The following is a 134,720-nucleotide window of genomic DNA, read 5'->3' as shown; positions in this document are numbered from 1 at the left end:
ACGGAAGTTGTACGAAAAGAAATAATGTATATGTGAAGTTAGCGGCCGGTTCGTTAATCGTTTTTCGATATTCCACACAATCAAGGTTTGCAAAATATCTTCGGCGTGAGCACACAAAGTGAGGATGAACTACTTTTTTGTTTTTTGAAAAACAAGACGAAAGATCGTATCATAGCACTAAGTATTTGTGAGGCATTACCTCTAGGGCATGATAACTTTATTTGAAGAATATTTTCTGAATAGCAACAAAAACTTAATTCGTTATCATGTGCCCCATGCGCCTGAGTAAAAAGAAGACACATATAAGTACTGTGTGTTGTGCTTTCCCGTCATTGAATTAAAAAATCAAAGTTGTTCTTGTAGGATACCCTTCTAATGGGTATAAAAATGTAGTACACAGTTTGGATTCTTAGAGATTAATGGCAATTGAGAAATGAAATATTTTGGAAAAATCTAGGCTAGACATTTTTTGTTCCCGATTTAGATAGTGACGTCGGTCATATATCAAATCTCTCAATATGAATTATGTCTGACATCGTTAATAATCATCTCACTAATTTTCAAACGTAAACGCCTTTTATCTGTAAAGTGGTTTTCATCCCCATAGTAAGGAATTGATTATTTTCATTAACCATGAATTCAAATTTCTAAATGTATAAAACGAAAAAATGTTGCATCTCTCATTATTATCAAATATTAATATAAGATTTAAAATATAATCACCTGATGTTACAGTTTCGTGTATTATATTTGAAATCAAATGTCAGACCGTGTTGTAAAACGATCAATTATTGTCAAAGATTAATTGGTGCCGATATTTGATTTTTCTGTAAACTTTCTTATATTTGTAACACAACAAAATTGAGACTGACAAACAAATTGATGTGTACGTTTGACAAATTTATTTATTGTGTGAGGGTAAGCATAAGAAAATAATGATTTCTAAAATACATCTAGCACATACATAGCTTCTGAATGACGCAAAATCCAAGATCGAAACTGACGCATTTCTAAAATAGTTTTTTCATATCATATGGATATTAAGGATGTAGGGCAAATGTATCCATTTAACACTTACATGCAATAGGTGCTGACATAACCATTTTGAATCATCGCATTGTCTACCTTTTCCTTTTTTCATCAGCAGGAAGTTTTTTTCCAATTAATTTCATTACATTTGTCTTATCAGGTCTTGTTATAGCTAATTGAATTTGGACAGATCATGAACATATGGTAGGGTCAAAAGATTTTTTTTTTATAGATCTCAACCATTCCCCTCTTTTAATGATTTCGGCATATGAAAGACTTGGGATGAAAATCAGTGCCAGAAAAGTACATAAGTATATATAATACTAATATATGAGGTAACAACAATACAAGTATAAGTAAATACAATAATAATCTAAGAATGCACGTTTTTTTTTACTTCTAGTCGTTTGGTTTTCTGTGTCGTAATGATGCTGTCCCATTGACATACACTCTACATCATCTTTTATTCGACGCTACTGAAAGAAAGAAGAAAGCACCTATTTAATCCGCTGATATAAAAATCATACGGTTCTACACTTTAATTTCGATGGTTTTACTTCAGTTTGGTTTTCTTACAGCAACGATCTAAACAGTACAAGAGTTATGCAATGCCAGAACAATTTGAACATAATGTCAATTTAGAAAAGAAACTATTGCCTTATGGATAATGCCAATGCAAGAAGGTCATGGCTTAAAGGTGTGTTTAAACTTTTTATTAAATTCGTGCTGTTGAATAATGATACTGATAGATTTTTTTAAGAATTGACATATTTATTGTGCCATATCTTTATCCGCTTTGTTGTATTTTTCCTTTCATATTGAAGAGTAAACAAATGTATGATTATAATTTTTTTAAGGAATAAGCTAGAACTAGGAAATCAATTCTTTGTAACAAATAATTTGATTCTAGCAAAGAAATGTATAAATTAAGCTTTTATTTAATGTTCTTTAGCACAAAATCATGGTTTTTGATCACTTGTTTCTACAAGACAATAATTACATTGCACATTTTATCATTGCCAACATCTGTGAATGAATGGCCGGGAAATACAGTTATTGATGCACAAGGGTTATAAACCTGACATTTTAAAAATAAAATGCCATTTTAGGTTCAGTTTATAAGGTACGAGCTCACTAGATATCTAAATGAAAATTGTCTTACAGATTTTATCACAAGAGACTAGCAGATTTTGCGTTGTAACTTTTGATTTCTTAGTGGATTTAAAATACAACGTGTTTCATTCCATCGCGATTCACAGATGATTCATTTAGTGTTATTTCAAATTCATTGCTTTTCAATGTTTGATATTTTTGTATGTTTTGAGCACTACTGAAATATTTACCCGATGCAAAAGACAATTTCATAGAAAAAAACGCAATACAAAACACCCTATAAAGCAATTAATAAATGAAATTCGAAAAGTCAGTTCGTATTTTTTGATAAATTCTTACAATTTACCTGAATGAGGGGTAGTTTGCTCTGATTAATACTCTTCTTGTCAATAAAACAACATCAGTGTTTCCGAACTACGCCGTAAAACAATATTTTGACTCGTACATACTATCTTATTACCAGTCCGGTGACTGCCTTAAGGTAGGATTTCTGTTTACTTTTTTGTTTTATCTATGAAATTGCAGAATACAAATACACTGTTTAGAAAAAAGTGAAAATGCACGGCATAACGATCATAAGGGGTGACCCAACTTTGGCCCAATTTCTCTTTGATTTGCCCCAGTGTAAGGAAAGAAATGCACAGAAGGAAAAAAACATAAATAGAGATTGCATTAGTTGTGCCTATTTTTACCTAGATATTTGTATAGAACGGAAGAAATGTGGCATGTCAAAATTGAAGGACCCGGTTTTGGTCATCTTGTTTACATTATGTCCCCGTTTGGTAATCATACAGTGCAGGGTTTTGTTTCGGTTTAAAGTCACTAATGGATCTGAAAGGAATACAACGATAGAAAATAAAGTAACGGTCAGATGAACCCTGTCTGACGAACCTGAGCACCTTCAATCATTTTATACACCAAATATAAATGACCTATTGTTTTGGCATTTGGGAAATGGACCTGACCACATATAAACTTCACGTTGATCAACGTTTTATCATTTTGGACAATTTCTCGGTGAAACCTCGTGAAAACCGAGAAAATAATTCAATGGAATCATGCTCTGGAAATGTTGCACAAATCAGCTTGTCAAATCTGCGCCTGGTTGCACGAAATAAGTGTCGTATACCCGCTCCAACATTACGGAAATGACAAATTTATCCATGGAAATTATCAACAAAAATATTTATATTGTATATATAGCTATACAATAATACATTACAACATATATAGACAGGAAAATGTGGTTAACATGAAACAAAGAACGAAGGGGTACAGAAAAATTAACACTTGATCCATGATTCAATGAAACCTGAAATTCATTGTTGGTTTATAGAACACCAAATAATGTTGGAACCATAAAAATAGTCTTGATGCATAAAAGTCAGCATGTACACGATATCACATTTGTCGTTTTTATGTAAATACACGATTCACAGATATAACGATACAGATGTAGCTGTCTATGTATATTATCCCTGTAATACTTAACATTGATTTGCACGGCCATTTCAATCCTTAGACAAAAATGTCGATACCATGGTATATAATACTTGTACAATATTCAAAACAAAAAGTCTGTTGTTGGTTGGATTAGTTGATTGTTGGATGTTTAACGTCACTTTCAGCACTGTTGGCTATATCTTGTCGGTCATGCAATTTTTATTGGTGGAGGAAGCCAGAGTGTCCGGAAAGAATTACCGACCGTCAGGAGAAAAACCGGCAATACTAGTCAATTAAGGTAGGAGTCGAACGCACCTGCAACGTGTGGGGTTCGAAATCACAATCTCAGTGTTGAAAGGCTAATGCTGCAGTAAATGAACTATTTAGACCAATCAGCCACCGAGGCCCCTGTCTGTTGGTGGGAAAGCACACCATACACCTCAAGGTAGGAGACCACTGGCAGTTGTTTTTTTCTTAAGAGAGAGAGAATGCTGTGAAAGAACGTCGAGTATTTCGCCAGTAGCAGAGAAAAACATAAAATATTGAGCATTTAGACTAATTAAGTCATTGCTGATGTTCATCCCAAAAACTAATAATTTATGTCCCTTTTGTATCTTTCGCCTCTCTCTTGAATGGTTTACTTATCAATAAGCTATGAAATCTAAGACAAAGATTTAAAAGACAATTTCTACATGTATTACCTTATATATTAATTCAATGTAAAAATGTTAGTGAAATTTTTATCTAAATTCGTGTAGGTAAATATACTGGTAAAATTTATTAAAAGTATCTACATATCATGGTACGGTATATTTATCAGATTTGTCGTGGTTTCGTAGAAAGCAGTAAACAAACGATGCAATTCTAGCAAAGAAATGCAATCAAGCTTGAGGTCACATCAAATGTTAACTGAAGGCTAACACGGCATTCATTATTTAATGGTCATTTATACTCTATCATCGTTTATCTTCACTTGTTTCTACAGGATGATAATTGCATTGACCATTTTTAGGGTTTTCATTGCCATTATCTCTAATTGAACGGCAGGACAATGTGGCTGTTGATGCGCACCGGTTATAAATCTGACTGTAAAAATGTCATTTAACGATTTGTTTGTTTGTTACGATATAACACTAGATTTCTAAAAGAAAGTGTCTTAAAGATTAATCATAAGAGACTAGCAGACTGGCTGCTATAAGTTTTTATTTCTTATTTCAAAGAATACGAATACGAAATGTTTAAATGCTTGGCGATTCATTGAAGTTCGATTAAGACTAGTGTTATGTTCTTGTTATTTATTTCAATTGCTTTTCAATGATTGATATTTTCAGAGTTCCAATGTTCTGAGCACAACTGACGGTCAATACATTTACCCGATGCAAAAAACAAATTCCCTGCAACAAAAACCTCTTGGAAAACACTCCATATGGCTTTGTTCATTTTCTAAGCACTTTTACTCAATACGCATGTTGCATTATTTTTATGGAACACATATTCAATAAAGAAATGAAATTCAAAAAAATATTTTTTTTTAATAAAAACTTTTAATTCAACTTTGTGTGGGACATTTTGCACTGATTCATAATTACAAATACGAAAGAAAACAACCACCGAAAACTATATACATTCCTGTTATTAATAAGAAAATTAAAAAAAGTATGTTAAAACATTTCATTAAATTTGAGCAGGCGAATAATGATACCGATAAAAATTCTTTGTATGGAACCTTATCTTTATCCGATGTTTTTTGGTATTCCTACAGAGTAAATAAATGTACAAGTATAATTTTTTTTTAAAGCGAGAATATATAGTGAGCCGCAACTTTACAATTCTTTGAGAAAAAAATGCGAGTCTACATAAGAAATGTAATCAAGCTTGGTGTCACTAACAGGCATCAATTTTAACTGAAGGCTAGTACAGCATTTATTATTTAATGGTCCTTACACTGAATTATCGTTTATCTTCACTTGTTTCTACAGGACAATAATTGCTTTGACCATTTTTGTTATCGTTGCCGACATCTCTAAATGAATGACAGTAAAATGCGGTTGTTGTTGATGCACACTGGTTATAAATCTGACTGTAAATAATTCAGTGTAGTTTGTGGATTATATTATAAGGTACGATAACAATAGATTCCAAAATGAAATTGTCTGAAAGATGTAAACATAGGAGACTAACAGTCTGGTCGTTATAACTTTTGATTTTTTACATGTAGTTCTAAACAATTTATTGATTTAAAATACGACATGTGTCATTACTGCGCGATTCACAGATGTTCGGATTAATGTTATTATGAGTTATTTATTTCAATTACACCTTATGTAAGAATCCTGGGTTTTGATTGGTTGATAGCCAGTGTATTTTTCACCAATTTACTTTTATCAAATGAATATCGTTCATTTTTAAACAGCGCCGGGGTATATGCAAAAAGGATATGCCTTTTTTATCCTCTCTGCCGTGGTATTTGCCAAAAAATACTCTATCCGACTGGACGCTTGTAATGTCACGATCATCAATGCGTTTTATGTCACGATCATCAATGCGTTTTGTACGTTAACATTCGGTGTAATTAAACAGATATAGCATGTTAAGGAGGGGTATTTGCGAAAAATACCAGTCTTGAGAATGAATTTCCCTCGCCTTACGGCTCGCGAAATTTAACATTCTCTCGACTGGTATTTTTCGCAAATACCCCTCCTTAACATGATATATCTGTTCATAATTGCTTTTCAACGTTTGATATTTTCGGAGGTTTTGAGCACTACCGAGGAGAGAGTTTGGGCTTCCTCAACTCTTTGTTGACATGCATTATCATTGATATGGTCATAATCATAAACATAATATATTAACAATTTACAAAACATTGAATTTTTCGAAATACTAAGGATTTTCTTCCCCAGGAATAGATTACCTTAGCTATATTTTGCAGAACCTATCGGAATTTTGGGTCCTCAATGCCCTTAAACTTCGTACTTTATATGACCTTTTAACTTTTTGATTCAAGTGTCACTGAGTTGTCTTTTGTAGACAACACACGCGTCTAGCGTTCAAAATGTTAAGGCAGGTATCTATGATGAGTTTATATGTAGCATCACCGTGGATTCCAAATGAAGATCTGCAGTGAAAGCGCTGGTTAGAGTGTTGTTCCTTTGTTGTTAGTTTTGTCGGGTGTGTGAAAGAATGTCGTGTCAACAGTCGATACCATAACCTTTCCTTTAAATTCCAATTTATACAAAAGCATACAAGTAATAATCATTTCAGATTGTAAAATATTCTTTAAAAGTCTTTGGTAGGTAATGTTGGTTTAAGATTTAGGTTGTCTCCATTGACAGTTATAACACGACAAGACACAACAGATAAGAATATGAAAAAAAATCTTGGAGGTATCCTGACACGTGCTTGGGAGAAAAGATTACCATTCAGACAGACAGACCGTGACCACGTATTTATATATCCCTTAATGCCAAACGGTGTCGCGCATTAAGCTTGGTAAGGCTCTTATCATAAATCCTCCATTGATAAAAGAGGGACGAAAGATACCAGAGGGACAGTCAAACTCACTGACAACGCCGGCCATGGCCAAAAATAAAAAGACAAACAGACAAATAATAGTACAGATGACACAACATAGAAAACTAAAGACTAAGCAACACGAATCCCACCAAAAACTGGGGGTGATCTCAGGTGCTCCGGAAGGTTAAGCAGATCCTGTTCCACATGTGGCACCCGTCGTATTGCTTATGTTATTACAAATCCGGTAAATAGTCTAATTCGGTAGGTCACATTCGTGAAAAGGGAAGGGTATTGTAGTTACGACATAAGGAACATATCCGATATCAACTGTAAAACGGTTATTATATAACGGTCAACCAACTCGTGATGGCGTCCGTAAAATTTACGAAGGGATGATTTCAACTTCACCATTTGGAACTCTTGGTTTAATAGCTTCCTTGTGAGCAGCAATCCTCTATCAAGGAAATCATGATAGCAAATACAAGCCCGGGAATATCGTATCAATTGGGAGATATATACTCCGTATGCAGGCGCTGCTGGAATGTTGCTACATAGAAATGGAAAGTTCACAATTGGGAAGCTGAAATCATCTCTTTTGTCGTAAAGTTTTGTTTTCAACCGACCCTCATTGTCAATTTCTAGATGTAAGTCAAGATATGAGGCAGACTTAACTGTATCTGTAGTATCCTTTATCTTTAGTTCGATGGGATAGATTCGTTCAACATAGTCACCAAATTTTGTATTATCTAGTGAGAGAACATCATCTATATAGCGGAACGTAAAGTTAAAGGATATTGCTAACTTCTTATCTTTCTTCCTAAGAAGTTCCTGTATGAAGTCAGCCTCATAATAATAAAGAAACAAGTCGGCAAGAAGAGGGGCACAATTGGTTCCCATTGGAATTCCGACAGTCTGTTGAAAAACACGTCCTCCAAACGTAACAAATATGTTGTCAATCAAGAAATCAAGCATCTTGATAATGTCAGTTTCAGAGAATTTTTTGTTTGAATCAGAGTGATTCTTTACAAAGTTACAAAGTAGGATTTATCCCTCCCCAAGACAAGATACTTGTATCTACGTTCGCCATTCTTTTTAATGAAACAAAGTAATACCAACTCTTTCAATTTGTCTTTTAGTTTGGAATGGGGAATACTTGTGTAAAGTGTAGAAAAGTCAAATGTTTTAATACTATTGCAAGATGAGAGAGTCTTAGATTGTATGTACTCTAAAAGATCTTTGGAATTTTTTAGTATCCACATCTGATTCACGCCACCTCTAGAATAGGCAGTTTCACAATAACTTTGGAGCCCGGCTTTGATTGCTGATAAAATAGATGTTAATAATTATGAAAGAGGTTTCGTGGAGCACTTGGAAGACCCAGCAATATACCGTTGTTTGTAAGGACACTTATGTAGTTTAGGTATCCAATACAGTGATGAAAGATCCAGTTCTTCATCTTTGGTTGAAATTCCAAAGGAACATAGAACAGACCTATGATTATCCAGGATTTTCTCTTTGGTAAGTGTCGTGAGGGTATATGTTGAGTTTCCAAGTGAATTGTCAATACCTAATTCATTTATCAAGCAGTTTATGTAATGATATTTACACACAAAAACGATGTTGTTTGGGGTTTTATCTGCGGGGACAACAACATATTTGTCATGGAGGTAGGACAAGTATTTTGCAACATTTGGGTCTTTAAAAATTGACGTAGCGTGGGTATTGATAGACCCATTTAGTTTCTTAATTCGGATTTGTATCAACGACCTCACAGCCTTAATCCGTTCGGAAAGAGTATCTACGTCTTCTTTCTCGCGTTTAGCCCATTGCCTGGCATAATCCTCGACTGAATCTATCAGTATTTTGAAGTTGTATTTCTAATTGATGGATTTAGGCTCACGATATTTCGGACCTTTGGATAACAAATTTCGCATATACCTAGTAAATCTGATATTAGTGATTGATACCAGAGGTTAAGCAAGCCAACCATCATCATTATCTGCAATCGAGGGGAGGTGAATCCCCATATATAACCTATTTGATCTTCTAAAAATTTAATAGAACTGAGGTTATCCAATAAAACATCTTTATCATTGGCCTTTGCTTTTATTTATTGTATCGAATTACACATAAGTTAAATGAAAGAACATTTTTTATGAAACAAGTTGTTTTCTGTTTACGGTTAATTACATTTATTTTCAGTTTTTTTTGTAATTGTATCTGACAATGTAATGCTTTTTCCACATTACCAACTGTAATGAGCGATAAATCGAAAAAGGAATTGCTATAATTCCCAATTCTTTATTACAGCACTCATCTTTCCATACAACCAGAGCACTTCCGTTGATATTTTACTTAATTAAAGTATTATATCATAAAATTTTGCAAATGTGTTTTGACACATTGGAATATGTACCGCTTATTAAACAGGATTGTTTGTGTCTTTATTATTCGATGTTTTTTACTTCAATGTATTCTACACCCTATAAATAGGCAATAGGTCTGTGTTGAAACAGCTTTTTGGGAATATGAATATACTTAACTTGTGCTATAATATGTACTTGCCCAGCGGAATCATCTCGTCTGCATGAATGTTAGCAGTTATATCCAATGAAAATAATATATGTCTTTATTTATCACTGTGATTAAACTTGATATGATCATTGAAAGCTTCGATAATGATGGAAACGCGATAAGTACGACTAGTAATATGAATTGAGGGAAAACAAATTCAACTTAGTTGTTATTTTGTCAAGACCATCTTGTTTTGCTGACTTTTTTGACGAATCTGGACCTATCTATACCATGCTCCTTATCAGTGGATTTAGATAAAGATAATTTTTAGATTTTATTAAATTGTGGTCACTTCATTACAAATGTACAGTCTTCATAGTAAGATATTGGTTGTAATGCTAGATTAAGTAGCATACACATATATCAATTGATCGTTGCTTGCTTGATGTCCAGTGGCAAATATTTCATGCATATTCAGGACGAGAATAATGTAATAATCAATACAATAGGTAGTGTGGATTCGTGGTCTATCGGTTAAGACCGATTGCTACAGTGCTGAAAGTGCCCGGTTCGGATCATGACTCGAGGCGCTAGAAATTTCAGTACATTAGAAGGGTGATTTTCACCCTCCCGCATACATCTCTGGTACCAAGACCTGTGCTCAAACTAGAAAGGATACTTTAGGGGCATCGATTGGTCAAAGTAGGCCCCGATATTAATCTACAGATATTTCTTCTGTTTTTCTGTTCCCGCCGAGTAGTTCGGTAGCTTTCTCTGAGTACTTCTCCCTTCTCGACCATAATAACAGACTTTCCGCCGTTCTTAAACTTTCTGGGTGTTGGGATTTGTGCTTGATAGTGGATTGTACATATTTTAACAAAACGTCTCCATTAACCCTGATACGAGTGTTTACGGATTCCATGGTTCCATTGCAGCTTTTGAGGGGTGCTTCAAATAACGGAGAATTCTAATACATACAGGTAGGACGTCCGGGATGAAGATCGGGGCATAAGCAGATATTTGGCTTCGGCAACAGACATATATTATAATATTTTTTTTCTATGTAAATTCAGAACAGGTAACATGCTTTGTCTATAGAAAAATTGAGACGGCAAAAACATTGACCGGATGCATTTCATTCTTTTGTTGCTGTTCTCAGTTGGAAAAAGGAACGTAAATTATACCTGCCTTGTAAATATTTACACAAACCAATTGTTATGTCAATTAACTCACTGTTTGGTGATAAAAAACAATCAGTTTAGACGCATTGGAAAAGTCACAATTAAAACCTACAATTTTCTGTTTCACTGTTTAAATAGACAGAGTTGCCTTTCATATAACTTTGACACATTTTCCCACAATGCCACCTGAAAATTTAAACAAAAATGATAATATACTTCACTACAAAAGAAATAACGTATCTAACAATTCTAAGCCATAGATTTTGCATGACAAGACCCAATTATAGTTTACATACTGGAACTATATTCATAGATAATCGATTACGAGCGACCAAACAGGTCATTTTTGAAAATTACTAATAGATCATTTCTTCGTTTTTTTATTGATTTCTTTTAACTTCTCTTTTCTTTTTTCACTTTATTATACGAAATAACACTTTAACTGCATGTTTAAAAATAAATATGTGTGCATCAAAAAGAAAAGTGTGGGTAAACTTCAATGAGACAGCAACCTAGCGACAAAAATAACCAAAAGACATGTGACGGTAAAAAGATATATGAGAGTTTCCCTAAACGAGACAACATAAAAGGGACCAAATATTATGTATGAATGAACTATGCCTTTGACTATGCTACCATTTGTTTCCCATTCCTTTTAAAACCCCTTGGTATCTTCAATCTACATAATTGAAAATAAAACTTTATATCGAATAAAAACTATATACAATGAAAAAAAGTTTCTTTCGTTTGTAAAATTATTGCTTCATTTTTTATTTCAGAGTTTGAACCCCGCACGTGATAGAGTTTAAACCCAGGTCAACTCCAATTTTAGTTGACTATGATTACCAGTCTATCGTCCTAAGGTCTGTAGGTTCTCTCCGGACTAAAATAAATTTATTTCGTCTTCAAGTCATTGTTCCACTACTGAATTGTCTATTCTACTTACTAGTACACTTGGTACAATCAAAAACCTGATAATAAATTGTTCAAATAAGGCCTTTGAAAATAGTGGAATTAACTACTTTTGGAGTGTCAAAAACTCGTTGGAAGTACTTGATAAATTGCATGCATATATTGGTGATTTTCAATTCAAAGTTTTGATTTTTCTACCCTATATACCAATTTGCCTCATATTCTTATTTAGAAAAAATTCACACACCTAATTAAATGGGCATTTAAAAAGTCGGAATGCGAATATATATGTTCAAACTCTTTTAGGTCATTTTTTAGTAGGAACAAACAAAAGAGCTATGTCAACTGGACATGCTTTGATACTATATCTGCCCTTGAATTTTTACTTGATAACATTTTTGTTCGCTTTGGAGATTCCGTATATCGTCAAGTTATCGGAATTCCAATGGGGACTAACTGTGCACCACTTATTGCGGACCTGTTTTTGTATTGTTATGAGTTACAATTTATGACTAAAATCAGCAAAGACCCATCGAAACAACATCTGATACAAAAATTTAACAATACTTTTAGATATTTGGATGATATATTGGCTCTCAATAATGACATCTTCAGTATGTATACTAAAGAAATTTATCCTGTTGAACTTACTTTAAATAAAGCTAATACTAACAATGACCACTGTCTTTTCCTCGATCTTGATATCTATATCATTAACGGGAAGCTTAATACAAAAATTTATGATAAAAGAGATGATTTTTCATTTCCTATAGTTAATTATCCATCTTATGGTGTTTATATATCTCAACTTGTACGATTCGCTCGTGTATGTAACAACGTATTAGATTTTAGCGAGAGAAATTTATGTATTACTGAAAAATTATTACACCAGGGTTTTCGATATCATAAACTAGTCAAAACATTTACTAAATTTTTATCATCGGTATAAGGACATCATACGTAAATATAACTCAACATGCAGACATCTTGTACGTTCGGGTATTTCACATCCAATCTTTTATGGTAATATTCTTTACAAAGCACAAAAATGTCAGTATTCACCTCAAAAGCTAACAAAACCTTTAAACAGACTTATTAAGAAGGGATATAGTTACGATACTGTTGTCAGGTCATTAAAGATTGCATATTTTGGCTTTAATATTGATTCACTTATAGGGTCTTTGCATCGGAATTAAACATATTTATTCCAAAACCAGTTGTTGGCATGACACGGGTTATGTTCTTCTCATATATTTTATGATGGTATAATACTAAACCCCTAACAGGAGGGATTGTGCCTGATATTCATTTGATGAAGACATAATCTTTCAATCAGTTTAATTGAGGTCTGGAGCTGGCATGTCAGTAACTGCTAGTAGTCTTTTGTTATTTACGTATTATTGTCATTTTGTTTATTTTCTTTTGTTTCCTATTCTGACATCTGACTCGGACTTCTCTTAAACTGAGTTTTACTGTGCGTACTGTTGTACATTTGTTTTTTCTACATTGGCTAGAGGTATAGCGGGAGGGTTGAGATCTCAAAAAACATGTTTAACCCCGCCGCATGTTTGCCCCTGTCCCAAGTCAGCGACTCTTTTCACAAAAAATCTTACGATTAAAATTGATCGTAAGTTATACTGAAATGTGTATGACTTACGAGTATTTTTACTCTTAAGTTTTTTTGTGAAAAGAGCCACTGGAGCCTCTGGCCTTTGTTAGTCTTGTATCATTTTTAATTTTAGTTTCTTGTGTATAATTTGGATTTTATTATGACGTCCATTATCACTGAACTAGTATACATATTTGTTTAGGGGCCAGCTGAAGGACGCCTCCGGGTGCGGGAGTGTCTCGCTGCATTGAAGACCCATTGGTGACCTTCGGCTGTTGTCTGCTCTATGGTTGGGTTGTTGTCTCTTTGACACATTACCCATTTCCATTCTCAATTTTATTTGTGAAGATTTATGTGCAAAAATGACACAAATATCTACAGAGTAACGTTCCGGCTAACATCAAGTCTGCAGGTTTCAGCTCTGGAGCTCCCAGTGAAGAATTTGTTTTACGTACACATATTTGAGGTACACATTTCACAAAATGAAACAAAAGTTGACTAGATGTGTCGGAACGACACGAATGGCCCCGTCTCAAAAAGTTGAAAAATCCTCAATTTCAACAACACATGTGGACACAAACATGCATGGATAGTATCCAGCTCTCAAGACCAATACTAGTTTGATGAAAAATTTCCTTGATCAATGAGTAGTTAAATTTCAAACTATCAGCAAACAGGAAGTGGATGTACTGAAGATGTGTTGAAACGACATGAAAATCAGCATATCGGAACGAAACATAAACTTGATCTGTAACTCATCATTGTAGACTCACATATCAAAAATCAGCGCAAAGTGTGAAGGCGTATAGAAAAAAAGTCTGTATAACTGTGATTTTCAACCATTTATCAAAGTTCAAAGCCCGTTGTTTCTGCAAAAATTAGCAGAGCGGAACGAAACTTTAACTTGATCTGTAACTCGTCATGGTTAACTCACATACCAAAAATCAGCCCAATATCTGAAGGCGTTTAGAAAAAAAGTCCGTATAATGGTTTGATGCAGAATGACGGAATGACGGGATGACATAATGACGGAATGACGGACAGGGGTAAAACTATATGGCCCCGATAACTTTGTTGCGGGGCCATAAAAATCTGATGCACAACTGCCTTATGCTCGTGTGTTTACTTATTCTTAACTGCCATGAAATAGACATAAATTAAAGTCATTAAACACATGGTAAAAGTCACACTTTTAAACCTACGATTTTCTAGTTTGCTGTTTAAATAGAGTTGTCCTTCACACAACGTTGACACATAGTCCTACAATGCAATCTGAAAATAAAAAAAAAAAGATGCTATTCTTTACCAAAAAAAGAAATAACATAACTAATAATTTTAACCCATAGATTTTGTATGTAAAAACACAGTTATTATAGTTTACATACATGAAAATGACAGGAGCTAAATTAACAGACAACCGATTACGAGACACCAAACAGGTCATTTTTGAAAATTATATCATTTTTTCTTTTTCTTATTTATTTAAAATTGAAATTTATTTACTCTAAGTATATGATAAATTAATATTATCAATGAAATTTCATCTTTGCTACCTCTCCGCTAGGCACGCGGAATTTGGGAGTAATAACAAAGACTGGTCGACTCGGAGTCGGAATAATGTGTCCACGTAGGCTGACATGTCTACCTGTTGATTGTTTCCTTGTGAAAAAACACGTTAAGATTAAGGCTCAGCTTGTCGGTTCAATAAAAAGCAGGGTTTATATTTTGAGCATATCACATTATCATGTTATCGTCATGAATATGTATTTAATTTGTCAATTGACGCTAAACAGCCAAAATAGGCGTCTGTGATTTACCTCTTCCGTTTGAACAATTCATCCAGACAAACACTCCAGTCTTGTATTGGGGAAGTGTGTCTGTTTTGTACACAATCGAGTCTGATCGAAATGCGAACATTCATTAAATGCATTAACACCATTTTACGTTCGAGCGTGTTTGAGTTGACTGTCGTATCTGTCGTAACACAGCTGAATAAAATGTTAATATCCTGTACCGAACAATATTCATTTTGAAATGAAATTGATAAAATACTTCTGATTACCATTAAATAAATACAAGTGTAATTATATTGTCAATGATGATAGTCATCTTTTTACAATAACCTTCATCATAAAAATATCAAACAATTGTAAATAGAGTATAGGTTAGGGAAACCTTCTTCCACTCTTAATCTAAATATGTGTTTATTGAACTACTTGCTAGGATGGAAAAGAATATGCAAGACAAACCGATTTTGAAAAGATTTAGTCTTATAATATTTAAAAAAAAAATATAAGAGCTGATTGTAAATTGTTGGAAAGTTGACATTTCAAAAAAAAAATATGCTTGTCTATGATTAATTTCAAATTAAATGCGAACTGATCAGAAAATCTTTAGAAAGGGTTCCGAGTAATCAAGTCTTAGGACAGAAGTTTCAGTTATGGTTATTTTCCTTTTCACACGTAGAATCTCTTTCATATATTTTCTCCTGACAGCTTTTGGGGTGTCTTTGGTTGCACTTTTAGTGTAAGTATGTGTCATGATATTTTTTTTCTTTTGCTTCATGATAATTTTTTTTCTACAGATTAAATTCTTTTTTAGGGTTTTCTATACCTTCTTAGTATCTTAGACACAGATGTCCAAATGTTTTAACACCGCGATATACACACTACTAAAGCCCAGTTTCTATAAATGGAAAATCGGAAATTATGCATGCGATAGTTGACTTTATATATCCTTAAAACTGAGTGATTACCATGAAAGTATAAGTGGAGAGCATCTTTACGTGTTTCTAACTTTTTTTCTGAATCAATTCTTTGAAAATTTATCACAGAAGATGCATCAAATGACACCTCCTTTTAATTGTAGTTTGTCCCACAATAATACTTCAGCAGGATTTTCCAATTTGATCTTATAATAATGATGCATAATATTGTTATCTTAATGTAGACATTTGCATAGGTTTATACACTGTATATATATATATATATATATTATAAGTAAAGGAATGTGAGGTATACTTCTACAAGAATGCAACCTAACCACAGGAAAAAAAGAGACGTCAGCATATTATCTTCGAAAATAGACCAAATATTCATAAAATATTTCAAGCTCTAACTAAATCCTCTTGAGTTTGGACAAGTTGTGAATAAATTTCACAAAGAATACCAAAAAATATCTAGCTTACCAAATGACAACACCTTATTAGAAATCCGATTTATATAATACGTCGCAGTATCACTCTTGTGAAAACAGAACCGAATAACGGTCATTATCTTTTTCACGCCATATTCAGTTGCACTCGTCATATAATGTTGCATTCATCTCTAATAACCCTATAGAATTACAAACCATGATTGACATTGCCGTAAACTTCAGCAAAAAGGAAAGATATTTATTGCAACCTACAAAAAGTGTTATTATCCCGGAAAATCCTGCCGAAAATGTTTAGAGATTGAAGATGAAAATTAAATGGAAATGACATGCCAATTGTCCCAAACGCCTCTATTATAGGAATTCAAAAATTTGATAAAGACTCTGCAGAGACTGTATTTTGGCATTGCACAAGGTCATGTTTTTCTCTGACTGTTAATGACGTCTTTACACTAAATCCTTTGGATGTTGGATGTGTGCTGATTGATACTTTAGTCTTAGATACATGATTTTTTTTATTAGTTGTTATTGGCTTTGAACTAGCTGTCAGTAACTGCGAGTACACTCAGATCTGTACTTAATGTCGGTTTTTTTGTTGTAGGGATGTATAAATACCCTGCCACGTCCTGTCTGTGTTTTTGTGATCTGGTGAGTTAAGCCCTTTTCAATTGATTTTTATAGTTTGTTCATATGTTGAACTGTTACATAGGGGAGGGTTAGACACCCGCTAACATGTTAAACCCCCTCACATTTAGTATGTGCCTGTCCCAAGTCAGGAGCCTGTAATTCAGTGGTTGTCGTTTGTTGCTGTATATCATATTTGTATTTCGTTCGGTTCTTTTTTACATAAATCAGGCCGTTATTTTTCTCGTTTGAATTATTTTACATTTGTCATTTCGGGGACTTTTATAGCTGACTATGCGATATGAGTTTTGCTAATTGTTGCAGGCCGTACGGTGACCTATAGTTGTTAACTTCTATGTCATTTGGTCTCTGGTGGAGAGCTGCATTGGCCATTAAACCACATCTTCTTATTTTCATAACTACTGTTAATGAAATATAAAAAAAGCACGAAGAGCAATGTACAATGTATAGCCTAAAGGGTGCAGGCCTCCATGCAGAAAATGGTTTAGACAGTAAAACTTCAATCTCTCTTATAAGAATATATATTCTGCCAATATTAACCTATGGTTTGGAAATTTTATTACCAAAAGGTAAAACACTGAACAATGTTTCTATGCAATACAAAAAAAAAATGGAGTACACAAAGTTTGTCTTTAAATATTAATGTAGCTGACTCTGCAGTTTATACTTTGTCTGGTTAATATTACTTCCTATTGAAGCTAAAATCCATATTAAACATATTAATCTATTTGGAAATATAACAGCTAAGTGTGAATCAATTGAATGGCGACTAGATGAAAGACAACTACAGATAAAATCTCACAAAAGCCATAGTTGGTTTATTGAAATTAAGGAAATATGTTTAAAATATGGAATAACAGACTTGTGTCAAAATTTCAATGGAAAAATTTAGTTAAATCCAAAATGTATACCTATTGGAAATCAAAAGGATATTAAACCCTAAAATTCATGGAAAATAAATATAACATTGGATTTGTACATCCTTTAGCAATTTCGGTCAGTGCAAATCTAAACGATATCAGAAAAATTCAAGTACGTCTCAAAATTGAAACTGGGAACTATATCCTACAAGCTCATAACGCTTCAGTATTCAATTTGTAAAGTAATAAAGCAGCTAAAACACTTGAACACTTTATCTTAATTGTTATGTGAAAAATTAGAAGACGCAAGAAAACCACTTCTCTCAAAATTTTTAAAAAGAGGAAGTCTAATTTTAACTTAAGACATTATATCCCCTCCAGTTGATCTTCTACAGTTAACTATCAACCCGTTCTGTTATGTGAACATAGATGTAAACAAAAATGCTTTTGAGGAAACCAGTAATATCTTAAAACCCCTATGTAGACTAGAAACTTGCCTGGTCGTAGTTTATTGACTTGTATATCCCGTTAAGCCTGGTCGTAGTTTATTGACTTGCATGTACATCACGTTAGGCCTGGTCGGTAGTTTATTGACTTGTATATCACGTTAGGCCTGGTCGTAGTTTATATATATCCCGTTAATCCTGGTCGTAGTATATTGACTTGTATATCACGTTAGGGCTGGTCGTAGTTTATTGACTTGTATATCACGTTAGGCCTGGTCGTAGTTTATTGACTTGTATATCACGTTAGGCCTGGTCGTAGTTTATTGACTTGTATATCACGTTAGGCCTGGTCGTAGTTTATTGACTTGTATATCCCTTTATGAACGGGGAAAAGCGGACAATACAAGATTTATATTATATCCAGTTCCGTACATTAAACAAAATCATATTTAAATACCCTTGTATTGTTTTGAAGGACAAAAATATGCAATCAATTGTCGCGTATCAATGCTCATGATTTATATATAAAGTTAAACCACAAGGGTATTCCCTGACTTCAACTGAAAAATGGAGTTATTAGCTGTCCTAAGTTTGACATGTTTTATAAAATTTACAGGTAAGAATCGTATATCTAGTAATTACCTTAGGTAATTACATACTAGAATAAAACATTGTTTTAGCTTTTAATTACTGTATTGTTTAATCATTGCTATTGAATTACCTGAACTTCCATATACCAGATTGTCCCATCACATTTCTACCAGATATCATATACATGTATAAATGTAGGAAAATCTAATATATATATATATATATATATGATTTAATTTGGGATTTCTAAATATATCTGTAATACAGGGTAGTACTTTTGAGGTTGTTAATGTGCATTATTTTGAAACTAGGAAAACAGAATTATCGTATTCATTATCTGTTTATACATTCCCGTTAATATTTAATTCTCTTCATTGATTATATTCATTATAGCATATCAGTTCATAATTTGAACTTGACAGTGGCTATGATGAATAAAATCGATGACAATTATTTTTTCTTTACTTTGCTCTTTTCCCAAGACTATCGTTTTTCAGTAAACTATATTATATATTTATTCATTCGTCGTCCGATCGAGAACATGTTAAAATAATGATAACTAGAATCTAGAATTTAGTTACGGATGTTAATTAAATTTTTAAAACCCTTATATAAAACTAACTTTTACCCTGAGACCTAAGTCTCAAAGAATATTCATTATACATTTGAGAACTGTGCACTTGTATTAAAGTCAAACAAAATTAATTTGCCGTTTTCTGGAAGACCTTTTATACTTATTGGTTAGTCTTTATAAACGCATACTACTGAAGGGTAAGCAAGCAAAATATATATGAATGCATGGGACTTTGTTATGAAGAGACAGTCAGACTGATTTGAAAAAAAATCTTTCATATATATTACAGTAAAACACGCCCGTTGTAATGTTTAAATTTAAAGTAATCATTTGAGCACACACAAAGACACATCGATGACTTTGTGTTAGTATGCATCGAACACATATATATATCATCAAACATTTACAGTAGAAGTAGTTTGTCTTACCACAGATGTAATAGTCTTTATATAGATATAAGAAGATGTGGTATGAGTGCCAATGAGACAACTCTCCATCCAAGTCAAAATTTATAAAAGTAAACCATTATAGGTCACAGTACGGTCTTCAACACGGAGCCTTGGCTATTTTACGAATTTTTCCTTTGATCTTGCTGACTGATAATTTCCGTTCTCAGCGGTGTCGAGGGGTCCGGCGACTTACAGAAAAGAGCGACGATTTACAGAAAAGAACCGAAAAGGACCAAAAAGAACCGAAAAGGACCGAAAAGAACCGAAAAGGAAATCGATTTTTTTGTAATCGAAAGAAATTTGCAAATTGCAAATCATTTAAAACCTTATACTGTGACAGGACTAATTTAACTTGCATGTGAAAAATTACAGGTAGGATCGGATGCCTATCTTATAGAATAGAAAAATAGAAAAGAAATTTTTTATTCACCAAATAAGGGCCCCTAGTAGGGCATATAGCATACAAACAATGATATCATAAACAATAACATATGCAATACACAGACAATAGATATGTAACATGTGTAATAATAATAAAAAATACTACAGGAAACGCACACAACAAAATAATAGCAATATACTATAATTCAATTAATATTAACACGTTTTTAAATTTCCAGATGTAAGATAAAAGTAAAGCCATTTTCAGTTCAATATTGCCTGCTTCAGTAGGACACTTTTCGACATGATTCCTATTCAGAAAATCTGTCAACCAAGAAGCTATCAATTGACCTTACTTTGACATATTCACATCTTTTTTTCCAGAATCTATTCATAAAGACAACTGTATATTCCATAAATCATGGTGGATTAACCAATGGGTTACAAATGATGGAAAAACAGAAAATTCACTTTACATAACAAATTCAACGATAGCAAATTTCCGGATTCCTAGTATTACATCTGAAACGTTTCACTGTTACAGTAAAACACAAAACATTTACTTATTAAGGTATGTATTCTCTGGCACCATCTGACGGTGTTTATATATCCCAACTCGTTCGTTATGCCGTGTCGGTAGTGAAGTTTTGGATTTCAATGATCGTAATCTATGTATTACAGGTGAACTATTAAGTCAGGGATTTCATTACCACAAATTACTTAATACCTTTACTTCATTCTTCCATAGATACAAAGATTTGGTTTGCTAGTTTGGCTATATCTGTTAAAAAAACTTATTTCAGACGGAATATCACATCCTAAATGTTGTTTACCGAGCCCCGGAAATTTATATACGTGTAGCCGGAGAGCATATTCTACTTGCAAAATCGCATGTCTCCACCGGGACTCGAACCCGGGACCTCTGTGTTACAAGGCAGCGCGTATACCGACTGAGCTAAAGAAGTACTTCCTTAGCTCAACCGTTTACGGCTGACTAAGTATCTACTAATGAAGGGAAGCAATCCCGTCACACTTCCCCAACCTCAAGAATCATCATACCATTATGACTCTCACACACATACCCTAGCTAGAAATCCTTTCTAACTACCATGGGTTTTTATTGTTGGGCGCCAATGTAACCGGAGAGCATGATTCTACTTGCAAAATCGTATGTCTCCACCGGGACTCGAACCCGGGACCTCTGTGTTACAAGGCAGCGCGTATACCGACTGAGCTAAAGAAGTACTTCCTTAGCTCAACCGCTTACGGCTGACTAAGTATCTACTAGTGAAGGGAAGCAATCCTGTCACATACGATCCGGATAAACTTATCAATCCTTTAAATAAACTTATTCTACAAGGTTACCAATTCATCACTGTAATTAGATCTTTGAATATTGTTTTTATTGGTATAAATATTGATTTATCAGTAAATAAAAATTATACGAAATAGTTTTTTTTATAGACATATGCACGTTAATGGTACTACAGTCTGTCAATACCTTTATTTTGACATTGCACAAAGTCATGTTTTTCTCTGACTGTTAATGACATCTTTACACTAAATACATTGGATGTTGGATGCGTACTGATTGATATTTTAGTGTTACCTACATGATTTTATTATTAGTTGTTATTGGCTTTGAACTAGCTGTCAGTAACTGCGAGTACTCTCAGATCTGTACTTAGTGTCCTTTTTGTTGTTAGGGATGAGGGATGGATAAATACCCTTCCACGTCCAGTCTGTGTTTATGTTGATGTTTTTCTGCTTTGTATCGATCTGATGAGTTAAGCCTTTTTCAACTGATTTTTATAGTTTGTTCTTATGTTGTGCTGTTACACCACTGTCCCAGGTTAGGGGGGAGGTTGAGCGCTCAAAAACATATTTAACCCCGCCGCATTCTTTATGTGCCTGTCCCTAGTCAGGAACCTTTAGTTCAGTGGTTGTCGTTGGTTCATGTCTGTCATATTTGTTTTTCGTTAATTGTTTTGTTATTAATTAGGCCGTTAGTTTTCTCAGTTGAATTGTTTCATATTTTTTATGTCGGGGCCTTTTATGGCTGACTATACGGTATTGGTTTTTCTCATTGTTGAACGCCGTACGGTTGCCTATAATTGCTTACATCCACTTTATTTGAACTTTGGTGGATAGTTGTCTCATTGGCATCATACCTCATCTCCTTATTTTTATATAAATAGTAAATTAATATCTCGATCAACATTATTTTGAATAAAAAAATATGGTAATTCAGTTATTCTTCCTCATAACTTTGTTGGAGCAGTTATTGTACCAGTAGCCTACCCCTGTTAATGAAGTCCGTCTTGTGTGAACATGCACGAGCGTAAACGCTATACGATAGAGCAGAAGATATATGTTTGCGGTGAGAAATGTGAAGTTGACAATTCGAAAGTTGAAATCATCCCTTTTGTCATAAATTCTAGTTTGACGTTGTCCATCTGTGTCACTATTGAGGAAAAGATCAGACCTTCAACTTCCGGTAGTATTCTTAATCACAAGTTCACTGGCATAAATAAGTTGTAAGCACTCGTTGCATTGGGGTGTATTAAGTGACAGGACATCATAAATATATCTAAAATATTTATACCAGGGAAACTTTGGACGATGAACAATCCTGTCCATGAGTCCAGGGTGATCTCCATTTTAAGTAAACTAGCAAAAAAGACTTTGTTAAAGATAAATCCCTATGCCTATAAAGTAATGTTTATCTAAAGAACTGAAAGGAGTCAGATGGATAAATATAGATACGAAAAGTGGTGTTCCATAGGTTCCCTGTAATAAATGAAAAATAAATATTCCGTAGAAAAATGTGATTCACGTTATCTGCAAAATGTTAATGTACTAATATTCCTTAAACCTGTTTCCACGTTTCTAATTCAGGAATACAGTTTGTTTAAAAAAAGTCCTGAAGTATAGTTTTCATATAATGCGCTCGTTGTCACATGAATAATTGAATGCACCTGGTAATAAACCAAAATAATATGAATTCTCAGTAAGTTATTATTCTGGTTACAGAAGTACGAGGTCTGATGGTTTGCCGGAGTATGTATGTATGATGGCAAATGAAGTCAGAAGGGATTTATACTGTCTTTATCTAATTAAAGGTAACAATAGTTTATGGAATATAACATGTCAAAATGCATGCAAACGATACTAAATTGTTTCCCGGACAGTAAATGTATTCTAACGGATGAAACAGTGATTTGTAGTTCCAGTGATAATGGTTTACTTTTACAAATTGTGACTTGGATGGAGAGTTGTCTCATTGGCACTCATACCACATCTTCTTATATCTATTTTTGTATTATTAACATAATTACATCTGACTGGGCAGTGTATCCTTCAACCTTTTTTTTCATATATAAGTATGTGTGATATACGACATTGATTTACAAAGGTACACACAAAATCAGTATAGAAAGGACAACCCCAACTATTGATACTATAGATAACATTTACTAAATTTACTAAACAATACCCTTTAAAAAAAAAACAAACAAGAAACCCAGTGAAATAGAATAAAACTCAGCAATCATGACTTAAAACGGTGAACAAGTCTATGAATCGTTTGCATATTGTATACATAAGTGCTTCTAGTTGTCGTAAGGATTTTTACTTCGTCGAATGTCTAGCTTATAATCCAGGTAAGAAGTTGACCCTTTATTCGTTTCTAAAAATTTTCATACTAGTACTAATTTGCCATTTTACCAGTAATTGCTGTAAATGGCGTGCCGGTTGAATTGGTTTATTACTTGCTTGTATAATTTGATTTGGTTTTGGTAATATCTCATTGCTGAAGACCTTTAACGATATCTCATTGTTGTTGACCTTTGGCGATATCTCTTTGTTGATGACCTTTGGCGATCTCTCATTGCTGATGACCTTTGGCGATATCTCTTTGTTGATGACCTTTGGCGATATCTCATTGCTGATGACCTTTGGCGATCTCTCATTGCTGATGACCTTTGGCGATCTCTCATTGCTGATGACCTTTGGCGATATCTCATTGCTGATGACTGGGATATGACTTTAAATTGTCTATAATCAGAAAAAAGTTGTTGTTTGTGTGCTTATTTCAATATAACTTAACTGGTATGATGCAGTTATGAAGTTTAGGAAAAAAAAAATTTCAGTGCTAATACATCAGTATTTGTTCCCACATATAGTATGAACATTCACTTATTTCTGAACCTATGATCTTTACTGTTTGTGTAACTATGGTCTCATTATTTGTATGGTCTTAAGTTCGACCAGTTTGTCCTTTGAAAACAGTTAGATAAGGATGAATTGATAAATACGTTTATAATTTATTCTTTATAATTTTAAAAACATTTGTCATGGTAGTTTTTTTTTTCTGATTTATACAAAAGAATAGAAAAACAAAGGATATGGGGTATCCATCCATGACACAAAATCAGTACATGCACAACAAAAAACACACAATAAGCAAAGGAACAGCGCTTTAATTGCTGTTCTTCATCTCAAAGTCACAGTGAGGCCTTCAACACGGAGCAAAAAAACCAACTCTCACCTCAATGCAAGTTCAAGACGGCCCCTAGCACACAAAAAGGCATGTTTTACGATTTGTAAACATGCTATGAGTCATTAAATCAAAAGGACACCAGTCATCGTGATATTCAAATTAAAATATAGCAATTAAATTGGATTTTCGAGTGTTTACAAAATGAATCAAACTAAACAGGTGTTGAATTTCAAATCCTACAGATAAGGTACAATTTGTGTATCTCACATATACGCTGAAATTGTATTTACGAATTACCAATCTTTTTTTTTCTATAGAAAATTCAACAACAGCAAGTGGAAACATACCTGCTTGTAGTATTTGTACAAGTTCCTCGTCACCTAGAATGTATACGCTTAAGCACTTTGGTAAGTCATAACTTCAATCAAACTTGGCTAACAGGTTCTGTATTTGTTATTAAGAACGTGCAACTAAAATACGCCAAAAATAATGTAGAATAATGGACTCTTATGCAAAGCAGAAACAGGAAATAAAGAAATTAATTAATTTTTATATAAATGCAAAAATTAGTTCCGATTTTTTTTCATTAGCGTATCATATGGATCTCCGTTAGTACAACACGCGTCTCAGGCACATCAACACGCGTCTTTAAAGGGGGTTCTTTCGAGCCCGATGTTTTTATATTCAGTTTATGAGTAATATGCTAAAACAATTTGTTCACTTTGAGTGTTAGTTAAGAAACTAGAGACTCCAATCGACCTGTATTATTCTATTGGTTAACAAACTATGGCTTTATATGTCCCGTTGAAGCCTTATGCTGCATTTGAAATGTAGAAAATAAAGAAAGTTTGAATGCACGTGATACAGAAATTTCATTAAAAATAGGGAATAAGAATTCAGCAAAGAAAACATGCTTTTATTGTTGTTCTTCAATTGTAGTGTTTTCAGGGATGCTTTTTCATGCGCCTGATTTACTTCATCATGCACACTTATAAATATATACAGTCTACCGTTGAGACTTTAAAAACAAGATTGCTACAGAGTAGCAAACCCATATACTAATATATTGCATATTTCATATATTTACAAGGGACACAAAAGAGAGGCGAAATATTCCAAAGGTTATTTAAACTCATAATTATATAATGCAATGGCAAAAAACGAAAAACGACCAATAACTTTATACGTTATACAAAACACAATATAGAAAAATAATGACTGCGCAATACGAACCACGCCAAAAAACCGGGGTGATCTCAGGTGCTCCGGAATGGTGAGCAGACACAACTCCTGTGAATATATTTGATCAACTCAGATTTTCGAACATGTATTGCTTCTTCCAATGATATTTCCATATTATTTTCATTTCAAATGGACACAAATCCCAAAATATATACATCAGACTCATCAGTGGCGCTCGAATCAAAACAGTTAGAAGGTCAAATCAATTACGAAGATGGAGAGCATTGCAATGTTACTGTCCCAAAATGATCGATTGTATCCGAGATATTGCTGATGTAAACCTTTTGCAATAATCGATCCCGACATATACAAAAGCAGACGGTATCAAAAGGACGATCAAACATCAAAAATCGAAGAAAAAATTACAATAACATGGCAACAAGTAAAAGACATATAACAGTCTTCAAAACTAAAGACCAAGTACACGAATTGTACTAAAACTTAGTGCTTCGTTAGGGTAAACAGAATATGGAGTCGATCGTGTTGTTCATGTCCAGAACAAATCCGGTAATAAATCTCATTACGTGACGTCAAAATAGAGAAAATCAGGACGATATTGTGATTAAGACAATTGGAATACGTGTATCACATTGCTATCAGACCAACAAGAATTAATGAATCGCGTCAAGGGGTTTTTAATCCGAATTCTGATAAGATTGTAACAAAAATTACATGACCACTTTTTTACGCGATACTAGAATTTTGAAATTGAAAAATTCGCTGTAGGAAATTTAGAATATAAAATCCTTTTTCATTCTATTAGTCCAAAATACAGTGGCCAATTGAGCAATTTCGGCTTCTAACGTCGGGTTTTAATTCTTATTCCTTAGATTAGATTAATTCCTGTAACAATCAACAACGCTTCACGCCATAACGTTTAGGACTAGAATGATCGAACACATATATTAGAACTTGACGTTTTTATTTCATATTGGTCATATACCAGTAATATCATTTGAAGGTAATCAAACAATAGAAGATCCAATAACATGCAGTAATTATAAACAGCATTGCCACAAACCTTCAGAGGAATCTTCACCAGTGGAGACAGAATCTACATATGGTGGTAAAGGGTCCAAATCTGCAGGTAAAATGATTACATCTGATGGTTAAAACGAACATATCCTTCCTTTTCAAAACTATCGACAGGAAGAAACCATGTTACGATACAACAGAAGCTGGTAATGGCACAGCAACCCACGAGAAAAAAAAGAATCACCAATAGAAATGTAGAGGAAAATCCAAATGTTTCAACAATAGACCGATGTCTGTATAATAGGTCAAGCTCTCAATCGACCCATGTCTTAAACGTCAAGAATGAAAACTCAAGGCACATACGTATGTGGCGAAATTAAATCGTTTTATTTTTTTATCTCAACTCTCCTTTTTCCAAATTGGAAATAGGGGATTTCTCTATTACAACGGTGTAAAAGAGTAAAAGATAACAAAAACACAAGGACAATCAAAACAATAATGAAGGAATTCTCAAATGAAAGCAGACTATAAGAACTTAACCTGCTGATAAGATGACGTCATACACTTTCATGTAGGTCATGACAATACATGTAGCAATGGTAGATGTACATTCATGGTAGGGCAAAATTATCAACAAATTAATTTGGATAAGGTTTTTTAACAGTTGCTTGTTAGTGTCCAAGAACTTATCAAATATACCGGGCTTATAATTTTGACGGTACACCATACGCGCGTTACGTCTACAGAAGACTCATCAGTTATTCATCAAAGTGAACTGTAATGTTAATAATATGTTAACTTTGATTCATGACTTTAAATTCAGTCTTTATGTATTTTTAGGGAAAAATTCGCAGACGTACATTGTAGGCATAGTAATTGGAATATTTGTTATTGGAGGATTTTTGATTGGTTTATGTGTTTATATAGCACAGCAAAGACAGGCCAAAGAAGTTCCAGAAGAAGTAGAATTAAATAAAATAGACAGTGATGAAGGAACAGGACCCGTAGAGGATTTTAAGGATATTACAGTTGGTGAAATACAATTGGACAGAGTTGATCTGTAGAAAAAGGAGGACTATGCATAGATATATATAAAACAAATATGTGCCATTCATTATGTATACTTAGTATTTTTTATAACTGTTACAGTGAAAGAAACTTTTGATAATTTAGTTCTTCAAAATTAACATGAATAACGTGACACTGTTGTGAAATTGATGTTTTTTTTAATCTCTGTGCTGCAGTCAATTGGTTCTTTAAAGTCGACTTTTCTGTTCTTCCTAGGCTTGTTTTGCCTGAAGTTTATGATTTGGAAGATATATGTGTATTCGGTCTTTTCCTTTTTATATGACGTCATGAAAACATTTTAAACGGAGCTACATGTAAGAGATCATTTAAACCTATTAATTAAAAAATCTGAATTAATTACATATCAATGTCAAGCTACCCGTGATAATTGTCGACGTTTGCTTATCGTTTAATTTAGCAATTATTTAACGCGCAGTGGATTATAATCTTAACAGTAAGCTCTGCAAAGTTGGCCAAATGGGATAAAGGATATAGAAAAATGAATGTCACTGAAAAATAGTCTTTGTAAGGTAGAAGATGAAAATTTGCCTCGCAATATGTATTTTGCGGAGATAATTCCGACTGGACGTATAGCTGATTATTCTTACATATTGCAAAACAACTGCCAAGGTTGTAAAATACAATTAAAATATTTGCTCCTTTAATATGTTATTTCATAAAGTATTCCTTGTCTTTCAAATTGAGAAAAAAAACTTTTTAGCAGTTTTATCAAATGTTTATAATATTTCTTGCATATTTCTATCTAAACGAGTTCAGTTTATTGATACTTTATTTGATATAAATGATAAAAATGAATCCAGTACCAATTATAACCCAGAATATAGTTATAAACACAACATATGTGATAAACAACTATTATGTGAGACTATCAATATCGCTAACGACTACTATCATATAGTGATACGCTTAACTAGCTATTAACAAAGAACCCTCTCTTTTGTCAGAGCTTTTGCGTCTGAGCATTCATTTTCTCTTTAAAGTAAGTACGCGTTAAACTCGAAGAAAGTTGTGACATATCGATATACTATAGTACTTTTATAAATTAAACAATATGTTAAAGGTGGCAATCATCCGTCAGGAAGTCAAGAATATTCTGTTGCAGATAATAGTTTTGTGGTGAAAAATGAGATTTTAATAAACTCAATTAGACCAGAGTTACTTTTAATGATTCTGTCCATATAAAAACTGAATGGAATGTGGGTCATTACTTATATAAAAAAAAAAATTATTTTAAAGCGAGATCAAATGAACATAGTTTTAACAATAACTTGTAAAGTTAATCGTTGAAGAACATGCTATACCGCTCTATTATGCAAACACATTGATTCAATATTCGAACCAATATTAGACACCTAAGTACTCTAATTAAAGAGATAGCTATGTTGCTTTTAAAAAAATATGAACAGTTTTAACACAACAAATAAAAACCATTATAAGAATAAAAACGATCAAAACCAAAATATCACCAATTCACGACAAATCATGCAGCGCTAACCAAATCTGAAAAGATTCAATTCGGGAACATGATTTCTCTGTTCAAATATACGTGTGTTTCCTGTTTTCACAAGTAAAAAAAAATGAAAAAGTAATTATAATCAATAAATAAAAGGAAATACAATCGCTACGAGATATTCAGTTTTTTTCACGGAATAACATAATAAATATCAATTTATGTCTTAATACAAAATTTAGAAGATGTGGTATGATTGCCAACGAGACAACTATCCACCAAAGACCGAATGACGTAGATATAAGCAACGTTTGGTGACCGTGCGGCCTTCAACAATGAACAAAACCCATAAATAACAATATTTCAGATAATTCAAATGAGAAAACCCGATTGTACACAACAATAAACGTAAAACAAATATAATAGACAGATACCAACGACAATGACTGAATTGCTGGCTACTTCGGACAGGCACATAAAAAATGCAACAGATAAACAGTGTTAACTAGAAATATCACGAGAAACCTGAAACTGAGATGTTCGAACATTTCATTAACTAGTATCATAATTCATCATAAAGAGCATTCTAACGAAGATCTTGAAATCTACAAATTGTAAAAACTCAATTGTCAGTGGGGCATGATTGATTGAGAATTAGGGCTATCATATGAATGAATGGTAATGTTTGGTAAAAATAACTAGTTCTTATATATGTTTTATAGATCTACAAATTCTTGTATGTGATTTATTTGCTTGGTTTACCAATGCACTGACAAACTTTACATAAAAGTCTTTCGGACCACTTGTATTCTGTTTGTTGGTGCAATGCCCAGTTTACACACCACTTACATCTAGATAAAATGAGTTTAAGAGCTTAGACTATTATATCAATAAAAGGAAGAAAAGATACGTTAATTTGTGTGTTTTGTCAAGTAGTTAATATTACATGCGTATTCTAAACCAATTGAACAAGGTTGAGTAGGATGAAAGGTGTGAGATTTCGAGCTCTATAAAAAAAAAACGCAGAAGAAATGGTTTAGCACGATTACGAGTATACAGGTTCTTCCTTGTAAATACAATACAGTGTCAATGTTTTTTCATTGTGTATTGTTTTTGTTTTTTTGTTGTTTTTTTTCTCTCAATTTTATTTATTTTGGAGTGGTGGAAGTTGTGAATTTCTTTTAATCAATCTGTTTTGTTTTCATTTCTGTGTTGATTTTCTGTACAAAGGTTACTCTTGGCATTACATAGATTATTCTGTTGACTTCTTATGACGTCTCTTTGTGATATCTAACAGAACTGTCAGGAACTAGAGTGTAGAAAGACATGCCCTCAATAGCAGTAGATTAAGTTGTTTTAAAGTGCTCGAAATAATAACGGTCATTATTTGATACGGTCGTATATAGTATTGTTTATATGATTAATACATGTGTTCTTGCCATCCATAATATTATTATGTAATGAGCGGTTTTTTTCTATGTTCCATTTGCTATTCCCTTGGAAAGAATGCAAGATAAATATTAAATAAAAGTACTTTATCCTCGCCGCGCGTTAATGTTGTCCTTCCCAATTACGTCGAGTAATGAGACGTGTATATGAGGCTGACTTCATACAGGAACTTCTTAGGAAGAAAGAAAAGAAGTTAGCAGTATCCTTTAATTTCACTTTCCGCTATATAGATGATGTTCTCTCACTAAATAATTCAATATTTGGTGACTATATTGAACGCATCTATCCCATCCAACTTGAGACAAAGGATACATCAGATACAGTTAAGTCTGCCTCATATCTTGACTTACATATAGAAATTGACGATGAGGGTCGGTTGAAAACAAAACTTTATGACAAATGCGATGATTTCAACTTCCCAATTGTGAACTTTCCATTTCTATGTAGCAACATTCCAGCAGCGCTTGCGTACGGAGTATATATCTCCCAGTTGATACGATATTCCAGGGCTTGTGTTTCCTATCATCATTTCCTTGATAGAGGGTTGCTGCTCACAAGGAAGCTATTAAACAAAGAGTTCCAAGTGGTGAAGTTAAAATCATCCCTTCGTAAATTTTACGGACGCCATCACGAGTTGGTTGACCGTTATGGAATATCCGTTTCACAAATGACAACGGATATGTTCCAATTTTCTTAACTACAATCTCGTCCCCTTCCCCCCAATGTGACCTACCGAATTAGACATATCACCGGGTTTGTACTTAAATGAGCAAAACGACGGGTGCCACATGTGGAGCAAAATCTGCTTACCCTTCCGGAGCACCTGAGATCACCCCCAGTTTTTGATGGGGTTCGTGTTGCTCAGTCTTTGGTTTTCATTGTTGTTTTGACTACTGTTGTTTGTTTGTCTTTATCTTTTTTAGCCATGGCGTTGTCAGTTTATTTTCTACTTATGAGTTTGAAAGTCCCTTTGGTATCCTTCGCCTCTCTTTTATCGATGAAGTTTTGAAGCTTTTTGAAAATTTCGTCATATCCGCTCAAAATGGTAATTTTTCACGTTTAAGATTGTATTACACCTCCAAACAGTAAACTTTCAGAGAATTGTTTTTCATTTTGTCAGAGCGGTGCTTTCTATAGATGAGTATACGGTATGGACTTTGTTCATTATTGAAGGCCACGCACTGACCTGTCTTACTCAAAATAAGATGATCTTTCGAATTGAACAAAAAAGTTGAATATGTTTTACTATAAAACACGTGTAATTACTTATCTAAAAAAAATCCTTTATTTAATCCAAGTCTTCAGAAATGTACTGCTATTGAATTATTGTCTTCCTGTACTTTTTATTCGCCGCCGATAGCTTTTCTGTATGCAGTGACCTTAATCACGACTACTCACGTTAGAAATTCGGCAACCGCACAGCGCAAGTGCGAGGAAAAAACCGTGCTGTAAGAAAAGGTAAACTAATGTGGAAGGAAGAAAGTTTTAATTGCTTCTGAAAGAATTGTTTATTTTACACCAAATCATTAAACAACTGTTATGAGAAAGTTTAATTCTCAAATGGAAACGAATGTAAAATTTGAAAAAAAACCTTATAATCATCATTCAATCATCTAACTGATTTTGCACGTGTTCCATGATTCTGTGCTGACTATATATCTATGCCAGGATTGGTAAACTTCGACATCAAAACCCGAAAGTTAATTAGCAGCCAAATTTTCTATCAACAACACCGAATGAACTATGTTTATCTATTATACGTTATGGATTCGTCATAAGTGTAAAAACGTGCACAGAGATCGACTTATATATGGTATGTAAGCTTGCATTGGCTCAATAATTTCATTACATTATAATTACTAAAAAGTAGTTTTATATGTCTTGTCTCATTCGCAATCATATCACATCTCCTTATTATACATTTTCCATTGTAAAACCGAATATCTTTATATCTTTAAGTAAATGCTTCATATTTTGAAGATGAGTCTTCTTTTTTTTGCTAAAAAATCACAATAAGCCCGTGGTAGCGTGCTCGCCGGTAAAAACAAACACTTTAGAATTAGTATCTTCGCTAAGCACGTGGTATTTAGGAGTTAGAGAAACTGGTCGGCTAGGACCCCAAACAATGTGTCTTCTATGTGTATTTTGTTTAAAATCTGTTTCAGCGTGTCGGTCTAGGACAAAGTAGAGTTCATATTCCTATCAAATTATCATGCTCTTGTCCTGAAATGCATGTAATATTTGCCACTGAACGGTAAACATCAATCCATTATCATCATCCTCTTGGCCTTTTATTCCGTCTCTGAAACATCTACATGACATACGCCTTGGGCATCGAAATGCTTGTGTACTAGATAAACAACGAAGTGGTTCACCGCTTTGCACTTTTAGTCTAGAATAGGTCCAATGTCAAAAACTTATAAATTTTCCGTAGTTAGATTTAAGTACTACGTGATGATCTAATCGGTAAATATACTCTAAACACACCAATCCTGGTGTCCTTGCTGACACAAGCACCAACATTTGATAAGGTTTTACTATTTCTCCTTCAAATTCCAACATTGTTGTGACCAAATTCGGTTTTATCGGACAATGATCATAATAGTCACCTTGAAAGCAGATAACTGAAAATTAGTTTACAGGTAAGACGTTTTTATATGAGCTCCTACTAGAAGATACATTTTTTTCTGTATATTCACCAATAAGATGTGCGTTCAATTTCTGTAAGCGTTCCAAAAAATAATACTTGGTGCGCTTTTCTGCGTAAAACTTCGTCTGAAATTCTTTAAAAACTTTGGAATCAAATACGTCTGCAGCTACATAATGTTGGTTGCTTTTATAAATAAAAAAAGAAGCATACTTAAATATAAAATTCTTAGATCAAATATTTTTCCGTTTGTTCAATTTTTTACTCATTGATAGTATGGCAAACGCATCTTGTTTTGACAAAAATATCGATGAGATTACAAATTATCTTTGATTCTTTCAAACTAAATATACATCAAAGTATTTTTTAATCAATTAATCAAATCATTGGTTTAGTATGTAACAGTCCAAAAATATGATATATATACTGTAACATTATACGTTACCAATTATAATGTACCAGATATGCATTTCGACAAATAATGTCACTGCAGTGATGCTTCTGGCCAAATAATTTGGATGGATTGATTGATTGATTGTTATTTACTTAATATCATATAGCAAATATTTCATGCATGTTATGGACGAGGTCAAATTAACAAATAATACAATAGGCACGTTTGCAAAGTTGTGTTTGCTAGAGATAGAAAATTGCCATGCAACAAGTAACCTATGAACGCCTCGAGGAGTTGTTGCAAAGATTCTATAATGTGCAGAGAATTAGGCACTTTCCCAACATGCAAAAGGTCTCCAACCATAAGTGGCGTATTTATATATCGAGCACAGTCGAATGGAAACTCCCTGCTGATGACAAATCCTCAGACGGAGAAACCGGGATCTCTTTTTATACCACTGGATACCATCGGGATCCAAATTATTTTAAAGCCGAAACCTGAAATAAACGTCGAAGAGTTGACATAACTGATAAGGACAAAAAGATTAGCCAAACCAGAACAAGGCTATGCAAGCGAGAAATACATTCCTAAATTTCAAATGTATTCGTAGTTTTATCACAGACTGCAATTTCGTGCATTGGGAAGCAATTATATAAGTATTATTTTCATGCCAGTACCGAAGTACATGCTACAAGACTGGAGAGTATTCTTGGCAACTAACAGTCCGCCAGTAGAGATATCGACCAAGTAGCAGTACTAACTTGGTTACAGGCAGTCATTGCCTTCGACGGTGATACATTGATAAGGGAAAAACCAGGGTTTCAGTGCATACCACATGATTTGAACATTAAAAATGACGTAATCAATTCAACTTTCGAACTGCAAACTTTTTTTAAACAGTGAAGTAATAAATGAAATTTAAGTTTATACATTAATTTTACAAAAATTGCATATTTGAAAAGGGGAATTAAAAAGAATAATCAAGTCCGTCAGTTTATAAACACGTATCCCAAAACAATTAAAAACAATGTATGTACATTGAAAAACACACTACATAATACGTTATAGTTATTGACCAAGCAAGTCGGTATATGTCATTTAATCTGCACGGTTCGGGTGACCCTACTTGACACGAACGACGTAGGAGTTCGGGTTAATGGGTCATCCCGACCGTGCAGATTATATGATATATACCGATTTGATTGGCCAATAACTGTTTTAACACATGACGCCATCAATTTACATGAACGTTTTTGGAAATATTCGGACGATTTCAAACCACGGCTCCTGGGAAATTTTTCTTGCAGGGTAAAGAAAGGGGAAAATACGCATTTTAAGTAGTAAATGGTTGGTAACTTTTAAATTATAACTTTATTCAGGCTTTCTCCTAAATTGTTATAGTATTTGGAGAATTGTGTTTTAATGGCAGATCTTTGATTGTTTCTGTTAAATTCATTCACAGTTTTTATATAAATTCGTGACGATCAAATCAAATCAAATAAGTTTTCTTTTAAGGCGGCAAGATAAATAGAAATACAGCATAAGCTCTGAGTGAGCTTTTGAACCGACATAAACGATTAAGAACTTGACATATACCTGTCTATTGTTGAACACTATATGTTGCCATCTAGATGTGCTTAGGCGGTTTCTGTCGTTTGATTGCTGTCTTTTTGGTATATAACCCACATCTCCTACAGTTTTAGTTCAGTTTGGTGTACTTTTAAATCGTTGAATGACAAATCATAAATGAAAGGGTTATTGGGTATAGATTAATTGCTTTTCTTTCCCTCAAGAATATTCTCAGAGGAAGATTAATCGAAGTTAGGTGTATTTAAATTTATAGTACAAAGTAAACAAAACAAAAAACGTTTCACTTTTCAATCTTTAACCCCCCCCCCCCCTCCCCCAACTCCCTCCATAAGTTTCATCTTTATTCATTCTGAAGACATGTCCCAATCAAACGAAGTCTGACTGATCTCCAACTTACTGGGTTTTTTTTCTGTTTTTGCACATATTTGAATATAAACCTCATTAAATTCGATCCAAAATTGTCACTTAAAAGGAATTAATATTTAAGAAGTCGTAATAAATTCCATTGAGAACAAATTTAATCCAAATCAGGTTTCAGCTATTTGGATATTTTAAGAAATTACAATTTATTTTTTTTAAATTGTTTTACTTTTAAACACTGATTTAAGATTTAAATTATACACATAACATTAAATATTCTAATGAATGAGAAGCACTATCTATTTGATAATTTGAAAGGACAAAGTGTATCGTGACAAAGTTGTTAATTGATAAACTATGCCGTAATTGCCAGGTCAGTGGCGGATTCAAAAAGGGGGGCGAAGAGGGCATACGCCCCTATGCCTTTGAAAAATCCTTGATCCGCCCCTAAAGATAATTGTACGTTTGAACTGTGCAGTATATCTGAGGTAGTTAATGCACACCTGAGCTGTGCATTATCCAGATTATAGCACAGTAAGAACAAAGAGATTTAGCCTATGTCATGTGTTAATACATGCTTAAGGGCATTCAGACTGCTATATCAGTGTTTTATTCCATGACCATCCAAATTTACAACTAAAATAAGCGGGCGAAGTTTTATATAGCTAGAAACCTAAATATAGTGAAACTAAAAAATACAAGGTACAAGAGCACTGAAAGCATATTAAACAACATTTGAGTCCAATAACACAAGGCAATGTTTTGTCATCAGCATACAAAATGGCTTCACGGTTTTACAGAAGTTACAATTTGACTTGTCATTTACAAAGAAAAATATGTCAATGAAGGCGTTAAATAGTAGGGACCTGTAATTGAACCCTGATATACATCTTTATGGATGTCAGCCCAACTGCTCAGAATGCTATTGACTTTTATCTGCTGCTTTCATTTTTGAAAAATAAGATTTTAGAAGGACCGAATGATAAGAAACTCCATTTGCTGACAATTTGTCAATCAGTATATCGCGGGGAAGATAGATCCATAAATGCAATAGCTATCTAGTTATTTTTGTGGACGGACTTACGCCAGTCTTTGAGGAGTCTGAGGAGAGTGGAATGAAAACATGGCCACTTCTGAAGGCACACAGAAAAGGATTAAACATCCTTTAAAAAAATCACTCAACTGTCATTAACTTGCTCATAAATTTTTGAAAATAGGTAGGATGCTCACTGGTCTGTAATATTTTGAGCCTAAGAGGGTCGTTTTTCTTGTGCAATGGAGTAACCTTAGCCTCTTTAAGTCTGTATGGAAATAGAGAAGTTTATCATTGAAGGTTATTGTGGAGCTACTATAAGCTTGCTTTGTTGTACTATCTTTGCTGGTATTCCATCTTCACCTGTAGCTTTCTTTATATTTATTCAGTTTATATTTTTCTCAAACTTGTCTGGGTTATTTTTGTGTTTTTGTGCATCGTGTCGATTTGATGAGGAAAACTTTCCAACTGATTTAATTGTTGACAGTGTTATTTTTCTGATTTCAGATATGCGACTGTACGTATTATTTTCTGTTCCATATTTGCGACTGTGAATGTTTTTCGTGTCAGATATGCGACTATAATGTTATTTTCTGTATTATGTATGCGAGTGTAATAACATTATGCGACTGTTAGTCTTATTTCTTTTTTAGATATGAGGCTGTTTGTGTTATTGGCCGTACTTACGGCCGCGATTGCGGAAGAGTAAGTAATAAATAACATATCTTCAGTAATAAAACTCAACACAAAAATATGCTCTAGATATCAGTTTCGTAGTATTTCTTAAACAATATCAAATCTCATGAAACATCTGTAAAATTCAATGGTTATGATTTATAATATCCTATCCAAATTTTAACGGATTGTCATTAGTCTTCAATGATAGATAACTGTTTTTTTTTCTGTAACACTTAGCTGATTTATACTTTCCCTGACCTGCTTTCCTTAAAAAAATGATATTGTGACGTCACGAAAAAAGGCAACCAATGCTTATGATGTCACATTAAACGATATTTATCACATTTTTTTTTTTTAGATTATTGGAAAAGAGAGATAAAACTTGCAACACAAATATTGTCTAAAAATCATTAGAGAAACGGAATACACCATTAAATCTCGTTCAATACGATATTTCTCCACTACCGACAGTAAAATTTAAATATTTTAAACGCTCTGCATTTTAAGTTTTTTCTGCATTTTGTATCAGACACATCATTATTGATCTTAACTTGTTGTATTCTTTCAAACAATTGATTGTATTTCTGGAATAATAAATGCTACATTTATATTTTTTTGATATTCAAATGAAATTCAGCGAGTTCAAAATGCATACAAAATACTAACAAAATTCAAAATATCGACCAATTACGACGTTAACTTTGTCTTACAAAGTATCTTATAACATCATTTGTCAAGGAAAACATATTTCTTCATAAATGTTTATAAAGAAAGAAAAATATAGAAAGTGTATTGTCTTTCAGTACTTATGTGATCATAACCCCAACAGATATTCGACCAGGTGTCGCTCTCAGTATTAACGTCAACATCCTTAAAGCATCAAGCGATGTTTCAGTCCAAGCTCAACTAACCAGGTCAACTGATAAAGTTCCAATTGGTACAGCACATGGAACATTTCAACAGGGTAAGCTCAGCTGATATAGTTACAATTAGTACAACACATGGAACATTTCAACAGGGTAAGCTCAGCTGATATAGTTACAATTAGTACAACACATGGATCATTTCAACAGGGTAAGCTCAACTGATAAAGTTAGAATTAGTACAACACATGGAACATTTCAACAGGGTAAGCTCAACTGATAAAGTTAAAATTAGTACAACGCATGGAACATTTCAACAGGGTAAGCTCAACTGATAAAGTTACAATTAGTACAACACATGGAAAATTTCAACAGGGTAAGCTCAACTGATAAAGTTACAATTATTTACAACACATGGAACATTTCAAGAGGGTAAGCTCAACTGATAAAGTTACAATTAGTACAACACATTGAACATTTCAACAGGATAAGCTCAACTGATAAAGTTACAATTAGTACAACACATGGAACATTTCAACGGGGTATACTCAACTTATATATCTTCAATAAGTACAGCACATTGAACATTTCAACAGGGTAAGCTCAACTGAAAAAAGCTATAATTAGTACAGCATATGGAACATTTCAACAGGGTAAGCTCCACTGAAAAAAGTTATAATTAGTACAGCACATGGAACATTTTAACAGGGTGCTCAACTAATAAGCTTCAATAAGTACAGCACATGGAACATTTCAACAGGTTAAGCTCAACTTATATAGCTTCAACAAGTACAGCATATGGAACATTTCAACAAGATAAGCTCAACTTGTATTTGCTATAAATAGTACAGCTAGCACGTGGAACATTTCAACAGGGTAAGCTCAACTGATAAAGTTACAATTAGTACAGCACATGGAACATTTCAATAGGGTAAGCTCAACTGAAAAAAAGCTATAATTAGTACAGCACATGGAACATTTCAACAGGGTGCTCAACTTATAAGCTTCAATAAGTACAGCACATGGAACATTTCAACAGGTTAAGCTCAACTTATATAGCTTCAACAAGTACAGCACAGGGAACATTTCAACAAAATAAGCTCAACTTGTATTTGCTATAATTAGTACAGCTAGCACATGGAACATTTTAACAGGGTAAGCTCAACTGATAAAGTTAAAATTAGTACAACACATGGAACATTTCAACAGGGTAAGCTCAACTGAAAAAAGCTATAATTAGTGCAGCACATGGGACATTTCAACAGGGTAAGCTCAACTATATAGCTACAATTAGTACAGCACATGGAACATTTCAACAGGGTAAGCTAAACTTATAAAGCTAAAATGAGTACAGCACATGGAACATTTCAACATGATAATGGATGTTGAAAAACTATATATATATTAAATTATAAGATCATGTTGACTGCACACTTTACTTATTTTTGAAAAGAGGGAAGTGAACTGTTACCATAACCACAGAGAACCAATGAAAATGATAAACAATGAAGATGTCTATAAATAAAGATGTAAAGAAACTCTGATACTAAAGTTGAATGAAATAGCATTCTAGCACACGTTGGAACCTTTCATATAAACGTACGATTTAAAGATTTTCATGCGCATGGCGCGTGTTAAGGAAATGATCATCATCTGGTACGTTCGAGAAGAAAGTCGGGGTTATCCTGGTATGAGCTGTTCTAAGGTGCAAAGCGCTCTTGTTTATTATTTTGTACATGATTTATTGGCATAATAGAATTCATCAACAAATAAGCTGTTGCTGTGTTGGAAAGTATTAATCATTTGTATTTGTCGTGGGGGACTACACAACAGCTACTTTCGAAGTCAATTTTAGGCAAATGCATTCATTGATTATTGATTAAGGTATTATTACGTGTTGGCATGATGAAAATACAAGAAAAGCAATCATTCGTAATGTTGTCTCAATTCATAATTTGAAAATATATATATATTAAAATAACATGAACTAGAATGATGGAAAAACGAGGTGTTTTCTCGATTTACCTTCATCATAAGCTCTCATACTCAAAACATTGAAAGCCAATGACGTATAACTAACTTATCAAATGAAAAGCTGTAAGAAGTGTTACATCTTGTTTGTAGACAATATATATTTTATACTCTTGTCGTTTTTCAGGTACTCCAAAACTTCTGGAAGTACAGGTAGGTTTGACATTTAAAAAACTTTCATGAGATACAGCTGATCTAGCATGAGATATTTTTTATATATTAAACTTATTTATTGATTCATATCTTGATTACGAAAGGATGATTCTACATGTATATCATGTAACTTCATTTATATTAGGCAAAAGCTATATAAGTTTGTAAAATAATGCAAATAATGATCATAATAATAATAATTAAAATAATAATAATAATAATGTTGACGATGATATAAATCATGATATACATGTACTTACAGTTTATATGATAACTTCTTTCATTTAAAAATCATGTTTGTAAACCGAAAATCAGTACAATTAATGGCGTGGGGTTTTTAAGGGATGTATAATTTTTCTTAAGTCTCTCTTCCGTTTATTACATGTACCATGCCTAATGGTTTGCTTGAACATGTACATAGTAAGGTTGGTTTTTTATAAATTATCTTACTGAAAACGTTAAAACCGTGATGTGATAATATTTTAATATTAACGTTGTATTGAAGGTGCCAGATAATCTGCATTCTGGAGGTTATGAGATAGAAGTGACTGGTTCCGGAGGACTAGTATTTACAAACAAAACTGACTTGACTTACCAGTCCAAGGGTATATCTATCTTCATTCAGACAGATAAAGCCATGTATAAACCAGGACAGACAGGTATTTAACCTTTACAAAACACTAACAGAAACATTGTTTTATTAGTATGGAATAAGAACAGTATTATATTGAATTTGTATTATCAGATTGAATCCATGCACAACGCATCTTAACTTCGGAAGTACCTACAAGATCCTCAAAAAAATGACAAAACCTACCAAGATTTTCTTCATAATTTTTTTTAAAAACAATGAGGAACGGATGCTTAATACCAATTTGTGAAAAGATCAGAATCAAAACTTAGACTGCCAACACTATTCATGACAAAACTAAATGGCGGATTACAACCATAACATATATTGGAATTCATTAGATGGATTAATTGTTGGTTGCTTAACGCCCAGTGGTAAATATGTCATGCATTTTCAGGACGAGGAATTCATTAGAAACCAGTATTTTAACCAATCAATTAATGGTTCATGACTAATGATATACATATTGTGTCTCATTGGATGTGTCTCATTATTTGCTTTTTATTCCAGTTCATTTTCGGGCATTCGCTATGTACCCAAACCTGACGATAATCGATAGTCCGATGGACATAGAAATTTATGTAAGTAATTAGATAAATATTTTCAAAGATAAATAAAAAGAAAAAACCATAATAAAGCAAAATAATGAACTTATAAAAATGTCAATATGATTCTACTTCTATTAGCATGTTTTGCTTTAGATAACACTACTACTAGATTAAGATATTTCGTAACAAATTATTAATAGAATCTAAAATTTGATGGTTACTTCTCAAAACAAAGATACAATTATCTACAAAAATGTACCAATTTAAAACGATGAGGATATTTTTCTGGTACAGTGTAATATGATACTTTTTAGGATCCTAACACAAACAAGATAAAACAGTGGTTACAAGTCAGAGATGCCAGTGGTGTTCTTACTAACTTTATGATAATGGATACTCAGCCTGTACTTGGAGATTGGAAGATCAAAATTATTACACATGTAAGGTTTGCATATGTGTCATGTTGTTTATTTTTCGTCAACCCTTGTCAGACAGTGGAACATTATAATACCCCTTTTGTTTAAACATTCATGTATATTGAAACTCAGAGTCCTACTCAATTAAAAAATGCAAAACTCATAAAATGCATATGAAATGATTGGCTTGAAAGTTCTGACAAACACGAATGTAACATTTACATTACTAAACTGAACTAGTACACATTTTTGTTTAGGGGCCAGCTGAAGACCCCTCCGGGTGCGGGATTTTCTCGCTGTGTTGAATACCCATTGGTGGCCTTCGGCTGTTTTCTGCTCTTTGGTCGAGTTGTTGTCTCTTTGACACATTCCCCATTTCCATTCTCAATTTTACATTAACATAGGGATATTCATATAAAAAAATGGTAAAAACTTTGACTAAATTTCATTCCAAATATATCAGACAAAATATAAATGATTCTTTGTCTACGATTTTATTTATTAGATAATTTAGTAGATCTACAAATCCACCTTCAGCCAAATCATACATAATAGACCCATGTATTAACCTGCAATTTTCCTCGATGTTTGCTGGAACCTGATTTGATATTAAGTTTTACTTGATTTACAGGGTCGATCTGAAGAAAAGGTTTTCACTGTTGCCCACTATGGTAAGCTATTTGAAATGAACAAGATGCATCAATCTTTTGATGCTTTAGGGGACAAGAACACAACTTTTGATAGGCTGTAATTTAAACTGAGAAATTTTAACAGTAAGAATACGGTTTTCTACAGTTTTATAACTGAGATTGACTCAAATATTTAAGAGATAGCATAAACAAAATCATATCATCACATTTTAGAATGGCTGCCATTTCACAAGTTTCAAATGTCCCGCCACTAGTATATTAGTTTTTAAAAAAGACGTTCAGATTGGCCATGGAAAATTTTAAATCCAAAGGTTTTAACATTTCTGATTTTGGAGTTAAGCACAATCGATTTAAAACATTTTTTTATTTGTCCTGGAACAAACGTCACTTTTTATAATGATAATCAGAATCGGTTGCGTCAGTAATAACAACATTTACTGATACCACCATTAATTTTACTAAACATATGTGCATTTCTATAAAAAATGTCTCTTGATTGTAAAAGATTCGTTTAAATCTTCTTAATGGACATGTTCTAAAAAAACACATCAAAGATGGACGCTATCGCGAGTATGACATTTAAGGAATATATGTGTCACAGATAAGTACGGTTTTGTCCAAAAAAATAAAAACAACACACACTTTATAAATTTCATGCGGCCAAAACGCAAAGTCCGATGATAAGTTTCCAATTATCATAACAACAATCCCTTCCCTCGATTGTGAAATCATCGAATTAGCTTATCACCAGATTTGTTGTACTTGGTTGAGCAACACGACGAGTGTCACACGTATATACATTTAAATTCTCCCTCATGAATTCGTCCGAATTTAAAACATTTCTATACTAAATACATGGCTAAATAAGAGACAAGTCATAATTTAGGTTTGTTTGCTCGCAGTAACTTTCTTATTTTCTCAGCGAAACAACATTTAATATCTTGTAAACATTTTACAAATTACAAAAATATACCACAATTCCATCTATATACATTCACAATGTCCTCTAAATACATATCAATACAAACATAACTGTAATATATTATGCAGAGCTTAACGTTAACTTCGTCTATCAAAGTTACTGGAGCACATCGATAATAATCAAACGTAATCAGGACTTATATATGCCTATAAAACCCCACCCGTACTACCGCCTTCGAAATATTCGTGCAGAAAACAACAGTAACATCAGACCACTTCTGATTTACATACTAGCCAAACTTGTACCACAAGTCTAAAGATAGAAATAGAATAGGGAAATTCCAAATATAACGGAATAGAAATAAATAGAACATATCCACAAAACACTGCATAGAAAATTAAAGATCGAGCAACACGATCTGCTAAAAAAAATCCGGAGTGAACTCAGGTGTTCCGGAAGGGCTAGCTGTTCCTTCTGAACATGTGGCATGCTTATTAAATCTAATCTGGATTAAATTGGAATTAGACCGTCAAAATCCCTGCAATGATCATCAAGGAAAACCATGACTGAATTAATTAACTTATGTATTTTATAACTGCAGTGTTACCCAAGTTTGAGGTATCAGTAGAAGTGCCTTCATTTGGTTTAGCGAGTGATACCACTTTACAAGGCACCGTTAAGGCAACGTAAGTAGCTATATACAACAAGTTTAATCGTCCAAAATATCACTATTTAAAAAAAAAATCATAATAATTTTCATTACTTTTATACACAATCATCCTTGAAATCGCTCCCCAAAATATATACGCTTACCCTTAAGTGCTTCGTAAACTTTGTGACCTTTGTTTGCCCGTCCTTAAGTAGTCATTATGTGTTGGTTCTGATCCAGTGTGTTTTGTCTAAAGGTCATCGTTTATCCCCGTATAAAGCAATTTTTCTTGTAACAGACTACCTACGGACTCTTAAAATAGTTGCTGGAAGGGTTCTTTAATCTAATTAGATCACCACACTCCTCCGAACGAACATTCGATTGATCGTCTCTATTCCAACCAGACTGTTGTATATTAATATATTCCGCCCAACTACGCGAACACCGCTTTAGGATGTGTTTTACTACCAGATGATGAATGTCCAGGTGACCTTTACCCCAGTGAACCTTTTGGTTCTGCTTTTAATAGAATAAAAATTTTAAATAAAGATACTTTTACTTTCCTACGTTAAATACTTGTCATGAAAAGAGGTGCATCATCCTCCCTTGGCAAATAACATTGAAATGCAGTCTCTTTATGAATAAAACAAATAATACTGCAAATTCTTTTAACAATATAAACATCTGATTACTCGCAAATGTTCTATACTTTACAGATATACCTACGGAAAGCCTGTAAAGGGAACAGTCAAACTTCGAGCTAGACTGGATTACTGGTATCGTCCATGGCAATACAATGGATCAGAACCAATGGTAGAACTCTCATTGAATGTAGGTACTGGATGAAAAATTTAAAAAATAAATTGTTTTATTCTAAGTCAGTAAAAACTTAAAATTGTATGACTAGACTTAAAATAAATGTCCTAATATATATATATATGTGTCACAGATGATAACAGAATTGTCTCCATTATTGAAGCCTTTAACCGTCTTTAATACAAAAATTTGACCATTGGTCACTAAAAGAGTGCTCATTTTATAACGAATTACCGTATTCATATGTTCACCTACAGTTTGAAGAATTTCTCTTATTGTGAATTAGTGTTTTTCCCCAATAAATCTTTTGTCATGAACTTACGCGAATGTGTATGGTACCATGACACGTATTAACCCAAAAAATGCAATTTTAAAGGTGATTGCAATTATGATGGAAGTTTAAGTATAAATATAACTTAAAGATATTTTTGATAGATTGTATTAACGTTGGAAGTAAGAGCAAGTTTTATTCACTAGTCGATTATTTGCATATTTTCAAAAAGTTGAATGTAGTAAGTCAATGCACCTTTGCTCTTCAAAGTTTGCATAAGGTTTGGATTTTCAAATGTTTTGGCGTCGAGCATCACTGAAGAGTGCGAATTACCGAAATGCGCATCTGGTGCAGTAACATTGGTACCGTTAATACTTTTGATGCAATTAATTCAGACTGATGCGTTTTTCGAAAATTTGATTTTCTTTGGAAAGAAGAAAGATCAATATATCAAAGTCACTCTCACCAATTTACAAGTGACATGCGGACGTTTGTATTCTATATATGAAACATATGATTGTATGTTTTATTCATTTTTTTTCCAGTTGGACGGAGAATCCAAATTCACACTTCCTTTATCAAACTTTATGATAAACAATCGCAATTACATCACATCTGGAAGAACTCTCAAAGTAGAGGCAAATGTTACTGAAAGCTTGACACATATTACTTTGAGCGGGAAAGACTCTGTGAAATTTTATGCGCATGCCGAAAAGATTGAATTTCTTCAGTCAAACCCAAATACTTTTAAACCAGGACTACCATATACAGCATATGTAAGTCAGTATATTAAGCCCGATAAATGAAATGAAAAATTATAGTATGATACAGTAATTATTGTTTTTACGATGATTTTACACTTCATGATGATATGTTATAACTTTTCAATTTAAGTGGAATAGATCTATATAGTATATACATTTATATATAAAGCATATTTATGATGTATCGTTTAATTGTCACAAACTTTGTATTTAAAGTTAAATACAATTATTGATTGTGTTGAATGTTGATTTATATTGTTGTAATCTGATTTTCAGTTAAAATATTACTTGGAAATTATTTACCTTCCCGCCACAAAAAATACGTACATTATTTTTTATTTTTTGTTCTACAGATGCGTGTTGCTAGACAAGATGATACACCTGTGACTGGAGCAAAATCATCTGTTGTCGTTCATACCACCGTAACATATCAACTACCAGAACCAACACCCACACCTAAATACTATTATTATCCACAAACTAAAACCTACGCAATAACTGACAGGTCTTTTACTGTTCCAGACTCTGGTGTAGTACCTATTCAGGTAGAAATACCAGATAATGCAACTAGTATTTCACTACGGGTAGGTTCACATCACTTTCCTTATATTTTGTTGTATTTCATAATGTTTTTTTTTTTGTTTTTTTTTTGGATAAAACATGAAGTAGTAGTATTAACGTTAAAATGATTGTAAATGAATGTTTCCTAACATACATTTATACCAAAAATTATGTAAACGATATTTGGTGCAAAATACACATTGGGTTGTCAAAGTTGTGGACTGTGAAATTTAAATTATTTACAACTTGTGTCTCTTTTTTTCAGGCGACATATGGAAAATTGTCATCTTACAAAACGCTTTCTAAAAGCTACTCACCAAGCGAAAGCTATATTCAATTATTTTTACGTTCATCTCACTTAAAGGTAAATATTTTATGCGTTTATCTACTATACTTTTATCTAGAAGATATATCTGAAATATCTCAATGATAGGTCTTACTTGTTATTTTTAAGACATTGGTTGTATTGTAGTTATATTAATGGATGCATGTGGTCAACGTTTACTTCTAATTAAGTTATTGAATTACAATAAAAAGGCGCCATTTACATGAATATTTTACTTCCAAAATGTATATACACGAAGTGCTTAGATTGTAACAGACCATATACATCTGAAATGGTAGTTAATTTATTATGAAGTTTGCTGTGTTTGATTTGGTACCATATTCCTATCATCATTTCCTTATTTCTGATTGTCACAAAATACCAACATATCAATGTGTTTTACTTGTGACGAGTAAGACGACGGGGATGTAACGAGAAAGGCCGTTTGAAACTGTATTTCGAGACAATTTCATTATTGAAATTATAAATTTGTCTCACCTTAGCAGCTATATACCAAATTCACCCGCGTGTTGAGTATACATTTTTCAACTCATACGATATTTAAGAGCTTGCAGCTGCTACCCAGACTTAGCTTTGTAAAACGTCATTTGCGTCTGAGCAAAATATTAATTCACCAGGTTTTTGTCAAAAAACGTCTCGGTCTTTTTCTTAAAAAGTTCATTGGATTTTACTGAATAGATAAATATTCGGTGTATAATTCACAAATATTGCAAGATGGTTGAGTAATAGATTCTAGTTGCTGAAGTTGTGTATCTTTTCATTTTCTCTCAGTTTCTCCTTTATTTGTCTTCGAGCTATTACGTTTCTTTAAGTCGTATTACTTTTGACGTGACTATGTATTTATGACTAAACCGGATCATAAAGAATGCATCCCGCTATCGTTTTTTTTTACTTTGGGAGCTACTTATGCAGGTGGGGCTGAGATTCGATTTGGACGCAAGAGGTTTTTAAAGTGTTGTTTCAATTTTGTTTACCCTTGAATTTATATTTTTCTTCATTGGCATTTTACTGAGAAAGTGTATTCTATATACGGAATGTACTATGCAACTGCAAATTTTTATCGGCGTCCTTGTCAATTTACTATCAACTACACAAACTTTTTTGTTTGCGTCTTTGTAAAATTTACTATCAACTACAACACGTTTATGTCGGCGTCTTTGTTAGCTTTATTTGTTTGAACTTTTTAGTCAGTTGTGTTGTATGTCTGTTATGTATGTTTACACAGTTTTGGCTGCTGGATGCCAATTATTGTCACATTAACCTATTATGTCTGTTATCGTTACTTCCCTCAATTTGTCAATAAAACGGAACTATAAACAACTGTCATACAAGTGGAAGGTTAAGCTAGGTATTAAACAAGATTTAACTCACAATTTTCTCCGGAAAAAGCCTGTAGCAAGTCAGAAATATAACAGTTGTTTTTCACTCTTTCCGTTGGTGGATAAACTTTTGTCAGTTTGTGTAGACTTCCCCATTTTGAATATACATTGGAGTTCGGGGAGGGTTGACCTCATTACATTCTTTATGATCCGGTTTAGTCATAAAAAGTATTTCTGAACTAGCTATAATCAGTTGAATGTTTCATACTTTTGCTTTTGAATTTTGAAATTAACTTTCACCATTACACATTACCAGCTTTTTTGTCTTTGTTTTGTTAAATTACGTCCTCTTCAATATAAAAATAAGGATAAGTGGTATGGCAACTATCCACCAGTTCGACTAGTATGGATCTTATTTCTGTCCATTTCGAAATTCATTTGAGACTAGTGTCCTAAATTGTTTTTACTCCTCTTAGAAGTTATACCCAATTCGCCGAGACAAGGAAACTGGTGTGGTACCCAAAATTTAGTTTGAATAAATGCTAAAGAATTAGATAACCTCTTGTCATAGGTCGCTTTTTATAACAAAGTCGTTCCGTGGATCATCAGAATAAACCAACAAACATATATTCCTAACAGAGGGGTTAATGTGTCAGCTATAACAACTTCAATATGTATTCCTTTGATAACAAAGCACTCTATATCCACACAATGTTTAGTGTGCAAAGTCAGCAAAAGATAAAATAGGGCAGGGACCTATATTAACAACCTTGTCTTGATCTGAATGTTTTATTTTTATTTTTCAGGCAGGCAGTGGGGCAAATTTTGAAATACAATCAACACAAGCAGTTACATCTTTAGTATATCAGGTAACAGCTATTTAAATTATAGCAATGCAAGTTAGTTATTTGGAGTTAAATGCTATTGTCTTTGGTAAATAAGAAAACATATAAAGATTTCTACTGTTGTTTCAAATGTTTAATGTAGATTTCTTTGTGAAACAAAAGCGCAATATTTGCCGACATTTTTTCTGCTTTTCTTTTTAAGTATACATAAAAAGCAGAACCTTTCCGGTGAGTAAGATATATTGCTTATTGACCGATATTGCATTAAAGTTGGTATGCACTAGAGGGGTTTAGAGTAAACAATGCTTAATCGCAAGAAAACGAGATATAAACAAGATGACGGAAATGAAAATTGCGTCCTTACCGCAGACATCAGAGTAGACTGAACTTGACTATATATAAAGCTACCTAGTGCAATTACCATATTATAGTGTTTTTCAAGATTTGCATTTAAAGGAAATTTGCACTAATAAATACGAAAAAGGCATTCTATATTGTTTGATGTTTTACTGTAGGTATTGTCTAGAGGTGCAATAGTTGGAGCAGGCACTGTTAATGGTGGAAATAAAAAGACTGTACCTTTCTCCATAGCTGTGAATTCTAAGATGGCACCAAACGCTCGTATTGTTGTGTACTATGTTAGAACAGACGGTGAAATAGTAACAGACAGTATCAGCTTTGATGTCGAAGGTGTTTTTAATAATCAGGTTGGTTGAAATGTAGAAAATAACAAACATGTTAGAACAATTTTATAAAAAAAAATATTCCAAGAAAACGTGAGCTCCTGTAGGTATTGTCTCCTTTGCCCCTTTTGAAGTTCATGCGATTCCCTCAGTTTCTGTTTGTTACCTTGTCTTTTCCTAATTGACTTACGAGTTGTGAACATCGGTAAACTACTACCGTCTTAGTGATTAAATAATTGTAAATCTTAAAGTATTATCTTATAAAATACAGATTTTCAATGCTTTTATAATTTTATCGTCGATAACATCTTTTCCTTTCTTTGATTTTGTACTTGTTGTGTTGTAGAAAGTATTTAAAACAGCAGCTTTTTGTTTTATGTTTGTGTAATGGTATTTTACTTTGACTTTATTTTATCATTTATTTTAAACAACATAGTCTTTTAAATAACAATTTAACTCCATGTTTCCTACAAACGGAATGGTATAAAAATCGCGTATATTTATAGTGCACGAAAAGGAAATTATAATATACTTTCAGTTGTATTTATCTTCACTTAATCATTATTTCAGTAATGTGTTTTAAAGTTATGCTTCAGTTCTAATTATATTAGGTTATTCACAATGACTCTGCACACACTTATTGACATCGAAAAATATATTTCTATTACTAGTATCCAATTCGTGGACTTTTGATCAACAACATATTTGTTAACATTGGTTAATTTAGATTCTAACATATAGACGACATTTGAATTGGCACATAGTTGAGCACATAAAAAACTCAACATAGATACGAGGACGAAAATTGTGTACGCCAGACGCGCGTTTCGTCTATAAAAGACTCACTAGTGACGCTCGAATAAAAAAGTTAAAAAGGGCAATTAAAGGTCGAAGTTAAAGAGCATTGAGAAACCAAATTCCGATATGGACACATCCACCAGCAGTTGGATCGACCCAAAGGATGCTTATCTAGTCGATCTGGTCTTACAGCTTTTTTAGCTCACCTGGCCCCAAAGGGCCGAATGAACTTTTCTCATCACTTGGCGTCCGTCGTCCGTCGTCGTCGTCCGTTATCTTTTACAAAAATCTTCTCCTCTGAAACTACTAAGCCAAATTAAACCAAAATTGGCTTAAATCATCCTTAGGGTGTCTAGTTTAACAAAATGTATCCGATGACCCCGCCCATCAACCAAGATGGCCGCCATGGCTAAAATAAGAACATGGGGGTTAAATGCAGTTTTTGGCTTATATCTCTGAAACTAAAGCATTTAGAGCAAATCTGACACGATGTAAAAATGTTCATCAGGTCAAGATCTATCTGCCTTGAAATTTTCAGACGCACCAGACAACCTGTTGTTGGGTTGCTGCCCTTGAATTGGTAATTTTAAGGATATTTAGTCAACATGACTAAAATTGGCAATTGACCCCATAAGGAGTTATTGCCCTTTAAAGTCAATTTTTTCACAATTTTTCGTTAATTTTTGCAGTGTGTTACATTTTAATGTTGTGTTTCTGTTGTGTCGTTGTTCTCCTCTTATATTTGATGTGTTTCCCTCAGTTTTAGTTTGTAACCCGGATTTGTTTTTTTTTTCAATTGATTTATTAATTTCGAACAGCGGTATACTACTGTTGCCTTTATTTTGCAACCTTTTACAAAAATCTTCTCTTCTGAAACTACTGGGCCAAATTAAACCAAATTTGGCCTAATTCATCCTTAGGGTATCTAATTAAAAAAATATATCCGATGACCCCGCCCATCAACCAAGATGTTTGCCATGGCTAATAATAGAACATGGGGATAAAATGCAGTTTTTAGCTTATATCTCTGAAACTAAAGCATTTAGAGCAAATCTGAGGGAGTAAAGATGTTCAACAGGTCAATATATATTTGCCCTGAAATTCAGACGCATCAGACAACCCGTTGTTGGGTTGCTGTCCCTGAATTGGTAATTTTAAGGAAATCTTTCAGTTTTTGGTTATTATCTTGAATATTATAATAGATAGAGATAAACTATAAACAGCAAAATTGTTCAGCAAAGTACAAATAAGTCAACATGACCAAAATTGTCAATTGACCCCATAAGGAGTTATTGCCCTTTAAAGTCAATTTTCGTAAATTTTTGTAATCTTTTACAAAAATTTTCTCCGAAACTACTGGCCCAAATTAAACCAAACTTGGTCTTAATCATTAATGGGGTATCTGATACTATTTATTATGATTTTAACCTTATTTTATATGATTTCCAAAACCACAGTAGATACAGGAGAGCGACACAGGCTCTTGAGAGACTCTAGTTAGGTTTATGTCATTGTTTTCACTCCAGGTTCTACATCCAAACCAAAGGACTATTGATAATTTCATTGTTCGTACCCCTTAATGAATTATCGCCACGTTATTGTTTGAATTTTTGGTGTGGGACATTATCGGCCAATCGCAACATTTTGGTGTAAGCTTTTGAAAATATTGCCCAGAAAACATTTCATTTTGAAATTATGAATCGAATTTGGGGCAGTTATGTAACAGCACAACGTAAGAACAAATAAAACAAAACAAGTGAAGACGTATTTTTTAGTCTTTAATTCTTACCAATTCTTAAAGTCATATGAAACTTCAAAATAAAAAAAAATCATGCATATGTTTTTTTGTTAATAAATGGCTAGTTTTTATTATAAAACTTATGTACATAATTTATACTTTTTTCTGAAGAAAATTCTTTAATTTGTCTAAATTTAGAAGAATTTTCTTTTTTTATTATTGGCTTCCCAGACAATAATTCGCCGACATGTTTTCCGTATGCATTTACCTCAGCGTGACTGTTCTCGTAAAAATCCAGTGATTGCAATACGCAAGTGCGACGGGGAAAACCAAATTGACAGAGAGAGTCAACAAACGTAAACATTGCTCCGTCATCGAAATAAACTATATATCTTATTGCACATGTTTTACACGTGCTTACCTCAAAACCCATGCTTATTCGTTGATTGTTTACAAAGGTGACAATCGGTAAACTTCGGCTTCAAAACACGACCATTAATTAGCTGCCATATTTTCACATCAAAACTGACCGAGTGAAACATTGTTTTGACGATTATACGGTATGGATGCGTAAAAAATGATAAAATCGTGCACAGAAGACTAAGTTTATGATATATGCATGCATTGGTTCAAGAATTGGATTAACATTATTTTTCACAAGTCACTCGTTTCATATGACTTTAAAAGAAATTATTGTATCGAAATATGTATCACAATGGATGCTGTTAAATGTAGTGAAATTAAATGAATTATGTCTCAAATGTATTTTCACATTTAACAAAAATAAGTCTTTAAGACTTCTTTTTGTTAAATGTGAAAATATAATCGGCCCGATGAAATATCATGTGTCAAAATATGTAAATCTTTTAATAACAATAGTTGTAAACAGAAATCTTAGCGATGTAATGGCTAAATCTTTTTTGTGCATAGCAAACTGAGCTGAGAACAAATATACGAAGACATGTCAATTAAATCGATAAATGTTCGCATTTAAACCTGAGTTTAAATTAAACACAAGAGTATGAAGAGCAAAATAACATTCTGCGTTGCATTTTTCTGTTTACAGGTTTCTATTTCATTTGACAAAACTAAAGCTCAGCCTGGAGATCCAGTAAATGTACAAGTTACAGCTGATCCAATGTCAGTTGTTAATTTGCTAGCCGTCGATCAAAGTGTCCTTTTGTTAAAATCTGGAAATGATATTACACAATCACAGGTAAGTTTCACGTATGTTCCAGTGAGGTAGTATAGATGTGGAAATCGATATTAGTCGGTCATTGAATTGTTACATTACCGATTGACATATATCAACGAATGAGTACTTACCATGAACAACGTCAAGGGTGTTATTAGTGGAACAGGATCTGCTTATTTTTCCGATGCAATTTATATTACCCCCACAGATTTTAGCAATGTACATGTTGCTCAGTTATTAGTTTTATGTAATATTTTGTGAACCAATTTGTCTTTTCGTCGGGTTTCTTTTTTTGCAAAAGCGTTGCCAGTTTCCCCTTGACGTATAAGTTTATAGATCTACATGTATAAAGATTTATATATCTTATTTATGAATTTCATTTACCCTTGCAAAGTATTTATTATCGGGGTAATATATTAATCACTCTGCCCGTCAGGGTGTCTATCTGTCCAGGTCCCAGCACAACTCTTCCTAAACGGTGTAACGGATACATTACTTAATAAAACTTTACACCGTTGTAAAATACTAGCTTGGGGTTTTTATAAATAAATATGACCAGGGTCCCACATTGTGAAGGGAATATAACTATATTTACTCACTTAAATATTACAATATGTGGTACTGGTGTCTCATAAGCGCAACTTCTCCAAAACGGTTTAATGGATATTAATTAAATTTTACACAGTTGGAGAACACTACCTGGAAGGGCTGGTTGATCCTTTTGTGGATTCATTCACAGTTCTTGTTTATATTATGATTTAGGGTTGTCATCATTTCTATTTTTTGAATTGTTTGGTTTTGAGTTCTTTAATTGTAATTCAAAGCTATGGCATCTTTTCAGTATACTTTTTTTATGTTTAAGGTTGTAGAAGAATTGAAATCATATGATACCAAACACAAGAGTATAAGCCCATTCTTCTTCGGAGGTGGCGGTATTGGTATTGCAGCCCGTAAACGCCGAATGATATGGTGGCCATATCCTACATATTATGGTGGATCAGATGCATCTCAGATATTTTCGGTAAAGACATTTAATGAAAAATAATACTTTGCTGGAGAACAAACATAATAGGTTGTTCATAACAATGCCTATTTTGAAACATTGATTATCGGAATACGCATCTGTTCAAGTATTGTGTGTGCCCTCAGTGTTATTGGTTTCTAATAACAGGCGAAAAGAACTTCTAAAAGAAGTGCGGAATTGTTCAAGCTCTTTTTAACCTATATTGATTTAGCATTAAAAATACAACTTTGCACTATTTCACAACAAATTCGAACTATTCAACAAATTCAAAATTTTTGATATGATCAGTATAAATCTATCACTTTTAGACATTAAATACGGATACATCAATGAATATATAGACCATAAAATTGTTGGTAGTTTGAAACCATTATACTATGTGTTTTCGTCTTGAGATTTATGTGTAAAAAGGTACATGGATCGTTTGAAAATATCTAAGGAGCACTGTTATATTTAAGGAATGCAAGAACCGAAAAATGAATATTACAGTTATGTACATAAGAATATCTGTGTTATAATAGAGTTTAGTTTCCTGTTTATCATATCATATTTAGTGTTGTTATTCTTTAATTCTATGAAAGTTAATATTTTTGCAAATATCCAGTTAACTAAAAAGGCGACAAAACGTTCGTTGTATTGCAACAGTTCTAATTTCTATTTTATGAATGGTCGTTAAGGATTTTCAATAGTAAAAGTACGCATACATTTTGTATCTTTTGTTTTTGATTCTTAAATCCGTTGACAATGTATATCACCAACTCGTTTACTCGAACTTATAACACTCTAAAACAATTTAGCCCGCTTCTACAACAAGCTTTACAATGATGTCGGATTTCTTTGACATACTTGTTGTAGTAGGAGCATTAAACAGTATAACTGAACGTATTGGAAGATTTCAATGGCTCGTTGGTTGCAATTTAAAAACCAGCTGTAAATACCCTAAACATACAGCTTCTAGATGGATGGATAGATATACACAAAATAAAGTAATGTCTTTCGAAATCTCTTTAATTCTTGCGTTAATGCTTTACAGAATGCAGGTGTGAAAGTATTAACAGATGCTACAGTATACCACCACAAGCAACGTAAGTCTGTTTTCTATATTATATCGGTCAATATTTAATATAGTTATTTGGAATTATATTTTCTCTCAAATGCACAGACGGCTTTTGTTTTTGTATTGATATACCTGTGATAACTTACAGCTGACGATTCAAAAGCATATACGAAACTGTCCAGGGCGCTTTCATGGTAAACTTATATAATGTCAGTAAATCAAGTGATGTGTAAATTTGTTCATAATTGTTTGTATGATTTAAAATAATTCAAGATCGCTATATAGCTTAAATTTTCTGTAAAATGTTTCACAACATTTCCATACGGTCAAATAATCATTATTTAAAAAATAAATAAAGTTGCTTTAAAATTTATTTATTTGTAAAGATACTGTTAAGAAATGTGTGTGACAATTGTAGACTTTAATTCTGTATTTGCCTGTCCCAAGTCAGGTGCTTATAAAATATGAAAACTTGAAAAGCTCTCAGTCCTCCAAGTCTTCAAAAGTTGTCATTGGTTGTCGTTTGTTGTATATCATATTTGTATTTCGTTCATTGGGTTTTTTTTTACATAAAACAGGCCGTCAGTTTTCTCGTTTGAAATGGTTTACATTTGTCATTTCGGGGCATTTTAAAGCTGACTATGCGGTGTAGGTTTTGCTCATTGTTGAAGGCCGTACGGTGACCTATAGTTGTTAACTTCTAGGTCATTTGGTCTGTGGTGGAGAGTTGTCTCATTTGCAATTATACCACATCTTCTTATTTTTATATTCAATGAATAGGTACACGATACTAATGGAAAAATAACATTTTCAAGACATTTCAATTGGATATCATTGGTGGTTATCATAGTCATTTCAGTGAGAGGTTTAGCTAGTTATAAAACCAGGTTTAATCCACCATTTCTACATAAGGAAATGCCTGTACCAAGTCAGGAATATGGCAGTTGTTATCCAGTCGTTTGATGTGTTTTAGCTTTTGATTTTGCCATTTAAATACAGACTTTCCGTTTTGAATTTTCCTCGGAATTCGGTATTTTTGTTATTTTAATTTTCAATGTGTTGCGGAGAAAAAGAAAAAAAAGGAAGAACGGGTTTCACTGATTTCCAGAAAATGTTTGATCAAAATATTTCATGCTGTAGAAATTTGTATATATTTATATAGGAATATGACAGTTGTTTTCCTTTTTTTTATATGTATGAGTTTCTGATTTTGCCTTTGATAGCAGACTTGTTTTTGTACTGTTATGAATCACTGTTTATGACCAAACTCAGTAAAGACCCGTCTAAATTGCATTTAATTGATAAATTCAACAACACTTACCGTTATCTTGACGATATTTTTTCGTAAAATAATCAAGAATTTTCTAAATAAACTGCCGAAATTTACCCAAAGGAACTTACTTTAAATAAATCAAATGTAAACGGTAATAACTGTCCTTTCCTAGATTTTGATATTTAAGTTTTACACGGGGAAACTCTACACTAAAATTTACGACAAAGGAACGATTTTTCGTTCCCTATTGTTAATTTTCTTTTTTTGGATGGTGATGTTCCTTTGACACCATCTTACGGTGTTTAAATATCACAAATCGTTCGCCCGTGTCTGTTGTGACGTTTTCGATTTTAATGAACGTAATCTATGTATTACTGGTAAATTATTAAGTCAGGGATTTCGTTACCACAAATTACTTAAAACCTTTTCTAAATTCTTCCATAGATATAAAGATTTGGTTTTGAAGTTTGGTTGTACCTGTAGGAAACTTATTTCGAACGGGATAGCACGTCCTCATTTTTACGGAGATGTTGTTTACCGTGCTCGGAAATTTAGAAACGATCCTGGTAAACTCATCGATACTTTAAATAAACTTATTCTAAAAGGTTACCAATTTAACACTGTAATTAGATCTTTGAATATTGTTTTTATTGGTATTAATATTGATTTTGTTATCAGTAAATTAAAAGCAAACTAAATATCATTGTTATATACATATGCACATTCATGGATCTAAAATCTGTCGGTAACTGTATTTTGGCATTGCACGAGGTCATATGTTTCTCTGACTGTTTATGACGTCTTAACACTAAATACATTGGATGTTGGATGAGTAATGATTGATAATTTAGTCTTAGATGCATGATTTATTTTTTTATAAGTTGTTATTGGCTTTGAACTAGCTGTCAGTAACTGCGAGTACTCTCAGATCTGTACTTGGTGTCTTTTTGTTGTTGGGATGTACAAGTACCCGACCATGTCCAACTCTGTGTTTTTGTTAGAATTATTTCTACTGTATCCATCTGATGAGTTCAGCCTTTTTCAACTGATTTTTATAGTTCGTTCTTATGTTGTACTGTAACACCACTGTCCCAGGTTATGGGGAGGGTTGGGATCCGGCTAACATGTTTAACCCCGCCACATTCTGTATGTATATGCCTATCCCAGGTCAAGAGCCTGTAATTCAGTGGTGGTTGTCGTTTGTTGATGTGTTACATATTTGTTTTTCTTTAATTTTTTTTCGTACATAAACTAGGCCGTTAGTTTTCTCGTTTGAATTGTTTTACATTTGTCATTTCGGAGCCTTTTATAGCTGACTATGCGGTATGGGCTTTGGTCATTGTTGAAGGCCGTACGGTGACATATAGTTGTTAATTTCTGTGTAATTTGGTCTCTTGTGAAGAGTTGTCTCATTTGCAATCATACCACATCTGTTTTATATTCGATAAGAACAATGAATATGGAGGCGGGTATATTTCTAAGAGACAGCACACTAAGAACACAAATGACGAAAATGACGGACAGGTGTTTGTAAAATATGGAAAGCTCTCAATCTTCCAAGTCTTCCAAAGGTGGCAGTTAATTAGTTGAAACTGTCAATGATTTGCTATCAACACTGAATTCTTCAAATAATTAAAACACTAAGCTTTTACATAAGACAACTACTGACGGGGCTTCTGACTTGGGATAGGCACGTTAATTTGCTCTATGTAACTGTGCACATTCTATTACACGAGATTATATATTACTCCACTTGTACCCGTGTTTGTGTTGTCTGTTTAATTGTTTATATAATCAAAAGAGCTTTTTTCGAACTAAGTTTTATTCTTGAAGTGAATATTACATTGATTTGTAGATTGTTGTCTGTCTTTCCGTATTCTTTTTGTTTTGTTTTGGTCAGGATATTATCTGTTAGTCTTCTTCCGTTCGAGATTATTTTATGCACGTTTGGTATCTCTTACTTCTTTTTATCTATGACATGCCACGTAAATGTATTTGATCACGTTGACATTTAATTTACTAATCTCAGCCGTTTTATGCATACATTTGCGTTACCAATGCAGAATCGACGCTTGATCGTGTACATATCTTATATAGAAGTAGAAACGTTGAGTTATAACAATCAAATAGATTTCGAAACATCACGAAAACATTTTTCTTAATTTAACAAGGGGGTATTGAATAAGTAAATGTGTCCATAAACAAAATTTTCTCAGAATCACTTGAACTCGAGTAACGAAAAGACACTAACTGTCCAAAACGTTTTTATAATTCATATTTTATGCAATTATTCAATTTAAAATACATTCATTACTTATTTTACAAATACATTTCCCCAATTACCATGATTACTTGCTAGATAACTGTATTAATTATCAATGTCACAGCTTTTCGTGATTTTCATGTATAATTAGAAGCCATAAATTACGTAAATAGTTAAAAATGTAATTGAATTTTAAATTTTGTTTTGTATAGCGTACCAATATATGCCGTTTCTTCATTTTGAGAAAGGTGGGATAGCATCAGGAGGAATGATCAATTCTTTACCAAATGTGGTAAATGGCGGGACATCTTCTAAGTTAAAAGAAGTTACCCGTACTAGAAAAAGTTTTCCAGAAACATGGCTTTGGACAAATAAAACAACTGGGTATCTTATAGATTCATTGGCATTTCACCCTATTTTTATTTATAAACTCCTAGCTAGATTAAAACTAATTGTAGAGTTGTTCTCTTTAGCTTATATATAATTCAGCCTTTATCTTATGAATTTAGCAGGTCGATACCACTAGATTTTTACGTGAAAATACATTTGCATAGTACAATGTTATTCCTAAAATACAAAATTTAAACATGCCCTTTAAGAGTTGACCTATTTAAAAAATGAGCAACAATGTAGCCTACAAGAAGTTTCCTCTTAAGAAGAAGTTGTATTCGGTTAAAATATGTAATTTTTTATTGTGTCTCGGAATCTCATGCTTGATTCCCCCCTCCCCCAGCTAATGTAATACATATAATGTATCAAAAGTAATACCATAATCGTCAATTTGCATGCGAATATTGATAAAAAAACTATTGTCCACCAACTTTTAACCTGTTTTCGTCTTGTCAAAAGAATGAACATATTTAATCTATTATTTTGCTCTGTAAATGGGCTTTCAATTTACGTGAAATCAATGCTCTTCAACTTCGTCCCTTATTTGGCCCGAGAACACAGTTATTTCGTAGTGCATTTCTTTTAGACAATAAATTCAAATTAAAACAATCGCACCTGCTCTATCTCAAAAAGATTTTTACAGTGTAGTGTACTACTATTGATACAAATAATATCAAAATTATAGAAACTTCTACCAGCTCTAACTCAAAATATTGACAATTTTGTGTTAAGGGGGGCTAAAATTCAGTTTGACAGCTTCAGACATTCTAATTTTTGACCTTTTTTAACTGGACCAAATCACTACTTAACAGAAAGATTCAGCACCCAAATTTTTTTAACATGTAATTTCATCCCCTTACTTAATATTTCATGCATAAAATATCAAGAAATAAATTGGGAAAGTGTATCAAAAAAAAAATGCAAGTTATACACTGTTCACACTAGGGACTATATTCGTAGACAACGAAAACCAAAGGACGATAACTGTGTCCTTGGACCATTTGGCCTTTCTGACTTTTTTATTCAAAGGGAGACTGATGAGTCTCTTGTAGACAAAAAATCTCGTATGACGTACACAATTTAAAGCCTGGTATATACGATGTGTTGATTTGCAATCATAACACATCTTCTATTTTTTTTATTTATACCAAAAATATCTTTAATGATAATCAATGTTAAGGTTAAGGACCGACCAGCTCTGCTTACACTAATTCTTATCACAATTATTATCAGTCATCACTTTCATTCGCGATGCATTAAGCCTATAGTAAATTAAATATTAATTGTTTGAATATTCAAACACACGGCTCTTAAGTACATTTAGTCAGATCTGTGTTCTCTGTTTCATCATAAAAAGTTTTTGTATACATGTTTTAAGCTAACCATAGACCTAGTGTTTATGTAAAAAAAAGTTCTGCTATTTAAAGCGTTTTCGATGTTTTAAGGTTTTTATTTTCTGAGTGAGAAATTTTTACTTTTCAGTAGTTATATAGAATTAAACGCCCTTTTAAAGGAATTTGTTGGTGTATTAACTCGACCAATTCACACACAAACAAATAAAAGTCCGCAGGACTTTTATGATATGTTTATGAGTGACTTGGTCCAGTTTAAACATCAATAAATTCCTTTAAAAAGGCGTTTAATCCTTATAATTCTTTAAAATTGGAAATAAGGAATCTAATTTCTACACTCTCAACCTGTATCACACGTAATTGTATATATGTGTCATTGAATTGACCCGACGCATGAATATATTTTTTTGTTAACGCCAAAAAAAATGTGCTCCATGAAATTTGCTATCTGATAGAAAAAATGAACTGCAAAAATATCTTATTATCATTCAAATGAATTTTTGTGTCTATATTTGATTTTTATGATGAACGCAAAGTGAAAATACAAATTTTTAACGTCGCCGCCATCTTGTTTACATCGGTTACAAAAAGTAGTTCGGTCAACGTCGTCTATCGAAAAATAAATAACGTCAAGAGCCTCTACCGGAAGCTCTCTCAACCAATCATATAAACGTATTCCCTAATATGCAAATCATATAAGAATTATTATAAAATGAAGTACCAGCATGAACACTTCTGATTATGTTTCATTTGATTTTTTTGGAATTTAATACAAACTGTTTTGCATTAACTAACCTGTCTTAACGTGAACGGATATTTTTTCTATTGATTATGTTTTAAATAAATGTATCTTATTTTATCACATAAGTGATAACCTTCATTCGAGGTTTTGTCTTCGACTTTTTCATTCTTCTTTTTGATTTATCTTTATACTAGTTTATCTTTTTCTCTTTAAATCACATTAATGAGGTCAATAGAATTTGAATTTCTACTGTTCATATAAAATCAAGACTACATATTAGAAAATAAATAATAACTTAATAATCAAACCTTCCAGTTTACCCATTGAAATCCTGGTGTCAATGTAGGTTTTGTGTGATGACATATAATTTTATGGAAATATCAACACTGATTGCGCTGTTAAAAAACGATAAATTCAAGGAACCCAAAAGCGGCATTCTGAACACCCATGTTAAGTGATCTCTTTTTTTTTAACCATAAATAACAATCAAAATTTGTAAAGCAATCTTTTGACGAAACACGTCAATGAATATTGGGGTTAATTGATACTACAACAGTTGTTATATTTCCAAACTCGATTGGTTAGCCCGTGGTTGTAGTTATATTTAAGATTTCAATGAACATAATATATATGTAAAAAAAAACTGCGTATTCATAGATCGGTACGTCGTATGTTTTTTGTTAGTTTGTCGTCTTGTCGATTTATTGAGTCAAGAGCTTTTTAATTGATTTTCACAGTTTTTTACGCCACTTTACCAGGATATAGTGAGCCTTGTTTGTTCGCAAACATTTTAATTATCCACAGAATTGTTGATATGTCTCCTAATCAGGAGCCGGCAAATCATTGTTTTTCAGTATATACTGTCATCGATGTCAGCACGTAACATGATGTTAGATTTCTTATTTTTTTATTCTTTTACATATTGTCTTGTTGGTGCCTATTATAGCTTTAATATGGTTTTAGTTTTGACCTTAATGAAATTTGAAGACTTTACGGTGAGACATAGTTGTTTACATCAACGTCTTCTGTCTGTGGTGGATAGTTGGCAATCATACCGCATCTCCTTATGTTCCATTTTAAAGCATTTCATTTTCAGCAAATATGACAGGCAAAACAATGAAATAAAAAACTAAATAAATAAAATTATATTACAGTAAAATCTCTTTCAAATGAAGTAAGGTGGATAGTAGAACTTACATGCTTGAAAAACAAAGCATGTTCCCTTTCAAAAAAAAAAAAACCAACAGAATAATGATTTTTACTTAGAGTCAATTGTCTTTGAGGTATGGAATTATTGAGTTCTGGTTAAATTTATGATGAAGAAAAAAGCAAATAGAAGTAAGGTAATACACAAATATGGTACTCTATGGAAGGCACTTGGGATCTGAAGAATGATTTACTTTTTTCTTAATTAAATATTAACTATGCTGTTATATGCAACAACCAAAGAGGTATATATCATAAATTTTGACATTTGAAATACAAATCCAAATGAAATGAAAAATATTTTCTACCGTTGATATAATTCACAGCTATTATGCTTCTAGCGACCTCAATGCAACCTCAAATTATGTGGCAACCTACACCGGGACCTGCAATGCATTTAAACGGACCTGACAAAGCAACAAATTCAAAGCTTAAAGAAGTAACAAAAAAAAGAAAAAACTTTCCTGAAACATGGCTTTGGACAAATAGAACAACTGGGTATGTTGATCTGCTAGTGATCGAAAATATACATGTATAGCAGTTCGCTTAAAACCATGCAAAAATATGATAAAGTAGTTGCATATTGACTGATTATTAAGCTAGCAAGTGAACAATGGCTTAACTAACTGCTATGTCTGCATCCTTATTAAGAATAAAATCACTTATTCATAGCCCTATTGCTTTCTATGTTAAATTCTGGATTTTCGAGTCTTCATAGATATTTTGTCTTAAGGATGTACACCTCTGAGGAGCCAAAAATTTCTAGAATTAAACTTTTATTAACCTGATTTTTGGGTTTATATGACTGTAAAAAAATAATTGGTGAAGAAAAAGTCATATGGTGGTGCACTTCTTTTTTAGCTACAGCCATTTGAAAGTACCCAATTTTGATGATTTTTTCCATTTTTCATCAATTTTTACCCATTTCTGGGCTATTATCATGAAAAAAATCACAGTTACACAATTAAACTTTTTTTCATACTTTCACTAAAGATGAAGTGGACCAATCTGAATAAATTTAACTTACGAAAACTATAGGAAGGTGTTAATATAAGAAAGTTTTATAAAATGTTGTTGCTTTTTTGTGTCAAATTTACCATGTTGTCAATGTTGTAAATTTTGGATTTTTCTCTTTTTTTAGAACAAAAAGCATATTATTTCAACTTATTTGTTATAATGATTGAAAAAATACATATCTAAGAAATTTGAAAGAAAAAATTGATATTGGATGTACATGTATCTGGTAAAATCATGTCTTGTATCCCTCACCCATTTTCTCAACATTTTGGCTTATGATACTGACTTGATTGGTTATAAAATATGAAAATTTTATTACTCAAAAACTACTTATTGTAAATACCCAATTTTTTCACAGAGTTAAGTTTGATTATAATAATTTTTAAATACATTGATATTTTCCACTTGTATCACATGTTTTGGAAATAATTCCAAAACGAGATTTCAACGAGACCGAAACGTCAGGAGAATACATCCTTAAGTTCAAATAAAATCACAGTCTTTTCATGTCAAAACTTAACCTTTTCCTGACTTGTGTAACAAAAATTTCAACATACCTTTAAATGCATATCAGAACACATTGGAGGATCCCGTAAATTTGGTAGTACAAAAAAAGGTACTTCTGATATCAACAGCAGGGCAAATATACCCTCCTATTGAAATATCTTATATCATTTTATTATTCAAAAGAAACTTTCAACAAGGTTCTACGGTGATCCCAAGCCTTTAAGCTTTCATTTCATACCAAATATACTCAAATAGTTTACCTATTGACAAAGTTACAATTATGCATAGGAACTATTTTGTTTATTTAAAATATATACTACTTTTAGTATTTTAGTATTTTCTTACCGACCGGGCCCAAATTAGTGGTTCTATGCAGAACCAAACATGCTATAGTAACTTCTGCTTTACTTCATTTCATTCTATGATTTATTTCTAGCACAAAAAAAACACAAAACGCATTCGCCCAAACATTATTTCACGTAATTCAAGGTCAAATTGGACTGGTAATAACACAAAGAAAAAGTTATACATAGAAAACTGCACATGGATAATAAGAGTGAACAATATGAGACTATTTCCATTTCAATATATATACTCAAGTATAAATGTTCCAACCGATATATCTGATTTTTATCAGATTTTTTTTATTGCATATGAATACATGGTAGTCCTGACATACAATATAATTGAGAGTTTTGTCCACCTACCCTTCCCCGTTTTTTTGTTTTTGTTTTTTTTTTGCATGTTGGAAAAGGAAGTTTTTTGGTAAAAACTATACTTATATGTAATAACATGGATCAAAAAGTGTAATTCATGTATAACCAAGCAAGAAAATTTGCTAAATTGCTTAAAATTGCATTTTAAATGAGAATTCGGAATTCTCATATAAGTATATACCAATTGCCTACGTAATAAAATGATACAACAATTAAACATCAAAACTCACAAGATAATTTGACCAAAAGCTATCTTTTTACCATAAACCAGTCACTTGATAAAGGACTTTCTGTTTTGAGTTTTCCTTGGAGTTCAGTATTTCAGTATATTTTAAGATAGAAAAAAAAAATATTGAAACATATTTTTCCTCGCTAAGTTCTGTATGTGCCTGCCCCAAGTGAGCAGCCTGTAATTCAGTGGTCGTCGCTTGTTGCTGTATATCCATTTATTTGTTTTTTTGTTTATTTTTTACCTTTTGTCATGTCCGGACTTTTTATAGCATGCTGTGCGGTATGGGTTTTTGGGTCATTGTTGAATGCCGTACGGTGACCCTCAGTTGCTAACAATTACCTCATTTAGTCCTTGGTAGATAGATGTCTCATTAGGAATCATATGATTCTTAAGTTTAAATACAACACCGTACGGCCTTCAGCAATTACCAACATCTATATTGTATACTAAGCTATAAAAGGCCCAGACATTACAACATATAAAACAATTCATGCGAGAAAACCAACGGCTTGATTTCCATCATAAAAACGAATATGATACACAGCCACTGTATTACAGGCTCTTGAATTGGTAGAGACACAAACAAAATATAGTTAGGTTACATGTTTGCAAGCACTCAACTCTTTCTTTAACCTGGAACAGTGGTGTAACATTACAACGTTAAACACTGTAAAATTCCGTTTAAAGGGTTTAATTCATTAAATTGGCACACAGCCAAAATAAAAACATCTAAAATAAGATAAATGCACAAAGTACCTGTATAAGAGTACTTGCTGTTACCGATTGCTAGTTTAGAGCCAATTACAACTTATAATTGAATAATGTTCCCCAGACAAAACTGTCAATCAGTACACATACAACGGATTAAGTGTAAAGACGTCATATACAGTCTAAGGAAAACATAACCTTGTACAATGCAAAAATATAAATATTGACGGATGTAGGACCGTAAGTGTTCACAACTGTATAGCGATACGGATGTCGTCATGCAATAACTTATTAATAACAAAAAATCAATGTAAGAACCGATAAAATCAATATTCAATGATCTTGTTACAGATGTAATTTGATAAACATATTTCAGTTGAATTATCATAATTTGATTCAGCTCTTGCAGTAAACTGTTCAGATTTGTTTTCATGAATTTATTTGAGGCAACAGCACTTTATCGAGATGTCTTAATTTCATCAATCAATTAAGAAGATACAAGTCTAGGCAAAAACCGAATGAGCTATAAAAAGAGCGAGACCAGGTGCCTCGGCAGGAGATAAAACAATCATGTTCTTCTGTCTTTTAATACCTTTGTTTAATACTCATCTGTTTTATCAAAACAGCTTAATCTGCTTAAATCAAGTATGGTTATAGGTTTTTTTTTATCCCTGATTTTTAAGGAAATCAAATAACTTTGACAATCGTATTTGAATGCCATAGTATAATAAGCTACTAGACAGGGTTTCTTATATTTTTTTTTGTATATCCTTATATTAATATTATGAAAAACAATGACATTATATTTACTAACAATTGATCAAAAAGTCGAAGGATTGATGACAACTAATCTTATTTGAAGTTTTATCGACATTTCGTCTCAAATTTAGCCCAACAATGTTCTAGATCTTTTCAATTTGCGTTAGGAAATTTTTGTACTTCCATCAGCGTGATTCTAACCCTTGCATCTGTGACATCGTGGCAATACCGCCTGCACCATGTCCAGCGCCTTATACCACTCGACCACCTAGGCTACATAAAACATAGCTTTCGGTGGTCGATATAATGCCTTTTCTCATCGGCTTTATCTAGGGTTGTAACACAGTACATGTTATTATACTTCATGCAAAATGCCAGATTTTGATTGGTTAATACGAGGGAGACAATTTACTCTATTCTATGGTAAATACTCTATTACCCTTCACGAATACGCTTGATCAAGTGTGCGCTTTATTAAATACGACTTTATCCTATGGCAAATACTCTATTACCCTTCACGGAGACGCTTGATCAAGTGTGCGCTTTATTAAATACGGATGGTTGTTATGTACAAGACGTCATAGTTTATTACTTTGAATTTGAAATTTAATCGACAGTAATAACAGAACATTCAGTATAATAAATTAAATAACACATATTTGAGAGGGTGATAGAGCAGATTGTTACCCCTCGAAAAGACATTGTCAACCTTGGCTTCGCCTCATTTTTCTCGGGGTAACAATCTGCTCTATCACCCTTCAGCTATGTGTTTTTTATATAATGTATAGTGGCACGTAGATGGTTACCTTTCAGATCAGCTATGTTGTCTGTCGTAAAGAATGATAATGTTAATTACCATGTCGCAACATCAAATTTTAACTATATTATACACGTCTAAACATGGAACAACTTTATGACAGACATTCTCCATCGGCTAACACCATAATATATATATATATATTATATATACAACTCGTCTAAACATCAGCCCAACAATGGTAGATCTGTAAATTTGCTTTCGCAAATTTTTTGTTCTTCCCTCTAAAAAAAAATTTGCGAAAGCAAATTTACAGATCTAACATTGTCGGGCTGATGTTTAGACGAGTTGTATATACAGAATGTACACAGCCATGTAACACCATCACTGCTGGTGATCCGATGGATTAATCTGTTGTAGAGTTGTCACTGGTTCAGACATACTTATATATATATATAATTCGTCTCAAATGTAACCCAACAATGTTATAGATCTTTTAAATTTACGTTAGCAAATTTTTGTTCTTCCCTTAGCGGGATTCGAACCTTTGCATCTGTGACATCGTGGCAACACCGCCTGCACCGTGTCCAGTGACCAGGTTTTATGGTGTTATCCCTGTATAACCACGTGTTATCCGATGGAGAATGTCTGTCACTAAATTGTTACATGTTTACATATATATATATATATGCTTGTATTTCGGGGACTTTATTTCCTACCGGGAACAAACCCTTTCATCATGTGGAAAATCTCATTTGGGTTATGTTTTAGACATGAAATACAACATGAAGGAGGAATGCAAAGTCTTTATACCTTTAAAGGACGACACGGGGGTTCTTTTCTAAATAGCTAACATTTTTTACTTAAGAGAGATTTGTCCTTTCGTTGACTTTTATTCATCAAGAATAATATCAGTTTGTGCAATATATGATCTAACTAACTAGAGTTATTACATCAAACTTTCGTTACGGCTGCTAGAATGCTAATATCTGTATATAGGGTAATAATCTATTGTTGAACACTGTACATTTATTTCAATTTCTATTAGTCTTTTTCGTTTCCGTATTTTTTTCTCGTTTTGTTGTGTGTTGTCGAGTTGCTGTTCAACTGTTAGATATCCGAAAACTCTTTTGTCACACACAGTCTATGCCAATGTTGTTACATGCTAAGATAAAGTTTGAATGAAACATCTATATGCATTTATATTGCTAGAATATTTTGGCTGTCCCAATTGTGGTTTTCCATTACCGAACATGGCATTAGGTGGAGGGGCAGGAGGAGGTTTCGGTGGAGGGACAGATGTACTTGGTGAAGGAGGAGCTATGATGACAAACAGTCAGTCACAGCTTCAATCTGTCAAACGAACAAGAAATGTTTTTCCGGAAACATGGCTTTGGTCCAATAAAACCATTGGGTATAAAGTTATTTTGTTATGTGCATTTTCCTGATTTCTTTACTGCTTTAAGCATGATTTTTGGTAAAATGACTGTATAACGCTAAACATATATCTGTAAAGCAGCCTTTTTCCTCCCTTTTAAAAATATTCTTCGGAATTTCAAACTGGAACATTTGTTTAATATGTTGTTTACTTGTTTTCGCTTTGGCAAATTCATTGAAAAACTCTGTGGTTGTTTGTTTTTACGACACATAACCCACCTGAAGACCTCGAGCATGAAGGTATCTGCAACCAATTTATTTCTCACAGGGATCCCAGAAATATTCATAGGTGCCTCGGCAGGAGATAAAACAATCATGAAGCTTCAACAATATGTTCTTCTGTCTTTTAAAACTTTTGTTTAATACTCATCTGTTTTATCAAAACAGCTTAATCTACTTAAATCAAGTATGCTTATAGTTTTTTTTTATCTTTTATTTAATCTTCATTGAAGTTATATCTACATTTCGTCTCAAATTTAGCCCAACAATGTTTTAGATGTTTTAAATTTGCGTTAGGAAATTTTTGTTCTTCCCTCAGCGGGATTCCAACCCTTGCATCTGTGACATCGTGGCAATACCGCCTGCACCATGTCCAGCGCCTTATACCACTCGACCACCTAGGCTACATAAAACAAAGCTTTCGGTGGTCGATATAAGGCCTTTTCTCAACGGCTCTATCTAGGGTTGTAACACAGTACATGATGTATAGTGGCACGTAGATGGTTAAAACATCAGATGATATTATTGGTTTTATTTGCTGAATGACGATTCCTGCGCATTCCTGATCAATGAGTTATGAAAGAGGCTTTTCATAATTGAAGCCATCCATATGTTTAATATTTTTGAGAACCAGAAGTCAGTATTAAGTAAAGATGTCACACATATGTTTATATGTTTATTGAAACATTAGTCAATTATTAACATACTCTATAACAATATATTAAAAATTCAGTCAGTGGCGCGCGGAAGTAGTCAAGAAGACAGTATTAATTTTTTATGGGTTGACAGGATACACGTAATCATTCGTAGTTTCAACTTCAAGGTTCTTATTCAAGCAAATTTAATAAACGATTATTCAATTCAGGTGTTTTTTGAATTTTTATTTGGTTTTCGCTTTACATAGGGCTTTATCTCTAATCTTATTTCTTTGTGCACAATTCTGAATTTACCTATTTCACCTTTATCAATGTTACTTAAACTATTTTCGGACGATTCCACATAACCATTATATTTTAGGGGTTTTTAAATTCAGAATCGTGTTAATGTGTAAAAGTTGCGTTGTTTGCGAGAAATAAATCATTTTTTCTGATAAAGTGACTACATTCAAAACCATTATATATATACATGTAGTTGACATTATATTTCATTTTACTGCGCAAAAATAACTTAAATATGAACGGCAGTATAGCCCTAAAAATGGTATATCACGTTTAACGAATGCCATTTACGCGGGAATAAAGTCCATTGACCTTCCATTCGCCATTGCAATTAATGTGTTTCTGGATTGTAATTTACTGACCGTCATCTAATTTGATATCTTACAATCATTGAAGTAGAACAGTATCAACATTTGACGTCGGGTTTGTACACATTTTGGAATATTCATGGACTTAAATCGTCTTTTTTATTGATAATAAGATCCCTCTTTTAGAAAAAATGATAATATACCCCATGCAACGAGTTGCGGAGGGTATAATGTTTTTGACCCGTCCGTCCGTCTGTCCGTCCGTCCGTCAGTCCGTCAGTCCTGTTTCTTGACATCGCAATTCCTCTCAAACCACACAACAGAATTTCACGAAACCTTTTTAGATAATAAGGACATACTATGTAGTTGTGCATATCGACAGGAAATTACGATTCAATTCTTTTTCTAGGAGTTACGCCCCTTTGAACTTATTTACTTTAATGTACTACTGCAACAGTTTGTCATCGCAACTTCTCGCAAACCACACAACAGAATTTTATGAAACCTTTTCAGATAATAAGGACATACTACGTAGATGTGCATATCGACAGGAAATTACGATTCAATTTTTTTCCAGGAGTTATGCCCCTTTGAACTTATTTGCCCAATATACTACTGCAACCTTTTGTCATCGAAACTCCTCTCAAACCACACAACAGAATTTCATGAAACCTTTTCAGATAATAAGGACATACTACGTAGATGTGCATATCGACAGGAAATTACGATTCAATTTTTTTTCCAGGAGTTACGCCCCTTTGAACTTATTTGTCTAATATACTACTGCAACCTTTTGTCATCGCAACTCCTCTCAAACCACACAACAGAATTTCATGAAACCTTTTCAGATAATAAGGACATACTACGTAGATGTGCATATCGACAGGATATTACGATTCAATTTTTTTCCAGGAGTTTCGCCCCTTTGAACTTATTTGCCCAATATACTACTGCAACCTTTTGTCATCGCAACTCCTCTCAAACCACACAACAGAATTTCATGAAACCTTTTCAGATAATAAGGACATACTACGTAGATGTGCATATCGACAGGAAATTACGATTCAATTTTTTTTCCAGGAGTTACGACCCTTTGAACTTATTTGCCCAATATCCTACTGCAACCTTTTGTCATCGCAACTCCTCTCAAACCACACAACAGAATTTCATGAAACTGTGTAGATAATAAGGACATACTATGTAGATGTGCATATTGACAGGAAATTATGATTCAATTTTCTTTTCTGATACAATTTTTTTTTTTTACACTTATTTTATTTCTCCAATGACAATGTGGGGACGTGGGGTATGTGAGCGCGCTCACTAAGGTTGTTTCATTCCAAATATAATGATTTCCCTTCCTTTTAAGTTAAAAAGGCTACATTTTTCTTTTTCCTTTTTCTACAACAGCAAAATAACACCTTGTATGAGGGACAGTCCCTCATTTAAAGGATATCCCTCAAACCTGTTGTTTTCTTGTAATTTATGCTATTACTTTTTTCAATCGAATTGCTGCATACTTTTAGTGTTGGGGCCTTTTACCGCCGGACTAGGTTTTTTCTCTCATTTTAAAGGCTGTATGGTTGCCTATAATTGCTTACATCCACTTAATTTCAACTTTGGTGGATAGTGGTCTCATTGGCAATCATACCACATTTCCTTATTTTTATATCAGTTGCAGACCTGAAATAGATGTACGAAGTTAAATATGCAGCATACATCGAGGTTCAAACAACCAACTACAACTAATCAACCGTAAAACTGTTGAACCGAACTATACATATTTGATCTCATTCAAGTCCGTAAAACCACTATCAATCAACAGAACAAATGCAAAAAATTATGATGTCTAAAAAGGTTTTTGAATAGTATTGCAATATAAACATGTTGGGCCCTTTTACAGCCGATTATACAGTATGGGTTTATATACGGCGAATATCTTATTTAGATACATATACAGACATGTGGGCATGCGTTTCACTCCCCTACACTGTAATCTCGCCTGCATGACTGGTATGAGGACTGATTAAAGATTCTAAAATTGGCAACTTCATGTAAGAATTTTATTTGTATGAAAGTAGTTCTCAGGCTATTTGACCAAATAGAACAAAAATGCTCACAGTCATATCAACACGCAGTACCTACAGCAGTGGCGGGTTCAGAATTTTGGATTAAGGGGGCCCACTGACTGCATAAGTGGGGCCCGCTTCAGTGATTCCCTACATAATCTACCAAATTTTCCCACAAAAAGCCGGCGGGTGGTCACACCGGCCCCCTTAAATCCGCCTCTTCCTCAGGGTCAGGAGCTAGTTTACTGGACATTATTAGTCAGGTACTGACTCCCTTACGTGAAATGACGTAACTTAAAGGTTAGCAAAAATGAAAATGTTACGTAATTTCGGGGAGAGAATAAATGCCGCTTGTTTTCCGGTATGGTCAAGTTCGCATATTGTAAGTGAGCAGAGCTACCTAAAACCTACAACTTTTGGACAAAGGCCAAGTGAACCATAAATCAGAATATTGATAGTTTTTGTCTGGCTTTGTCGCAGAAGAAAAGCTGAATATTTCAGAATGTAGAAGTCTTGGATGCTTCATACTTTGTATATATATGCCCTGTGTTACGAACTTTTCGTCTGTCATATGACCAATTTCTCTCTTATTATAAGTAATAGGATAACTGTATTTGGTATGTGCGTACCTTGCAAGGTCCCAATGCCCGTTAAACAGTTGTCATTTTACCTCGGACTCATTTCATGGATCAGTGAACAAAGTTAAGTTTTCGTGGTCAAGTCCATATCTGAAACTATAAGCAATAGGTCATCTATATTTGGTGTATGAACTGATTGTTAGGTGTACATGTCCAACTGGCAAGTGTCATCTGACATTGACCTCATTTTCATGGTTCAGTGGTCAAAGCTAAGATTTTGTGTTTGGGTCTATTTCTCATATACTATAAGCATTCAGTCAAGTATATTTAGTGTATTGAATGTTTGTAAGGTGTACTTGTTTGTCTGGCAGTAATCATCTGACCTTGATCTCATTTTGATGGTTCATGGGTCAATGTATTTTTTTTCTTTTTTGGGTTGTTTTTTCAGATACTATAAGGAATAGATGAACTATATTTGGTTTATTTCTGATTTTGACATTATTTTCATGGTTCATTGGTCAATGTTAAATATCTCTGAATTGGTCTGTCTTTCAGATACTATAGGGATAGTACCTAATAACCAATTATATATCCTTGTGTGAACGGTTTTCGATCTTTTCACTGCTAACAATTTTCTCTGCCTATTTTTCATTCATGTAAGTACTGGAATTAAACATGAATGTCATGTCCAATGGTTTTATATGCTCATAGCTTTACATAAGTGTGAAGCTAGCCGGCGTTAATGTTTATTATTCTGCAAGGTCCGCTTCTTTTTACGATATTTAAATCAGTAAATAAACAGGCCAATGCTTCCATATAAACATAGAACCAAGAACCGATTCATTTAATATGTTTGGTCAGTGAAATAACACGACGGGTATGGTGGACCTGCGAGAGAATGTTCTGTCCTGGTGATTCTGTCCTGGGTGGTGCTGGTGGGCCTTGATCAAGGATTGGTCCCTTTGTTTACATTGTACCAGAATGGCAATATTTTTCACCAAGTTGTTTTAAGAACCCCGCCAAATTTCTTATTTAAATAGGGGAGAAGAGAATTTGGAAAATATATAACATTTCTTATCTGCATACATTATCATAATTATTAGATTTAAAAAAATGAAAATCGTTTAATCGTTTAGAAATATGCTTTTGTCTATCCGAATAGGCATTTATCTTGAAACTAACTTTGCTGTTGACTATTGTGATCACAAACAAATTATTTTGCATAAACTGCACAATGGTCTGACACAATGAAAACAATGTATCCGGGAATGTTGTCAATGGAATTGCAAAATGGGATATTCTTGTATTTTGATGGCTTTAATATTTGTTAATAATATACATGATTCAGGTCAATTTTTTTAGTATCAATTCAATAATGATCAGCTCCGACGACCAGATGATGTGATTAATGAATAGATTAAGAGTATATATACTATCAGGATTTCTATATTTATAATGGAAATTTTTTCACAGTTCTATAGATCTAACCAAAAAAGCTAAAAAGTTCTCTTTGCTATGAAGTCATATATAAATTCATTTAATAATATAGCAGTTAAAGTCGCAAATAATCCCTTTGGTTCATTAGTTAAACCTAATGCTTTATATAATTCAGAAGTAACATTTTTGGATTCCTATATAAAATATTTTAGAGCCAAAAAAGAGCAAATAACTCAGGAAAACAATTGGACTCTTTTTATTTCATTGATAAAACACCTTTAGAAAAGTTACACCTACAGCTTTGTAAATATACACTTGGTATTAGAAAAACTTCATTAAATTTAGGTGCAAGAGCTGATCTGGGGGAACTTCAAACTTTAAATTTCAACCTATATTGTATCTTATTAGATTATATTCTGATGACATTAATCCTCTTGTAAAAGAATCCATTGATTTGTCTCAAAACTTAGACTCTTTGAGAATTTATTCTTGGTTCTCAGATTTAAAACATGTAATAGAAGAAACCGGTATGGATTTGGACACTTTGAAGAAATATTCCTCACATCAGATAACTAAAACTATAAGAGAACAAATAAAATTAAAATTTAAACCTTCCTATGAAAAGCTAGTAAAAAGTAAAATAAAAAAAAATTCCGAATTCCGAGGAAAATTCTAAACGGAAAGTCCCTAAGCAAATGGCAAAATCAAAAGCTCAAACACATCAAACGAATGTCTAACAACTGTCATATTCCTGACTTGGTACAGGCATTTCCTTAAGTAGAAAATGATGGATTAAACCTGGTTTTATAGCTATTAAATGATAAAATATCAGATATAAAGAATAACAGCAAACTCACTATTTATAAACATGTAAAACTAAATAATACAGAAGAAAAATATTTAACTTGCTCAAAATTAGAATTTAGAAAACTTATAACAAATATTTAGAATAAGTGACACAATTTATTTATAGAAAAGGGAAGATATCTTAAAATACCAAGAGAAGAAAGATTATGCAAAAACTGCAAACAAAATGAAGATGAAATTCATTTGTTTTCATATTGTGATACTTACAGTATTAATAGAAAAGTTTAATTTATTTTTTTGATAAATGAGAATATGCACTTTACAGATTTAAATGATATAGATAAAGTTACATATATACTCAACCCAAGATCACACATTCAGGTAAATAAACTATGATCCTTTCTAAAACAGTCTATAGAACTGAGGACAGGGGACTCTTGAAATATTTACTTTTCTTATGTATATTAATGATCTTGTAGATATTTTGTTATGTTGTGTCACATGCTATAAATATATAGTGTAATGGCAATAAAGATTTGAATTGAATTGAATTGAATTAAGTTAAAGTGTTCACTAATTACTGAACTTTTTGATGAGTCATGAAATGTGGTTGTTTTAACACATCCATTTGAAGTTGTACTTCAACAGCACTGTTTACTTAATCTGATGTTTGACTTACGCTGTGCTTCTAGTATTGGAGTCAACATATTATGCATAGCTGACAATCGAGCACGGCAATCTTCTTGGAGCCTCTAGTGCATTACATAAAAATTGTGTTACTGTTTTAGTAATGAGTAGTTGTCCGTTTTGTGATGGTATGTTTGGCACTGCGACTGGCACTGGAACTGGCAATGGTACAGTGATACGCCCCCCAAAAAACGGTCCATCAGAATTACAGACTGTCAAACAAACTCGATCATTTTTTCCTGAAACATGGCTATGGTGTAATAAAACTGTGAGGTAAATGAAACAACCAGCCAATCTGTTTTGAGTTTTAAAACTGCATTACTGGAATTTCAAATACTGTGTTGTCTCATAACTTTACAGATTTTATGAAAAAACCGTATAAGATTATCTTGAACAGTCTTTATCCTTGTCATACACTTATTGCGGAATAATTCTTAACCCGAAATTTTACTCTAACGAAAACTATAAACCCGAGAATTGACTCTAACGCACAGGTATTAACATGAGAATTTCTTTTAACCAAAAAACTATTAACCTAGAATTTCTTCCAAGGAATTACTTTTTTTTGAGTAACTACTAATAAAATACCCAGAACTCACTGTATTGAATAACTCTCAACTCGACAATTTATTCTAACGACATATTCCCCTTCATAACGGAAATACCCGTAATTTTCTTGCGCAATGATGTTGACTAGATCTTTTCCCAAAGTTAAAAAGTCATAAGTTAACACTTAGAAAATCAAAACCGAACTTTTTTTATATTTTCATTTTTTAGTGATAAATTATGTACAAAAATGATTCAAGGTTTTAATGAAATAAAAGATAACAAAAAAGAAGTTAGGATTCGATCAAATTAAATTAGTGAACAGTTTGAATACGTGTAATTTCTACCTGTGAGATAGATCAAGGTGACAGCAGTTTACCGATTTTCAAATAAAATCTTTCACACTAATCAGTTTTAAATTCGTTTATCATCACTATACAGCTATACAAAAGATCAGTATTCCAACCATTGACATTATTTTAAAGAGAAATTCAGCTCAGTCTAAATTGACTTCTATGAAAGAAAACCATAATGAAAGTTCATATAATTCTTAGTAAACATTTATTAAATTGGAAGGATAATTATACCTTTAAAGGTCATAGCACAACCAGGGATACCACATTTTAATTTTTATGGTAATGTTTTTTTTTTTATCTTGTCTAAAGTAATCAATTAAACACAGTTAAAAGATTTTTGAATGTCAATGTGAAAAATGTTACCAGGGCCAAATCAATCTATATGCATTTATATTTTTGATTAAATGAATCACTGAAGGAATGACGTTATTGTTGGTTAAAATATTATTCCCGTTTGATAATAGTTAATGAATCACTTATATATAACTAGATATTGTTCAGAAATGAATTAGATGCAATTCGTTTACTTTGGTTATTGTTATTTCTCTAAATACAATGCTTGAAATTCGTAGCTATGTTTCAATAATTAATTCATCTATAAAACTTGTATAACCCTTCTTAAATATTAATATAATTTTTTTTTCGAGATGAGAGTAAAATGCGTTTCTGATTAGGAGTTATTTCTTGCAGTTTACTCACTTTTCATAATTTACATTTTTTAACAAATTCTGATTCACAAATAATATTTATTCAATGTTTGTATATTTGTTCCAATTATGAAATATACTACATATCCAGAAATACCTAATACATAATATTGATTTATGTCAAAAAGAATGCTATTAAATATTTAGCTCTATTGGGAAAAATAAAAACGAAATTTGTATATCCCGGTCAACGATTATGGGAATAAAGGTACATTTCCGTGATCATGTAAATCTGAGATAAGCGTATGACATTACAAACCTACATGACGTGTGGACTTTGGGTTTTGAAAACGCTTTGGTGGCAAAGAAGGCATTTGCATGTTTAAGTTATATTCTTAGATATTTATATAATTTTAATTAAGTAACTGTATCAGTTTATTTTCACAAGCTGATCCACGCCTAAATGTTGATTGTTGCTATTTTTAGCTATTTTTAGATATTGTATTATATATATCTACCAAGAAATTTGTTTTGCATGCACACGTATAAAAATTGCGGTTTTTATCCAACGCAATCATAAGTTTGAACGTTGTCTTCAATTTAGACTTGTTTATATTTTTTCGTTTGGGCGTGTTATATATTTGCCTTCGGGTTTATATGATCCGTTCATCCTATTTCGGCTCTTCAAAATTCAAGAGTCTATCCTAAATTGAGGTAAATTATATGGTCTTCCAAATACCGTTTCGATTCCTAACATCACTGATGAGACATTAATTGTCGAAATTCGGATATGGTGTACTAATTTTTGCACCTTTTGTTTGCGGTATACCAACTTTTCCGCAAGTTAATTGTTTTCTGTTTGGTATTAAATTAATAGTTAAGATCCATTTTGTTACATCTGGTGATCCGTTTATTTGGCAATCGCCAATGGCAGTCAGCAGGGTTTAAGAACATCCGTTGTTCTACCTGCTAGTCAAATGCGTTTTGTTAAAATACACTTTTCACTTTTTTTGGTCTTTTGGAAAATGTTGTTTGTGCTGTATTTAGACCCCTCTACCAAGAAATTTGTTTTGCATGCACACGTATAAAAATTGCGGTTTTTATCCATGGCAATCATAGGTTTGAACGTTGTTTTCAATTTAGACTTGTATATACAAGTCTAAATTAAAAACAACGTTCAAACTATGGTTCTTGGTAGAGGGGTCTAAATACATACTAGCGTGTATTCTAATGGCACTTTTATGATCTTATATAACGACAACCGTTAAGCAAGATGTCGCTGTTCTCAAAAATATAAATGCAGAAGAATTATATTAAAAACTTCAGGTTGAATTAATAGTTTTTTTTACCAATTTTAGTAAGCTGTGTAGCTTACATGAGTTCATTTCACATTTTTTATAATGATCATGCACGTAATCCAACATTAACATTGACTTTGAAATAGTCTTCAGTAACGCAAATACACTCAGATTTTTTGTCTTTGTGGCTTCATTGTTTTTTTGCTTTGAATCGTTCTGATGGGTTAAGCCCTTTTCAACTGATTTTTATACTTTGTTCTTATGTTGCGCTGTTACACCACCATCCAAGGTTAGATGGAGCGATGGGTTCCCGCAAACATGTTTAATCCCGTTAAGTTCTGTATGTGGCATTCAAAGTCAGGAGATTGTTATTCAGTGGTTGTCGTTTGTTGCTGTATATCATATTTTTCTTTCATTTATTGTTATTTTGCATAAATCAGGGCGTTGGTTTTATCGCTTGAATTTTTGTCATTTCGGGGAATTTTAAAGTTGCCCTGTTGTATTGGTTTTGCTCATTGTTGAGGGCCTCACAGTGGCCTATAGTTGCTTTTTCGTACGTCATTTGGGCTCTGGTTGAGAGTTGTCTCATTGGCAATCCTACCACATCTTCATATTTGTTAAATAGGCTAGTCTTTCTCTTTTGGACTTGATAGAAAAATACATTACATAAAAGATCTACGCTGCTGAAAGTTGAAGATGTCTGATAATAAAACTCTGGTCAACATCGACCAACTAACATGATAATGATACTTAAAGAACCGCTAAGCAAAAACAAACAATCTATTTAATTTCATTTTCAGCATTTTTGCTTCTTGATATTCCAGAGGAATAAATGTTGCCATAATGGTTTTTTAGTGAAATTTCTTTTGTTAATAATTGTTCGTAGTTGACTGATAGACGTTATGACACGTGAGCAGTGCTTTGGTTTATCGACTGTATAATTAGATGGCTTTATGACCACTGGCATTGTAAAAGAAATGATCTAAGAGAGAGTTTATGAGGTTAAATTGTGTTGCATACGAACATTTCAAACAGTTTCGATCCTATGAAAATTAGAGATGCTCGTTTCATTCACATACTTAAATTGTAACCATTTGAAGGCTTGATTTTTCATCTTTCAATTGCTTTAATTTTATCATTTATAAATGTTGAAACTGTGTGAAAGTAAGTACACCAATTTTAGATTTGTGTGTATTTTTTTTCTCTTTTTTTTTTGTAAAACTATTTGCATTGTACTACCTTTAGTCGATAAAGGTAACACGATATTAAATAACATTATGTCATGTGGTATCATTCCAGACATTACTTATTTTTTACAAACTGTGACTTGGATGGAGAGTTGTCTCTTTGGCACTCATATTACATCTTATATCTATTAAACCACCAACACTCAGAATACAATACACATACAGCAAATAAAAGCGCCGTAAATATTATCAAAATTACAAAAAAAAGACAAGAATAGGTCACATTTCGATGTAACTAGAACCAAAGTATAGGTGTGCCAAAACTTTTAGAAATCGGGAGATATGTCATTTGGTATCGTGTTACATTAAATGGAAGACACTGCCCTGATACACTTTCTCTCTAAATACATACTCTACTTTGTTCAATGGTTAATGAATTGTTTCTACGATGGTCCTTTTTTAACGTTTAATGAGTGAAATTCATAAAAGGAGATCGCATACATAAATAAGAAACAACAGTTAATTACCGTTGTTAGTTTCTCATAAATCGATTAAGAAGATACAGATTAAAGTGAACAAAACTCAAATTTAAGGAATGGCATAAACTCAAAAAAGCATGATTGGGTAAGCGTCTACTGCTATGTGTTCCTAGCCATGCGCATTCTCAGTCAGTCAACATGTCACACTAAGTAATGGGATTTAATTGGTTAATTTACAGATATGAAGACTATATGGTATCTAAATATCTAAGACCGCCATAGGCATGTCGCTAGTATTTTGCATCGGTCAAACAATTAGTGATGGTTACCATAAAATTTATATTAATATAAAAATAAGAAGATGTGGTATGATTGCCAATGAAACAGTCGATTTCAGTCGTATATCCTGGTGACAGCAGTTTTGTGTGCCAGGGGAACACCGCTGTTAACAATCTTCGTATATTTTAAAGACGAACAAACGTAACGTATAAATTGAAATATATAAACGCTATAACATGGCGCAGAGAGTATGCTACTGTAGAGAAATAGGAAGTTGACACTGTTCAAGTTGATACCTATAACTGAACATAAACCAAATAAATTATTGTCAGATGATTGGTTTGATCAGTTTGAGCAACTATTAAAACAACCTGCCCAGAAAATAAACAGAATAACGGCGGTAAATTCAAACTAAACTATCAATCTCATTACAGTAGTTGTCGTCTGTTTATGTAGTTCATACGTGTTTCTCGTTTCTCGTTTTTATATAGATTAGACCGTTGGTTTTTCCGTTTGAATAGTTTTACACTAGTAATTTTTTTGGGCCCTTTATAGCTTGCTGTTCGGTGTGAGCTAATGCTCCGTGCTAAAGGCCGTACCTTGACCTATAATGGTTTACTTTTATAAATTGTAACTTGGATGGAGAGTTGTCTCATTGGCACTCATACCAAATCTTCCTATATCTATATCAAACATTTCCATATAATTGTTAAGTTCATATCTGATTTACGACAAAACACAACAACCTTGATAGGAATTGCAATAAATTCATTTTTAGAAACAAAATACATTTACATTGAAATTACAATTTTTGGCTAATGTACCACTATCGTCATTCTAGATGTGTTGAAAGTTTCACCGTGCTGGAGGTGTATGCTTTGTTGTTGTTTGTTTTTTTAAAGTTATTGTATATTAACTCTTGAGATAACTTCTCTTATGTGTGCTACACCATTTTTGGTTAGTGTGTGTACTAAATTTCAATAAGATTCACACCACCTATTATTGGCCCTCATCTCATTCTATGTTAATTTTTTTCAATTTCAAGCATTTATAGGGGCCGCGGTCTATATACTATTATTTACACATACCGAAGTTGTTACCGGAACTTTAAATATACCAATTCAGGTACTCCATATCTGAGAAACAGCGAGTATGTGCCTCTCTTTTAGAATAATTCATACATTTTTGTAATATTCAAAAGTATCAGTCAAAAAGGGATTCTAGAAGGATCATCAGTTCTCCACCTTTCTTTTGATACCTAAATTACCCAAATATATATTCTACATAATTTGATATTAACACCTATGCGGAGGAACTGTTTTGTTTCAAGTACGTCCTTTTTTGCCGGGCCCGATTTTGTGGAGTTACATCTTACAAAGTCTACCGAATTATTTTACTTTACAAAGAATTCCGTTCAAACCGATGCTAGGGGCCGTCTTAAACTTGCAGTGAAGTGAAAGTTTTTTTTGCTCCATGATGAAGGCCTAATTGTGACTTTGAGATTAAAAAAGCTATTAAAGCGCTGTTTCTTTGCCATGTTTGCTTTTTGTGTGTGTGTTTTTTTGTTGTTTTTTTTTTTGCTGTGCATGCTCTGATTCTGTGTCCCATATCCTTTGTTTTCTATTACCACTACGCTTGCTTGATAAATCATCATTTTTGTGTCTTATGTTCCAATTATTGCTTTATTTATGTACACTAACATGCATTTAGTGATACATGGAAACCATTATTTAGTATCTGCTCATGTATATTCCTTATGAAAGCAATGCCTTAATTTGCGTTCATTTAGTTACAAAAGCAACAAGTTTTGTAAATTGTTATGAAAACAGTTTGTAAATGAAGCCCTCTAAACGTCTTTTTTCCTTCATTTTATTCCCTGATTGCTGTCTGACTAAACCTTACCAAACATTTCTTTTAAATGTCACTTTCATTGCCATTTTTTTTAAAAATCTGCAGGTATCGATAAGTTGCTTTTGATTTTTAAAATGTAAATCAAGGTCGTATTGTACTTCCTGACTTCTGTATTGCAGAAATCTACAAATAAGTGTTTTAGAGGACGTTGTTACTAGAAGAGATATTCTGTAAATTAACATTCAATACGCCAATACTTTTGTACAATGAAATCTACTTTGATGTGTTTCAATATAATACTTTATCGATATATATTATTGGATTTTTTTCTTATTTTTTTATATCTTCATCTGTCAAAAAAGAATTAATGAACCTGATCTTCTTGGCTACAGATTAAGAATTAGCAGTAACAATTTTGCCAGTCTCATTGTGAATCACAGCGAGTATCATTTGACTGTAGCCAGTATTTGGTACTAGTATCATAAAATGTTAAAAATACCGAACTCCGAGGAAAATTCTTAACGAAAAGTCCCTAAGCAAATGGCAAAATCAAAAGCTCAAAAACATCAAACGAATGGATATCAACTGTCATATTATTTAAACAATTTAACGACAGTTGTTATCCATTCGTTTGGTGTGTTTGAGCTTTTGATTTTGCCATTTGATTAGGACTTATATCTAGAAATTGACTATGAGTGTCGGTTGAAAACAAAACTTTACGACAAAAGAGATGATTTCAGCGTCCCAATTGTGGCCTTTTCATTTTAAACCAAGAGTTCCAAATAATGCAGTTGAAATCATCACTTCGTAAATTTTACGGACGCCATCACGAGTTGGTTGACCGTTATGGAATATCCGTTTCACAGATGATATCGGATATGTTCCTTATGTCGTAACTACAATCCCGTTCCCTTATCACGAATTTGACCTACCGAATTAGACTATTTACCGGCTTTGTAATAACATGAGCAACACGACGGGTGCCACATGTGGAGCATGATCTGCTTACCCTTCCGGAGCACCTGAGATCACCCACAGTTTTTGGTGGGGTTCGTGTTGCTGTTGTACCCCTATTTGTGATAATTTTACCTGTTGTGTCTGTTTGTTTTGTTCACACATCGTTGTCAATATAATGGAATTTGATGCGACTGTCATACAAGTGAGATGTTTAGCTAGCTTTAAAACCAGGTGTAATCCACCATTTTCTACATAAGAAAATGCCTGTACCAAGTCAGGAATATGACAGTTGTTATCCATTCGTTCGATGTGTTTGAGCTTTTGATTTTGCTATTTGATTGGGGACTTTCCTTTTTGAATTTTCCTCGGAGTTCAGTATTTTTGTGATTTTACTTTTTTTTCACATGAATAATTATTCCATTGAACTACAACAAGGGATGCATTGTCAGGAGAAATTGACCTGAGAATAATGCTATTCTTTTTTCCTCTCTTTCAAATATTTTATATTGTCTAGCTTCCCAAAATTTTGGTTTGCAGTGTAATTGATTAAGGTCATTCCAAATCGATATCATTCATACATATTACTAATCAGTGTTTCTTCTTTGATACGGATCATTACTTTTTTCAGAAATCTTTGATTGTTTAAGATCTGAAATGTTTGAAAAAATTCAAACATTCAAATAATGCTTGTCGTTTTAAAGATGGTCTAATAATAATTTGAAATGATTCTCATATATGAATAAGAAGAGTAGAAGATACATAGTTGACCAACAAATATCAGTTTCAGTCGATGTCAAAATTGTCTTTAATACATTGAAATACTTTAAAAGTTTAAAAATGAGAAGATCAATTTAAAGTTAATCACAATGAAATAACTATGTTTCGATGCAATGCGAAAGATGTATTAACAAAAGTTTTCTTCGTGAGCTATAATGTGATTTAGAAAAAAAGAATAAAACCAAGAATTGCAGCAATCAAAAGAAAGTTATTTAACAATTCTGAAATTTAAAACAAAAACATATCTAAAGTTCTTTTAATCCACAGCTATTCATATATGGGAAATGATGCGTCCTCAGTTTGCATTTGGGGGAGGTATGATGCAACCTACTCTTCCACCGTACATACCTGACAGAGGATCAAATTCAAATCTTAAAGAAGTTACAAAAATTAGGAAAAGCTTTCCCGAAACATGGCTTTGGACAAATAAAACAACTGGGTATTTTGCTTTGCTAGTTTAAGAACATTATCATTGTATACTCATCCTTTTTAAACAATGCACACTTATCGAGTTTAATATACTATTATAATTTATGCTTATTATCAAGCTAGTGCTAATAGCGGGAAATAAAGTTGGATCACTTGCATGAAAAACTGTTTTGTCTGCGTCCTACCAATTCAATGCATTTTTGATACTTTTTAATTTATGTTTAATAGAAGTAACGACTGAAGTTAGACTAATGCATGCATATTCTACTATTTCATAAAAATATACCTGTCTTTCCTTTATTAGAAAGTTTACATGATAATGTCGATACAAACTTTTCGGCTTACCACATATAGGTCAATGACATTTTTCAACATCACTCTTTGTTAACGACTTTAATACAACATATAAAATACGACTAAATCATATATCATTAACTTTTATTTCCTATTTGCTTGTATGGTGCACGCGTTTAATCAATGTCAAAGCTCCAAAATGAGCATTTCTAAAGTTTGTTAGATTTTAACAAAATGCCCTTTGCTGGTTCTAGTATGATAAGATTTTTCTAAACAAAATTATATTAATCATATATAACAGAATACAATAGATATAGTTCTAAATGGACCAAAAATTGCGAGTTGTATTGCTCATATTTACAAAGAAAAAATGCAATAGTTTATTAAAACCCAAAAACAAAATGGTCTAAAAACAAAATGTTTCTTGGTGACCAATATGCATTTGCCCAAAAAAGATTAAATTTATCGTTATTGATCATTGAAACTCTGTTCATCAACTAGGTCCCAATTTAGATGTAAGTTGAAAATGGGTTATAGGAAGCAAACAAAACGTAGTTGATAGGAACCATTTAATTACATTTGCCAGTCATTTCATTAACAACCTGTCTTGAAATAAAACTAGAAAATGTGGTGCTCAAGAAAAACGTAAAATGACTTCGTATGCAGACGAATTACGAGATCGATTTCACTTATCCAAGTTCTCAATGTTTTGTAAAACTTACAGTTTCTGCTCTTTGGTCGAGTTGTTGTCTCTTTGACACACTCCCCGTTTTTATTCTCTATTCTAGAGTCCAATTATAGTTATATTGGTCTATTGTTGTAATTCTTTGAATTATAAACACCTAAAAAAATAACAACTACTGATTTTATCGCTTCAATAATACAGAAGAATTATTCATAAAATAATATTTTCTTGACGAACATATACAATTGTATTCCGACAAACTTCTAATATCTAATATTGTTATCTCGTGTTAAACCAAAACTTCGCAAAACATTATTCTGGAAAGGTAATTGCGTTGAATTTTATTTTATATTTTTTCATTCGCAAGGACTTATTTATCAAGATAGGGAAACATCCATTCATAGTCATGTTTGAGTCCTGAAATACAACATGTACGAAGAATTGCTAAAATGTGATTTATTGGACTATTTGAAGGGTTAAACTGAAATTGTTGTGTGTTTTTGATATATTCATATTTCATAAACATGTTCTCGTCCTGAATATGAATATTAATTTGCCGCTGGACTTTAAACAGCCATCCATCGTCATCATCATCAATAGTTATAAAAAATCCATTACACAAATTAGTGTTTGAAAACAGTTATCGTTTCTTTTTTAAGTTATTTTATATAACAAATTATTGTCTTTTAAATTCCAGAAACAGTTAAGTTATTTTATGTTACAAATTATTGTCTGATAAATCCAAGAAACAGTATGATCGACAAACAACTTGTTTACCCATTTTGTCTGAGACGTGATTGGTGACAATTTTTTTCACTCAGATATTATTTATTGCTGTATTGAATTGATTTATATCTTTGATCGCGCATGTTAATCAGCATGCCTTTGCTCGATATAATGAGTAGCACATTTGCTGCTTCGACAGATAGATTCATTTCGATTAAATTTCAATAGATTCATACAAAGTAAAATACACAACTATATAACTTCTGAAGAACCTGGTATCAAACCCAGTTGTATTAAATTTGGTATTGACTGTGCTGTTGTTAAATCTTTTGTTTAATATTTTTCGTACTCTCTTAAATGTCTTTCTGTTGTATTCCATTCTGGACAGTCTTACTTATATTCATCTTAATATAATACCTGCTGAAACAAATGATACTTGAAGTTCTGGATTAGTTATTTCTTGTGTTGCAACAATTATCGAAAATTGTTGTGTAATGCCAAATATTCAAAAAAGCATTGTGTTGATTACTTTTGAACCTTTTTTATCCCTCAATTGAATGACAAACATGTTCTTAATTGTTTCCTACCGGATTTTTTTTTACTTCATTTTGATCGATTCATGTTTATTGCATTTTTGGGCTTATGTTTTTTTGTAAATAACATATTAAGTTAACACTATTTATATTTGCATGTAGTGACATAGTGACAGTATGCCAAAAGCCTTATAAATACGACAGATTATGTATTTAGATTTCATCTGCCTATTGAGTTTCTCACTTGGATCCAGAAATATTTTTCAGTGTATAGATCAGATAAGTTTTTAAAGAAAAAACTACTTTAACACTATACTGAATCCTTCTTTAGACAAAATGAGTCGTTCAAAATATACAATACCTGTCATATATATATGAGAAAATTAGAGGAATTTGTGTTGTGTGATATTTGGAGAGCATTAAATGTTTACTATAAATTATTCACTTTGCGTCAAAGAAACCGCCGAATACAATGCTACTTAGACTTTTGGTTTATCTCGAATTTCTTGCCAGGCAGTGTAAACAAAACAGCCATTATTCCATTCATAAAACGGATCATAGTCTTGTTAAATTGACACTGTCCGGCAAAAAATGTAGTTAGAAGGGTCCCGTTTTCCCGGAAACTAACTCAGGTTTACGGACAGATAACGATTATGTGAAAATAGTTAAAAATATTTTATCAGAATTGGATGATTAATATCACAATTTTAAATTTCAAATGGGATACTATAAAAAGTGAACTCAGATGTGCAATTTTTAAATATTCCAAGTACAAAAACCTGCAATTAAGGGAAAAGTTGTCAACAATTCAACAAGAGGATCTCTATTATACGATTACATGCCGAAGTTGTAATCGACATGGAACTTACGTCACAAGATAAAATACTGGTCAAAAGAAAAATTGATAAATATTCAGGTTATTATTATATTAAACTTTTTTAATTAAGATTTTATTTGTAAGCTTACAGAAGCTGAAAAAATTATATGCAAGGCAGATATTACAGAATCTGAGTGCGCTAAAGTTTTGAAATCATTTACAGCCGATTTCAAGGAGTGTGTAGCTAAAGGTAGAATCTTTGGTTAGCTTCCTTGCTAGCTCAACCATGAAATCATTATTAGGTAAGGCACATCCAGCCTTTGGGTGGAGTCAATAGTTAAGCAGAGAACCAATCAGAATTAAGTGACAGAATATAAATATTGTAAATCCTGTTTTACAAGTCAGTTTAAAAATAAGTTTTCAATCTAAATTTAAAATTTAGTGATAATTATAAGCTCATTCACAAGCATGCATGTCGTAGGTGTGTTTGATTTGCCAAAATGATGAAAAGTTAACTGAAAGCTGAAATTCCTTATTTTTTTCTTCTTCGTCAGACATTACAAATAATAATATATTTAGCTTGTCTGTTGAATTTGTTACATCAAGTTAATAAAATGTAGTTGGATATGATTGACAAGTGCTGACCGTATTCACTTTTACACATACACATATGTTTAAAATACACCCGGACAGGTAAAAAAGATTGGAAGGTGTCCAAAAGTACATATGACCTGATCATTCAATCTAGGTCAGATTAAAACTGAAGTTGAGACATAAAAATTGTTCTTCATGGCTGCATTATTTATCTAAAACTAATAAGTAAGGTAATGTTAACGGACCAAGTGGATGTTCATAAACTCCGCAATATTTTCAATTCCAGACTGCAGTTGTTTGCTGTTTTTTTTTTTTTCGTTGCATTTTTAACTAAATAAAAGGTCCACAAATGCAATGATATTAACAGTATCATATTTTTTTTCTTTTCTTTGTGAATATAAAAGATTTTAGTTCTAAAACTATGCACATATATGAAGAAAAGACACCAAGACCATAACAATGTTTTTTGCGTGCACCTAAAGACACTAATTAACTAAACTGCCTATTCACGGCGTAAATATTTAAAAAAAAAACGTTACTCCGCTTCTAATTTATTGTAATAAAAAGATTTTTTTTAATTCAATCAAAGACTAAGAAATGAAATTTTATTTGCAAAGTAGTCTAGGTAAACCTTTGTATGAAACATACATATATAATAAATAATAAACAGGCAATTGATATAAATGTTTTCATTGGATGATAAAATGGTGCTTTGCTCCTCCCAATCGTAAGGTAATAATCATTTCATGGTTGAGCTAGCAAGGAAGCTAACCAAAGATTCTACCTTTAGCTACACACTCGTTGGAATCGGCTGTAAAAATGATAATATCCCTGGTATAGATGGGATAACTGCTGCGTCCTATAATTTTTTCTTGATTTCCATAACAAAAGATACCAGAGGGACGGTCAAACTCATAGATCGAAAACAAACTGACAACGCCATGGCCAACAATAAAAATACAAACAGACAAATAATAGTACAGATGACACAACATAGAAAACTAAAGACTAAGCAACACGAAAATATGTTATAGAAAGGTATGAATATTCCTTTGAAACCGAAACCTTCTCAATTGATTGAAAACAGAAACAATTCTTGTTTCCTAAGAAATTTTAAAGACAGAACAGTCTTGTTGAACTGGCGTCCTCTTTAAATTTGTATAACGAATTATTAGCTGAAGTTATTGCGGAAAGAAGGAAACTATTTCTTTCAAAACTGATAGTTCTGGAGTAGGCAGGATATGTTGCTGGTAGATACCATTGTGAAAATCTACGACTCATTACTGATATGGAATTGTTCACTACATTAGAAAATTATCCAGGTCGGATATTATTAGTCGATTTTGAAAAGCGTTTGATACGCGTGAATGGAAATGAAAAAGCATTGGTTTGTTTTAATTTTGGCACCGAGTTCAGGAAATAGAGATAAAACTTGGTACTCAAATATATTTAGTATTGTAGCTGATAATGAATTTAGTTCTAATATATACATTCATATGATGAAAAAAATATAAGTTAAGTATCTTTATAATTGACAACGCTACGAATGCTAATAAATGTTTGAAATTTTCTTCCAAACATGTTAATTTATAAGCATGCAAGTAATAATGAAAGCTTCTTGGCTTTCTGAAAAAAAAGCATTTATGATAAACGGTCAGCTACATATGGGAGGTTTAGCTAGATGTACAACAGGTTTAGTCCATCATTTTCTTCAGAAAATGCCTGTAACAAGTCAGGAATATGACAGTCGTTTTGATTTCTCCCGATTTCTCCCGATGGTTAATATAGTCGAGCGTTTGATTTTGTCAGGTTTTATGGACTTCACCCTGTTTGAATTTACCTTCAAGTTTGATATTTTTGTTAAGAATTTTTTAATATAATACTTCATTAGTTTTTATATTTTTAAAAATCACAAAGTTGTAGCTATTTAAACACCAGTGTCCCAATGTTGCTATTGTACTACCATAATTCAACATAATAAATTTTAACAAAGGCCTTTTAGCTATCCAATCGGAGAAAATCATTTTTTATTGATACTGTTGGTCTTGATAATAATCCAACTTTACATGTAAGTAGTTTTTGCTCTGTGTTTATTGTTTTTGCTTCCACTTTTATCCATTTCTGTAGAAAGTGCCAAAATAAACAAATTACACTGGTCTTTTTTGGGGCCCTTTATAGCTTGCTGTTCAGTGTGAGCCAAGGCTCCGTGTTAAAGACGGTACTTTGACCTTTAATTGTTTACTTTTTACACATTGTGACTTGGATGGATAGTTGTCTCATTGGCACTCATACCACAATTTCTTATTTAAAGTTAGGAAAGAGTCTTGAGAACTTCACCGTATGTAATAAAACAAGATAAACTGTAATGATTAGCAAGGACCATAGGGACAATAAATATCTGTCAACAATAGATTTAAACTGTGTAACTGAGTTGACCGTATCAAGTGAAACTCATGTGTTTGTTTATTTCATCACCTTCTGAAGGACTAAGAAAAAGTGGACAGCAAAGTCGAGTAATGTTTTTAATTATCTGTAACATAAAATGCATATGAGTTTTAAATATCTAGGACATGCTATGCTTTACAATTTTCCAGATGTACAGGTTTGTCTGCACTCAATGTAAATTTTGTGGTGTAAGCACATCGAATTTAGTCAAAGGGTCCACATGAACCTTAAGGGCATACGAACAGTTTTGATCCCACGGTTGTTTGTTTGCGACAAAATTGCATGCATGCTATTTTTCACTTAGTCAATTGAAATATAGTTGTCTCATTGGCAATCATACCACATCTTCTTATTTTTATATGTAATAAAAAATATGCCTTCATGTGTTAAATTTTAGAGATAAATAGGGTCGAAATTTTAGACATTTACCAAAAAATACGGTTTCTTGGACATTTCTATACTTTGGACAAACATACTTAACTTTTTTGTTTCAAAAGATAAACACATACGAAACGAATGGTTTATTAACCAACATATATGCAATAGAATGCAACAACTAAGAGGTTAATTAAGAAATTTAAAAAAATGAAATATAAAATTAAATCAAGTGAACCACAGTATTTTTCATAGTTCATTTAATCAACAGATATTTCATTATGGAAATTACAGAGCACACTGTGGTCTTATAAACCTTTCCTACCTGACCTACGACCCGATCCAAATGTATGATTCATCGATGCATAATCATTCAGATACATAGTCTCTGGTTGATATTCGCAGTGTGTGAAGGTTTAAGATATAGTTTCTTTGGGTTTTTTCATCGACCTAAATGGGAAGGTAATTGATTTCGTTTGTTGCTTTTTTTTTTATTTGGGCGGGTCATGTTTTCGTTTAGACACATATGTTTTATCTAATATTCAACGATAATTTTAAACGTATACATCTTAGGCAGTGTTAATGGAAAAGACTGTTATTTACTAACCAAAATCCCAAAAACCAAAAACTATATTTCCATATGCAGATCTATGTAAGACTCAGATATTAATTAGGCTTTACGTTCAAGTTCATGATGTTTTGTGATAGGTTCAGATTCAGTTTTATAATATTTATACCTGTCTAGTGTCATATTAAATTGGGCGTAGATCAACTAGAAAAATTTAACAACTTCAGTATTTCTTGCTTCACTGATACAGAAGAATGATCCTTAATATAATCGTTTAATGGACGAACATACACATTAAAACGAATAAAAGATCAAAATCTGTTTTGCGCAGACATCTTTGGCATACCAAAGATGTCACTTAAATCTTCCAAACAATGTTAATTTCAAGACAAGCAAAAGTTAATTCAAATCCACTGAAATATAACATGTTTGTCGAATTACAAATATACAATTTATAGGATGACTGGTAGGGTTAAAAAAACTAATTCTTTTTCAAAAGTAATATCACGTCTACAATAAACGTTTTAGTGGCAAAAAATCATAACATACACATGAGCTACTTACTTTACAAAAAAACGTTAAAAATCAAGAAACTTTGATTCCGACTCACCAATGCAGCACTTACCTTAGATGAATTGGCTATACTGTTTAGGTCCTTTTTTGTCATAAAGCTTCTGACGTTTCAGAGTATCTATGCATCCCTAGTCTTCAAATGATTATGATTGTGCATTCTTGATGAATGTAAATTCAGAAAAGCGTTTCGGACACAAGTAAGAAAATATATAAAGTGGTTACTTTATTTACATAAGCTGAAGTTTAGAAGAAGGAATAAATTATCATTAAAGCTATTTTATATTAGATATTATTGCTTATAAAATTGAAGTAACAGTATGGTCGGCAAACAAGTTGGTCTATCAATTATGTCTCTTACATGATTGGCGACAAATGTTCTCTCTCGATTTAACCAATTTTGTTTTAGAATTTTACATCATAAAAAAAACGTACTCAATCACTATTTCTTAGAAAATATAACACTGAAAGAATTTTTTATCCAACGTTTGTTCTTTGGATTTTAAGTGAAGTTACTGTAAATGTGTGTTTGACGACGGTAAATGAAATACTACTGTATATAATATGTGTATGTAATTCTACTTGTTTATCGTTGAACTCCATATGCTACTTCTAGTATTCATGTACGCAAATTTGTCTTGGACCACTTTCAAGACACTTTTAAGAAATCAAAGTTTCCTGTTTGTATTTTTGTGCTTGTTGTGTTGCTTTCTCATTGATATTAAACCTACCAATGTTATGCAAACAAAGTATCAAGTGAGGGATTTTAATCCCTAGAAATATTAAAATTTTAGGGAAATTAAAGTACATGCCACACTTTGGTAACAATTATACAATACACCAAACTATTGCAATATCAAACAATTTTTTCGTACATTTTTATTGCTAGAATATTTCGGTTGCCCTACCTGTAGTGGTCTAATATTACCGAATATGGCATTCGGTGGAGGGGCAGGAGGAGGTGCAGGAGGAGGATTTATAACAGGCGGTCAGCAACAGCTTCAAAATGTAAAACGAACAAGATCCGTTTTTCCTGAAACATGGCTTTGGTCCAATAAAACCGTTGGGTATATAGTTCTATTTTAATGTGTATTTGCTTTACCAATTTGCTACCTTTAGCCTTAGTAACAAGAGATAAAATATTTCTATGCATAATTTCACACCTGCACAATTTTGTTCATTAAAATTAAATCCTACTGCATTTCAGACATGAGCATATATTAGTTGAATTGGTTGTTATTTTCATGACCATTTTTTGTTGTTGCTTGGATTAGAAGTGTGAATCGTTACAACCATCTCTAGTGTTTTTATACCAACTTTAAAACAAAGTTGTTTTGCTCTTTTAGTTTTAATAGTATTTTAATAGTATTTTATGCGAAAAGTGCAGTTTTACAGAAGCTAAACAAGAAAGTTTCTACATCGAGCCTTTCGCTGTTCACTACTTTTGCTTTTTTATCTATATTTCTCTCTTTTCAACGACCTTTGAGAAATTTACTGGTTCCTTAAAACTAACCGGATAGATTAACTTATTTTGTTTGAAAACGTAAATGATATACATGATATATGTTGTTTAAAGATAAAAGGTGAAATAAGGCTATTATGGCCACTTAATTTCAAAAATATTTACGCAGATAAAAATAAGAAAGCCCACGATGCATGCGAAAACACAACAAAACTACAACCTCAAGTTTGGACAATTAAAACTCCCACCAAAACCAGAGTCCATGGCAAGTTTTCATTTGAAATATCACATTCTATCTTCATGCAGCATCCGGGAAAATGATATAAACAGCTTTCCAAAACGGTATTATCTTGCTTTTTAAAGTTGTTAAATACACGAGGATGTTCTTCATGTTTTAAAAATAGTTGGTTTCCCGTTCTGTGATGGCATGAAATATGTCATTGGCATAAACACATTTAAATTTAGTGAACAACAGGTAAATAACCTTTTAATTCATTCGTCTATCTATTTACAAGAACCCCTTCCGCTAGACCTTCCGTTCCCTACTCATCAACGAGGAGATGAAAATGACATTTCGAGCAGGATAAGTCGGTGTTTTATTATACACAAGCACTAAGTCCTGGAATTATATACAGATAAAAAAAAGTAAAATCATTGCAAATCTGAAGAGTAAAAGTACCGATTTTACATGTCGAAATATACATGCTGAATATACAAGCTCATTTCTTTACGAAAATGAATTCGGTCAACTTCGTCATCCTACAATCTCGAAACTGGAATTTGTGAGTTGACTCAACTTTACAAACTTACTCATTTACTAAAGCGATCACTATTCAGTAAAATTAGGGAACAGAATGCTATTCATTCTTCAATATTCGCAATTTTGTTACATGCCTACCTTAGGCACTTACTGGATTTCTTATGATCACGCGATAAACTTATTAGTATTCAATATGAAAATATATAGTTTAGAATTATATATAATTATGTTCAAAAATAATAACCATCGACATATTTATCATAAATTATCTTTACATTTACCTGTGTTACCTGGCAAATGAATGCACGCAAACGTTAAAAAAAATTGAATCACTAAATGTACACAAATGTTATGCTCCCCAAAAAACGATCAATTAGAACTGCACTGTCAAACATTTTGCACTAACTGTTCAATGTTGATATGTGGAAATGACACTACAAATAAAAGTAGCGCTAATAAACAAGCTCTGATTATCTCACATGTATATATATATATATGTGTGAACCGCGATGGTACTTCGAACCGTTATGGTTACGCTGATGTGCGATGGTTTGACTCTGAAGTGCGTTTTTGATCACGCTGAAGTGCGATGGTGGCATTGTGACGCTATCTTGTTGATATATAAGGCCGATGTGCTACGGTGGTAACGTTGAAGTAAAGGAAATTTAACTTTCTGCAGCGAATTTGTTTGGAAATATACAGACGTTTTTTTAACGTACGATGGAGCATGACATTCTCTAAAAATATACGCGTCCGAAAACGAGAAACTCATGAGAGGAACCAAGTAAAGGAAAGATAAAGTGTAAACACAGAATTATGTTCACATGCAGAAAATCAAAGAGGTCGATCTCTCATTTGGTATGCAACTGTAACTAAGGATATAAATAGACATTAACGAATGCAAATTTACACACTAACCATAAAAAATTTACTTCTCATAGCCATCATGCGTAAGCCAATCAACGCATTTTATATTGACTTATACGATTTATAAGAGAATAACGAAGTGAAGGTTCTTGTTATGCGCTATTGAAAATAAAATGACATAAAGAAAAGTCATAAAGCGAGATCTTTTATCAAAAAGGAGAAACCTCCAATTATCCGATTATTATGACTACGCTTTCAACAAAACAGAAAAGCAGAGATAATTCTAGCCCTTCATCCCCGTCGATCCACATAATAGAACCTTCCTCTTGCATTAATTTATTAATTTGTGGTCGACCGGAATATATATGAATTATTAGCCACTGAATGTTAAGCAAGTAGCAATCAACCGACAAAGAAAATAGCAGGAAATGACAAATAACACATGTAACATATAAGTCTTGGTTAAAGTTAATATTTTTGTTCCAGTCGTATTTGTTCATCTCAATGCCCGAATTTTGATTTAATATAAACAGTAGTTAGTACATAACTAAGTGTTACCTCTGTACACAGTATAAAATTGTTTTGAAAAAAATCCAGGTCCTTCTAAACGTCATATATTTATATTTTTGACATAATGAGTCTTTTCGGGGTTAGAGTAAATGCGGTTTTTAAGATAATTTGCCGCAGTTACCTTCCTTCTCATACATTTTTCTCATATAAATTCTCCATTTATAATTTATGTTCAGTATTCGGACATTTGTTCCAGTTATAAAAATGCTTGTAATGAAAAATATATAATTCATATATTTGAGCACCTGAGATAACCCAAAGTTTTGTTGAACAGGGGTTTGTGTTGCTCTTGTTTAGTCCTTAGTGTTGTTCTTTGTGTGATTTTATTATTATGTCTTTCTTGTTTATACCGGTAACACTCTTGTCTATCCTTTGTCATGAAAAACGTATTTCAATTTCAAAATTTCACACTCGAGTTTCAGGATCAGAAAATTTACAGGACTGATGGTTAACTAATTTTGGTGGTGTCTTTGGATTAAATAAGAGTCAAATACCAATCCTCTATTGCTTAATGTCTAATCACTTGATATGATTTATAAACGTATTTGATAGTTACACGACAGGTTTCAAATATGGAGCAGGATCTGCTGAGTGACCGAGTGACCGAACAACACATTCATTCACGAATGCGAGTAGCACATGTGTTAAAATTCTGAGATTGAGATTGAAAGTTAGCACTCTGTGTTGTTCTTTCTAAATAAAGTAAACATAAAGACATTACGGAGACCCTTTTTCCCTGGTAGTTCTCGCTAAAGGACTTTTTGTCTCATGATCAACAATCCGATATTTTTAATTTGTAATTCAGTATGACAAATATGGTTTATCCGGACGAAAATGATAGAGAACTATACGTCTATAAATCCTAATCGAAATGAACAATAATGTTTGAAAGTGGTGTAAGCAATAAGAACAATTTTCTCGAATGCAATAATTCAATGTTGAATACAATTTAATCTTTATATCATTACAAAGCCATTGATGCAATTCACTTAGGTTTTCATTGATATTTTATTCCCCTTTACATTTTTATCTCCATTTGATCATATTGATTATATTGTTTATGGCTTTATCTATAATCCAGTTACATTTGCCTCTTTAAAGATATGTGTAGCATAAGTGTTCATAGATAGTTAAGTCTTTTTATTCTTATTTGTATCAACGGCCTTGCTGTTTTAATCCCATTGGAAAGGGTATCATTCTGTGTTTTCTTTTGTATGTTTGGTCCAGTGTAGAGCATGACAACCGACAGTATAAAATGAAACACAAAAGGAAATCCTTGCCGCAATATTTCAAAATAAAAGGAGGGTTAAGTTGAGCAGAAAAAAGGAAGTACGAAATTGAAACCAAATCTTTAATTTTAGGATACCATAAAGAATCTATTGTTTTATTGGTTGAAAATAAATGCATCAAATGCATTTACTGAAGTTCAACAATAATGTTTGTTTGCAAGAAATACTATGAATACGTTACCTGTATACTTGTATCCATTTATTTTGGTTTTGTTTTGCTCCTTTGATATGTCTCTTTGCGGAAATAATTTCAAATATTCACGGATCCAATTAACTAATTCTCATTTAACTTTTTTTACTCTAGCGCTGCTTATGAGTCTTATGTTAACAAAACGCGCCTGTGTAACACATTGTAAACCTTATCATCTTTGGTGAGAGTTATTCAACTGTGTCTAACGAATTATAGAAAAACAAAAACGGCATGGGAATATTTTGTCTTTCTATTTAAGAAATATTCATTCCAATCCGACATCATGGCTTCTTAATGGGTGGGTTGCCAGAATTTAACTTGGTGAATGGTTTAGGAGGAGCTGTAGCTCATTTACAACCTACTCCAAGCCCACACCATACTACCCAATTGAAAACCCCATCAAAAGTTAGAACTGTTTTCCCAGAAACGTGGTTATGGACGAATAAATCTACAGGGTAATATATGTTTGGTCCGGTAATTTTGATTTGATAGGATGTAAGTGCTTTACTGCTTATTAAAAAACAATTATTATGGTTAGAATTTTCATTAGCTCTCTTTGCTTACCTTTTCCTATATATTTATCGATCATTTGTGTTTGCTGAATTTGTGATTATTTTGCACTTGCACATGCATTTAGGAACAAAGTTCACAAAACATACGTCTAGTGTATATTTTAATAAACATGGTTTGTAAGCTAAGTAAAGGGACACAAAAACAAGATAGTATAAAAAAGGTGTTCTCTGTCTTTTTATTGTCAAGTATTCAAAGTCAAATGTTGCTAGATGCTCTGAATTGATAGTTATTTTTTTTTTAATTTTCAATGAAATTTTTCCTCGTAACAATATTTGATACTTCAAGCTAAAAAATAATTTCAGTTATATATTGTAAAAAATCATTTTTGAGTAAATGTAGTGAAATCAGTTAATTTTAATTGATACATTTGTCTACTTATTTATAATTTTTTAACACAGTAAATGTTTGCACTTGTAGATCTGATGGTCACGTGACAATATCAACAACAGTTCCAGACACTATAACATCTTGGATTGCTAGTGCATTCGCTGTCAATAAAGTATCTGGGCTTGGAATAGCTTCTACGTCAGCCAAGGTGATTTTAATAATACTAGTAGCAGTGAATTATTAAAGAAAAAAGCTGCTATGATAAAAGTGTTGTATCAACACAGACGTCCACCTTTGAAAAATACTATATTGAAGTTTGTAAAACGTTGATAGTCTCAAATGCAATTAATATAGCACATTTGTGATACGTTTTAATTGTCATGTACTATAGATAATTGCATATTGAGAATACAAAAGTATTAAATACAAATACGCAAAATGATTCGAAAATTTGTTTCAGATCGAAGCCTTCAAGCCATTCTTTGTCAGCCTTAATCTTCCATACTCTGTAGTACGAGGAGAACAAGTTGTGTTACAAGCCAATGTCTTCAACTACCTGACCAGTGATGCTGACGTAAGTTTAATACTCGGGATAGGTTGGCAGTACACAATAATACAATTTCAACTACCTGACCAGTGATGCTGACGTAAGTTTAATACTCGGGATAGGTTGGCAGTACACAATAATACAATTTCTTTATCTACGTGACCAGTGATACTGACGTAAGTTTAATACTCGGGATAGGTTGGCAGTACACAATAATACAATTTCTTTATCTACGTGACCAGTGATGCTGACGTAAGTTTAATACTCGGGATAGGTTGACAGTACACAATAATACAATTTCTTTATCTACGTGACCAGTGATGCTGACGTAAGTTTAATACTCGGGATAGGTTGGCAGTACACAATAATACAATTTCTTTAACTACCTGACCAGTGATGCTGACGTAAGTTTAATACTCGGGATAGGTTGGCAGTACACAATAATACAATTTCTTTATCTACGTGACCAATGATTCAGACGTAAGTTTAATACTCGGGATAGGTTGACAGTACACAATAATACAATTTCTTTAACTACCTGACCAGTGATGCTGACGTAAGTTTAATACTCAGGATAGGTTGGCAGTACACAATGATAAAACTATCGTTTAGTTTTTATTTTAATTCCTCACCATTAGTACTAAAAGTTTTATCTTTTAAATTGAGGAAAATGTTTCGATTTCGTTTTCAGATTTCAACACATAAGCCCCTGTTTGTTCGGAAAACACACGTACAATGAATTATATGAATCATATTGAGAATAATAGACAGGTGTGAAGGAAACATTTAACTATGCAAAATCTATTTCATGCATTATCGCTATGTCAAGTGATTTTAAAAACTTATCAAAGATAAACAACTCTATGTTCAAAAGATCTTTTATTCTCCATGTTTCATGTTTCGTTTCTACGGGTTTCTGCAATCTATGCATTGAAAACAAAATCCTGTGAAATTCTGTAAAACTACCGTCTTGCATATGCATTAAATATCTTTAGCATACATTTTGATTGATTATTTATAGGTGTTAGTGACACTGGAAAAGAATGATGATTTTAGAAGTATTGTTGTTGCCTCTGATGGTACAACGAGTTATGTATCCCAAACACAGACAGACAATGTCCACGTATGTATGTTCTAAATCACAGCGATGTTAAATACATTGAATATAATAAACTACTATAAACAGCTTCTGAAGTTTTAAAGAAATGTCTCTTAGAAGATGACGATGATGTAATGGGTAAATAACCTATAATGAAATAAAATCATGCCAAAATTTAGCACTTTTAATCTTTTAATTGGAAACGATTCTTATATTTCATATTTTATATTATTTGCCTTTTTCATCTTTTTTCCCTTTTTGTTGATGGTGTTGTCTGTAATTTTCTAACATAATATCACATAGTCTTTTTGTATCTTTTGGTGTTTCTGAAAGCTTCCTTTCTTTGCATACAGGTAAAGGCAGGTGAAGCCAAATCTGTGTATTTCCCGATTGTACCTGCTGAGTTAGGACAGATTTCTCTGACTGTTAAGGCTCAGTCAGTAATGGCAGCAGACGCAGTAAAACGGCAACTACTTGTAGAGGTATTGTACTTTAAATCTGTTTGTCAACGGCGGAATAAACCTATTGATTTTTATATAAGATCTATATGTTGTAACAGCAATCCATTGGTAGATCATTATATATGAATTCTGGTTTAAGTTTAAATTGTCACAGCGAATTTCGGATTTAAAATTTTCAACAGCAGCCTGTAATTCTTTGTACCCATAAGTATCTTTCAAATGAAAGACATTTGTTGTCGTAAATATTATAGATATATATCATAGTTTTAATTTCGAATGTTTTGGTTTTTTCAATTATAAAAATGAATGTCTTATTTCGTGTAAAAAAATCCCAGGGCAAACACTAAAAAGATAGATATAAATATACAGCTAAACTGCAATTGTAAAAACAGATGGACGAAACAGGAGATATTACATGTCTGTTGATTATGTGTCGTTAAGTTTTATTGATTTGCATATAACGCATTTATCCTTAAATAAAATTATGCATATTGATAGATGACTAAAGAATGTTGTATGATAATTTGAACGCAGATCTTTGACACTCAAAATGTTAATCTAGGTGTTAAATCTGGATTTATCAGGCGTCCTTCTTTCAAATAAGTGAAAAAATATTTTAAAACATAACAATTATTAGCAACTAATGAGTTTAGGAAATGATATTGAAATTTTTTTTTACATTTTAAATGCATTGTGAGTAGTATAAATATACCTTAAATAGCGATTACTAAGTTGCTATTGTTTTACAAATGTATATTTTTTATTTTAGCCTGAAGGTGTACCGAAAGAATATAATACCCCAATTCTTTTGAATTTTAACAAAGGTGCAACTGTACATGAGACTGTTCCAGTTTCTCTTCCACAATCAGTAGTAGCTGGATCACAGCATGTTAGAGTTTCAGTCATAGGCTAGTATTTTGTAACATATACCACATAAAAGAATGAAGTTTATTTAATCTTGTAAATGTTGACAAAATATATGTTTACAGTTTACATCAGGGATTTGCTGATTTTGTAATATTTCTGTTTTTTTTTTTTATATTTTCTCTTTTTTAGTATATCTACCTTCAAAATTTCTCTAAAAGGATACCTGGTCATTGTTTCTTGTCGTTTTGACTCGCATGGCCATACATTTGTACAATCCAAATGATACTTAGTATTTCCATGTTCGTACTGATAATTCTTTTTAGGTATATGTGTATTGTGATGGGTTTAAAGTTTCATTTTCATATGTAAGAACATTTTACAATATTTGCCTTATCATTTTATCTTTTGTTGACGTTTTTCACCAGCAAACACTACAACGATGTAGACAAACGTCATCATTCTTCGACTTTATTACTTAACTAATCTAAAGTCATAGTAAACAAACTATACAAATCAAGAAAATCATTTAATACTGGTATTAATTAATAAATTCAGGTGATTTAATGGGACCAACAGTTAATAATCTAGACAAATTACTACGCATGCCAACTGGATGTGGCGAACAGACAATGCTCGGTTTGGCGCCTGATGTTTTTGTAGCAAATTACTTAACATCTACTCACCAGCTGTCCAGTGATATTGAAGAAAAAGCTATAAATTATATGGAAAAAGGTAGGTTGATTCTGTACATATGGCTCTGTTGAGACTATACGGTACGAAAAGTAAAGATGGTTCATTCAAAATGCATCTAGTTACTTATTTTTCTTAAATATATGTAGATATAACAAGAGTGCACACACTGAAATGTCTCGCTTTCTATACTAACCATTGATATTATGTTGAGAGTCCTAAATATAAAGCTTTACTACAACTAACACATAAACTTAACATGATCCAGGAAAATGAGGCCAAGGTCATATAAAACAAACGAGAAATACATGTACACCTTATAATCATTCAATACACTAAATATAGTTGACCTATTGCTTATATTTCTAAGAAAAAGACTTAACCAGGAAATCTAAACATTGACCAATGAACCCTGAAATTAAGGTCAATGTTAGATGAACCATGCCAGGCAGACATGTACAGCTTACAATCCTTCCATACAACAAATATAGTTGACCTATTGCTTATAGTTTAAGAAAAACAGACCAAAACACAAAAACTTAACACCGAGCAATGAACCGTGAAAATGAGGTCAAGGTCAAATAAAACCTTCGAGACTGACATGTACATCATAAAATATTTCCATACACCAAATATAGTTGACCTATTGCATATAGTATTAAGAAAAAAAGACCAAAACTCAAAAACTTAACTATAACCACTGAACCATGAGAATGAGGTTAAGGTCAGATGACACCTGCCAGTTGGACATGTACACCTTACAATCATTCCATACACCAAATATAGTAGACCTATTGCATACAGTATAAGAAAAATAGACCAAAACACAAAAACTTAACTATAACCACTGAACCATGAAAATGAGGTCAAGGTCAGATGACACCTGCCAGTTGGACATATACACCTTACAATCATTCCATACACCAAATATAGTAGACCTATTGCATACAGTATAAGAAAAACAGACCAAAACACAAAAACTTAACTATAACCACTGAACCATGAAAATGAGGTCAAGGTCAGATGACACCTGCCAGTTGGACATGTACACCTTACAATCCTTCCATACACCAAATATACTAGACCTATTGCTTATAGTATCTGAGATATGGACTTGGCCACCAAAACTTAACCTTGTTCACTGATCCATGAAATGAGGTCGAGGTCAAGTTAAAAATGTCTGACAGGCATGAAAACCTTGCAAGGTACACACATACCAAATATAGTTATCCTATTACTCATAATAAGAAAGAAATTAACATTACAAAAAATCTTAACTTTTTTTTTCAAGTAGTCACTGAACCATGAAAATGGACAATGGACATGTGACAGACGGAAACTTCGTAACATAAGGCATCTACATACAAAGTATGAAGCATCCAGGTCTTCCACCTTCTAAAATATAAAGCTTTTAAGAATTTAGTTAACGCCGCCGCCGCCGGATCCCTATCCCTATGTCGAGCTTTCCGCGACAAAAGTCGCAGGCTCGACAAAAATGCAAACTTACATTATAATTTATCAATTAAATTGGTCACAATATGAAAATATAAGTGGAAAAAATATCATTGAATATGGTTAAATTTTATAATGTATTATAGGTTACCAAAGAGAGTTAACATTCCAACATAAAGACGGGTCTTTCAGTGCATTTGGTGACCGAGACAAATCAGGTAGTATGTGGTGCGTATTGACTTTAACTATAGTTAATAATGGTGATATGTTCTAGAAATTAATTAGTTTTATGCCCCTGCAACTTAAAGTTTGGGGGCATATTGTTTTACCCCTGTCCGTCCGTCCGTCCGTCCGTCCCATTATGGGTATATAGTTATTCCAGATTACTTCTCCTACAGTTTGAACACTAGGAAGTTTTCACTTTGCTGGCTGTTTGTACATATATTGAAGGTGTGCATGTGGTCAGGGTTTTGATTTTTATTGATATTTGCTCTTTTGGGAGATAGTTGAACTTTGTCATTTTTGGAGTATATACTTGTATAAGAGATGCATAACGTTTCAGGATAACGCCTCCTTCACTTTGAATGCTAGGAAGTTTTCACTTTGCTGGCTGGTTGTACATAAATTGAAGGTGTGCAATGTGGTCAGGGTTTTGATTTTTATTAATAATTGCCCTTTTGGGAGATAGTTGAACTTTGTAATTTTTTTTAGCATTTACTTGCATAAGAGGTGCATAACGTTTCCGGATATCTCCTCCTACAGTTTGAATGCCAGGAAGTTTTCACTTTGCTGGCTGTTTATACATATATTGAAGGTGTGCATGTGGTCAGGGTTTTGATTTTTATTATTATTTGGTCTTTTGGGAGATAGTTGAACCTTGTCATTTTTGGAGCATAAGAGGTGCATAGCGTTTCCGGACAACTCCTCCTGCAGTGAACTATAGACCTATGTGCTCCCATGCTCAACTTTGTGTATTTTAAAATAACATTTCGCATCTACGGGGGCATCATTTGTGTCTCCTAGACACAATAGTATCTCAAAGAAAGTCCTACATTGACTTTGTAATAATACAGTTACTTCAGAGTGGAGTGCGGGGGCATCACTTTGTCCAGTTTTATTTTTATTATATCGAAGAATAAATGTCACTACTAAAATCTGTTGATTTGGCATATTATTAAGCTATAAAGTCAATCAGGAGAAAGATCTGATAGGTATAATGATTATATAATATATAAGTTTTTGGTGAGCCAGGAACACATGTTTACAAACATTTTCTTTGACGTACCAAATCAGAAGCCTAGTATCTTTGATGAGTTTCTACAAGTTTTACTGTCACAGAATTAATTTAAAATTCAGTCACATTTTAGAAGTAACAATTTTTTATCATTTTGATTTTAGTCTGCGTATCAGAAATAAAGTTATTTTACAATATTTCAACTTGCAATTCTCTTGTTATTATGATACTACTGTTGAACAGGTTATCTGCTTTCGTAATTAAGACATTCCACCAAGCAAAGAAGCATATATTTATTGACGACAAGACACTGGTTCGTACCATAGAATGGATGTTAATAAAACAGAATCCTGACGGATCATTCCCAGAACCTGGCAGAGTTATACATAAGAATATGCAAGTAAGGAGACACTATATCTGAATGTCATTCACATTTCGTCAATACAGTATTACTGTAACTACATCATAATTAAGACAGGTAAATGTACAATTTTTCAATGACCAAACTGCTGAATGTTTAAATTAAAACTTATTTACTTGTAAATAATGGTTCATATTGTGTACTGTATATAAATAATATGATATCACTATACGATATAATGAATAGTGAGAGATATAGAAAGTCCTTGACTGCTCTTTACAATTACAATAATTTATATTTTAGGGAGGATCGGCCAGTGGTCCAGGGCTTACTGCGTTTGTATTGATTGCTTTGGAAGAAAACAATGACTTGAAAGGAGTGAGTTTGCTTAGAAAAATAAGATTGGTAATATGTGTTTCTACTTTATATGCAATGCAATCATAAAGAAAAATGTGAGTATACATCTAGGACAATCTTTATATACATTCAATACTTTTAATTTTGAATCAGATGACAAAGAAAAATAAACAAATATACATTTATATGTGCTAAAATAAAATATTGTGACGGCGGTGCTATTATAAACGAATTCGATTAAATATAAGCAGACTATTAGCACGAACATAATAGTCTCATAATTGAACATAGTCTCATTTACTAATACAAGTAAATCAAATTTTTCATACATATTAATTATGAATTTCAAGTTAAAGAATATTTTAAGAAAGTTTTTTTTTATTATAGCAAATTCAAGAGAAACTACAGAATGCTGCTATGAAGGCAAGAGCTTATCTTGAACAGCAGATCAGTAAAATAACGGACGATTATGCTTTGGCTATTGCAAGTTATGCTTTAGCTCTGTCAAGGAGCTCTGATGCTGCTACGGTGTTTACAAAGTTAAACAGTGATGCAATTGTGAAAGGTACGATTGTTTTTTGGGGTTGTTTTTTTTTGCCTTTAGAATCAGAATAAGCTGGTAATTGCAGTCAAACATGAATAGTTTTATGTTGAAATAAGCAAATATCTGAACAAATAAGCCACCCAGTGCAACAAATCGTCCAGATATAAAAATATTTTAGTTTTTTCCCCAAAAATGTGTAGATATGTTAGTCGAGAGGTTAATTGTTTCATTTAAACAAATATTTAGCTATAATTTGACATCTGTCGATTGAAATTATTTCAGATGGAATGAAGCATTGGCATAAAGCACAGACTACAACTTCATCTCACAATCATTACTGGTCGCCTCCTCATAAACAATCAAATCCTATAGATATAGAAATGTCGTCGTATGCTTTACTTGTATATGCTCATAACAAAGCTTTCGCTGATGGTCTTTCTGTTATGAAATGGCTTACAACACAACGCAATTCAAATGGTGGATTTGCATCAACACAGGTAACTTCGCAAAATCACTCATATCGAAAACTTTCTCTAGCTCTCATTTACAAGTACCTAATTGTTGAAGTTGTTTACGTAATATGATAGGTGTACATTTCTTATCTTAAAATCAGGACGCAACAGAATACGAATTGTGGCAATACATTTTTTCATGTTTTGAGGTTTAAAAGCAACCATTAGCTATTCATGAAATTGTCATTGTATCTGTTTGTATATGAACGCATATTAAGTAAAGAGAATGCATTTAAGATGGTTAATTACATGTTTAAATTGCAAAACAAGAAAGACAAAACAAAAGAAAAGAAACCAGACAGTTTATTAGGTATTATGAATATAGATGTTTTGTAGTTAACTAAATGTCATCTTCTTGTGAATTTTTACTTTCAATGTGTATTTCTTCAAGAAAACACCCGCTACACATTCTTTGCTTAGATAACGTATCTGTAATTTTTATGTTTTCTCGGATACATTTTATATATTTTAACCTTTTATTCTTTTATTTTATTGCTAGGATACAGTTCTAGCTCTACAGTCTTTATCAGAATTTGCAGCAATGGTTTATTCAAACAACTTTGATTTACAAGTTTCGGTTACAGCCGGTAACTTTACAAAACAGTTCCAAGTTAATCCAACTAATGCCTTAGTACTACAAGCAGCAGAGGTAGGAACCTGTTATTTAGACATAAAACATGTCCTTTTCTTATATTAAGCATATGTATTGATTTAATCTAAATCAATAGACCTTATCGTTATTAGGGAATCTGCGACACTTGACCCGAAGATATGTGATACTTGAAAAATTGACGTCACACAACAATTACTTTTCTTTTGTGGCATCAGACGTTTTCTTTTTGACGTTAATATTTTACAGGAACGGCTGTGATGTCGGACTATTAGCGATAAGGTCCAGTATATACATGGTCACAACCTTGTGTAAATCTACATATGCATTCCTGTACTAGATGATTCAAACACGCGTTTGTCTACCACAAGCCATATATAGTCTTAACTTTAAATGCTTGTCAAGTTTGTTTTTGGTTTGACCTTTTAAATCTTTTTATTCAAGCTCCATTCATGAGTATAATGTAGACATAAAAGCGCGTTTGACATATTAAGTAATAATCTTTGCTGGCTTCTTATATTGCTACAATTTAAAGTATTATGTTAGTGCTAATGTCAGGGGAGAGTGAAGGTGGACATTGCCTATTTCTTTGATTAGTTATATTTGTATGTTAAAGATCGTGGATTTTCAAATTTGTTTAAATTATTATTCAGTTAAAGTTAATTGGAACAATTGTCGAGATGTCACGGTGGTTGACCGATAATGCTTATAAGTTCTAGAGGAAAGTTTGAGTGATGGTGAATTTCGTGTGCTTAAATCCATAGATGTCAACCCCCCCCCCCCCCTCACCCGGTATATCCAAGAAAATTGGATCAACCTTTTAGTGCATAAATATTATTCATTAATATGAGTATAAGCAGATTTTTTTTTATCATGGTTTTGCAAGTTGATGAAACATGTCAATTGACCGAGCAATTGGTATTTCTGTAGCTAAGGTATATTTGGGACAAAATAATGCGATAGTAGTTTACAGTCGATAAAAATAAGACAAATTAAGGTAAAAAACATAAACTGAGGGAATCGCATGAAATGCAGCAGTAACAAGACCGGGTGCGTCAACAGGGTAAACGTCTCCTTATACTTTTGGTAAAAATCTTTAATCTATATTTCACTGGATAATATGAGATATAAGCACTTATTGCTCATGAATTTATAATCTTAAAACCGCAAGTTGTCCTTTAACTATGTAGAAAGATGTCGGTTATTTGCCCTTTTTAACTTTTCTGATTCGGGTGTCACTGATGAGTCTTGTGTAAACGAAACGCGCGTCTGGCGTATAAAATTTTAATCCTGGTATCTATGATGCGTTTATTATTTACAGGCCTGGTATTTTTGGCAATTAGTTTCTATCTTGTAATATTATATTCCTTATAATATAGTATTTATCTGTTTTTGTATTTTTTGAGCAAATGTGGTCAGGAAAGTTTGTCACATTTGATATGATTTCCCCCTATTATTTCCTAACAATTATTCTATGCATTAAACGTCAAAATTTTGCATGCAAAATTATCTCTGATCACGCATAAAATATGCCTTCTGGGAGAAAGCAAATGTTTCAAAAAAAACCATCAAAGACTCCTTGCTTATACATTTAGTACGTCCGATTCAAAACTCATCGGTGGCTCGAATCAGACCAATAGGAAGGCCACATGTCAAATACGAAGTTGAAGATAACTGACAATTAAACATTCTAAAAACGTTTTGTTAAGTCTATCTTAACCAGAAATTGGTCACATTTTCTTGGAATTGGTTAATTTTGGTAACTAATAAATGGTCACAACTGTAGGAATCGAAAAGTGTGTGTAAATGGTTAAGAAAAAGTCGTTCTGTTTATCGTAGTTATAAGGTGTTCCTATGTACACTTCGAAGGCACCACACTGTCAGTCATTACAATTCGCTCAATAGAATGAATTTCATTATTATATTTAAAAAATCGAGATTGCGTAGAAACAAAAAGTTTTCTAAATGCCTACATACTCATTTTATTCACAATACCTTCCAATGGTGTGTGTATAATTCATTCGAGATTCTTCTACTGTAATAGAGACACATTGTGCCTTTTACATGACAGACGACCAATAGCAAATTATTTAAAGTAATCTTCTTACATCCATCCACCACTAGTTAACTTTGTCAAACATTCTTGTACAGCCAACTTTCATATAGACAAGAAAATTGTCATCACTTTGATCTATAATATGTCTGCGTTACGACACATAACATATCGGCCAAAAAATTATGATATTTCAAAGAAAAGTTACACGTAAAGACTTATTAAATAGATATATTTTATATTGTTGTATAATTCATGTTTTTTTCAGCTGTCGTCAATTCCAAATGAAGTAACCATTGATGCTACTGGTCATGGTATGGCTCTTGTAGAGGTAATTTTTTCAAATTGTTAAAGTCAAAAGAAATGAGGAAGGGTAGGAGGGATGATGATGATGATGATGATGATGATGATGATGGTCAGCATACGTATGTAGTCATGTCAAACGCGTGGACGATTTCCTCCCTAAATATTGAAAACAATCAATTCATGTCCATAGTCGTCTCCTCCTACTCCCCTCTCTCTCTCTCTCTCTCTCTCTCTCTCTCTCTCTCTCTCTCTTCAATATTCAACACATATTTTTTAGGCAAAAAAAGTTTAAAAATGTAAATTTAATCCCTTTTATCTATTATGCTTTATAGGTGTCAGTATTTTTCAACGTTGAACAAGAAATATTAGAACCAACATTCGAAGTGACAGTGACATTGGAAGAAGATACCCTTAATTCTATGAAAGTTAAAACTTGCACAAGGTAATTGATTTCCTGGTAAAATGTATGGATACAAAATATATAGTCCCAATAACAAACAAGTGATTTCAAAATGTTCGTTAATTTGAAAATTAATTGTATTGACAAAATGTTTACATGTGTAAAGAATAATCATCATTTCCTCATTGTTATGGGTAACCTGAGCTACTCGTTTTTCATCCATACTGGAAATAAAGAAGAAGTTGTCTTCTGAAAGGGATGCAAACATAAAATCTTTTATGTATTATTAGCTGCAATGTTGCTCCCATTCGATATTTGTTTACCAATAAAAAGAGCTCCTCGTAAATGTAAACCACTTATACAGCATTTCAAAATAAATAAATAGAATTGAATCGAGTGACATTTCAATTTAATTTCTTTTTAAAGATAAAAAAATATTGTTTCCACCTAATAAGAAAGATTATCGTACGGAAATGTGCAAAATTTCATAACAGACATTTTTTTATCTGGATATTATTAAGAGACTAAGCTTGGTTGTTATAAAATTCACAGAAGAAAATTAAAGGATTAATGTTCTTATAGCCATTTCACACCTTTTTTGAAAAAAGATTGTACCTGCTAACACTTCCGTCGTACCGGAGATCGTCCTCTGTTTGTGGTGGGGTTCGTGTTGCTCGGTCTCAAGATTGTCATGTAGTATTTTCTAGTCTGTTTCTCGTTATTTTTACTTCCATAATATCTAATGTTATTAAGCCAGAATGAAAGGTTCAGAAGAACAAACTAGTCAAGTTTCAAACCTACATTTGAATTTTCCTTGGAGTTCGGTATTTTTGTTATTTTACTTTTTACAAGAATTGGCAATTTGTTCTGTGAAGTCTGATATTCATCTCTATCCAATAATTTACATTACGGTTTTTACAATTCAATTCACGTGGATAGGATTTTGTGTTGTATACCAGTTTTAATTGAATGAGAAAATAAATGGTGCATGAAAACATACACGAGTAATACACTATTAACGATATGAATTCCATGTACTCGTAAATTATAAAAATCAGGAGTTCAATTGTAATCTGTTTAAGAGAAAATTATCAAATGATCCCACTTGACATATATTCTTACGAATCACATTTATATTTAATGATATATTAATAGTATATGATAATTTTTTAGATGGCTCTTAACTGGTGCAAGCGGGATGGCAGTACAAGAGATAGGTATTCCAACTGGTTTTGACGCCGATGTTGAAAGCATCGGACAAGTGGCTGGTTTGAAAAAAATCGAACAGGAAAACAGAAAAGCTATTATCTATTTTGATGAGGTAAGTAGTAAAACTTTGCAATGGAAGGTTATTCTGATACCAAATGATATTTAAGCCTGCTTTATACTTCACGACCAATATACTATTAAGGACTGAAAAATAAAATAAAAAAACTAAACAGCCAGTAAAACACACCAGTTCATATAGCGATCAAAACCATCATACAGTGATAAAATGTAGGTAAATGGGTCTAATGAATGGTTCTTCATATTCCTTATAATTCAAATAATATTAATTGTTTCGGTCTTTTGCTTCCTTTTTGGAATTTCATACTTTTTGAATCATGTTGTTCTATTATTACAATCAATGATAATTTCTCTCGTGTCCCTTGCTTCTTCTATTTTCTTTTTTCTGTAAGTGGTTTTAAAAGTTTCTAGTAAAGGAGCTTCGATTTGTTAAAAAAATCACTGTCTAAAATTAATCTTATACTGGCGTCGATGAAGTTCTTGGGAAAACAATATAAGGTTGCAGTTAACAGTCGATAAACGCTAGTTGTAGAGAATGTTTATAATTTTATAGTAAATTCCTTAGGCATGCATGTAGATTAAGAGCCAATCTGCCAGAAAACCATGCAAAACCGTCCGAATGTCACTTTTTCCAAATGAGTTCATATTTGGCATATTGGTGCACCTTAGTAATGTTAATAACCACACAAATTTTTTTGGGAAAATATTGAACCGATCTGGATATTTTTTGAGCGCCATGTTTTAACAGATGAAATTGCTGGAAAACAGCAAAAATAAGCCTTTTTGGCATATTTCGCTGGTTTAAATAAAAAAATATGGTAACATTTATAATTTTTTGATAGTTGTTCCTAGTAATACATCACTTTAAGTGTAAGAATGCATAGAATTAACAATGCTGTCTATTTAGTGTATGTATAATCTAACTGTTTCAATATGTCTTATTTAGCTACATGTCCAAAATGGCTGATTTTGGTCATCTTTCAGAGCCAAAATACTCCAAGACCCGTTTATTATTGTAAAACAACATATCTACTTGCAAAGTATAACTATATATACCCAATCAAAAAAAATATCAAGCTCGGCAAATAATGTTGGTGTCTGGTATATGCCACAACAAAATGGGGTAACCTGCATATTCAAATTTTCTCAATTTTGCCGTCTAATTTGTAACTACTGACATATGATAGGATCTGGACTTATAAATAAGTATAACAACAAATGGAAAAGAATAATTAATGTTTCATTTAATACATTAAGAAAATAATCATACATAAATACAAATTATTCATTATAAATCTAGAGGCTCCCAGGAGCCGAAATAGATCGTATTGACAAATTGTGCACCTAAAACGATAAAAAACACATATTTCAAACGCAATCAATTTAAATTAGAAGTTAAACAATTCAGAATAAGTTCAGACTGTAAAAAAAAAGTTTCTTCTGACCACTTTTGCAATTTATTCTTATAATATATTTTTATAGTTGTCGGATAGTAGCAGAAAACTGTGAAAATTTGTAAATTTACACATTTCAGGGACAATAGCTCATAGATGTTATGTCCAATTTTTCAGAAAAATTTTGGGTATCTAGATCTTGTCATGTTGATAGTTTTTATCAATATATATATATATATATATATATTGAAAAGTTTTTAAATTTTGTATACATATATATATGTATGATACTTCTTCTAACGTTATTAAGATGATGGTTTAAAAGTGAAAACTGTAAACAGATGATTTTAACAGACACTTAGTGATGGAAATTTTTTTATGACCCTTTGAGCCTAGTATGCTAACAAGGCAAGATTTGCCAGGTACCTATATCTATGTTGCTGCAATGTGGTCAATACAAACATGAAAATCATAAATGCTTCTAAAAAAAATCCCATAACTAGACGAAAAACAAATTACTTAGTCTATATATACCAGTGCAAAATTTATAAAGAATTTTGAATGAAATTGGATAGCTGTTAAGATTACTGTACCTATAATGCTCTACATCACATCCTCGGAGATAACAGAATTAAAATAAGTCATATGAATCTTCAAATTTCAATAAAGTTGAATGTGTTTTTTTTATACTTGAACGGCTATAAGTTTTACTATAAAACAAGTGTACATTAACTTTCTTGTAAAAGAAAAACCATAACATTAAAATCTCCATAAATGATGAACTGTTATTTTTTGAGATACATCCCATGGATTTAACTGATGTTTTAAAGTTGGAAAGTTTCTGTTGCTTGTTTGGTTGGTTGAAATTGTTTCTGTTAGAAGCATTATCAGTCTCCCAATCTGATGTTGACTGCTGTGAAAGTTCAGTTGTTGTTGACACTGACAGAAAGGTTAGCTGCGAGTCTAGATCTGAAAACCACAAAACATACATACATAAATCAGGCTGTTAGTTTTCACATTTTTTCATTTTCTTATTTTGGGGCCTTTTATGGCTGAATATATATGCAGTATAGGTCTTGCTCATTGTTGAAGACCATATGTCGTATGAAGACCTATAGCTTAACTTCTATGTCATTTGTTCTCATTGGCAATCATACCACATTTTTTTTTTAATTTCATATATACCACTGACAGGAAATAAAATTGACAACTTTTACTGTAAGTGGATGCAGTTACAAAATTCTCCCAACTAAAGCCAAATCATTTTTGCAGAATAGTTATTATCCACTCCTTTTAAGCATGTCCAAATAGCCCTTAACATCTTTACAACAATAAAAATTGCCTCCATTTGGTTTGGCATGTCAAATTACCTCTCAATATAATTTTACATTGAAAACAGACAATGGTGATAATTTGACCGCTTTTAGTGACAATCTTTGAAATGGTGGCCATCTTTATATCTGTTCTCTGTGTCAAAGTACAGCTAAATATCAATATTTCAATATTCTTTAAAATCAAACTCAACAAAATTGAAAATTTTACCCTTTATTTGCTGTGTCCATCTTTAAAAAAAAATTTCATTGTTTTGTTGGCATGTCAAAAGTGCTATAATTCCTTAATGTCAATTTTCATATAAGGCCATCTTGAAAATGTTTGCCATTTTGGAAGAAAAAACAACCTTACTTTGTTTAGCAAGTCAAACTACCACGACTATCCCTAATTAACAATTTTAATTAAATTAACCAGTGTTGAAATCCTTCTAGGCCATCTTGAAAATGTTTGACATCAGATAATCATCCACATATTGTGCTTTTCTTTTCACTAAAGTTTCATTTAAAAAGATAACACCAGTTATCTCAGAAAAGGACAAATTTTGTGGAAGATGAAGAAAAAATGCAAGTTTGGACAGAACATTCAAGCTATAACAGCTCTAAATTTGTAATGGGATTAAATATTTGACAAAGAATAGGTTTCTAACACAGAATAAATATGGTATAAAGATAAAGTTTAATAGATTCAGCATATCAGAGAACCCCAAGATCAAATTAAGATTTAAAATTTAGTTTAATTTTGGACCCTTTGGACCTCAATGTAAACCAATTTCATAATAGGGCCCAAAAACTGAATACAGGTTAGATTCAGGCTGAATCAGCATCTTTAAAATTATTGTTGAAATCAAACACAGTTAAATTATGGACCCCATTTGAACCAACTTGAAAACTGGGACCAAAATCATAAATCTAAGTACATATTTATATTCAGGATATTTGATTATTTCTATTTATCATTCAAAGAACCCTAGCGCTAATTCATTGTAAGTAGAGTTCAAGTTTTGTTAAAATTAAACTAAGTTAAAATTTGGACACTTTGGACTTTAAAATGTGGACAAATTTGAAAACCGGCCCAAAATTAAAAATCTAAATATAAAACATTTGCATTTTGTATATCAAAAGAACCTCAAGAATTCAAGTTGTGTAGAAATAAGAAAAAAATTTTTGGACCATTTTGAAATCAATGTGAACCAATTTAAAATGGGGCCCAATTGCAACATCTTAAATTATTTAAATACATTGTTAGATTTAGCATATTAAGAACCCAAATAATGTATTTATTTTAATTTGTTCTTGTCCTAAACATGCATGAACTATTTGCCATTGGACATTAGCATTACCAACAATCAATCAATTAATCGAACAGGTGAAATATCTTCAAAAGTACATTGTACCAATAAAAATCTCCCCCTTTTATATTTGAAAAAGTAAAATCACAAAAATACTGATCTCCGAGGAAAATTCAAAAAGGAAAGTCCCCAATCGAATGGCAAAATCAAAAGTTCAAACACATCAAACGAATGGATAACAACTGTCATATTCATGACTTGGTACAGGCATTTTCTTATGTAGAAAATTGTGGATTGAACCTGGTTTTATAGCAAGATAATAAACCTCTCACTTGTATGACAGTCACATCAAATTCCATTATATTGACAACGATGCATGAACAAAACAAACAGACACAATAGGTAAAATTGTCAAAAATAGGGGTACAGCAGTCAACATTGTGTTATCATCTTAATCACTATAAAAACAAACAAATGTAACGAAGAAGCACAAAAAGGCATAAATCAAATTTAACATCCTCATTTTGCTTATATTATACGATTTTATATATCTATGAAAAATCCACCCATAAAGGATGGAAGGTTTTAAGTACTGGCGTAAAATCGCGCGTTTGAAATTCGCACAGGTAGACATAAAATAATTTTGTCGTTCAAAGTATGACGGGATACATAAATACAGAGTCACTTAAAATGGATATCACAAAAAACAGACTTACCAGTAAACAGGTAAAAGTAATACGTATTAATAAATAAAATAATTGAAATGGAATGTATGAACAGTTCATTAGTCATTGTTAGTTATTGAATGGAAACTATAGGAGCCGCCCAATATAGTACTACAAATTAAAATTAGCAAAGTGATTTTTCAATGGGAAAACCAAGTTAACAAAGACCTGTTTAATAAAACTGATGTACAAATGTATAACATGTAATTGTATAATTATGTTATTATATAAGTGATTACATATACTTTGTATGATTACCATGTTATACAAACAGTTAAATTAATATATAAGTTAATAATAACTTACCAATATCTTCTTCTATACATGTATTTAGTTTGACCTGGCTATTGTCACTTTTACAAAAATTCATCTTAATTGAGCATTGCTTGCATATATATAGCCCTACAAATAAAAAGTGTTAAACTATAAAATAATTCTTCAATTTTGTTTTACATGAAATAAAATATATCAGACAGGAAATGTAGGGTAGTGTAGCATCACTGTGCATGTAGTTTAAATGTATGTTTTTTTTTCTTTTAAAAAGGGCTCTATAAGTAATCTACATACATGTACATGTAGGGTCCTAAAATTGAACTTTACAAAAGTTTGCAATGCTTTTGATTTTTTTAGTCTCCATGGCCTATTAGTTCATTAAAAAAATATTATTCTCTGGATAAAGTTGTCTAGTGTTACATGTACAGTATGTTGTATGTAAAACATGTATTTGTAGGAGGCTTTTCCACGAGATAAAAGTTTTTTTAGTAGACAAAGAGCTGAACAACTTCCAGTAAGAACTGAAAATATAACTTAGGGTGATGAGAATAAAAACCTGACCTGCTAAACGTTGAATATGTTGAAATAGATTTTGATTATTATCATGATTCTGGTCTATACATTGATTTTTTAAAGCAGAAAATAAATATATATTGTACCCTGGTTAATACATGTAGCTTGAAAATTAAAATTCTGTCCTAAGCTGACAAGGACATAAATATTTTGACCATTCTAACCCCCCTCCCCCTTTTTTTTAATCTAGCTAATGTATCAATTGTTGGTCCCCTAATTTCAGATTGACTATATGGAACAAATGAAAATTGATTGTAAGATTTGTACCTGTTCCTACTGGAATAACTCGTCCTGTATACAGCCTGTTTTGAAAGGGTGAAGATCCTTGGTCAGCTTTGGCTTTGCTGGAAGAGGGTTGGACGAGATGTTGACATCTTGCTTGACTATCATGTCAATGAATTCCATAAAAGTCCCTGTACTTCGAGCATATTCAAAGACAAGATGATGTAACAACCATGGGAAAATAAACCACTCCTTGTCTTATATAAAATAAGGAGTCCTGTTGGAAATTCTGCACCATAGTTTTCAGTATTATTCAGACTTCCTAAATGTAGATGAATGGTAGTCTGTATCTGTATGAATATGTTTGGTTACCAATGCTGGTTTCAATACCACGGTAGAGAGAGTGTCGTTGATTTATTGATGGTGCGCCAGAGCGATGCAGGACGTGACGGCCATACTGCCATGACGTCCATAGGATGAAACGGCCATACCCCGAAAAGATGAAACGGCCATATGACAAAAACGGCCATACTTTGTGAAGACGTATCGTCCACGGTTTTTTTTTTTTTATATATAGATGTTATATATGAATTATTTTGATACTTATAGATGGTTATTATAACTTTTAAATAAACTTTACTGTTTTTATATTATTTATCATGTTTAATTTTGTTATATCATTTGTTTACTCATTATATATATATCATAAATGAATGTGTTTAATCTAATAAAATATTAAAATATCATATTGTTTTCTAAATGATTTTTTGATATCTTGCGTATAACAAACAGAACAAAATGAACAAATATGAATGACTATATCCGAATGGGAGACTAATTTCTGTCAAAATTAAAACAATAAGTTCAGTTTTGAAATATATAAAACAAGGTAATCAAGTTATGATTAAGTTTGAAATTTAAGAAGATTGTTGATTGCTTATTATTACTTCTTTGATGAACACAAGTATTAATTATGCTTTTGTCAAGAAATTGTAATGGAAATACAACTCAAGATCACTATAAAAACACAACTGCCAAGCTGAGTTCAAGCGGAGTGCAAACATACATTTGGTAGTGAAATTCTTGTAAAAATGAGTGAACAGCAGCTCAGCCGATATCAACGAGACACATACAAGCAGCTTCAAGGCCGTCTAACTTCACTGTGGGACCAGTACGAGGAAGACAGTATCAGAACATCAGACCCCCTGTTCCACAACCAGAGACCCTCCCAGAGTCCGACTCTGAAGATTCCGACATCGAGTCTGATTAAGTGTTAATTGTAGTGACTTGAAGAACTTATTGGTTGTGCTTATTATGTGTATAGTGCTTTGTTAAAATAGTAACTTTAATGAGTTTAATGTTTATCTGTATGACTGAATGAATAAATAAAATATATATACTTCATATAAAATAAGATGCCTTTATATCACATTACAATAAAAATGATTCTTCAGAAATTGTTTATAACTGATAATGAAGAAATAATCAATATACTTACATAATATGGCCCCAACAAGTTGTAAACACGAGTGATGATGATCAAGCAAAGATAACTCTTACAAGAATAAATAAGATCTCTTGTACAGAAAAAAATACTACAAAATCATATTAATGTTATTATTATGAATAAATACTTATTTTATTATTATATTTTATGTTATAACCTCAACGGTATGGCCGACACATCCTATGGCCGTCATGGAAGTATGGCCGTCGCGTCTCGAAAGCCGCCAGAGCAGTTTTGACACTCTCAATCTCAATTTTGGTGCGAGCAAGGTGGTTCCACTCGCTCACGTTTTTTACGAAGAATGATTTAGAATACTTTTGTTTTGCTCGTTGAAATCTAAAAACACTTTTTGCTGTTCATGGACTTATTTTTCCAATCAATATTTATCATGTTTATTCACTAAATTATTGTCATGATTGTCAAATTTCTTGGCAGTAATTATTTTTTTTGGAAATTCTATTTTGGTCTTTAGTGCATTCAGATATCTTACATAGTTTGTAATATGTAGATGTATAAGGCTGGGATAGCCCACATGCTCATCCTAGATTATTAAAGTCACAAACGTCACTGTAAACATTTGTCTGCCAAACCATCACTGGGAGCTGACATGTTTGAGATCTTACCCAAGGGAGATAAGTCCATGGAAGAGCATAAAAGATGGACTCCCTGGTTTCAGACAATTTATTGATTTTTGGACTTGCAGTACAAATACGTCTTATTTCATTTTTCAGACAAATTGATTTTACTTGTTCGAATAATTTTATGAGCTATTTTAGTACCAATTGTGTTTAGAATTTAATTAAAATCAAAATTAAAATCTGTCAATTTGGGACTAAAATCACCATTCTTCCAAGGCATAAATTAACATATAATAGTCATTTGCCAAGCTTAATATTTTGTTTTGATATAAAAAAAATACCCCATAGTTAAAACCGATATAAGTTGCAAACAAATCCGGAATGGGTCTTGCAAGATAGAAGCGAATGAAAACCACGTAAATTCATGTATGAAAAACCCCGCCTTTGTGTCCCTGCTCCTGGCAATGTGCCAAATCGTTTAAATTTTCATTTGTATTGATCATAACATAGTAAAATGAATGAGTTTCAGCTGACATTACTCTAAAAACTCAACTACCCCATTTAATATGCCTCTGGGTCATTCTTAAAAGGCATAAAAAAGTTGGATTTTTCCTTAGTTTCATTATGAATTTACAGAATTATGCAAATGAGGCTGTTACTAAAAATAGATACGATTCTGGGAAAAATTAAGTGGTTAAATTCTTTTATTTTATGTCAAGGATTAAGATGATGTATAAAAATTTGTCAAGTTGTGATTGTCGATTTGGACGATTTTCTGAATATTGCATGGTTTTCTGGCGGATTGGCTCTTAAGAATAATTCAGACAATTTCGTTCTCATATTTTGGCATGGCTTTTGAATAGTATAAAGTAAATGTTGATTAAAGCAGAGGACAATAACGTTTCATAACATTTATTTGAACGAAAATATTGATATTAGAATGTATCAATTTAGGTGTGCATAACAACACAAATAAAATGACCCCAGTTTTCTTAAAAATTTGACAAAAAACTATCTTCCGATTATTTATGTTCACATAATATTGGAAAAAGTATTATAATATACACACATTTGACCAAGTTGTATAAAATACAGTAATAGGTTGTCACTCTTTGAATCAAAGGTAATGTACGAACGTGTTTTGCATTTCTATGAAGACCATATTTTCGATTTAATGTTCTGAAAGGTTTTATATGCTTCTTTTACCTAACATTTGGTCCTGAGCGTACCTACTTGATGACGGTTTTGCCAGAAATATCAGTATCATACGTTTATTTAACTCTCAGCTATCAAATGATATCTGGTATATCCTCTTACACTGTTTAAAATAGATGATTCATTTATTACATATTACTGCAAACTAAGTGGAAATAAATAAGTATTTGGTTTTTATTGCAAAGCATTTTATGGGTCTTTAAAACTCTACAACTGCTTAAGTTTGCAATAATTTAAGTCGTTGCAAAGAAGAATACTAGTACATTTAAGTTTGAAATTTCCCCACTGTAAAATAAATAGAATTCAATTATTTTTAATATTGTACAAATTATTTTCAAAATATTGTTTCAGAGTTTGAAAAAATGTTTAATAAGACTATGTTTTCATTACAGATAACAACTACGCCCCTGTGTATAACCATGGAATCGATCCGCACTGGACTTGTTGCTAAAACACAACCATCTGCTGTTCGTGTTTATGATTATTACCAACCAGGTAATTCGATTTCAATCCTATAAAAAACTGTGTCTTTCACGTTGCATATGATTAATTACATTTACTTTGGTGTCTTGTTAGTCTGAACTAGTATAACATTTAGCTTTAAACACAGTTTAAATGTTGAAATTGGACAATTTCAAGTAAATATTAAAGTCTAGGAAAATACTAGCAAAAAAATAAACTGTTGACACAGATATGCTTCGTCTGAGTGTAATTTTGATAGTAAAAATGCAAATGTTGAAATTGATAACTTATATCAATTTTACTGCACTAGGAACGCATTATCTATGGCAAGCCGTTCTCGTCAAAACTATGTTTAAACCCTTTTTTCGAAAAAAAATGACACACAGAGAATTAAAAAAACCACACTGAGATTTAAAAACTAAAATAACACACTGATAAATCGGAATTACACACTGAGATTTTAAAATTACACACTAAGTTTAAAAAAAATGAAAAACACACACTGAGAATTGTTAATTACATATCTTGGTCTCCCGAACTCTCGTCATTATAATGAAAAGCGGTTCCTTCAACCAACCTTCGAAATAAATTTCAAGACTTAACATCGACCTAACTCATATTCATAAGTTTGTTGCCTATAATTCAGATTATTATTAACAGTGTATCGGGATTTTTGCTTAACACTGTTTAAGCATGGGTCCCTTTTCAAAAGTCTTTCAACTGTTTCCCTGATTTCGCAAGGTAATCTTTTATATTTTTGTTACGTTTATATGCTATAATAGGTACTTGGGTAAAAGTTTCACTGCAATTTTTGTCTTTCTGCAGATTGTTTTAATGTTTTCTTATAATTTTAATAAAGTTTTTCACCATTTGGTTATATTTTGTAATGAGAGTAAGTGGGTATTTTTCTTTTTCTATTGGTCTTTAATATCGAAGTTTTTCTATACGTTATATTTCTAATGTTTTTATAAAACATTTGGCGCCAAGCTGAAGGACTAACGAGTTCTGTCCCCTGGTTGTTTTAAGCTTGTAATAGATTCAGATTAAGTATGCTAATTAGATATAAAAGGGCGCACAAATCTCAGTGTGTAATTTTAAATTCTCAGTGTGTAATTTCAAATTCTCAGTGTGTGTTTTTCTGTTTATTTCATCTCAGTGTGTCTTTTTGAAATCTCAGAGTGTAGTTTTCAATTCTCAGTGTGTAATTTTCAATTCTCAGTGTGTGTTTTTCATTTTTATCTCACCTGGCCTAAACAAAATTGCAGTTTTTGGTTATTATCTTGAATATTATTATAGATAGAGATAAACTGTAAACAGCAATGATGTTCAGCAAAGTAAGATCTACAAATAAGTCAACATGACCAAAATAGTCAATTGACCCCTTAAGGAGTTATTGCCCTTTATAGTCAATTTTTAACAATTTTTTGTAAATTTTTGTAATCTTTTACAAAAATCTTCTCCTCTGAAACTACAAAGACAAATTAAACCAAACTTAGCCACAATCATCATTAGGGTATCTAGTTTAAAAAATGTGTCCGATGACCCCGCTTACTAACCAACATGGCCGACATGGCTAAAAATAGAACATAGGGGTAAAATGCAAGTTTTGTCTATTATTTTTTGAACCGTTATAAATAGAGAAAATCTAAAAGGAGCAAAAATGTTCAGAATAATGAGTTCTACCAATTGTCCATATACATCAAAACTGTTAGACAAATTCTTATAGGAGTTATTGCCCATATATGACAAATTTTACCATTTTTTTAATTTTTGCCTATTATCATGAAAACTGTGATATTTAGAGAGAAACATTTTTTTTCCGTTATGCCTTATATGATTTAAATTATAATAGATAAATAAACACTTTAAATCACAAAAATGATCAGCAAGGCAAGATCTATTAAAAAGTCAAATTTTGCTGATATTGTTAGTAGACTGTCACTCTTCATAGGAGTGATTGCCCTTAAATGAGGATTTTTTTTACCCTCTTTTGTGTTTTGAGCAAAAACTAAAGAAGTTAGAGAGAAACTAAACAGACTAAAAGATCAGTAATACAAGATCAACAAAATAGAGATTTTTGTCATGAAGTCTATTCTCGTCTACAATGTTGGAGAGTGTCCTTTGTTTGATATGCACATAGACCAAGGTGAGCGACACAGGCTCTTTAGAGCCTCTAGTTTGTAATCTCAGTGCGTCTTTGTGAATTCTCACTGTGTAATTTTTAATTCTTAGTGTGTGATTTTAGGTTTTTTAATCTCAGTGTTTTTTTTTATAATTCTCAGTTTTTCGAAAAATGGTTTAAACATAGTTTTGACCAGAACGGCGTGCCATAATTATCCGTATTTCCATGCCGGTACTTCGTATTATGCTGTTGATACCCTCGGGGACTAACAGTCCATTAGCAGAGGTATCACCCAGTGATAGTAACAACATTAACGGTACTAATTTTAGTACACCAGAGGCGCATTTCGATAAAAAAAAATGCCTTATCAATCAAAGGAGGTAAAAAAAATTGAAAATCAAAAACTTATTCAAAAAATAAGGAGCTTATAAACCAAAATGAAACTATAGCCAAATTTGGACAAGGAATCCGATCTTTACATGAGGGAGGTATATGCCTTAGTTTAAAATGATTTCCTTCATTTTGTTACGGCAAATCTTAATAACACAATATCCACATGTTCATGCCGGTATCGAAGTACTAGCTGCTGGGTTAGGTGATACCATCGGGGACTAACAGTCCACCAGCAGAGGTCTCGACCCAAAAAAGCAATACTTTAACATGTGAACTATGCGAAATATTCAAACATATCAAAGTCAATGAAAAATGATGAGATGAGCCAATGCTAATACAACTGCATACCACATATCGTTAACAAAAAGTGGCGTAGAACACCAGCGATCAATCAATTAATCATTGACTTTTCGCAGGTGGTTCGACTTAAACTGTTCTAATCACCGGAATATGTAAATAAAGGAAAAAATGCAAGGTTAATGAACCATGACTGTGAGCTCGAAACCACATATATCTTTGTAAATGATATGTGCCAATTATAGTAATTATATCATTTACTTATTAACCATTAGTGGTTCTTCTTTAATTAAGGTTACGGCATCTGCAAACTAAATACCATTACTTACCATTAGTGGTTCCCCTTAAGCTTACTTCATCTCAACATTTAACAAATTGATAACGCCGCCAACGCCAAAGTCTCGCCATAGGGATTTCGTCTATGCGAGACAAAACGTGAAAAACTAAGTTTTGAAGAAAATTTAAAAGATACACAGTAAAAAGAAACTGATGTCAAGCACAAACAGTGATAAATTCTTCCACAATATAGGCCACTTTGGGCAATTTGTGAATTTTACTTTCTAAAATCAGGTATCACGAAATGAACTTCACCAGGAGAACATACCAAGTTTGTTTTATACAACGTGCTTGAAAAGGAGATTGCAAAAAGTTGATGTTTTGAAAGAAATAAATGATCCTGGTTTTTTTTCAAATCATATAGGAAATTGAGTAGTTAATCTGCTAAAAGCTTTAATGGTAACCATTGTTCTACCTACTCCAATGTTTAAATAATTATTTTATACTGCAATTTCAATGAACACACACGTTGGCTAGTTATATTTTATAAGTGGATCCTGCATGCCATTATGATTATCAAAAACGTCCAATGTAGCATTCAAACAGTCATGTGTTTCACAAGTGAGAACATTCTTACTTAGATCACAATTCAGTTTCGCTACCATTCTACGACTCAAATACATATGAATCATTAGAACAGAGAACACTGAGTAACTTACAATTTGTTTGGTTTTTTTTTACAGATAACCAAGTGACAATGTTCTACCAGTCACATGTTTTGAAAAATTCATCTGTCTGTGATGTTTGCCCCGACTGCGGAGGATGTCCTTAGGTATGCGTAGATGTTAATAGTAATTAAGAATTGTTTAATTTTTCGATTTCATTATTTCAATTATTATGGGTATAATATTTTTAGAATAGATTTTAAATTTAAGCGGTCTACTTATAAACTTAAAACAAATTTTCATTCGAGATACTTTAAACCTTTAAGAGTTTAAACAGATCAGTTTTGTTTAACATCACTGTGCTGACTTTTACTCCTCTAGTATGAATTGTATTTGATTCATCTTTACCCGTGTCATATCGTGTTGTTTCGTGGTTGTTTTTTAATATATTCTTTTAGAATTATTGCATCAATTTATTGAAAATGAAACTCTTATTGAATTAATGTTTAACTAAAATACATATGTCCAAAAAATGAAAACAACATGTTTTTAATTTCATGTCTGGAAAACAAAACATATTTTATAGCAAGGACTGTACATGTGATAGAACGAAACATTTTTAAATCATCTTTAGTCAGTTAATCTTGTGTGTTACGTATTTGAAATAAGAAAACAACAATGATCGCTTAATTTTGAAATTATGGTAACTCTATAATTCTTGCATAACTCCATATTAAGAAGCATTGTATGATTTGAGTTAAAGTCTAATGTCACAGATTTTTTCGTTCACATCATATTCCATTGAACTACTAACTAAGCAATGATAAATAACAATGTCACATGGACGATGAAATGAAGGTAAACACTCACCAAAGATACTGATACTCAACTGGAAGCTGTTTGAGCTCGAAGAGGCATTGAAATCTAATGTTTAGAAATTTGCAGATTTAAATGTTGAATTTATGCATGTCAGGGAACGTTGATATATGTTTGAAATATTTTCTTTTAAAAGATAACAGTCATGAAATAACAGAAAATACAGTGAAACCTTAAAACTTGTACAAAGATTTGATCCTTTGCCTCGCACATTCAAACAAAAAACAATAATGAGCATAACTCTCTATCGCAATGCTATTGTGTTACATAAATCATTTGACATATATTTGGTGTACTTGAAATTTTGATACTATCATTATTTGATGTATGTAATATATTTTTTATTTTTAACAAACTGATATTTTTCATCTTTTATTTGTAGATTTAGATGACATTCAGCTGTTGTATGGTGTAAATGAAAAATAAAAAAAAATGACATTTATAGAACTTTGCAGATAGCATGCTATTTGTATTTATTGTTGTTAGAAAATATGACGTAATCAGTTTGCCTCATTCCATAATTTACATGAAACATTTAAAACAATGATTTCTTAACTTGACTATATACTGCATGTATGTAAAATATGAAATTTCATTCATAAAAAAATATCATTCTCATATAAGATGTAGTTTGATTAAGTCGCATTTGAAGGTTATCATTGAAGAGAGGCGAAAGATACCAAAGGAGTAGTTAGTCATAAGTCCAAAACGAACTGACAATGCAATGGCAAAACACAAAAAACGATCAAAAGACACAACAAACTACAAAACATAACTTAAAAAACTAAAGAATGAGCAACACAAACAAGAAAAAACACAGGGCGTGATTTCATATGCTCCCGGAAGGATAAGTAGACCCTGCTCCACATATACATTCAAACTGTTTTGATCAGAGTGCCACTGGCGAGTCTATTTCAGAGACGCGTGACTGGCGTACCAAATTATAAACCTGGTATCTTTGATTAGTTTTGCTATGCTGCTTAAAAGTTCAATCATCAGGTCCTTGCAAATATCTAGAATAATTTGAATTTGCAACCTAGATAGCTATCCGTGTATTCGATGGCAATAAAATAAAAGCAAAAATATATATTTAGAAATTCAAATTGATTTATATATTTACATTAATTTCAATTTTATCTAATATGCATTGAACATGTTGAAACAACGGAAAAAATATGAATATCACTTAGTTCCAGTGTGTCAGCTATTTGATGTCAACGTCAACGTCATCTGAAATTTATATATAACATACCAACACTAGTTTAGTGTTTATAGGTAATTGATAAAATATTTTTCTTGTGGTATATTGAGCAGTTTTTAGAAATTTCAATTAATTCAGCCAGCAGTGTTCAGTAACTTGTCAGGCAATTTAGTATTTTTGCACAGGTTGACTACTCATATTCTGAAAATATATAGGTACTTATATGTTATATAAGTAATGTTTATACATAGTTTGATTTTCATTACACTCAGTAGTCATTATTTTAGGATTTTCCCAGGATGTGTGTTTTCTTTACTGTTGAGATGAAACAGATTTATTATCATATCTCAATCAGTTAGATGTGAAGTTTATCACATGTTCTTAGCAGGAGGTTTAATTACAAATATACATGTCTTGTTAATTAGTGACCACTTGTGGCATTTGGCTTCCTTTGTCCTTTGTTCTTTATACATTAACCTGGGTGCAGTTTTAACTCCTCCCACTTAGGAGTATCCCATTAAGAAGTTGTGTATTAAAAACCTGTGTATGCTGCCTTGAGTATCCATTTATCTAAATGCAGATTAAGCAGTTATTAGACTAATCTTGACTCTTATATTGTTTTAGCTAAAAACTTGAACGTCAGTGTTTGGATTACTTTACTAAAGCTATATTAGAGTTTTTAAACATTTAATATAATTCAGACTAATTTAACTGGAGAATTTAAACATTATTGGAATAACTGACAACAAAATGTCTGGCAGAGGAAAAGGTGTGCGAAGGAAGACTAGGAGTTCTCCGTATGAGACCCAATGGGATTCTAACAACCCATCTAACTGGACTATAAACAAACTGAAAGAAGAACTTAACAAAAAGGGAATAAGAACACCTGGAATGTCAAAACAACTTTACATAGAGAATAGTATTGAAGGAGTAACACCTATAGAGACACAACAGACAGAGAACGTTAGTGATGAGATTAACACGGATTCCTCACCAGAGAACACTGTTCCGATTACCTTGGCAGAATCAGTGCATCAACACAGAAGCAGTTTATCGAATGGCGAAAATGAGAATGGTGGAACAGACCGGAACAAGACTGCAGAATCACAAAACATAGCTCAGTGTTTTGCAGGGCTTCAAGAGACCTTCAAACAGTTAATTTACAGAGACAATACTCATGACACGAGTAGAGATTGCGAATTCAACCTTCAACAGTGGTATAACCATGCAGGGATTGGAAATAGGAATGAAACCTACACTTCTAACAGGGGAAATAACAACAGTTTACAAGGAAATACAGAGAATGCATCTTTCATCTCACGAACACAAATTGGAAATTTTTCATGTGGAGTGCGTTCTGATGAATACTCTAATGTGATGTGGGCATAATATCTCCATCTATTCAGAAGCAAATCATTGACGGTAAGGATGTTAATTTGGCATCTTTGTTGCAGCTAATGGGTTAGAATTAAATATCTCTGGGAAGCCAGATCCCCGTCTTAATAGGAAACTCACAATTCAAGAATTCATTAAGGCATTTGGAAAGTTTAAAAGGGTCATGTCATCAGCTTATCCTGATCGTAGAGCAGAGCTGGATGCTTATGAAGATGAGATTATAGATATTAGTAATTTTTATGGTGATAGATTTTATGATTACCACAAATTGTTTTCTGCAAAATCAGCAGCTCTTTTAAGGGAGAGAAGGATTAAGGTTGACTGGAGCAAAAGAGATAGGGATCTTCTTTCATTAATAGTTGCTGGTGGGAATGTAAATGTTTGCAAAATTTGTAATTTGGTTGATCACACCCCAGCTTTTTGTCCTATGCAAACCGCCATGGGGTATCAAGACTACACAGATAAAGTATCAAGGCAGGTAGACAATACTGATAAGTTAGGTAGAAAGAAGGTTTATCATTCTGGGAGGGAGGTGTGCAATAATTTTAATACCAGTAGGGGTTGTATCAGGAGTTTTTGTCATTTTTCACATATCTGTAGTAGATGTAAAGTCGCTGGTCATACCCTATTAGCTTGTCAAAAAGTTTTTCCCTCTCAAGGTAGGACTGAAGTACAATCTAAGCCACATACAGTTAACTCTTCACTAAAGTTTGAGAAAATAACAACAAATAAGCAAGGTCAATGACTACATGATTTTCCATATCTGGCAACTACTCCAATTAATGTTATTAAACTTGCAAAATAATTAGTATCTCATCCTGACAAAAAATTTGTTAATTATTTATGCAATGGCTTAGAGAAAGGTTTCGATACTATGGTAGCTACAACATATTTACCTACAAAAGAATGTAGGAATAGTTTATCTGCTAGGACACAACCAGATGTGGTTTCTGAGTTGATAGAGAAAGAAGTTTTTAAAGGTTTCTTGTATGGGCCTTTTAAGGACCCCCCTTTTCAAAAATATAGGGTAAGCCCAATTGGTATTGCAGAAGGGAAATATTCTGGTAAAAAGCGCTTAATATTGGACTTATCTTCACCACATAATGATGACAACCATCTAAGCATTAATGATCTTATTGACAAACAGGATTGCTGAATGTCTTATGTAAGAATAGATGACGCCATTGATGTTATTTTGAAATTTGGAAGAAATTCCTGGCTTTGCAAGTTCGACATATCCGACGCGTTTAAAAATTGTCCTATTATACCAAGTCAGTGGCCTCTTTTCTGCATAAAATGGGAAAAAATGTATTATTTTTATGTCCGTTTAACTTTTAGATGTCGTTCAAGCCCTAAAATTTTTTGACCATTTATCCCAAGCTTTGTGTCATACTGCAGAAAACAATTATAAAGTTAATAGCATTTTGCATTTATTGAATGATTTTCTAACCATAGATCCACCAGATGCTGATGGTGAGAGGACTATGGCTATAATGATGATGATTTTCAAAAAACTGAACATTCCTATAGCTAAACATAAGACAATAGGTCCTGTAAAATGTTTAGAATATTTGGGTATTATTCTAGATTCTGAAAAAATGGAAGCTCGACTGCCCCTTAATAAAGTCAAATCGCATTTGTGAATTCATCGAAAAATTAAACAGGATAAAATCATGTACAAAAAGGGAATTGTTGCAGCTTTTGGGCCACTTAAACTTTGCTTCACGTGTCATTTTACCTGGTAGATCCTTTGTTTCATACCTCATAGGGCTGTCCACTACTGTCAATGATATGCATTATTATGTTAAATTAGATAAGGAATGCCGTGTTGACCTAGAATTTTGGTTACTTTTTCTGAGCAGCTGGAATGGTGTGAACATGTTTTACAGAAGACAATTTAACTCAAGTTATGATATGGAACTTTTCACTGATGCCTCATCAACGAAAGGATTTGGTGGATATTTCAAAGGAGAATGGTTTTATTCATCATGGCCATCAAACATTGCTTATCCTGATAAAACATTTTCAATGGCTTTTCTTGAATTATACCCTATTGTAGTATCCGCAATACTGTGGCGCTCACAGTGGACAACAAAACGCATTCTTTTCTGGTGTGACAATGAGGCTACAGTAGCTATAGTAAAAACGGGCCGTTCAAAGTGTTAACAAATAATGAAATTAATGAGGAAACTTACATGGTGTGCTTGTAAATACAACTTTCATTTTAGTGCGAAACATGTTCCAGGATATCAGAATGACATAAGTGATGCTCTATCTCGTTTTCAGATAGACAGATTCCGCAAACTAGCTCCCAGTGCAGCACAACATCCAATGAAGTGCCCAAGCAGCTCAGATGTAATGTGGTCTTAAATAAAGCAGTGAATGAACTTTGGGACAGTGCTATTGCTAATACTACAAGAACTGTTTATGATACTGGGTTTAGAAAGTTTGAGACTTTTATGTTATTGAATGGTTTTCAATTTACTAGTTTACCTCCTATTTCTGAGGATATTTTAATTTATTTCATAGCCCACTGCTTTAAAATTCTGAGTTTACAATACTCTACCATTAAACTATATTTATGTGGAATTAGGTATAAGTATGTACAGGGTAATCATAATGATCCCTTGCAATCTGCTAATAATACACCTTTAATTAGGCTTGATTATGTTTTAAATTCTGTAAAAAGACTGCAAAAAACAAAAAATCACATAAGATTACCAATAACTTTCGAAATTTTGGAGAAAATTTTAAATTGTTTGAGAAAAGGTTTTTGTTCCAAGTTTACTGATTTGATGTTAAGAACTGCATGCATTGTCGCATTTTATGGATTTTTGAGATGTGGCGAGTTTACAGTGTCAAAGGCCTCACAATTTGATCCAGATATAAATTTATGTATTGAAGATGTTGTATTTCACACAGACTTAATAGTTTTGAAATTAAAACAATCAAAAACTGATCCTTTTAGAAAAGGCATAAATATACAGCTACATAAATTAGGTCAGCTTATCTGCCCTTACACAATTTTGTTAGAATATATACAAATAAGGAAGGAATTTTCTCCTATCAATCAAACTGATCCACTTTTCATAACCATTGATAAGAAACCTCTGGAGAGACAATATTTCCTCACCTGTATTAAAAAAGTACTGGATATATGTGGCTTTAACTCAAGTCATTATAATGGTCATAGTTTTAGAATTGGGGCAGCTACTAGTGCTGGTAAGGCAAAAATTAAGATCACTTGATAAAAACATTAGGGCGCTGGTCTTCATATAGTTACATCAGATACATTAGGGTCACGCCAGCATCTATTAAAACAGCTCAAAGTAGGTTAGGTAGAATTTAAAGGAATGCTCATCTTCAACTGTTTCATATATATATATATGCATGTTTTCACAAAGTTTCTGTATGATATTGTTTTTGTTGACAATTGATTTTGATAATGTGTTATTATAATGTGATTACTTTTAGTTTTTTTTTTTTTTTTTTTTCTCTCATGGCTTTATTGAAGGTACCCCCTCCCTTACCTCACAAATCGTTGGGGACACTCAGCTGTTACCATCTGTGTTATGGACAATTATGAAATTTTATCACTGGTTGTTTCAAAAATTTCACTCATCCCCCAAGAATTTCTGGGGATAAACTGTCAAATTTCATACAAATTCATTCCAACACCAATTCAATATCAACACTACTAGGCTTCCTCATAGCCTCATTATAGGCTTCCTCATAGCCTCCTTATAGGTTTCCTCATTGCCTCATTATAGGCTTCCTCATAGCCTCATAGGCATGATAGCCTCTAGGCATGATAGCCTCTAGGCATGATAGCCTCATAGGCTTCCTGATAGCCTCACGCATTTATTTTGAACCATCGTTCCAATTGGATTGGTGTGATGTCAAGCCAGGGGTCTATACTTTGCTACTTTTCAGTATGTACATAGCTAGGCTCTTGGTTTAGGCATGGAGCAAAAAATTAAAATTTTTAGCTGAGTAGATTCCCCAAGGGCCAAATTAGTGATGTATATATAAAATAAAAGTTTTAATTTAATTATGATTTATGTTTAATTCAAACATGGATACCACTGGCATTGCTACACAATATTTCCCATGAGTTTATTTACAAGATAGGTTATAACAGGAAAAAATTAGGTTGATAATAATGTTGATGTGAGCACTAAATCCTTAATTTTACATATCATGAGTTCAAATGGTGAGTTTCTGAAAGAAATCAGGGGTAATTAAATTATTTAAATTACTATGAACTCATTATGTGTGACTTTGAGGATTTTGTTCACTGACACATTTATTAGCAAAAGTTGAAATATAGGGCAGAAAGTTACATCAGGATGGTTTAATTGTCAGGTCAAAGAAATTTACAAGAAGGTATCAGGTTGGATGTTTACTCAGGTGTTAACACACATTTCCCTATTACATAACAGACTAACACTTACCAAAGAAAAGATACAGTATAAACAACAGACAATTAAAATAAGATTAGTACAACATCACATCAAACATAAATTAATTTACCCTAAAAATATTTACAAAGAATCAGAACACAATGCAAACATGGAACAAATGACAATTAAGCATATTCAGGACCTTTTCTGAGAATTTTGTATAAATAGGTACTTATATGTTATATAAGTAATGTTTATACATAGTTTGATTTTCATTACACTCAGTAGTCATTATTTTAGGATTTTCCCAGGATGTGTGTTTTCTTTACTGTTGAGATGAAACAGATTTATTATCATATCTCAATCAGTTAGATGTGAAGTTTATCACATGTTCTTAGCAGGAGGTTTAATTACAAATATACATGTCTTGTTAATTAGTGACCACTTGTGGCATTTGGCTTCCTTTGTCCTTTGTTCTTTATACATTAACCTGGGTGCAGTTTTAACTCCTCCCACTTAGGAGTATCCCATTAAGAAGTTGTGTATTAAAAACCTGTGTATGCTGCCTTGAGTATCCATTTATCTAAATGCAGATTAAGCAGTTATTAGACTAATCTTGGCTCTAATAGTGTTTTAGCTAAAAACTTGCCACCCACCGACCCCTCCTTTCACCTTCAATATTGCCATGACAGGGGAATCAATCTCAGCACAGTTTATAGCAGATTTATAGATTTCATTTATGAAATTTTATCACTGGTTGTTTCAAAAATTTCACTCATCCCCCAAGAATTTCTGGGGATAAACTGTCAAATTTCATACAAATTCATTCCAACACCAATTCAACATCAACACTACTAGGCTTCCTCATAGCCTCCTTATAGGCTTCCTCATCGCCTCCTTATAGGCTTCCTCATTGCCTCATTATAGGCTTCCTCATAGCCTCATAGGCATGATAGCCTCTAGGCATGATAGCCTCATAGGCTTCCTGATAGCCTCACGCATTTATTTTGAACCATCGTTCCAATTGGATTGGTGTGATGTCAAGCCAGGGGTCTATACTTTGCTACTTTTCAGTATGCACATAACTAGGCTCTTGGTTTAGGCATGGAGCAAAAAATTAAAATTTTTAGCTGAGTAGATTCCCCAAGGGCCAAATTAGTGATGTATATATAAAATAAAAGTTTTAATTTAATTATGATTTATGTTTAATTCAAACATGGATACCACTGGCATTGCTACACAATATTTCCCATGAGTTTATTTACAAGATAGGTTATAACAGGAAAAAATTAGGTTGATAATAATGTTGATGTGAGCACTAAATCCTTAATTTTACATATCATGAGTTCAAATGGTGAGTTTCTGAAAGAAATCAGGGGTAATTAAATTATTTAAATTACTATGAACTCATTATGTGTGACTTTGAGGATTTTGTTCACTGACACATTTATTAGCAAAAGTTGAAATATTGGGCAGAAAGTTACATCAGGATGGTTTAATTGTCAGGTCAAAGAAATTTACAAGAAGGTATCAGGTTGGATGTTTACTCGGGTGTTAACACACATTTCCCTATTACATAACAGACTAACACTTACCAAAGAAAAGATACAGTATAAACAACAGACAATTAAAATAAGATTAGTACAACATCACATCAAACATAAATTAATTTACCCTAAAAATATTTACAAAGAATCAGAACACAATGCAAACATGGAACAAATGACAATTAAACATATTCAGGACCTTTTCTGAGAATTTTGTATAAATAGGTACTTATATGTTA

At 32.4% G+C, this 134,720-nt stretch overlaps 3 protein-coding genes and 1 long non-coding RNA gene across 4 annotated transcripts; 3 read left to right on the top strand and 1 right to left on the bottom strand.

The window, feature by feature from the left end:
* The first annotated feature begins 18,964 nt into the window (after positions 1–18,964).
* Positions 18,965–29,377, top strand: LOC127716500 (uncharacterized). Its single transcript, XM_052222736.1, has 6 exons — positions 18,965–19,037; positions 20,801–20,987; positions 23,450–23,538; positions 25,235–25,324; positions 27,121–27,246; positions 27,975–29,377. Exons 1-6 carry the CDS (start codon positions 18,989–18,991, stop codon positions 28,196–28,198), a joined length of 765 nt encoding a protein of 254 aa, XP_052078696.1. The 5' UTR covers positions 18,965–18,988; the 3' UTR covers positions 28,199–29,377.
* Positions 29,378–42,015: 12,638 nt separating this feature from the next.
* On the top strand, positions 42,016–101,967 carry LOC127716507 (CD109 antigen-like). The gene is made up of 18 exons (XM_052222751.1): positions 42,016–42,083; positions 42,365–42,490; positions 43,098–43,137; positions 44,640–44,724; positions 45,404–45,518; positions 46,320–46,550; positions 46,892–47,122; positions 47,365–47,463; positions 49,571–49,633; positions 50,125–50,316; positions 53,895–54,044; positions 54,886–55,044; positions 56,081–56,132; positions 99,048–99,165; positions 99,418–99,531; positions 100,526–100,627; positions 100,957–101,085; positions 101,834–101,967. The coding sequence occupies exons 1-14, from the start codon at positions 42,033–42,035 to the stop codon at positions 99,062–99,064; spliced, it is 1,611 nt and encodes a 536-aa protein (XP_052078711.1). The 5' UTR covers positions 42,016–42,032; the 3' UTR covers positions 99,065–99,165; positions 99,418–99,531; positions 100,526–100,627; positions 100,957–101,085; positions 101,834–101,967.
* Positions 101,968–102,490: 523 nt separating this feature from the next.
* LOC127716480 (C3 and PZP-like alpha-2-macroglobulin domain-containing protein 8) lies at positions 102,491–127,009 on the top strand. Its single transcript, XM_052222705.1, has 13 exons — positions 102,491–102,663; positions 104,220–104,301; positions 105,551–105,707; positions 105,972–106,046; positions 106,413–106,590; positions 106,852–107,066; positions 107,581–107,730; positions 110,013–110,075; positions 110,383–110,492; positions 111,624–111,771; positions 121,237–121,339; positions 125,138–125,226; positions 126,318–127,009. The coding sequence occupies exons 1-12, from the start codon at positions 102,495–102,497 to the stop codon at positions 125,224–125,226; spliced, it is 1,539 nt and encodes a 512-aa protein (XP_052078665.1). The 5' UTR covers positions 102,491–102,494; the 3' UTR covers positions 126,318–127,009.
* Positions 112,962–118,423, bottom strand: LOC127716508 (uncharacterized). Its single transcript, XR_007988954.1, has 3 exons — positions 117,590–118,423; positions 116,783–116,878; positions 112,962–114,100 (listed from the first exon to the last, which is right to left on the bottom strand). It is a non-coding gene; the product is annotated as an uncharacterized LOC127716508 (long non-coding RNA).
* Positions 127,010–134,720: the final 7,711 nt, after the last annotated feature.

This window comes from Mytilus californianus, unplaced genomic scaffold (genome assembly GCF_021869535.1).
Source record: "Mytilus californianus isolate M0D057914Y unplaced genomic scaffold, xbMytCali1.0.p SCAF_9, whole genome shotgun sequence".
NCBI classification, from domain to species: Eukaryota; Metazoa; Mollusca; class Bivalvia; order Mytilida; family Mytilidae; genus Mytilus; species Mytilus californianus.
The sequence above is the reverse complement of the archived record's forward strand: the minus strand, read 5'-3'. Positions and strand labels throughout refer to the sequence as shown.

What these genes read in the sequence shown, in the direction of transcription:
- LOC127716480 (XM_052222705.1), top strand. Translation starts at nt 102,495, where the DNA reads ATGGGACCAACAGTTAATAATCTAGACAAATTACTACGCATGCCAACT. An exon ending in TTATACATAAGAATATGCAA is followed by an intron (nt 105,708 to 105,971) that starts GTAAGGAGACAC and finishes TTTATATTTTAG; the next exon opens with GGAGGATCGGCCAGTGGTCC. An exon ending in TTATGATTATTACCAACCAG is followed by an intron (nt 121,340 to 125,137) that starts GTAATTCGATTT and finishes TTTTTTTTACAG; the next exon opens with ATAACCAAGTGACAATGTTC.
- LOC127716507 (XM_052222751.1), top strand. Translation starts at nt 42,033, where the DNA reads ATGTACCCAAACCTGACGATAATCGATAGTCCGATGGACATAGAAATT. An exon ending in CAACTAGTATTTCACTACGG is followed by an intron (nt 47,123 to 47,364) that starts GTAGGTTCACAT and finishes TCTTTTTTTCAG; the next exon opens with GCGACATATGGAAAATTGTC. An exon ending in ATGCATCTCAGATATTTTCG is followed by an intron (nt 55,045 to 56,080) that starts GTAAAGACATTT and finishes AATGCTTTACAG; the next exon opens with AATGCAGGTGTGAAAGTATT.
- LOC127716500 (XM_052222736.1), top strand. Translation starts at nt 18,989, where the DNA reads ATGGAGTTATTAGCTGTCCTAAGTTTGACATGTTTTATAAAATTTACA. An exon ending in ATGTTTTATAAAATTTACAG is followed by an intron (nt 19,038 to 20,800) that starts GTAAGAATCGTA and finishes CTTTTTTTCCAG; the next exon opens with AATCTATTCATAAAGACAAC. An exon ending in GTATACGCTTAAGCACTTTG is followed by an intron (nt 25,325 to 27,120) that starts GTAAGTCATAAC and finishes TATCATTTGAAG; the next exon opens with GTAATCAAACAATAGAAGAT.